This window comes from Phaseolus vulgaris, chromosome 8 (genome assembly GCF_000499845.2).
Source record: "Phaseolus vulgaris cultivar G19833 chromosome 8, P. vulgaris v2.0, whole genome shotgun sequence".
NCBI lineage: Eukaryota > Viridiplantae > Streptophyta > Magnoliopsida > Fabales > Fabaceae > Phaseolus > Phaseolus vulgaris.
In genome coordinates this window covers 44,963,979-45,108,157 of record NC_023752.2, presented here as the reverse complement: position 1 = coordinate 45,108,157, position 144,179 = coordinate 44,963,979, and the positions used below count along the sequence as shown (strand labels likewise).

At 32.9% G+C, this 144,179-nt stretch overlaps 4 protein-coding genes and 2 pseudogenes across 4 annotated transcripts; 3 read left to right on the top strand and 3 right to left on the bottom strand.

The window, feature by feature from the left end:
• Positions 1 to 5,991: 5,991 nt before the first annotated feature.
• Positions 5,992 to 7,114, bottom strand: LOC137826814 (ethylene-responsive transcription factor ERF014-like). Its single transcript, XM_068632953.1, has one exon. The coding sequence runs from the start codon at positions 6,973 to 6,975 to the stop codon at positions 6,259 to 6,261; it is 717 nt and encodes a 238-aa protein (XP_068489054.1). The 5' UTR covers positions 6,976 to 7,114; the 3' UTR covers positions 5,992 to 6,258.
• A 19,901-nt stretch (positions 7,115 to 27,015) lies between these two features.
• LOC137823672 (uncharacterized) lies at positions 27,016 to 36,658 on the bottom strand. The gene is made up of 4 exons (XM_068628896.1): positions 35,473 to 36,658; positions 35,253 to 35,390; positions 27,506 to 27,745; positions 27,016 to 27,392 (listed from the first exon to the last, which is right to left on the bottom strand). Exons 1-4 carry the CDS (start codon positions 36,355 to 36,357, stop codon positions 27,294 to 27,296), a joined length of 1,362 nt encoding a protein of 453 aa, XP_068484997.1. The 5' UTR covers positions 36,358 to 36,658; the 3' UTR covers positions 27,016 to 27,293.
• A 19,835-nt stretch (positions 36,659 to 56,493) lies between these two features.
• LOC137826051 (transmembrane emp24 domain-containing protein p24delta4-like) lies at positions 56,494 to 59,582 on the top strand. The gene is made up of 4 exons (XM_068631893.1): positions 56,494 to 56,854; positions 57,649 to 57,855; positions 58,788 to 58,864; positions 59,183 to 59,582. The coding sequence occupies exons 1-4, from the start codon at positions 56,627 to 56,629 to the stop codon at positions 59,325 to 59,327; spliced, it is 657 nt and encodes a 218-aa protein (XP_068487994.1). The 5' UTR covers positions 56,494 to 56,626; the 3' UTR covers positions 59,328 to 59,582.
• An 8,433-nt stretch (positions 59,583 to 68,015) lies between these two features.
• On the bottom strand, positions 68,016 to 68,122 carry LOC137827364 (small nucleolar RNA R71; annotated as a pseudogene).
• Positions 68,123 to 89,087: 20,965 nt separating this feature from the next.
• LOC137826001 (putative leucine-rich repeat receptor-like serine/threonine-protein kinase At2g19230) lies at positions 89,088 to 105,615 on the top strand (annotated as a pseudogene).
• A 20,293-nt stretch (positions 105,616 to 125,908) lies between these two features.
• Positions 125,909 to 136,011, top strand: LOC137826473 (probable LRR receptor-like serine/threonine-protein kinase At1g05700). Its single transcript, XM_068632447.1, has 13 exons — positions 125,909 to 126,113; positions 126,786 to 127,329; positions 129,946 to 130,418; positions 130,626 to 130,761; positions 131,084 to 131,155; positions 131,266 to 131,337; positions 131,422 to 131,502; positions 131,833 to 131,990; positions 132,791 to 133,008; positions 133,115 to 133,241; positions 133,867 to 133,929; positions 134,029 to 134,218; positions 135,423 to 136,011. The coding sequence occupies exons 1-13, from the start codon at positions 125,999 to 126,001 to the stop codon at positions 135,811 to 135,813; spliced, it is 2,640 nt and encodes an 879-aa protein (XP_068488548.1). The 5' UTR covers positions 125,909 to 125,998; the 3' UTR covers positions 135,814 to 136,011.
• Positions 136,012 to 144,179: the final 8,168 nt, after the last annotated feature.

Sequence of the window (144,179 nt, the reverse complement as noted above, 5' to 3'; positions counted from 1 at the left end):
TTTTCCAAACTCTGGAAATTTAAGTGCCCAAAGCGTAAATGCCATGACCACGATTCATTATTCACTATTGCATTCAAGCACTTGAAATCACCCATATGAATATCTACTGGAAACATGCAGTTTTTTGATAAAAAGGATTTAAGAATCAAACTACATTTTTTATCAAAAATTGATAATTTATTTTCAACTATGTGCATCACATAACCCTTCTCGGCCAGCTGCCCCATACTCAACAAATTACTTTTCATATCAGGTACATAGAAAACATCATAGATGTACCTGTGATCACCATTCTTCAATGTGATAAGAATTTGCCCTTTTCCAGTCACCGGAACGAACCTGCCATCACCGAATTTCACTTTTGTGCAAAATGAGTCATCCAAATCTGCAAACAGCTCCTTCTTACCACACATATGATTTGTGCAACCTGTATCCAAATACCAAGTCTGATTGTTTGGAGTTTCATTTGATGTGGCTGCCATTAGTACTGCATGATCCTCTTCATCTTGTTCGTGATTACTTTCTTCTTGAGCACAATTGGCAGCATGATTATCACCTTTTGATCTGCACTCATTTGCATAATGGTCACATTTATGGTAATTATAACACTCAACATTTGATTTATTATAAATGTCTCCTCGTCCTCTGCGACCATGTTCCCCGCGCCAAGCGCCTCCATGATTTTGGCCACCACAACCTTTGCTGAAATAGCTACCATGTTCATGATAGGAGCTACCAATTGATACTTGTGCTTGTAAAGCCTGTTCAATTGGTTTTTCAATCTTATTTTCATTCATCCGCTGCTCATGCGCTCGTAGAGAACCAGACAATAACCTTACTGTCATTTTTGAAATGTCATTGACCTGTTCAATTGCGGCAATGTTCAAATTTGGGAGTTAAAGATCTCAAAATCTTCTCCACCTTTGCCTGCTCCGAATGTGTTTCACCATTGGTCTTCATCTGATTTGTCAAGGCAATAACTTTATTTATATAGACATCAATAGTCTCTGTGGTTTCCATCTGCAGCAATTCATATTGGCGTCTTAGGGTTTGAAGACGCACCCTCTTGATTTTGTCATCACCTTTATAATTGGTTGACAAAATGATTCAAGCCTCACTGGCAGTTGTTGCTCCTTCTATTTGCTCAAACGTCTCGTCATTCATCCCTTGATGGATGAGATACAAAGCCTTATTGTCCTTCTTCTTCTTATCACGATGTGTTACTCGTTGCGCCTCAGTTGCATTATCACCTAATGCAGACACTCCACTCTCAACGACATCCCATAACTCATGATAATCAAACAAAACTCTCATTTGCACACACCACCGATTGTAATTTTTTCCATTAAGGATAGGGACTGATAATTGGGTAGAGTTCATGATAACAGACTAGCTCTCTGATACTAATTGTAGGAACTAATGGAAGGAAATAAGAGAAGACAAAAGGTTGTAGTAACTTATTGAACGTAATTGCACAAAATTGCAAAACTGGTCTTATTCATTTTGATTTACTCAATCATATATATAATAAAATTACAATTACTAGAAGCTATAAGATAGGAATACTAACAGGCCTGTAAAATGACCATTAATGCAATATAACGGTAAAATAGTTTAAGGATAATAAAATCAGAATTAATAATAATAAAATCTGAATAACTAACCATGTCTAGACTTTTAAATTTTCACTTAAAAGAAAAAACTAGAAATGATAACACAACAATAAAATCAACCACTTTAACACTTAAAATTAAACTGTAATATACTTTACAATCCAAAAAAATATAAGATGTTGCACATATGAAGTCTTATATTTATGTTTTGGATGTGTAAAATAAAAGCTACTCAAATTAATTTTAGTTTAAATGTGGATAACTGATTCACATTTTACTTAATCCAACCGTCAAACCAAACATGCATATACTCAACATTTGTTAGCTTCGTCCACCATTCCTAAACTTTTAGTACTTTGAATAACTACATTTGCCCATACTTCTTGGCAAAAGGTAAAATAAAATGGAAGACATAGAATAACATAACATTCAAACAGTGGAGAAACACATGCAAATGTATATTCTATTTTGTACAGTCAACTAGATACTGTCTCACCCTAAAGGCTTAACTAAATCAAAAGCAACTTTAAAGTTGTTCCTTCTTGGTACAAATTTAAAGTTTAAGCCTTTTACAATTCTACTCATTTACACTTCAATAAAAACAAATTCTTGCTTTAATAATATTGTCCATCTTGTGCATGTTTTTCTTAATTAGGTACTTAGTTAAAAACTAGTTTTGCTTTTCTTAATTTCTGATAATCAACATAGTGGTATATTCGTAAACCATTTTTAAAACAATTACTATCATTAAAAGAATATCTTAAGTGCAATACACAACATACACGTTCTACGTTTAAAAATAAGGCGCATGATTTGCTTTCTACTTCTTTAATTTAAAGTTGAATAAAATAATTCAATAAAATTGATTTTAAATGGAACTAATTTTGCCTCACACCCTAATAAGCAGTTACGATAAATAATTTATATGAATGATAATATAAACAAATTTAAAAGCACGTGCATAGCTCGGGTCCCTTGAATATAAAACAAAGCAACCCTTTATTATAAAGTTTTGGTTAACTGGGCCAGGACCACGAAGAAACCTCTTGCAGCCGAAAACTTAGGGTCAATAGTTCACACATTTTAGACCAAATAATTGTATTTTTAGTAAAATTTTGTGGGCTGAACGGTGAAGAAGAAATGAAGTATTGTGGGCTTTATTGTTGCAGACAAACCCTTACCAGTTACATCACATTACCTAATGTATATAACAAAATCAATTTTGCTATGTGTAATGGAGCCACGTGCAAGCTAAAGAAAAGTATATATATAACATTTATCTAAATCTACTCCCATAATTACTTTTTCAAAATTTATTTTTTAATTAAGTTTCTATTGTTTAGCTTTTTTTTTATTAATCCAGTGATGCGGCTATCATATCATTTTACTTATTTGTCTCCATATATTTTGTGTTAATATTGAACGATGTAATTTATATAATAACAACTTGTTGGAATGATGTTGTAAAGTAAGTGAAAATAAAAATGTGTTGAGAGTACACAAATACAAAGAGGAAGGCAAAATGAAAATTTAAGTACAATGTTAAAAGACTATGGAAGAAACATGGAATTAAACTTGTGCATGAAGGTCCATAAGGACATCAAATAAAGAGGTTAAGAGATTTGGAATCACAAAACAACATAGTATTGTGAAGATAATGGTATCATAACTAAAATTGTCAATGGTATTGTCTTTATTGTAATGGGAATTATGTGTTTCACAATATCTCATGTATTTTGATTTTTGTTTTGTTTTTGTTTTGATTCATCAAATCCGTTTTCATTTTTACTTTCTTTTCAATCTCACACCAACAAGTTATTTATTGTTATTTTGAACCAAAATAATAAAAGTTACATTTAACCACAAAACTATATTGTTTAATATTAACATAAAATATGAGAAGACAATTAAGTAAGATGAAAAGAGAAAATAACAAGTCACGTCATCCAACTAACAATAAAATTATACAATAAAAATTAAATTAAAAAATAAAAAACTTTAATAGAAACTCATTATTTAAAACTTAATTAACTCTTATATTTTTTTAATAATATTATTTTTTTAATTAAGAATGAAACTGTGACTACTAATACCATTTTATCTGTAAATAAACCAACCTATAAGGAAATGGAATTAGGTGAGTGTGAAATAGAACTAAACACTTTTTGTTTATTGTTATGACTAGTGTTATTATTGCTTAATAACTTCACTAAACTGTGCCTTAATGAGGCCAAGACTGGATCATTAAACCCATGCAGACTGTTGGATCTTGCCTTTCTCTTTCGTGGGATATTATTCTTTGCCACAATCATTACTATGTGAAAACTGAGAGAACCCACATGAAAAACCATAAATAATAGTTCTTTTTGTTGATTACACAATAATCATATACTAAATGTCTTTTCCCGGAAGTCCCAACATGTAATTAACACAACAAATACTAGTACTATAGTACTAAACTTGAAATGACAAATACCAATAGTGGTTGTTTTCTGAATTCTTTAAGCCTTTTGTTCCTTGGATTAGAATAAATTGGTATGCTCACCAAATAAACTAATTGACATACTTCCAAAGGGGGACTAATCTTCAGACAATACCACACTCTGTTGGGTATAATTGCATTAAGCAAGGTAACCCCTTGTTAATACCAAATAAAAAAAAAAAACCCTTTATTTATTAGGTAAATTACAAATCTTGGATTTGATTGACGGTTTGAGATCACATGCTGTGTCTCAACATGCAACGTTTAAATTGTCATTTAGTTATATCATTTTCATGTGCATGAAATAGAAAAAGATGTTTAATTAAAATGCTTGCATTAGGGACATAATCTTAAGTAGGACCAAAATGTTGATGAATAGAAGCATAGGTCCCTAATTGTAGAGTATAGTCAAATGAATGGGTTGATTGATCCTCTGGTCACTCTACATATCTCTATGAACATGTAATACCAAAAGCAAAAAGCTTTTTTCTGTACATTTCCATTGTAAGAAAGCACCCATGAAGGGCACCTTGTTGAGAGTTGAGACCAGATACAATGTAAAAGAAACAAGAGAGAATGGGATCCCATGCCCTCTCCCACTTCATTAGAGGACAGCTCATGTGTGCTAATTGCTAAATTGCCTCAACCCTTGTCATTCAAGTTCATACTTACACCAAAAAGCATCAAACTTTGTCTTTCCTTCTTCTAACTATGCAAATTCTATGGTTTCATGTATAATATATGATGCTTAGAAATGGATGCTTTAATCAAAGTTTTATCTTCTTCAATCTTCTTCACTCAAAGTTATGGTAACTTGATGATTCTTCATCAATATATTGTCTATGCACGTTAATCCTTTTATGCTTGCATCAAAACTCATGATTTGGAAATTATTGTTTCTTTTCTTCATACTATGTATGCTACTAATGCAAACAACTTAGGCCATATTGAAGAATATAATCATTTATCTTAGATATCTTAACTATTATTATCTTGGCCTTCGCCTTAATCAACTTAATTGAAAGCATTCTCAAACCAAACTCAAAACTGTCGTAGTAACTATTTAGAAGTTAGAACATTGATCAATAGGCTATAAAGCCCATAGTAACACAAGATGGAAAGGGACTATAATTTATTGCTCTCTATGTTTCTCACAGAATGCATGCAATAACAAACTTAAAAGAGATTTATTTTAATATATTATTAGTGTAAAGATTTCCATCCAGCTATGAATAAAATAAAATAATTTTGAAAATACTATTATAAATTTAATAATTTAGTTATTCATGAATAAATAAGAATATAAAAAATATTTATTCCAGTTATAAATTAACTTGAAATATTGACACAAAGAAAAACATAATTGTTCTTTAGGCAAGACTAAATATGGTCCAAGAAAAGGCACACATTTCAATGGTTCAATTTTCCACACTCTGTACGGGTATGATTCCCCCTTCTCGGTGAATTCACAGGCATCTCTGACATTTTCCCATGCAAATAACAGTCTATTATTTGAGTATTAAAAAAAAAAACTGAAACTTTCTGTTTTTATTTTTGATCTTTTTAAATCCATAAACATTTTAATTAGAATACGATGATAAGTTTAAAAGTCACAAATAGAATAATTTTTTACTGACTGATCATGTAATTTTTTTTATGTAAATGGAGCACTGAAATTAAAGTAAAAAATATATATTTTCAAACAAATAACCTTTTGTTGGCGTTTATAAAATATTTCTGTGCAAATAAATGCCTTCCATATACCTTATATGGACCAAAGATTTCTTTCATAATAACACAAACTAATAAAAATCAAAGAAAGCAATTGACACTATCGAACGCGTCTTGTTTTATGAAAGAAAAAAAGAAGAAAAAGAAATAGATTATACTTAGACATGCTGTCATTTTCCACCTTCATGTATAATTCATAGAAAACTTTTATCAAATTCGACATCACAAATATTGCATCAATAATACATATATATGTGTAGAAATCCAGAAATGGGAGACCAAAAATTGTCTTATCCCATCAGGAATTTCTTCCCTAGCATATGTAGTCTTAATTTGGTCACTGTCAGAGATTGATATCTTCGTATAACAACACCTGACAAACGAATATGAATTTGTAAACCAAAAAAAAAAATGGGTCGGCTTGAAAATCTCTCAGCAGAAGCTCCACAAACGGATATCACTTTCTTCATACAGATCATCAAGCAACTGTGTTGAATCAATGTCAAAGAATGCCCCACTTAGCATTTGCTCAACATATTTTGGGGATTGTAACTCCTCCAAGCCATACCAAGATTCCATCATAGCCATTGAATCATTTGGTTGATCACAGTTAATAGTAGGGGGAGGAGGAATGTAGGCCCCAAATGGTGACAGAAGTGAGACATCATCATCAATTTGGTCTGAGGGAGATGATGACATTGAAGGGGAAGAGACCAATGAAGAGGAAGAGGTTGAAGCAAGAGGAGGAGAAGGTGGAGAAGATGGGGTGGTAGCAACAATAGCATTGTCCAAAAAATTGTTGGCAGCAGCTGCAGCCACTCTTTGGATTGATTTTGGGGACATGAGAGTGTCTTGAGGAATGTAGTGTGAGGAGCTTGAAGGGAAGTTGAGATTGGCTGAGGAGCCCTTAAGGCAAAGTAGTGCAGCATCATAGGCTCTTGCTGCTGCCTCAGCAGTTGAATAAGATCCCAACCATATTCTAGTTTTTTGGTTTGGTGCTCTAATCTCTGACACCCATGAGCCCCAGCTTCTCATTCTCACTCCCTTGTACTTCTTCTTGCTGTCACTTAATGGTGGTGATGATGAGGAAGATAGTGCTCTCAATGGCTTTGATGATTCTGTGTGGATCTTGTTCTCAGGCTTAACCATTCTGATAGATGGCTCAAAGATGCTAGCTTTCTTCAGTGGAGTGAAAAAGTGTTTGAGTCAAGATTGGTTCTTTGGTGTGAAGATTTGTTGTGATGTGTGTGTGGGGTTTTGGTTTTCCTTCTTGGAAGTGGGGAAGTAAGGATGGTGTATTTATAGATTGAGACTTGGTTTTAAGGTACCAAAATTTCCATATTGAAGATGGGAGATTGGTGCCAGATGTATTTTAATTAAATGAGATTGAATACAGAGGACTTGGTTCTTAAAATGACCATTTAGTCCTCTATCTCTGTGAAGCTTCCTTCAGATACGTATTATTATTATTATTATTATTATAAAAGCTTGTCCAATAATGACGACCAAATAAAACAATTCAGCAAACCTTCATTCTAACGATAAAAAAAGAACATCCTAGTAAACTAACATGGAGAATAATCCAGGTTAATATTATTTATTACTAATATTATTATTGAATTTTATGGAATATTTTTATGGTAATAGAAGCAATGCGTGTTTTTGACAGCCAAGTTAATAGTAGGACCAAGACAATGGACAACTATGAGTGAACAGTTTTTGAAACATAAACAACCCAAGTTAATGGTTTAGACTCAACATTTACTGCACTGTACTTGCATGCCCCAATTCTCATTTTAGTACTTCATCTGCCACCACTCACATTCAATAATTTTCTTAACTCAAACTCATACAATCTTTTTCCCAATTCACAGGCACAAAAACCACACAAGTGAAACCGGTCTGTTTTCAAAACAAGTTGCCCAAGTCAAGCCTTAATTATTTTGATAAAAGTTGTATTTTAATTAATTAATTATTAAAATATTATACTTAAAATTTAATTAATTGAATTTATAAGTTAAAATTTAATTTATGCTCCTTTATTTTTTTATTTTATTCTTAATTCAATAGTCTGATTTTTTTTTAAATTAAATTTAAAGAAATAAAATAATATTAATTGTTATATAGAATGGAAATTGAAATATTATGGTAATCAATTTATTAAATTATATTTTTTTAAGATCTTATTGGGAAAAACATTTCATTCAAGTTTTATTAAATATGTTTATTAAGAAGGTATTTTGACCTGTTTTTATTTTAGGTAGAATTTATTTCTTTGGTTGTAACTTGGTTTCGTATGTTATTTTTTTGAAAATATAATAATATATTTATAAATGTACTTATAATCTTATTTTTAAATATAATATATTTACAAATATAATATTATTTTTACAATCATATAATTACAAGTATAATTTAAATTTATTAATTTTTGTTTTAAAAAGAAAAAAAAATAAATATAACGTATTACTTACTATATTTGTAATTTTATTTCTAAATACATTATATTAATATATAAAAAATTAATTTTTATTAAATATTTTTTAAAAGGAAAAAAATTAAGGTTACAATTCCATTGCCATGACATATTTCTAAATCGTGTCGATTTTCGTAAAAGAAATTAAATTATTGTGTTTGTATGATTGTTTTCCCCAATTGAGTGTTTTTCGGAAAAGGAAAATCGTAAATGGTAAGGATATATTTAATTAATACCCACACAATTTTATTCATTTTTTAATCAAATTAATAATTATACATTGCAAATGTTAAATCGCTTACATAGTAATCCAACAATAAAACACGGTTGACATGTGTTTTAAGACAATTATTAAAAAATCAATAATCTTTTATACATTATACTATTTCAATCTAAGAAAAATGTAAGTTTATTTTAAATTAGAATTAAATTTATTACCTTTTGAAGCAGTTTTTTTAAGATAATTTCATTCTACTAAATTAAAATAATATTTTATATTTTTTGTACGCGCCTTATTTTTTCTACATTAAATATAAATATTGCTGTAATTTATTTTGGAACAAACTAAAAGTTAAAGAATGACAGTTTATTGCAAAATAAAAACATCAATTAATTTAAAAGCCAAAATTAAACGTATAGTAATTTTAGTGCAAATAAAACAGTTTTGATTAAATAATGTTTTCTCTCTCTTTTGAATTAAATTTAAATCATGTTTTTTTTTCATTTTATAACGACTTTGGTTTAAGGTTTTCACATATTAATAAAAATAATAAATATACCGCTATTTAAATCACTTTTACTAAAAAAAAATTAATATTTTATTAGAAAATGACATCAATCAGTTTAAAGTTTTATAGACTACCCAAAACTGTGATAAATATGAGTGTATAGGTTTGTTCTAACTCCATAGTAATAAATAATGCTGATACATTCTCTTAACATACTTCAATACATTCTTTATTATTCGATAAAATTGATGTAATAGTCTCACTTCATAAGACTATTAAATACAGATAAACCCACAAAATGTACTACTGCATCAGAGTTTATTAGCAGTATTTATTTTCTATAATAAATAAAAATTGTATCACCATATGCATGATGGTATGTAGAGGTGTCAAAGTTTAAACTAATAAATATGATGTACTTACTTAGCACTACTAGTTTGAAAGAAGAAGATTCAATAGAGGAGCTACATTGAAGAGTCATAAATTAACTTTACATTGAAGAGTCATAAATTAACTTTAAATAAAGAGTTCTTTTCCAAAACCTTATAAATAAAATCTAGAAAGTAAAATAGATCTATAGGTATTGTATTTTGTGCTAGTATTAGCATTTATTTCCAGTCTTTGAATTTGGAGCAAAACTAATATAAGTTAATAAATCTAACGTGCAAGCTACACAATACCACACGATTAGGATATTTCTTCAACACCATAGGATTATTTTCTCTCATAAATAGGACACTCATATACATGATTTTCAGCTTTGAATATAATATTGAATTGCTGTTAAAATTAGTGCACAATTTATACTCATTGTTAGTTTTCTTTAGATTATTTATTCTATTAGAAACTAGCCCAGAACATTTCCAAAAATTAGTCTAACTTCTCTTAAGTCTTGAAAATCAAGCTTCTCTTCGATCATCAACTTATATTTTATTGTCAATCCTACACAATTTCAACCATTAGAGTCGAGGAGGATTACATCAACGTCAAATGGTTATTATAAATTTGAGAGGAATTAAATTAAAAAAAAAATTAATGTGAATTAAATAAAATTTGGTTTACTTAATTTATAAATTAAATAAGTTTAAATCAATTGAAAATGGTTTGACTTGTAATCTATTAACAACTCTTTATTATTATTATTATTCATTTTTAATTATTTTTAATTATAATTATTTATTAATTTAATTATATAAGTTAATAATTTAATTTTTTTAAACTAGAATGTTGTTTAATAATATTTGAATAATTTAAATGTTTCCTATATTTATTTTTTTTAATTATAGATTGAAACTTTGATTTTCACCTATTATTTTTGTGATAATACTTAATGAAATAGGTGAACTTTAATTGTATGATTATAAATAGATAAGTTTAATCAATCTATTTTAATTGTATTAAATAAATATATAAAAAAAATTAAAAAATATACAAATTCACCTAATTGTACTAACCCATAATGAAAATTCATCTAATCTACTAAGCCATAATGAGTGGAATGAGATTATAAAAAGTATACTGATAAAAAAAAGAAGCAAGTTAGAGTGAAGTGAAAAATGAGTGTGAAGTGAAAACCCTTTTGCATTGCAATCAGGCACAGCTGTGGCTTCTCTGTATTCAGCACCAAAACCGCGTTCTGGGCCCTTGTTTCCTAAATAAAATGTGCCTTATTTTATGTGTCACACCAAACAAGGACTACTTTACAGTATTTGTATTTAATGTGCTTTGCAACGCATTTCAATGCATTCTTTCATATCGCCTGCGTTACTTGACTACTTTTGCACTCTTTCTTTGTCCCTCTTACTTCCATTTATTTCTTCTTCTTATTTTTTTTTTTTTTAATTTTAAGGTTTTCAATTGATTCTCTATATGGTACGGTGGAGGACCAATTAGTTTTGCCTTTTGCTCTTCCAAAAACTGCCACCACACATGCATGCATGGATGCCATATGTCCAACTTACCTTTACTTCATATGGCCATAATTCCATGGGTTGACACATGTTCATATCTGCTGTATAAATATATAACAGTGTACTTCAGTTTTACTATATATGGCCTCCGCATCATAAAAAATATTGTATTTTATCTAGTAAATTGAAAAATATATATGCTCACCCTATCATAAAAAAAAATGTATTTTATCCAGTAAATCGGAAGTATAAGATAAAACAAAAAGAATATGAAATCAATATAATAAATTATGATAGTCAAATATTTTAGCAACAAGAAAATTTATTTTAACGTGGGAGAATGTTTTGTGTGTTGCTTTTAAATTATGAAGAAATACTTATAAGTGTTTAAGAATTTGATTTTAAGTTATCTAACTTATATATTATGAATTTATTTTATATTTAATTAATGTTTCACGTTGATATTCATCAATTTATGTGTGAGATTAAATAATCATGGATAGTTTGATAGGATCAATAATAAGTTATATTATATATCAAATGAATATAAATTTTTATTATGATAGATTTTACATGATTATATATATATCATCTTAAGAAGTGAACTTTAAATTTAATTTAATCTTACAAAATCAGTTTATAAGATTATATTTACATCCACTATGAATTAACTTTATCTCTAATTGAATTAAAATATCTAACAAAATGTTGAAATAGTTATTTTTAATTTATATTATAAACTAAGATATATCAAGATATATCAGTTTATTATATAATTGTATAAAAAGAATTGAAAGTAAGTTGAAAGTAGGGAAGAAATAAATAAGATATTATATAAGTATATATGTATAAAGAGAAAGATTTTCAAATTATTATATCTTAAGTTTTTAACATGTATAATACATATTCTCCCTTCACTTCTAATTCATGCATTTCTAAGTGTTAGGTGCGTGTGTTAGATGTGTGGAAAGTTACAATGATAAAAAATAATAATTTTTTGATGACTAAAAATATACTCTTAGAATTGTGGATATTAGAAGTTGTTATAAAGAAAAGCAAATTGTAATATTTTATTATGTGGATGGATTGATGTTATTGAGAAAGAAGAAAAAAAAGGTTCATTTTGTGGAGATATGTAGGAGGCTTTAGTAAGTTGGATTGTGGTCAAATTCACACGTTCATGGAGAAAAGAGAACACCTGTAAAGCCCTACCAAGAAAAAGGATGATGATGATGATACCACAGACAAATAGTCCACTGTCTACCAAACAGCATCAAGAAACCAAACAACTCCAATCCATTTTGGCTTTGACCAATAAAAAGACAATAAAGGTTGTGTTTAAAGTTATTTCTGTTATTTTGAGTTTGATTAGTAATGGGCAAAATTGAAATCTTCATCTTTTCATTTTTGTCATAATTTTTTATTCAATTTAATAATTTATTCTAACTTTTTTTATTTTATTAGTTCTAAATGACTTTTTTTTTGCTAATATTTTATTTTGTTAGTAAAAGTTTGCTAAACCAAGTTCTTCTTACCATAGTTTTTTACTTTGTTCAGCCATCTTATTTTTTCTTTACCATAACTGTTCTTATAAATCCGTATTTAAAATGTGGCTAAATAGTCGTCTTTTTATTTATTGGACATAAAATTATGAAACTATCGTTTTACAGTGAAAATAGTTGTAATCTTTAAACCTTTTTTCACAACTAAAGTTATTTATTTCTTAATAATTTTACTCATACATAAATGAATGAATAATTTTACATATTAAAAAATGTTCTTTTGTTGTCATTTTATTTTTTATTTTTTTAATTCTTCAAATACAGTTGTTAAGTCTATTTTTGAAATTTTTTTAGTTCTTTTTAAATGAATTTAGTCTTTTTTGTTTTCATATTATTTTTCAATGTGATAACAAATGATGTTAACATACTTAAAAATATATATTCTTATTTATATAAATTTAAATTTTTTAATTAAATATTATATTTTATATATAATAATATTACTAATTATTATTTGTTACATATATGTAGTATTCATTAAATTTAATAAATATAATATATTTTTAAAAGTATGAATTTTTATTTGAATATGTAATATTAAAAGTACATTACTAATTAAAACTAAATATTAAAAAATATAGTTTGTGTGTGTGTATATATATAAACATATATATTAAAATATGAAAAAAAACTTTATGTTTTTTATTATCGATTAGAAATTTAGTTTATAAAATATATTTAATAAATTGGTAATAATAATAATATTAATAACCCTGTAAATATCTATCCTCAATAATCATTTAACAAAATTATTTTTAATTTTTTTATAATTTCACTATGTATTTAAAAATATCCATTTTTAATTATTATCATTTTAAAAACCATTCTTATTATTTATTATAAAAATTCATAAATAATGCAAAAAATATGTAGATAAAATAAAGTTACCTACATATCAACTAAAAAAATCTATAGATAAAATAGATAGTAGTCATTTATGAATTTTAAAAATCTGTATGTAATTAAATATAAATTTATTCATAATAATTAAATGCATATTTATCAATAGATAATTACATATAAATATTATCAAATATGTAGACAATTACTAGCATATAATCAAATTTGCTGTAATTATTATTCATAAACCATATTTTAATGTTAGCAAAATAAAATGTCTATTAACATATATGTTAAATAAGTAATATGAGATTATAATGGCTAAATTAGATACTAAAAATTTGCTTGAAAATAATCTAAATAATTAGACACCTTGGTTACAAATTTAGAATCTAAATAATTAGTAGCAAAAACCTTAGTTGCTAATTAGATACCAATTTAGAAACCATTTAACAATAATAGAAACTAATTTAGAAACCAGAATTTTTTTAGTCTCTAAAATGGTCTCTAATTTAGTCACTATATGTACTAATTATTTTTAGTTTCTAAAAACTGATTTCTATTTCATGATTTTCTTGTAGTGTTATTCTACTTCTTCCACTTAAAAATATTTGTTCCAACCATAATTCTACTTATAGTAAACACATATATTAGTCAAGTTATATTTTTAAAATATAATAAAAAAACATTAAAGTTACCATTGTAATAAGTTTTTCATTTCATCATTGGATTTTCGTTGAAACGAACAAAACCACACCATTGTGCAATCCCTAAGTATAATTACAAGTAGGTGCTAATGGGATCTACATTGAATGACAAACAAACTAGTTATATAATTAACAAAACAAGTTAAAAAACTAACCCTTCAATGCATGGAGTCAAGTATATATGTCTCTTTGAGTCACTTATCAAGTACGGTTGGATTGGAACTTCATGTTCCCGACTTTTTGGATGGATTGAGCCTCAACAAATCCATATATGTTTGATTTACCTTGCTCCACACTAAATTTGTCCATGTACCTAACAAAATGAATTATAAGTTAAATGTAATTATTATAATATCAAAAAAATAAATGAAAATATAAACTTATATGACCCATAGTTGTATCACTGAAATGTTTAACATTGAGAGAAGTCAAATGTGTCTAGTAGGGAAATGTACACAGGAATAACAAAAGTATCGAGTCCAAAACTTTGTTGTCTCACTATACCTAAAACAGTTTCCTCCTCCACCTTAGTAATATGGTCTGAAGCTTCGATCTGTGATCATCCTGAGTTCTGCTATCTTGTCATAATCATCAAAGGTTCTCCTTTATCCTACTTATCAGGGAAAAAATTCTACACAAAGGAAAAAAGTTAGTTCAAAAACCAAATTGATAATTAGTAAAAATATAACTTTAGGCTTTGTAATAATTGTTTAATCCTCTAAAAAAATATTTTTATTAATATCTTTTAAAAAATATGCTTTCTATCACAAATTTGAAATCGTTTGGATTTCAAAATAGGATTGGAAAGAAACCAAATTCTTTAATTTGGGGAATTGAGAGTTGATGAAAATGTAATTATAAACTTTCAATAACTATTGATTCTTCTACAAAATATTTATTTTTTATTATTTATCTTGTAAAATTTGTTTCACTATCTAAAGTTTGAAATAGTTTGGATTTTAAATAGGATCTATGTAACTGGTAATTATTCTTACCGGATTTTCGAGATGTTGAATCCAAGTAATTGATGAAGACCAACTTTCTCCTTGGATGATGGTCGAGCTTTATCACCAGTACCGAGTAGAAGTCTACCTGCAGGAGACTTTCTAGAGCTCAAGTCAATAAGAGTATAATAATCTCTGAGTAACAAGTGAATATCAAGTAATAAGTTAGTGAGAAATACTTCCTATAGTTGTATTTATAAGTTTGAGAGGACCATGACATGTACTAGTAACCACTTTTGTTACAAGTATTTGTGCCGAACTTTGCGGTCACGTTAGTGTGGTTATAAATGCAATAAAGTGGTTACTAGGGAAATATATGGTCAACTAAAAGTGGTTAATATCCATGTTGGGTTGAGTAGTACACAAGGCTCCCAAGCTCGGAATCCAAGTTTCAAAGAGATCCTGCTTGAGCAGTTCTATATAAATAACCTAGGTTGATCTTTACAACCATCTACAAATCGATGGCCCGATATGTTTTTACTCGTGGCCGGTAGAGTTATCAGAGTTCAGAATTAAGTATGAATCGAGAGGGCCTATCAAGTTGCAGTGTTTAGTCGACTTTACCTCGGAGCTGCAAGACAACTTGGAGTCAGAAGCATCATAGATTTTATACGTTGATTAGGGATGGCAAAGCAAGTCAGCTCGCCCCACACTTGACCCGCCTTGTGTAATGAATGTGGGTTGGATTCCCTACCCCGCCCCGCATAAGTGTCAGCCCGCATTCGTTTTTTTTTTTAGAAGTTCAGAGACAATGATTTTTACTTTTTGCTATTGAAAACTTGTCAAATTGAACCTATATTTACTACTATCAAACATCAATATGTTTTCTTCCATTTCAAACATAGTCAAACATGAATAATTCAATTAAGATAAAAAATAAAATATCAATATTCTTCAATTTTAAAAACAATAAAAATAGCTAATTCAAAAACATTAAACATAAACACTACTACAATAAACATAGTTGCATCATTGGAATGAATGAATATAAATGGAAAAGGAAAACTTATTTCTTTTAGTGCAACTTGCCTTGCCATTGCCCTATGTTTTTTACTAGCAGGCCGCAGGCCAGCTTGCATGGCCTACCCTGCTTTGCAATCCCTAATGTTGATGGGTCTTCCAATAAAGGCGAAGGAGGAGCAGAAGTTGTTCTCAAAGAGCCGAGAAGTCTCCAGATAGAATAATCTTTACACTTTGGTTTCAAAGCGTCAAACAACCAAGCTGAGTATGAAGCTCTCATAGCTGGGTTGTTACTGGCTAAAAACATGGGAGCCTAAAAAGTTGAATGTAAGACAGACTCACAATTAACAGTTAGTCATATAAGCGGGGAGTATCAAGTGAAAGATCCTTTGCTCCTGAAGTATTATCACCGAGTGGTCAGCATCATGGTAGGATGTGAAAGTTTCACCATACATCACATAAAGTGAGAAGATATTTCTCGAGCTGACATCTTGTCAAAATTGGCCAGTAGTAAACAGAAAGGCCGACACGACACTGTCATACAACAAACTTTATTTACTCTATCAGTTGGAATCGAAGAATGCATGACGACCGGAAGTAGATTGTATTTATGAGATCAAGGGTGTGCTGGAAGATCGGAAGGCTGGGAAGGAATGTCGCGACCTTACAATTGCGAAGAAGGCCTCTCGATTTGTCTTAGTGGGTGATGACTTGTATAAAAGAGGTTTCTCAACTCCGCTGCTTAAATGTGTATCTAAAGCCGAGGTCGAATACATCTTAAAGGAGCTACACCATGGTGCATGCGACCTACACTCGGGAGCGCGAACAATGGTGACGAGAGTACTTAGAGCAAGCTATTATTGGCCCACCCTGGGAGCCGATTGTGCTGATTTTGTTAAACGATGCCAGAATTGCCAAGAGCGTGGTCCCTCCTACACCTCCACCCTCATGACTTGAAAAATATCAATTCTTCATGGTTGCTTGCCTTATAAGGGATGAATATAATCAACCATTTTGCACCAAAAATAGGGCAAAGAAGATTCTTGTTGGTAGAAGTGGATTATTTCACAAAGTAGATTGAGGCAGAACCTCTAGCAAAAATCACTGCTCAACAAGTAAAAAAATTTGTTTGGAAGGATATAGTATGTTGATTCGACATTCCACACACTATTATAACTGACGATGGGAAACAATTTACGGACTGAAAGCTTTATGAGTTCTATAACAGTCTTGGCATTCAGCACAAAACGAGTTCAGTGGAACACCCACAAACTAACGGACAGGGTGAGTCCACAAACAAGGTCATTCTGACCGAGTTAAAGAAGAGGTCAGGCAGCGCGAAAGGAAGGTGGACAGAAGAGCTTCTCAAAGTCCTCTAGGCCTATAAGTGCACCCCACACTCGGTTATAGGGGAAAGCCCGTACAACCTCACCTACGGAACGGATGCCACACTACCAGTTGAGGTCGGGGAGCCGACAATCTAGCGTGAACTCGAAAACCTCAAGCTGAATGACGAATGCCTGAAGACCAGGCTGAATTTGCTTCAACAATTGCGCAATAAGGCAAATATATGGGAATAAGCATGGTTATCAAACTCGCGAGTCAACTCGTTGACTCGTCCGAGTTTACGTGCCCACTTTGCCTTACCGAGTTAACTCCTTAGTAAACTCGTTTTATGGGTAAACTCGGTGGACTCGGCGCAGACTCGGTGAAATCGCAGTGGACTCACGACTCTGGTCCGAGTTGGCGAGTCCAACTGGATTTTTTTAAACCCCAAAACGGTGTCGTTTGTCGAGTTCTTCTGTGGAGTGTGACGGTAAATCAAGCGGAGCGTGTAGTGGTCGCGGGTTACAAGTGGTCGCGGGTTGCAGTGGTGGCGTCGCGGTGGTCACGGGTTGCAGGTGGTGGCGTCGCGGTGGTTGCAGGTTACTGCTTATCATTTAAGGTTAGAGATGGGTGGAGTGAAATTAGGGTAGAGAAGGGATTATGTGTTTTTTTATTGGGCTGCTGTAAGTCTGTTTTTTTAATTGGGCTTGCTGCACATTTGTTTTTTTTGGCATAAATTGAATTTAAAGGAGCAGTATATTTTTTAAGGAATGTGTGGGAGGGAGTGGATCAAATTCAAGTGAGGTTAATAGATCTGCATCTTCTAATAGAAGTAAAAATGCTCTAGGAAACTATTATTATTATTTTTTTAATGAGAGTAGACTCTTACGAGTCTACGAGTCGAGTCTACGGAGCTCCCACGAGTCTACGTAGACTCGCGAGTTTGACAACCCTGGGAATAAGCATGTAAACAGAGGGAGTCCAAGAGATACAACTATAAAACCAAACCAAGGTCATTCCACGAAGGTGATCTCGTATGGAGGATGAGAGGAGAAGCTCGCAAGACTTCAGCAAAGGGTAAGTTCAGTTCGAATTGGGAGGGACCATTTAAAGTCAAAGAAAACCTACACAATGGATCCTACCATTTGCAGCAGTTAGATGGTGGAGAAGTGTCAAGGACCTTAAATGCAAGCCGCTTGAAAATGTACTTTAGCTAATATGTATTGTAGATGTACCTTTTCCTACTACCAGTCTTTTTCCCCAAAAAAGAGTTTTGGTTGAAGTAGGTTTTAACGAGACATCATATGAATGAAAGCAAACTTGTCATCTATATAATTGAATCACTACCGACAACACGACAAAGAAACCTCTCGGCCAAGGTAGAATTCACCTAACTGAAACTCTGCCGAGAACGCGTTAAAGAATCCTACCGAGAGCACATTAAAGAAACCTCTCGACCAAGGTAGAATTCACTTAAGTGAATCCTTGCCGAGAGCATGTTAAAAAATCCTCTCGACAAAGGAAGAATTCACCCAAGTGAATCCTTGCTGACATCACGTTAAAGAAACCTCTCGACCAAGGTAGAATTCACCTAAGTAAATCCCTGCCGAGAGTGCGTTAAAGGAACCTCTTGGCGAATGAAGAATTCACCAAAGTGAATCCCTGCCGAGAGCGTATTAAAGGAAATTCTCGACGAAGGAAGATTTCACCCAAGTGAATCCCTGCCGAGAGTGCGTTAAAGGAACCTCTCGGTGAAGCAAGAACTCACCCAAGTGAATCCCTACTGAGAGCGCATTAAAGGAACCTCTCGATGAATGAAGAATTCACCCAAGTGAATCCTTGCCGAGAGAACATTAAAGAAACCTCTCGGCCAAGGTAAAATTCATCTAAGTGAATCCTTGTCGAGAACGCGTTAAAGGAACCTCTAGCGAAGGAAGAATTCACCTAAGTGAATCCCTACCGAGAGCATTTTAAAGAAACCTCTCGGTCAAGGCAGAATTCACCTAAGTAAATTTGTGTCGAGAGTGCGTTAAAGAATCCTCTCGGCAAAGGAAGAATTCACCTAAGTGAATCCCTACCGAGAGCTGATTAAAGGAAGAAAGCGTAAGCGAGTGAAAACATGTAAAGCGAAAAGGAAACAGTTTCATGAGAAGTTAAGTACATTCCATTAAAGGCAGACAGGCTGCCAATTTACACAAAATATGGCACACGTTTACAAAAAGGTTAAACATGTGTGTCCAGTCAAAAAGAGAAACAAAGAAAGCCTAGGGATGAACATCTATCCTCTTGGTGCCGGGAGTCCCTGGAGGAGCCGACACGACTTCTCGGGCATTCGGAATATCCTCAATAGGTATAAGTTGGCCCTGGTAGAAGTCTTTGACGACATCGAACTTTCCCTTGTCCAAAGGAATGTTGTAGAAGAACCCTGCTTGCTGAAGAGCCTTTTGGAAGTCGAGCTCATGTTGATCTAATACATTGTCTTCGACAACCTCCAAGTCCTTCACTAACTTCTTAATCTTCTCCTTGGACAGGTAGTTCGAGAGGGTCATGTCCGAAAAACTTTCCTTGAGCCCTCAGATATTCTCATCTGCCTTCATGGTGAGCTCTTTCCCCACCCTCTCAGCCTCAACACACAAATTTTTCCAGTGGCTTATCTCGGCTTCTAGGTATTGATTCCTAGCCAAGAGACCACTATTCTCGTTCAAGGTCGATTGGAGGTTGACAGCCAAATCCTCTAACTGAGAGCGCAAGCTATCCAATTTAGTCACACTCTTGTCTCACTTCATCAGGTCGGAAGCCATGCGCTTGCGGAGAACTAGGGTGCACAAGCATAACTCCATGAACGCATCGTGGACTTGGGAAGGCCGAGCCAACAAGTAGGCGTCTTGCTCGTAGGGGTTGAGTGTAATTGTCACCCCCTTAGCCACTCAGAGATCGTGACCTAAGAAATCAAGGTTAGTTGAGCTCGACCCTCTGGTTCCGTGACCTTTCTTAGGGGACTTGCCTGAAGTGGAACACTCTCTGTGACACCGAAAAGAGCGACCATGATCCTTTCTATGGTCTTCTTTTGTTCTCTTCTTTGGATTGATGAGAGGACAAGTGCTCTCTGTTGCTGGCACCACAATTATTAGAATGACAGCTTCCACAACATGTGTGGAAGATCTAACACCTCTCTCGGCTCTCTGAGCTTGCCTCCTCATGAGAAGCTCTCGGAACTAATCCTTATTACCACCTTCCGGTGCCATGCTTGCCATTATTCTTGCACACGACAAAAATGTCATCATATTAGAAATACGCTAAGACGAGTAGAATAACATACCATCAAAATCAATGATTTTTTGAGGGGACAAGTAGGCACAAACAAGAGGTCGAGTTGGGATCTTGCGGGGAAGCCCGTCCAAAACAGACAACACTTCCAGATCGTCCTCAGTCATCAGGGACCTCGACCACATATGAAAGCGTGTCAGATCCTTTGTCCAATAAAAGGGAAACCTGGGAGTCTCGCCATCATAAAAATATTGGTGGCCTTCCTCCTCAATCACGACCTTGAAGAAACTCCCATTGAAGTTCTTATAAGATGTGGTAAAAGGAGAAAGGAGGTTGTTTTTCGATTGGCTAACTAAAGATACCCAACTTATCCAACTTATCTGGTCTCCCGGCCTCATACTGAAATAATGCAAGAAAGACCTAGGGGTGGCCTTAAGGCTCAACAATCACAAAGCAACCGAAAGGCCTAGATTGCAGCCCAACTCAAGGAAGAAGAAGAAGATGCTACAAGCCCTAAATCATCCCTACCTACAAGATTGGCCAATCGAGAGGACTTTTCAGTGCTCTTAGTATCACTAGAACTAATATCTACGACCATCGACCTTCCCCTACTCAAACTCCCTGACACACAAATGAAAATAAAGTGGTGACAGAAAGGGAAGACATGGTTACCTCCAAAGACTCTTCAACTAGTACACACAGATTATAAGGCAAACACTCTCGGCTCTCAGATTCTCTAAGCAAATTCACGGTTAACGCATGAAAGATGGAACCCACCACCACTCTTATTTATAGGTGGAGGAATGGGCAAATACGAACTGTCACTCTTAATTTGCACCATTGGATCAACTCGACGTCAACGGTCCAGATCATGCGACTCTACGCATCCTGACAGCATGTCACATCCACGCACCTCGAACGTAACAATGAACTTCCCTACTCGGCTTCGAGGGCACATGAGCAATCACATGGCATAACAGTCATGCGGAAGTGCCAGTCACACAGAGTAGCAGCTACCCGACTTATCAGCCATGTAAGGTCTTGCATAAAGTTCATCTACTAGGGCTTGGGGGGCATATGACCCGATATGAGCATCTAGCTAAAGATAAAGCAATTTTTCTTTTACACAAACTCTACATGACACTCAAATCGCTCCACTCGAACTAGGGAGACAAATGTACTACCAGATAGTCGAGAAGGTCAAATGACTCTCTTAATCCAAACATATCCCGTAAACTTAAAATTAGTCGTAATTAAGCCAATTTAGTTGTAAATCATGATTAAGGCATGATTGACCCCTCTTTTGGATCCACGAGCAGACCCATGATAACTTAAATAAACCAATCCAAAAGGCATAAATATCAGAGGAGACCCAGCACAAAAGGTAATCTTTCTCTCTCAACTTTACCTACACATTATACTCGGACTAACTTGATTGTCAGAGTGCCTTTGGAGGTTCCTCACTCATCTCGACGAAAGGAAAAACCAATCGAATATCACCGCACCTGAAAATTGTAAAAACCGGAAGAAAAAGCAAAATAAGTTTTTCTAGAAAAAACTCAACCTTATTAGAACAAGATCCACTAAAATATTATTGATTAAATTAATTGTTTAATAAAATTTGCTTTAAAACTTTTAGAAGAGAGTTTTTTCATTACAAAATCCACAACAAATCATTGTCACTCGATGCTAATCACACACTTTAACTTATAAACTATTGACTGTTACAAAAAATTAAAAAAAAAATATTTATTTAGTAGTGTCCACAGTACTATAAATTTATTTTTTATTTAAAAAATATCATTATAAAAACTAATTTTAAAAATAAAAAAAGTAATTAATTACTATAATAATTAAATTGAACACTATTTTATAAGTTAATTTTTTTATATATTTAAAGTAGTTTTTATTATTAATAAAAATTTATAAAATTAATTTTTAAATTAGTATTTAATATTAATTTGCTAATAATTATTTTAAATTTTAAATTAATTAATATAGTGAAAACTAATTTATATAAAGTAGTTGGTAACTAAATTTTTTAATATTAAATATCAATTTAAAAATTAATTTTAAATTTTTTATTTTTGATGAAAATTATTTTAGATATTAATAATATTTTAATTTATAAAATAATATCTAAATTAATTAATATAATAATTATTTATTTTTATTTTTAAAATTAATTTTTGTTTAATAATTATACATTTAAATTTGAGGACCCTAAATTATCCATATTATACATTTGATGAACAAAATTATCATACCTTAAAATTAATTTATGTTTTGATACATAGAGCATCTTATGGGTTGAAACAAAAAAAGAACCATTATTTTAAATGTAAGAGAGCACATTAACAGCTAGCAGTCTCAGATGACAGTGCACGTGTGAAGAAATAGTGTCGTCAAATCCGTACGAACCATTTTCCTTCTTCTCCGGTTCCTTCATCACTTGTGACGCGCTTTTGTGGAACACACAATATTATCAAATTTCAAGTAATAATTTTAAACTTCAACTAGAAAAGGAAATTCACGTACAAATATTTTTTTAATTTGGAGGCATCTAGGGTACGGTTTTTGACATGCCATATAATAATCAATTCTCACGTATTCATTCTTCCCACACTCATTTAGTTTATGATATTTCTGATTAATTAAATCCATAATGTATGTTCCTAATAAAGTGAGAAAAATCTACGTTTGATGAAAGTTATGAGGAAACTTCATTAGGATTTAGCCATTTCTGGACTTAGCTGGACCTTATGGAATTTGCCTTTCTTCAATGGCTACCTACCATGCATGTGACTTCTCAACATCGTCAAGGTGAAAATTCTTTATTAGACTAACATTGGTTAGACTTGAAATCTTCAAACTTTAAAACGTGGAAGATTATGTTCGTTTTTAGTTGTTTAAAAATAATTGGAATCTTTGTTACTTATTTTTTTAGAAGGAGAAAACCCAATTTGGCACATTTCATAAATATAATAAAATTTTTGTATTGATAACATTCTTGTTTCCATAAACGATTAACTAAAAGAAGAACTTATTCTTAGAGATTATTAAAAACTAACATTATCATATTTGTAAAAATTTAAAATATAATTAATCTTAGTATCATGCATCGACCATACTTTTAAACCATTAGCATTTGTTATACATGAAAGTTTAGAGAGAGTTGGATCTTAATCAGTTTATCAAGTCTAACAAAGGACTTACCGAAAGATTCTTCAATTGAGGTCAAACTAAAGGTATATCACTATATAGAGTAAAAACAATATTTTGACAATGTTAATCAAAAGATTCCCTAATACAATAATTAAGATTGAGTCAAAATATATACGTCTGAACTGAAATCAAGTGAAAGATGTTCAAATAGCTTATGCAATAATCAAGATCGAAAAATACCTTAATTAACAAATATTGAGGTAAGATATCTAATAGTGTGATCAAGCTAAACCTAAAGATTTCTATAACATGAGAGTTAAAGATTTCCAATTGAAATTAAAAGAAACCCACTTTTGTTTTTGTTAATTTATATTTTTGTTTTATCAATGATTGGTGTAATAAGGTGAAAACGTTTAGGCGAAAATAACCCACTTTTAACTTCCGATGGAACATTTATCTTTTAATTTGATGATAGTGAGTGAAATTAAAGGTCCTTAATCATTCTTTTGAACTCTCCATAAAGTCTAAAACTGGTCAATTTCCTTCCAACAAAAGGCAATACATTCCCTGATTCCTCGTGTTTGAAAACCGATCACACGACAAAAGCTACAATGCTAAAAAGGCAACAAATAGTTAATCTCCCATCACATTCCAAACCTTAAATCGACACACTCACAAATTCAAGCACCAAACAAAAGATTGTGGACGCTGAAAGCAAACCTAAAGTTGATTTTGTGTGCTTCTTTCCTTCACGTCGTGGGCTATATCACCAAAACAATAGAAAACGTGTAGCCATTATTATGCTGCCGAACTCCTTGACCATGAATGTTAATGCAAGATGGTAGCATTTTGATAATGAAAAAAAAGAAAGAAAAGTTTTATGGCACAGTGCACTTTCTCTTTCCTAACTGGCCCGTACCGACCGAGAGACCTTCCGTACTCAGAAACCCTAGAAAAACGACAAGCAAATAAATTGTGGGGTGAAATGGATTGGATAGCATGCATACATTCATTGCCTAGAAGTGACCTCACCTAAGAGCCATGCATGCATTTGGGAGTTGAGGGTTAATTGGAAACTCTCTAGTGTCATCTCATTCTTATAAACTAAACAAATGATATGGTGTAACAGTTGTGAAGATATTCAGATTGTGATGGGGCAATATGAGGTATGGGGGAAAGTACACTCAATCATTTTTTATTTGGAAGGTTGTTGGCTCAGGGGAATGAACACCCAAAATCCATGTGGGGAGGAGGGTCTTCAATTCATCAAATATATTCTCAAAACTTTTCAAAATATTATTTTAACATCTAAATCTTCAAAATGTATACCAATTTATAATGTGATTTGATTAATTTTCTAATTGTCAACGTAATAACACTTAAAATATTAAATATCAAATTCCTGTATTGGTACAGGAAAAGGATATAGAGTGAAACTTCCAAGAAAAAAATGCAGTAGCAGTGGGTAGTGTCAAATCAACAACAATATCCATAGTGATATCCAGTGTTTGATAGCTGTTTTTTATATCACGCAATAATATGTGTCTTGTGGGGTCACCAACACCAACTTCATCTTCAATCTTCATCCACTACCATTAAGTCACCTTCCTATGCTACTTCGTACTACACCACACAATCCATTTCTTTTGTTTGTTTTGAAATTGTATCATCATCATCATCTTATGGCAGAAAATAGTGAAACAAAAAATAAATCAGAGAACAGTTAAAACTTATTTTTGTTACGAAATTGCATTTTTGCCATTAAAAATGAATACAGAAGTTTTCCCCCCCTCAAACTACACGACCTTAACAAGTTAGCTTTAAAATGGATTTGTAATTTTTGTCATAGATCTGTAAATAAATAATAATGACTTTCTCTTTTAGTTTCTTGCTTTTCCATAATCTCATCTCTTTCACTTGTCTTCAAATGATAGTGAGTATAAGATATACAAGGATGAAAAGACAAGATGATGCAAAGACATGATTTAATTCGAACAACCATCATAGATGCTGTTTTAGCAACAACAAAAAAAGCATGCACAGACAAGTACCATTTCATCTTTTGACATTTTTCTAGTGAACTATCGTTGTTATCAGTATTTGAGCTTAGGTTCCACTTTCAGTTAAACAGATAGTGATTGAACACAATAAAATCAAAATAGGGTAACGAATTTGATGGGAAAGATACGATTTAATTAAATTTAAGGTTGTTCAATTGGATTCAAGAATATAAGAAGTATTGAGAATTTAGTTGAGATGGTGGTGGGGACTGGGGTAAGTCCATGCACTGCAACAGTGCAACCTACAATTGTTTTTGAACTTGTAGACAATGTCTTGAAATTGTTTAACATTAAGGATGCTGGTTTTTGGGATGAAAGAGAGGATTAGAAGCGGAAAATATATCCTTAACCTAGAGTGAGAAATGAGTCACCATGAGAGATTGGATTTGATACACATGAGAGATTAATTCTATGAGGACTAGTTTAAACTTTTAAGGATGTTATGAACAACTGAGTTTTTAAGAACTGGTCTAAAATAACCAACTTCCAGTCTCTCAAATCATCAAAATGAGCTTTTTAAAAAACATGAAAATTACTATTTACTTGCAATTGATGAGATAAGTCTAGAGCTCAAAAGCACTTGTATGCAGAACCCATTTGACATCAGAGTAAAACAAGAGGATGCTAGTAATTAATAAGTCATTATTTTATATTTATGTTAGAATAATATGTCTGGTTTGGTATTTTTACTAAGTGTTTAGATATTGTATAAGGATTATTATAACATCCCTCTTGATGCTCCGCTTTTTCTTTGCTAAAAAAAAACTTATGTTTGCTAGCAACTCCGTAAATACAATTTAAATGCCAAACTTATATCAAACTAAAATAAACGCTTGCTATTTTTTTAAATTAGAAATTTATATTATTTATACATAACTATTTAAGAAATTTATTTTTATAAAATGTAACATTGAATCAAATTAGGAAGAGTGAAAGTATAATTCAAACTTGTTCGCAAAATCTAATTTCTTAAACTAAACCCTTACAAAAGTCAATTTGAACCAAATTAGATTAATGGAACAAAAAGGGTCATGAACACTACTATCTTTAACCATAAACTTTACGCATTTATCGCCGTAGCAAAATGCATTACTTATGAAGATTTTACATACCATCAAAGGATGAAACTTATGGACAGATGTAGTTAGTTAGGTTCTGTCGTTGGCCCATGATACACAATCATATATGATTTAACATCTATATTAAATAAACTTAATAGAAAAATCTTCGTTGTCATTACAATTCATACAAGTACAATAATAAATATGTACCATCCCCAGTCCCCACCATGAGTGAATTGAACCAACAGAACATTTTTTTTTTCCTTTTGGAAGATATCAGATATCAATGTTTTTACACCACTTATTATTCGGGGGAGGGAGGTATCCAATGGCTCAGATCATCCTTACAAAGGCTAGACATGGTTTTCCTATTGAGTTAAGAAACTAAGTTCCCTCCATAATCAACTGGCGGAATGTGAAGCTTCGGTAAATGTACTCAAGGAACTTATAAGAGACTCGTACACCTGTATTCCCTTCAGGAATACAGTATCTTTTAAGTGCTGCAAATAACAGAGACGGGAGTTAAAAAATATATATATACTAGAGTAGCACAGTTCATGGGGAATGAAATGAGAAATGCAGAACAACGAAGAATTAAAATAATGATTTAAACCTCGTTGTGATCATGAAGCAAGATGGGAGTATTTTTCATTGGGGAGAAACCGAGTACAGGAATTCCTTTCTGTCTGAGGAATCGTGCATCAGTTGTGGATCCAAGAATTTCAGGACTCGAAAGTTTCTCCTTAACAGATGTGATAGCTTGCTTGAAAACGGACCACCATGGATTGGAATCATTAGTTGCAGTCATTAAGGGGCGTCCCATGTAGTCTCTGATCGGTCCTTTCTCAATAATCTTCCAAATTTGGTTGCACAAAAAACAAGATAAAAATAAATAACAGTCAAGAAATTAATGGCGACAATGGTTTTATGTTTCAACAACCGAGCAACAAGTGGCAATATAAAGGAATAGAATAAGACCACGTAGCATAAAGAAAAAGCTTACAAGCTCTTGTACTATTATTCATGGTGTTCATCATTCAATGCCAAATGGCACTAGAGTGGCTAAAGCAAGAAATCCTATAGTAGGACAGAGAGGTAACGTGATGACAACAATTCTAAAGTTGAGACACCTAAGTATGCGTTTTGGTACTTGTTGTATAGTATTCCCAGAAACATTGCAATTTGCAGTGTTCTGGAACAACTTGAAGCTCATTTTTTATTTATGCGGGCTCACCTTTTCAATGGCTTTGACAAATATTATTCTATTGTAACTGTTTTTCTACTATAGAAAAGTATTCAGTATATAAGAACATAAGTTCATGGACAGTTTATTACAAGAACATTTATTAGGGGCAAAGTGTTAGAATCCATTTGCTAGGCCTTGGACTCTCCAACTATAATACCTAGCTTTTGTGATAAAGCATGAGATTATCAAGGCGTTGGATTATCAGACTACTGTGGCTAGCTCTTGCAGTGTGGTTCTTCTAACATTTTTATCAATTGCTATGAGTTTTGCACAATGCGTGTTAATTGTAAACAAGCGATGCCAACAGTGCAATGCTCATTCGAGACTAGTCAAAGAGTTAGCACATAGCCAACTTAGGCTGCAACCATGAGGTGGGACGATAGGACGCAATCGCTATATGGGACTTCAATCCTACATTAGAAGTATGGGAGTGGGATTTATAAAGCCTTGGACTCTCCAACTATTATAGCTAGCTTTTATGATGGAACTCTCACATGGTTCTTATAATTGAGTTTTATAGTTGATACATCCATATGAAAATATAAACTCTACCTCAGGATACCATATATCTAATAGAAACAAGGCCCCTTGTCTATACTTTGTTTCCATTCATCATGTAAAGTTAGTGGTCTTGTCTTGACCCTATCGTATGAGGGATCCTTGTAGCCTGGAAGACCTCTACGGCAAAAATCATCACAGAAAATGAGGATTTCATACATTGAATGAAATTCCATTGGCACAAAAACTCCAAATCTTTCATATCTACAATAGCCCTTTTCCATCAAATTAAAGAATCTTCAAGGATATTGTGTTGACTTGCTTGTTAGCTTAAGATTTTTCTGGTAGCAGTTTCTTGTGACCCTTTCGTATGCATAACACAGTTCTTAACTAACCACTAATATCCATCTTTTAGTACATGTATTATCTTACTTTTTTTACCCAAGAGATGCATAAAAAAGGAGTGAATTTAAGTAAATGAACCAATGAAACCTTCCGTTCAGTAATCACACACGAGAAGCCAATTTTTGAGCCTTAGATTTTTTTCTCAAGGCTCACTCCTTCATATATAATAGCTGTAAAAAATCAAGAATTGAAATTGAAAAAATATATATTTATATTATGAAATTATTTGGCAATTTTATGACTAATGAAAGTGTTTTGGCACTGTTACTTTCTCTCTTGAGTTTTATATATTTTTAACTCTAACTACTTATTAGTACAGGTTGAAATTAATGCATAGCAATCAATACTAAGCGATTATATATTCAAGATAGTGAACTGAATTAAGTATAGCATCCGTCACACCCACCTAATGCCCTCAGATAACAAAGGGAGGAGCCATTTTCTAACGAGGAAGGGTGTAAATCAACACTAACTCCTTAAGATAACAAAAGATAAAATGTATTATAAACTTGCCTGGGATTTCTTACAAGGAAAAGAAAACTATCATAGAGATAGTGTTACAGAAAAAACTAGTAACAGAATACGAACCAGCCTCAAAGGGAAAGAAGAAAGAGAATAAATTCATCTACATCTCTCCCATAACCGTAAAGGACTATGTACTATTTTCCTCTCCAAATGTAGTCCTTGAAACGTGAATTTGTTATTTTGATTCTCTCACTCACCCTCCTTCCCACATCACACGAATCTTTTGCCACCTGGTCCACTACCTCGCTATCCACATGTGCAACTTTTTGTTTTTCCTCATTTGCCCTCTGCTCATTTCCATTCATGACAGAAGGTTTTCTTAATTATACTTTTTAAGGATAGAAATTTACATCTCTACTGTCACCTCAGAAAATTTCCTCTCACCACAATATTTATGTAGAATTTATAAGGATTAGAAGATTTGGAGAAAACAAAGATTCTAAATAATTACACTGATGAAACACATAACAAGGTTCTTGTTGCATTCAGTTACAACCAAATTAGAATGTATGTGCTACTGCATGTTCCTTCCTAGGTATGCCAAAGAGATATCCATGTCAACTATGGACAATAGTGGGGGAATATGTTTTGATCCCCTTCAACGACGGGGGATCCAGAAAATTTAAGAGTTGGGGGCAATATTCACTTATATAACTTTAAGGGGGCAATACTCATTTGATAGACATTTTTAAGTACATAAAAACATGGAAATCATTTCTAACTATATACATACATATTATGATATTAGGGTAAGAGAAATTTAAAACTTTGTGGGAGCAACTGCCCCCAAAGTCTATAGAATAATAGATCTGTCCTTGGTCCCCTTCATAGTTATAGATCAGGTGCTGACATTGTGATGAAGATGATGATGATGGAGAGGATGATGTCATTAGAGGATTGGGCATAGAAACTTAACATTTGTCCATTTCTAATTATTTAATTTCTATGACTTTAACAATTTATGTTCTGTAATACTTGTATCATTGTATGAACTTATTTATTTGAGGTACTTTGAACTTGTATAATTGCTATTCACTACTAAATGTAGTTATTTTAGTATTGGAGACTTATATTTTTTTAACTATTATGCTTAATTATGTTATTGAAATATTGAATTACTATGTTATTTGAATAAATTATTATGTTTTCATTTGAAGTAAAACCCTTACGAGTTTACCAAGCACCCACAAGTTTATGTAAACTCTGGAGTTTGATAACCTTGGTGACATTTAGCAGCCAACCAGTCCCAAAAATGCTATAGTGGGATGGCCATTACATATAGGCACAAATTTGAAATTAAAAAAAATTCTATTATACAAACAGAAACGTAGCTTACTTCCAATATGAGACTTGAGTCTTATGCCTTAGTATCCTACCAATATTCTAAGATGCATTCTAACAGTGGAAAAAAATAGAAAAAATAGATGAAATATATTTCTGAGATATCTTACAAATGTGATTATAGTCTCTATTTATAGACTGTTTTACAACCTAATTAAGGAAAGAAATAATAGGTAATGAAAGCAAGAAATAATGGGTGTTTAAAGCTGTACAAATCAAATCACTAACAAATCTATCTTAATAAATATAAAATGGAATATGCACTTAATTATAACATAATTCTCCTGATTATGCAACACTCCCCCTCAAGTTGGTGAATGTATATCTATTATTCCCAACTTGCAAGTAAGATCTTCAAATTGTTTTGTGGGAAGTCCCTTAGTAAACATTTCTGCCAATTGGAGTCTTGAAGGGATGTACTCAGTGGCTATAAGACCATCATCCGACTTCTCTTTAATAAAGTGTCGGTCTATCTCTATGTGCTTTGTTTGATCATGTTGAACCGGATTGTGTGCAATACTGATAGCGGACTTTTATCACACGCCAAACCCATAGGAGCTTCATATTTTATTTTTAGGTCATCAAGTATGATCTTCATCCATAAGAGTTCACACACCCCTTGAGCCATGGCTCTAAATTCTGCCTCTGCACTTGATCTTGCAACTACATTTTGCTTCTTGCTCCTCCATGTCACCAGATTTCCACCCAAGAACATGCAGTAGCCTGTGGTGGATCTCCTATCAACAATCGATCTTGCATAGTCAGCATCAGTATATACTTTCATGGATAAGTTTTCCCCCTTTTTGAATAGCAATCCTTTTCCTGGAGAGGCTTTTAAGTACTGAATAATTTTATCTACCGCCTGCAAGTGTCTTTCTCTTGGATCATGCATAAATTGACTAACCACACTAACTGCATAGGCTATATCTGGCCTAGTGTGTGAAAGATAAATGAGTTTTCCCACAAGTCTTTGATATTGTGTCTTCTCCACTTTTGGGTTTTCCTCATCATTCTCAATCCTATGATTTTGCTCTATTGGCACTCCAGTGGGCTTACAACCCAACTTACCAATCTCTTTGAGAAGATCAAGGATGTATTTCCTTTGAGAAATAAAGATGCCCTGTCTCGAGTAAGCAACCTCTATCCCAAGGAAGTACTTCAGCTTCCCAAGATCCTTCATTTCAAATTGAGCAGCTAGTCTCTCCCTAAAATTTTGTTTTTCAATCTCATCATCACCTGTAATAATCATATCATCTACATAAACCAAAAGTATAGTGAGTTTACCATTCTGAGAATGTTTTATAAACAGAGTATGGTCACCTTGGCTTTGTCGGTATCCCAAAGATACCATAGCTTGAGTAAACCTTCCAAACCAAGCACGAGGTGATTGTTTAAGACCATATAGGGCCTTCTTAAGTCTGCACGCCTTATTCCCTTCATTAATAATACCATAACCAGGTGGAATCTCCATGTACACTTCTTCCTCCAAGCTTCCATGCAAGAAGGCATTTTTAACATCAAATTGATGCATTGCCCAACCAAAGTGTGCTGCCAGGGAGAGAATAATCCTGACGGTATTCATTTTTGCCACTGGAGCAAAAGTCTCCTCATAATCGATCCCATAGGTTTGAGTGTACCCTTTTACAACCAACCTTGCTTTATACCGATCCAGTGTGCCATCAGACTTATACTTAACTGTGTATATCCACCTACAACCCACTGCTTTCTTATCTTTTGGTGTCTTTACAATCTCCCAAGTCTCATTCCTTTCTAACGCGCTCATTTCTTCATTCATGGCTCGAATCCAGTTCTCATCTTTTAAGGCTTCTTGTACCGATGTAGGGATTTTGATAGAATCAATAGCTAAAAGAAAACTCTGGTGCTGCATAGAAAGTTTTTCTGTAGACACAAATTGGGATATAGGATATTTGGCACAAGATCTTTTTTCTTTTCTCAAGGCAATAGGTAAATCATTTAGGTTAGGTTCAAAAGCAGTATTTAAGGTGTCCTCAAGAGTCTCACTGGTAAGAGTTCTTACCTCCGGTTCAGACAATTGAAGTTGCTGTTCGACTAAGACGGGTTCTTGTTGCCTTCGCTGATATTGTTTTCCAAAATATTTGTCGTCATTATTCTTCTCTGGTAATGATGTTGGTGCAGGGTCTTTGTCATCCTCCCTAAGAACGAAATCCTGCAACAAAGGAAAAGGTGGCAACTCAAGGTCCTCAGCTTCTTGAATACTCTCCCCCTGAAGCTGAGAACTAGGAAAGAAAGACTCTGTTTCATGGAAGGTGACATCTTTGGAAATATAAACTTTACGACTTTGAGGATGATAACATTTGTACCCCTTTTTGTTGGGGGCATAACCGATGAAGACACATTTGATGGCGCGAGGATCTAACTTACCCCGATAAGGACTATGAACATGGACAAAAGCAGGACAACCAAAGACACAATTCTGAAGACTATTCAACATGGTATCAGAGCCATTTCGAGCCTATCCTAGCGAGTATTTGTTGGGCCTATCCTGCCACCCGCTATCGGGCCGCTATCAGACCACCCATAATATATAGTCTCACGCACGAGTTGGCAGTCTCGGCGTGAGGGGTGTGTGTTGGAGATCCCACATCGACTAGAGATTAGAGCCTTTCATTGTATATATGTGGGTGCAATCCTCATCCCTATGAGCCGGTTTTATGAGGTTGAGTTAGGCTTAAAACGTACTTCTTAACACTTACTAAAACTTGGTAAGAAGGTTGATGCTAAGTGAACTACAATTTAGGGGAGGGGGTTAGAATATTAGTATTATTATTGATGTTATGCTAGCTAGTTAGTAGAAACAGAAGTATTTGATTAGCGTTTTGTATCACAGCATCAAACACATGTATAACTTTCTTCCTTTCCACCCAAATCTGAACCAATCATCAAATTTCATCAAGGTGCATCTAGAAGCAAGATTGAAACACACACACATATATATGTATATATATATATATATATTAATTTGGTATGCAAAAGTCTTAAAAGAATACATAAATACATTAATGCAGTACTATGTCTTTTTTCATGGGTTTAGCCCAACCAGCAGATCCCCCAATCCCAACGGCAGTTCCTTACTTCCAACCGACACAAATTCAATAAAACACATAATAATGTTCAGACTTCAGAGCCTATTGTTTCTTAACCTCCAACAGAAAAGGATTATTACACTAATAAACGTCATAAAAGAGTTAAATCTTTAATACAAGCATAAAAAAAAATGCTTGTATACAAACCCTTCAAACTTTTATTTAGCCCTACCTAGGGAGTGATTAGCCAGTATTTTGAAGATTAGCTACCAATGATAAACAGTCATGCTATACTGCTAAGTATCTCTATACATCCTTTTGACCAGTGTTATCGATATCAGATAACGGATCATATTGGAGACTCCAGAAATCCTTTATAAAGTTATTTGACGGACCTAGTTATAAACCCTAGACATCAAATGAAGAGCTATATTGCAGCCAACAGGAATAGAATGAGTCTGTTTACTTTTACTTCATTTCCTGTTTTCAATTTTCAATTACAAAATTATCATATTGTTTGCAAAGATTTGTGCAGAAAGTAGAGAAAACAAAAAAATGTTTCCAATTTTCATATGAAAATCTTTGAGAACAGGAAATAGATTGAAAATGAAAACTGAAAGTAACTAAAAAGTAACAACACAAAATAAAAATCAAAGGTAAACAAGCCTTAAATACATAGCAAATGTTTTCATCTTCTGCATGATGCAACAATACAAGATTACAGCACCAGAACTATGTCTTAGTACCCAAGCAAGGGAAATCCAAATTCATGCCAGAACAAGGCAGCAGTACACAAGCAAGGGATCTAAATTCCTACTAGAACAAAAACTACAGCCAATGACAACATACAAACTGGCCATGATGTGTCTGTTTTCCCGTTTGAATGATAATCAACAGATCTTTCCCACTTTTCCGAAATCACAAATGTAGAAGGAACTAAGATGGTGGATTGTCGTTCAGTTAGAAGCAACTAAATAACAAACAAACTAGTTGATACCTGAAACTAACAGAAGCATTGCTCTTAAAAATATATTAAACTTAACTGGCACCAAATATCTTACAGGAAAATCAGGATCTTTGCCTTGCAGCCTACTTTGGTAATAAGGATAATGACTCATTAGTCCAATCCTAGTGAATCAACGCATCTCCTATTTCGAATTAAAAGCCAATTTTCTTCACCACGTTTAAACAATCAACCCAGTTTCATTTTCCAGCTTACATCCCAATCAGGCAAATATCCAAAAGGTAAATAAGATTTTTTTTTTCATAAAAAATCTCACCTCATAGGACATATTCCTAACAGCAGGCGCCCATTCCAGTGCAATTCTCCTCCTCATCTCGTCCGGGTCCGTCGTCGGCGTCAGCCTAAGATCAAAACCAGCCTCCGCCTCCGAAGGTTGCACATTCATCGCAAACCCCTGCACAAAAAAACATCAGTAATTCCAAAAACCACGTTCAATCAAATCAAAACCAAGCCAGACCAAGCAATCCCAAACTCACATCATCAGAAGGAACACCAGCCTTAACATAAACCGTATTCACCGACACAACCTCGGCGTTCAGCGCTTTCCCAGCCTTAACCACGTCAAACTGGCTCTCCCTGAACCTACTCACAACCTCCAAACTCTCCATCAGATTCTCCATCGCACTTCCATCGTACATCCTCGCCCCGTGCCCGGGCGCTCCCTTGGCCCGGATCTTCACGTTCCACGGAACCCTATCCGCGTAGAAAACCCTAAATTCGTCGCCGGGCGAGGCCTGCCCCTCGTCGAGCGCGAAGCCAACGTTGAGGCGGAGGAAGTCATCGGACTCGATGAACTTCGCGAAGCCGTCCAAGCCGCCTATCTCTTCTTCGGGGACGAGGGAAATGTGGACGGAGCGGAGAGGGGAGAAGGCGTGGGCCTTGAGGTTGCGGATGGCCTCGAGGTACTGGATGGCGATGCATTTGTCGTCCTGGGCGCCGCGGGCGAAGACGTTGCCGTCGGAGGTGCGGTGGGCAGAGAAGGGAGGGTGGAGCCATTTGGCGGGCTCGGCGGGGACGGAGTCGAGGTGGGAGTTGAGTAGGAGGGAGGGGAGGGAGGGGTTTGAGCCGGGCCAGGTGAGGAGGAGGAGGGGCTTTCCTGGGGTGAACTCGATGGTGTTGGAGGTGAGGCCCAAGGAATGGGCCTGGGCTTTGAGGAAGGAGACTGCGGAGTAGTAGTCAGGGGTGGGGTGGGCCGTGTTGATGCGGAGGTAGCGCTGGAAGCGGGTGATGGGAGTGTCTTCTTGTTGCTGTTGTTCGTGACTTTGGGTTGCCGTTGCGGTGAGGAGGAGCGAGGAGAATAGGAGTATTAGATGGAAGAGTGAGAAAGCGAGACTGCCACAGTGAAAGCATGGAGTAGCCATTGACACGGGACAAAGCAAGTCAACTCAGTTCCACTGATACACTTTGGTGGATTTGTATTACCTTACAATCAAGTAATCGTTTAACTCAATGCTCACTCAATGTACACAAAAGCTATCCTACATGTTTTGGTCACATTAGAAATAGAATATTCATCATTTGTGTGTTTTACATACAGTTAGCACTCTTCATTTTTCCATCCTATTTGAGACCTTAGTTATTACTCATTAAACCTTTCCACTCATCAGATATATCATGGATCACATCCACACCAGACATCAAATATTTGGACTATTAGATCCTAAGTTAAGGTTCAAAGGACCTTTCGCATAAATCTTATATTTAAGAAAGGATCAAGAGTAACTGACCAATATGCAAAATTCTTAGGTAGCTAACTTAAAGGTCAAAGTCTATGATTAAGTAATATTTTGTCCTGTAAAACTTATTATTTCCAAAAAAAAAAAAAAACTAAAGATAGATGTTTGAACTTATAAATAGATCCTTAAAGCGACCTTTCCAGAATTTAAAGAAGATTAGTTTTAGGAATTTTAACTAAAATATTGAGAACAAAAATAACTTTTTGAACTTATACCCTTAAGTTACCATTTCGGAAATCCAATACAAATTTTCTTTTTTCACATTTGATTCCTGCACTCAATTATTTTAGGTCTTCACTCAATCAGCTTTTGAAATTCTAAAATTGCTCTTTATTTTAAAATTAAAAATTAAAATATAGATTTTGAAAAAGAAAAAATACAAAATAAAATTGAAAAACTAAAATCTTGTTTAAAAAAACAATTTCAAAATCCAAAAACTACATTAAAAAAATAAATTCTAGAAAACAAAACCTGAAAATATTTTAATTCCAGATAATTACTAAGAATATTTTGGTATTCATTATTTTTATAAAAATAATAAAATTACATTGATAATTTTGAGGGCTATTTCTTCTTGCACTCCATAATTTATTATTGTAACTCATACTTCTTAAAATACTAAAAATACTATCTTTTTATTAATGATTTTCATTTCAGAATGGGTGATTCGGAAAAATTCTAAATTATAGAATTTGGTTTAGATTCTATAATCTAAAATGAGTTCCTTTATAAAATACATTAAAGGTTATAGAATTCGAAAGATATTTCCATATCACAAAATTTTCAGATTCAGGAATATCTTTCAGATTTCGTAATTCGAAATGTACTTTTTTAAGAAAAAAAATATATTTTAGATTGTATAATTTGAAAGGTATTTTCAGATCTAGAAATACCTGTTGGATTGTAAAATTCAGAAGGTGTAAATAGAAAAAAATACATATTTTCAAATTGTAGAATCCGAAATGTAATTTTTATAAACAAAAAGGTCTTTGCCTGACCTATGAGGTGTCATGATAAGTTATGGAGATGCGAAAAGAAACAACCCATTTTGAGTACTCGAGCCCATAACCTTACTATATATTAATAGATACGATACTCTATGTACTTAAGCCTATCATACCAAAAAACCTTGCATCAAGTATGTACGAAAGCTTATACCTACCACAATTCTTACAACAAAACTTTGAGCTACACACATTTATACCATATTACAATACCTTTTGCCCTCGTCCCCACAAAAAATCAATAACCTTGTCAATACAAAAGATTGAATATGTTCAAGAGATCAGTCTAATAAACAATACATATTTTAGTTTTAAATCTCCATTATAGCGTTTATATACCAACAATTTGTTGGTTCCATTACAATATTTTACTTACTCTCTATACATGTGTTTTAAACAATCCAAAAATCTGATATCTACTAACGACGAAGATCTCTCTATTCTGATATCATGTTTTGTGGTCTTATAATCTAGTTATGGTGATGTTTTAGGAACTTATTTTGTTGAATATGTTATTTAAATTAGTTTATAACAAAATTTGAAGACTCCATCTAATCTTTTTATTTGTAACAAAATACACGAGTAATGAATGATAGTAACAACCGTTAAATCTAGAACTTCTCAGATTATATATCTAAAGGATGAGTTTTTATCTTTTATTGGGATTTAAAAACACATAAAGTACATTAACCTTGAATCACTTGGAAGTAGGTCGAACCTTTGTTGTTTTCAACATCCATAGGAAAAAGATGATAATGATTGTTGTTATGGTTTCGTTACAAATTGCTAGAGAAAGGTATTGGATTATAAATTTCACCATTAATAATCATTTGTTAGTATCACTCACATGAGGTTGTTGGGATTGATATAGGTTACAAGGTTTTTCTTTGATGGTCTACAAAGTTGTGAATCATGCGGGAAAAGAAACTGGCTTAATTCTTTAGTTGGATTATTGTGTTTTGGCATCTGTTGGTCTTCTTTTGTTATATATATGTTTAGGTTGTTTAGCAGTATTAACTATTTTGCACCAATTTAACACTTATTGTGATAGAAACTTATCCTTCTAAAATCTTGATGTTAGGTTTGAATTCATAAATTAAGGAAATTTAATTACGATAATATTATAATATAGTTCAAATATTGGGAATATATATATATATATATATATATATATTAAAAAGTTGTTTGGGGTTGTGCATTTTAAGTAAACTTTAAAATGTTTGCTAAGTAATGTTGAACAAGTGCTTTGATGTCTCCAAATCTATATGGATTGCTTGAAGGCTGGTTGTAACTTGTGTGTGTAAGTTCTGAGTAGTTTGAATTTGTAATTCCACTCTTAGTTAGGATTCAAAGTTGGTTTAAATCAAATCCTTTTCAAAAAAAAGTTTTACAAAGAAGTGGAAAAACAACCAGTTGTTTTATCGTTTCAATCGGTTGTTTAACACTTAGTGTTTTTGAAACAGGTTTTGACAAAGCTTGAAATTGGTTGACTTTGCTGTCAAGCCAATTCAATCAGTTGTTTCGACAATTCAACCAATTGTTTTTTAAAATCCTTAACAGAATTTGTTAAGTTTCGTAAATATGTTTTAATTGATTCAAAATGCTTTGGCTCCTTCATTAAATGTTTTTAACTTTTTAACTGCCTTTTGGAGTTTAAATAGTTGGTTTCACGCTCCTGGGAGTAATGATATCAGATTAATCTTTTGAAATCAGTTTTATCCAAGATATACATCAAGCTTTGATTGAACTTGTCTAAGAGTGGAATAAGACTGTTGTGTAATTTTTTGTAATTCAATCTGTATCAGGTGTGATCTTTCCTTATTCTTTCTTGATCTGTATTTATGTAAAGAATTATGTTTCACAGAGTTAGAGGTTGTTCTGATCTGTGGTGTGTTGTATTGCCAAAGGAAGTGTGTGTCTTGAGGGGTTCAAGATCACTTCTTTGGTGTGTGTGGTTTGTAATCTGTGGTTGATTACATAGTGGAATACTAGTTGTTTATGGTGACTGGATGTAGCTCTTGGTGTAAGAGTGAACCAGTATAAATTTGTTTGTGTGATTCTCTCTTTCCCTAATCTCAATTATATCTGTTTTAATAAGTTTTTTTTGCATAGTTCCACTTAGCGCAAGCCAAATATGCTCAACATATATCGTATCCGCTCCATGTAAGCCAAGTTTGCTCAGCATATGCCAGCTTGGCTTAGCCATTTTCAACATTGCACCAAAATTGTCTCTGGAACAAATCCAGTGAGCTATAATATCTTTTATAACTTTTTTTTCTAAATTCTTACTTGTTAGAATTGTAGGCCTAAAACAAGACGGAGGAGGGGGGGTGAATTGTTTTTTTAACGTTTTTTGCAAACTTTGAAGGTATGGAGAAAGCCAATGAAGAATCAAAGCCAAAGGAATGAAAATGCTCAAGTTACAAAACTGTTTTAGTTGATTTCCAGAAAATTAACCGGTTGTTTATACGATTCGACCGGTTGTTTTTGTCAACAGTTTATAAAAGGAAGGTAGCAATCTTCCTTCTATATTGTGACAATGATGTAGCAAGGAAAATAGAAGTCAATCTTGTGTTTCATGAGCAAACTAAAAACATTGAAACAGACTGTCACATTGTTAGAGAAAAACTTACAGAGTTGGGTCTTATTAACATTTGCTCCCTAGTTTGTGGGGTACCAAAGAGTAATAACATAAGAACTAAAACTATGATAATTTTATTAAAGGAAAGAAAATTACAATACCCATCTCCTTAAATCTAAGGAGAAAACAATATCACCATCTCCTCGAAATAGGAAAAGATAAGTACTGGAAGAGCCTTAAAGGAAAAACTATTTTTCCTTTCATATTTTTTTTTCTTAAGCACTAAAGTAGTAGAAAAGAATAAGCAAATGCTTTAGGTGTGTCTTACTAAAAAAATAGTGTGCTTCTTTTTTAATAAGGAAGGTAAGTACATAAGTAATTTTCCCTAATGTGGGACTTTTGTCCCATTCTCTCACTTAAAGATTTTGATTAAATTAATTAAATTATCACACCATGATTTATTCTTTATCATCCATGCTACTTATTATTGAAATCAAAGCTTTGATGTCTCCAAATCCATGAAAATTGCTTGAATACTAGGTTGTTGCTTGTGGGCATGGGTTCTAGGTAGATTAGAATTTTTCAATCCACTCTTTGCTTGATCCAAAAATGAATCAATCAAGTTCTTTCAAAAGAGATGTGTTTTTCAAAGTAGTGAAATACAACTTGTTGATTTATCGTTTAAATCGGTTGTTTTACAACTGGTGGTTTTGAAAAGGATTTGAAAAAGATGAAATTGGCTGACCTCAAAGTTAGGACCAATTCAATCGGTTGAATCGAGCTTTCAATTGATTGTTTTTTAAAAATCTTAACAAAATTGTTTAAGTCTGTTAAATCTGCTTTCATGATTCAAATCGATTTTGGCCCCTGATTAAAAGTCAAAAACGACTATTTTTTAGGCTATATAACTAGTGCTCATATCTCTAAAATGTAAGAGAGATCATATTACCAAAAAGATTAAAAATTTTCCAAGATTGCAAGATTGCTTTGCTTTGGTTAAGAGTGGAATAGGAACTGTTGTAATCCTTTTGTATTAGGTGTGATCTTTCTTGTTCTTACTTGTATTTCAATTCATATTTATTAAACTTGAAAGGTACTAGTATCTACAGTCAGAGGGTGTTCTGACCTATAGCGTTTGTGTTTCAAAGAGGGTGAGTGTTCTTGAAGGGTTCAAGATCACATCTTTGGTGTTTGTGTTGTGTAATCTGTGGTTGATTACCTAATGGAATACCCAGGGGTTTTTGGGGGACTGGATGTAGCTCAGGTTAAGAGTGAACCGATATAAACATTGTGTGTGTGAATCTCTCTGTCCCTCACTGCTTTAAAACTGTTTGATCTGTGTTTTTGTAAAGTGCTGATAAAAACAATCGGTTGATTCGCATAAACAACCGATTGATTTTCTGGACTGATTGCTTATTTTGTGATTCTGCATTAATCTTCATTCTTGTCCAGTATTTTCGAAAATCTTTCATTAAAAAATTCACCCCCTCTTGTTTAAAGTCTTTAATTCTAACAATTGGTATCAAGAGCTAGGTGCTTGAAAGTTACTCAAGGTTTTGATTCAAATTTTTTTTATATGGATGATAAACTACCCTTTGGGGAGGGTGCTTCTATAAATAGACAACCTCTGTAATGTGGTGTAAACTATGAATTTTGGAAATTTAGAATGATTTTTTTTGTAGAATAAACATATAAAGGGATATGGGATGCTATTGAAAATTGTCATTTTATTCCAAAAACAGAAAAAAGATGATGTGTGTTGAAAAACATTGGTCTTAATGGACGGAGTCAGATAGCAAGAAAGCTAAACACCTAATACATTTTGTGATGTATAATACTACTGTCATAAGAGTTAAACACTTAAATATTGAAACTCTTATTTCTCACTATGTGTACTTGATTCATTATGATTTGATGAGACATTGATTGAATTGTTTCTCTTGTGCACATCTGTTGTGAAATATATCTCTACTTTATGTTTTAAGAAATCATCAAAATGTTTGTTTAACATTGCCATTTTTTTTTTTAATTTGGAAAGATTTTTTCAGGTGCAGAAAAAAACCGATAGTTTTTATGAAACAACCGATTGTTTTCTCTCTGTCAGTTTGTTTTAAAGCAGTTTTGATACCTTTTCCTTTGGTACAATTATTTCTCTTAATTCCAAACAGTATTGGGTCAAAGTTGCATTTATTATTGCTTTGAAAATAACCTGATTGGAAGTTATTTTTGATCTTAGAGGGAATATATTCTATAACTATTGGAAATTTAAGAGCTTTTATGACTAGTTAATTCTCCATGTGTTGGTCATGTGAATTTTGGTCAATGGCTGACGTGGGTCAGTTATTCTCTGAACAAATTCTTCTTTCTGATGAAATCAACCCACTAAAAGCCAAACTATGTAACTACTTTTACTGCTATATAACCATATTTGCGCAATTGTTTTTTCTTCACAGAATCAACTCATTGATTACTCTTTTGCCTTCATATCAAATATGTTGTCTTCCTCTCTCTACTTCTGTTATCTCCTTCTTCCTCCATGGATTCCACACCTCCTTCCTCTAAAAGGATGAAAACACATGGAATAAAGAGGGGTGGGCGCTTAAAGGATGGTTATCGGGAGAGGATGAGAAAATTGAGAAGTATCTCCATGAAACAAATAGGAAGATGATCAACAATCCAGAACTTGTCACTTTCAACTGGTTGAAGGAACAGAAACTCATGGAAGTGAAGAGTCTTCTGAAGGAACAAATGCTGAAAAGGTTCCTTGAAATGTTTGGGAACATCTATCCAGATTTGATAAGAGTCTTCTACACCAATTTCCAAATCATTAGTGACAATATTTGTTCACATGTGAAAGGGGTGGACATGGACATCACTCATGAAGTCTGGACTGCAATTACTGGTTTAAAACATGATGGGTTGTGGATCAATAAATGAAATATAGGTGTTGTTGAAGAATTCAACAAGATGCAGTTTTACATGAGCTGCTTAAAGAATCCTCAATCAAGAGTAAGAAACTTCTTTGTGGGTGGATGGAAACTGAATGAAAGGCTCATTGCCTTCATTATCTCATGGATGCTAACCCCAAAAGGCAACAATCATTCAATGCTAACATAAGAGGACCTTGTGCTCATCTATTGTATTATGAACAAAGTGAAAGTTAACTGGATTCACATCATCAAGGAGCATATGCAAAAGTATATAAGGTTAAGTGACTACCATTACCCTTATGCTATCTTAATTACTAAATTTTTGCACTATTTTGAAGTGCATTTGGAAGAAGAGCAATCTGAAATTGTCAAAACCTCAAGTGAAATCAATAATGGATCCCTAAGCAAAATGGAATTCACCAAAATTAGTGAAAGATGGGTGAGCAAAGATGGTGACCAACCTGGCTCATCAAGTGAAGCTCACATTGGAGAAAAGAATGAAAGGGAAGTTGCTGCTACTGGATATGAACTTGTTGATGCCCTTGAAGCTGGTCAAGTGATGTGAACATGGAAGAACGAATCACATCCATGTCTCCATTTGAAAGGCTTGTGGTGAATAGGTTGGACAAATTTGAACATGATCAAAGAACTCATCATGAGTTCTGTGTGGCAAAGTTTCAAAGCCTGAATGAGAAAATTGAAGTTGTGCAGAATCAACTATTTGAGTTGCAATATGGCCAAGAAGATTGAAGAAAATTTTAAGCTTTCTTCTATTTCGGGTTTATCATCTAAACAATTTGTTTTCTCTCTTTTTAATGCTGTTTTTATCCCTCATTTGAGTCTATTTGTGAAGAAAAATAGGGGGAGAAGTTTATGGTTTGTAATGTGGCTTATATTCTGCTTTAAAAGTTGGTTTATATGCTTCTTTATTCTTATTTGCAAACTGTTGCATATACTTTGATTTGCACCTTGCTTTCACTAGTTTTCACACTAATTTTGCTGATTTTCCTTATGGGAATCACTAAGTGAAAACTAGTTATGTGGTGCTAATGATATCTGGAAATTATTACCTCTAGTACATGCACATTTTGTGTTTTGTAGGTATTGTCAAATTCAAATAAAACATCCCAAGCAAACTAGGGATTTGTCTTCATCAAATAGGGGGAAATTATTGAAATCAAAGTTTTGATGTCTCCAAATCCATAAAGATTGCTTGAAGACTAGGTTGCTGCTCGTGGGCATGGGTTTTGGTTAGATTAGAATTTGTCAATTCACTCTTAGCTTGATCCAAAACTGAATCAATCAAGTTCTTTCAAAAGAAAAATGTTTTTCAAAGTAGTGAAAAACAACCTGTTGACTTATTGTTTCAATCGGTTGTTTTACATTTGGTGGTTTTGAAAAGGATTTGAAAAAGCTGAAATTGGCTAACCTCACAGTCAAGGCCAATTCAATCGGTTGAATCGATCTTTCAATCGATTATTTTTTAAAAATCATAACAAAATTGATTAAGTCTGTTAAATATGTTTTTCATGATTCAAATCTTTTTTGGCCCCTGATTGAAAGTCTAAAATGACTATTTGTGAGGCTATATAACTAGTGTTCATATCTATAAAATGTAAGAGAGATCATATTACCAAAAAGATTAAAAGTTTTCGAAGATTGCAAGATTGCTTTGGTTAAGAGTGGAATAGGAACTGCTGTAATCCTTTTGTATTAGGTGTGATATTTCCTGTTCTTACTTGTATTTCATTGCATATTTGTACTTGAAAGGTATTGGTGTCTACAGTCAGAGGGTGTTCTGACCTATAGCGTTTGTGTTTCAAAGAGGGTGAGTGTTCTTGAAGGGTTCAAGATCACATCTTTGGTGTTTGTGTTGTGTAATCTGTGGTTGATTACCTAATGGAATACCCAGGGGTTTTTGGGGGACTGGATGTAGCTCAGGTTAAGAGTGAACCGATATAAACATTGTGTGTGTGAATCTCTCTGTCCCTCACTGCTTTAAAACTGTTTGATCTGTGTTTTTGTAAAGTGCTGATAAAAACAATCGGTTGATTCGCATAAACAACCGATTGATTTTCTGGAATCAATTTAAAACAGTTTTGTTTCTTGGCTTATTTGATTGCTTATTCTATGATTTTGCATTAATCTTCATTCTTGTCCAGTATTTTCGAAAATCTTTCATTAAACAATTCACCCCGCCTCTTGTTTAAAGCCTTTCATTCTAACATCTTGTTCCTAAGACTGATTGCATGAATGTCATTGGAACCAAGTGGGTGTTCAGAAATAAATGGATGAAGCTGGTGTGATAACAAGAAACAATGCTAGGTTGGTTGCTAAAGGTTGCAATCAAGAGGAAGACATTGCATATGATGAAACCTTTGCACTAGTGGCCAGATTGGAAGTTGGGAGACTACTACTTGCTTTTGCTTGTATGAGTGGTTTCAAATTGTTTCAGATGGATGTAAAGAGAGCATTTCTCAATGGATTCATTAATGAAGAGGTTTATGTCTCACAACCACTCGATTTTGAAGATCATCAACATCCTAATCATGTGTACAAGTTGAAAAAGGCCTTGTATGTCAAGCAAGCCCCAAGATAGTGGTATGAGAGACTTAGCAATTTTCTCTTGTCTCATGGCTATGAGAGAGGCAAAATTGATAAGACTTTTTTTTATTAAAAAGTCAAAATCAGCCATCATCTTGGTTCAAATTTATGTTGATCATATCATATTTAGTGCTACTAATGATTGTCTATGTGAGGAATTTATGGCAGCTATGCAGGGGGAGTTTGAAATGTCTATGATGAGAGAGCTAGGGTTGCAGGTCAAGCAATAAAAGGATGGCATCTTCCTAAGCCAAACCAAGTACTGTAAGGAGATTCTCAAGATGTTTGAGATGGAAAACTATAAAGAGGCATTCACACTAATGTCTACAAGTTGTTATATGGATGCTGACTTGGCTTGAACAACAGTAGGTCAAACTAAATTCAGAGGATTGATTGGTTCTTTGCTCTATCTCATTGCTAGCAGGCCAGACACCATGTTTGATGTTTGCCTATGTGCTAGATTTCAATCAAATCCAAAAGAATCTCATTTCAAGGCTGCCAAATGAATTCTGAAATATCTCAAAGGCACAACCAATGTTGGTTTATGGTATCCCTCTCACTCTTCTATAAATCTAGTTGGATATTCTGATTCTCATTTTGAAGGGTGCAAGCTGGATAGAAAGAGCACAACTGGTACATGTCATCTTTTTGGTTCAAGCCTCATATCTTGGCATAGCAAGAAACAAGCTTGTGTGCCCTCTCAACTACAAAAGTTGAGTACATAGCTGCTGGTAGATGTTGTGCTCAAATCCTTTGGATCAAACAACATCTTAAAGACTTTGGCTTGAAGGTCAATAAGGTGCCTTTGCTTTGTGATTATGCATAATTATGAAATACAATGAAATTTCCATCCTATTTTTCTATTACACTAAACTCAAATAGGAAGCAAAGAGGGAGATATACAAACTTAACACATGTATGTTGAGTGAAGTATGATCGATAAAAGATTTTAAGTGTAAGTAAAGAGAATACTAAATTGATATAAACTAAAATGCTTAACATAAATTCATGTTTGAATTATCATAGACAATCTAGATATTGATATATTATATCAATAGTGAAGAGTTGAAGAGTAAATTAGAAGAAGAGAGGAGAAAAATAGTGGAAGATGGAATATGTACCTGTATAGGCAAAGTGAGCCTAGATAGTACCTGAAACTAGTTGTACAATTGTTGAAGTGGTGGTTGCCTCCTCATTCCTTCCTTTGAGTCTCCTCCTTTGATTGCTGACGCTCGGTCGAGGTTGTCCTGAAAAATGTACTCCGACGATAAGTAAGTACTCTATGTAAAAAGTGTGTATTTGTAACATTGATTAAAGCGTACCTTACACCTCTGTCAAGGGTATATTTATAATGTTCAGTCATAGATCCTTGCTGTGATGGGTCGAATATCAATTGTTAACTGATGTGTTGCGTGATCCCTGATTTATAGGGAGATATATTGGTATATTTGTATATATATGTGGAGAATATCTTTAATATCTTTAAGTTAATCAGTGCTGAACTGATTTGTTGGAGATATCACTCGCATTAAGTGAGACATGATTATGCATAAAAAAGAATTCCCACAACTGTCATTATTGTCATTATTGTCATTTATTAAGTGCTTTAAAATGTGTTTTAACACGGCCGGCCGGTCACCGATACCGAGTGGACTGGTTCGTCTAGTACCAACTGGTACAAAATTAAGAAATTTTTACATATTATTGAATTCATTAATAAAGTAGGTCATGACCACTAAACTTTTTGTAATTATTTAATTAAATTGTATATTGTTGAACAAGATGCTTTGATGTCTCCAAATCCAAGAGGAAAGCTTGAAGACCTTGCTTGCTGCTGGGTGTGTGTGTTGTCTAGTTGTTTGAAACTTGTTAATTCACTCCTTAAGTTGATCCAAGTTCATTTGAATCTTTAACCTTTTGAAAAGATGTGTTTTCTAAAAAGCTGTAAAAAATTCAACAGGTTGTTTTTCAAAACAACAGGTTGTTTTAACTTAGCTGTTTTTGAAAAACTTGATTGACTTTGCTGTCAAACCAAAACAATCGATTGTTTAGACAAAACAACCGATTGTTTTCATGCATACCTTAATAGAATTCTGTTAAGCAGTTTTAATATGTTTTAAATGATCCTAACTAACTTGACTTCTTTATTAAATGCTTTTGACCACTTGGTGGGTCTATATAAAGGTGGTTTTACGCTCCTAATCTTAAAGTAAAAAAAATACTTTATCAAAACAGTTTTTCCAAGATTTGAAAGAGCTTTGGATCATTCTTAAGTGTGTGGAATAGGATTGGGTTGTAATTCTGAACTTTAAGCTTTGTAATACCCAGGTGTATTCTATTCCCTTCTTCCTTGATTACTGTATTTCTGTAGTTGTGTTGCCAAGGAATGTTGTGTGTTCTTGAGGTGTTCAAGATCAATATTCTTGGTGTGGTTTGCCAAAGGTAGTGTGTTTCTTGAGGGGTTCAAGGTCACTACTTTGGTGTGTGGTGTTTGTAATCTGGTTTAGATTGCATAGTGGAATACCCAGTGGTTTCTGGGGACTGGATGTAGCTCTTGGTGTAAGAGTGAACCAGTATAAATTGCTTGTGTGCTTATCTCTTACCCTTAACTCTTTAAATTTTGTTTTTAAGTTGTTTTTATAAACTGTTGTTAAAAACAACTGATTGTTTCAACAAAACAATCGATTGTTTTTCTGATATCATCTTAAAACAGTTTTGGGTATTTGTTTCCTTGATTCTTTTCTCTGCAATTCAGCATTGATTTTCATTATACCTTCAAAGTTTGCGAAAATCCCTCTTAAACAATTCACCCCCCTCTCGTTTAAGGCCATGTATTCTAACAATTGGCATCAAGATCTAAGTTCTTGAAAGTTATTCAAGTTTTCGATCCTAAATCTTTTTTCTATGGCTGAAAAACTACCTTTTGGGGAGGGTGCCTCAATTAACAGGCCACCTCTGTTTTGTAGATTGAATTATCAATTATGGATGGTTAGAATGAAATTCTTTGTTGAATCTATAGATTGAAAAATCTCGAATGTTATTACAAATAGCTATCTCATGCCTATATCTGAAAATGTTTCTTCTGAAAGAGAACATCTTGATTGTGTAGCTATGAACATCATTGTATCTGCACTTGATTCTAATGAATTTCTCAAGGTTTCAGAATGTAGTTCTTCCAAAGAAATGTGGAATACCCTTGAAGAGTATCACAAGTATCCAAGGAGTGTCTTGATGGACAAAGAAGAATCTTATGATGAATCTTTTTCTCCAGAATCCAGAAAGAAGGTTTGTCTTATGACAAAAGAAGAATCTAGGTCAAGTCAAGCTGCTGGGAACAAAAACTGTCAATACTCAAGTGATGAGAGTGAAGAGGAAACATTTAGGTTGCTGTTTAAGAAATTCAGCAAGTTCCTAAAGAAGAGAAACAACAAAAGTGACTCATCCAACAGGTATGATAACAAGAAACCTACTGAGTTTAACACTAACAATTATACATGCTTTGGATGTGGTGAACATGGTCATATTAAAACTGAATGTCCCAACAAAGAGAGGAAAAACATCAAGAAGCATGGGAAGAAAGGAAAATCAAGAAGAGCTTACAATGGTGACTCATCAAGCTCCTCTTCCATTGACGAAGAAGAAGCAAATTTATGTCTAATGACAAAACAAGAAAGTGACACAAGCAGTGTAAGTTCAAGCTCTTCCATTAATGTTGAAAAGTATAGCCAACTTCTTGAGGCTTTCAATGAGACTCATGAAGAAGCTAATAGGTTGGCCCTTTTAAATAAACGATTGAAAGGTTTAAACAACTCATTGGAAAATAGAGTCAAGATCTTGGAAGAAGAGTTGAACAATTCAAAAACTGATTTTGAAAATTTGGAAATGATTTACCAAAACTCTTCTTGTAAGTGTGTTGATTCAAGCTTTTGTGAAAATTGTGAATCTCTTCAAAAGAAGGTTCACTATCTTTTAAAAACCATGGACAAGTTTTCCAAAGGCCAATCCAATCTTAAAACTGTTCTTGCTTCTCAAAAATGTGTTTTTAGCAAGGTTGGGTTGGGGTTTAATCCAAACAGCAAGAACAAATTTGTTTCAAAACCCTCTTCAAGTTTCTTTGAAAAACAACCTGTTGTTTTATCGAAACAACCGGTTGAAATTTGTCATTACTGCATGAAAAGGGGCCACACTATTAGATTCTGCAGAGTAAGAAGGTTTTCTGTTCCTAAAGGTATTTTGAAATTGGTTCCTAAGGTTTCTAAGGTTCTTAAGACTCCTACTAACATCATAGGACACAAATTCATAAGGGGACCAAATCTTGCTTCTTAATCCTCTCTTGTAGGTATCCTTGGCAGCCAAGAATCATCTTTGGGCTTGAAGAATGACTGTCAAAGGGAAAAGTGACAAGAGTAAAGTCAATCTTTGTACCTACACTTTCAATTGTATATTTCTTGCAAGGTTCTTTGAAAGTCAAGAGACATCTTGGCACATGCATAGTGGGTGCTTAAAAGAGAAACTTCAAGAATAAAGAGAGTATGTGTGTTTTCATTTCTCAATTTATGTAAGTATGCCTTATGATCATATGAACATCTCAAAGTCTTCTTTTTGGGTGAATCTTTTGGGGTTCTCTGTGCAAAGGTATGAACAAATTGCATACTGCTTTTTCTTCAAATTAAAAGGTAATTTTTTGTTGTGAAAAATGTTCTTTTTGCTGTCACAGTAAAACAACCGATTGCTTTTTTGAAACAACCGATTGCTTTTTTGAAACAACCGATTGTTTTTCCTCTGACACCTTTGTATAATGCTGACAAGTTTGCTTATGCATGATTAAATCATTCCTCTTTTTCAAATCTTTCTTTTGGACAAATACACATTGAGTGTGCCTCAGAGTATGATAATAAAAGATTATATCCACTTGTTTTCTTGAAAGCTCAATGACATGTTATATTCTTGAAATGCCAAAATTGTTTGTATTGCTGGACTACTCCTTTATCATTTTGATTTCTGCTTTGTACAACCCTTCTCATTGTCTATTTGTAGATCAAATAGGGGGAGAAGTTTATGCTTGCTTTGGTTGTATAAGATAGCTTTAAAACTGATGAATTATGTTGTTACTTCTCTGCACTTGAAAGCACTTGATTACTTCAATTTTTCTGGTTTTTCTACTAATGTTGTATATGCAGAAAACTGGTTTGTGTGTGTCTTGTTATCTTGTTGCTATACTTGCTTTGTATATGCATCAATTTTGTGTTACAGGACCTTTCAAGTACAAGTGATATGATGAAGAATGATCAAAGTGATGCTTCTGGTTCAAGAGCATACACCTTACTAAAATTCTTGACAAGTCAAAATTCATGACCTATGTAAAGTAAGTTGTATATGTTCATCCTATGCTTTTGGCTTCATAAGACCAAATGAGATTCTAAACATGCTTAAGGTAATGCAAAGGTATGAATGTATTTCATTATGCATTTCCCATCACTTTGAAAGATGATTTGCTTTGAAAAATAACATTTTTTTGCTGTCTCAGAAAAACAACCGATTGTTTTCACGAAACAATCGATTGTTTTACCTCTGGAACATTTGAATAAAGCTGTTATGATTTCTTATGCATGATTACAACTGTTTATTTTCTTTCATAACTCATTATGAGTCAAATATGCATTCTTTTTGCCTCTGAATTAGATCATAAAGAGATATATTCTTTGTTTTTCTTGAAATTCAAAGCTTTTTATGAATGGCAACCACATTTGTGATCATGGGGTTGATGAATATTTGTGAATGTATCTTTGGATTATCTGGAAGGTTTGCTCTTAACACAAGAAATAATATTTCTACCAAATCCGCCTCTTGAGCAATCATTTGACCAACTTGAATTGCTGGATGAAGAAAAGATAGGGGGAGAAATTGTGGTCTCCTTGCTGAAATTTCTTGGAGTCTATGGTACTTTGATTCTGCTGCTGTCATAGCTCTAATACACCATAGATTTTGCTACAATTTTGATATGGTATCACAGGTTTGTTGCTACAATGGTGCTGCTACACATACTGGTATTCTGGTTTTTCTTAATCCTGATTTTATCCCTTCTTTCATTCTATTTGAGAAGACAAATAGGGGGAGAATGGTGTGGTTTTATGTGTTATGTTGCTGCTGCTACACTATGGTGTTATCTGGTTTTATCATGGTTTAAATTCTGTTGTTTCCATGCTCTTATTCACCATAAGTTCTGTTGCACACAAGTCTCATTTTGGCACTGGTTTTTATGGTTATTTGACTGGTTTTTCTGCTCAAAGGCTTATGCAGAAAACTGGTTTTGTGTGCCTTCGTATCCTGCTGGTATGTCTGCTTTGTATATGCACAAATTCTGTTTTGCAGGACCTTTCAAGTTCAAAAACAACAACACAAACAAATCAGGGATTTGTCTTCATCAAATAAAGGGAGATTGTTGAACAAGATGCTTTGATGTCTCCAAATCCAAGAGGAAAGCTTGAAGACCTTGCTTACTGCTGGGTGTGTGTGTGTGTTGTCTAGTTGTTTGAAACTTGTTAATTCACTCCTTAAGTTGATCCAAGTTCATTTGAATCTTTAACCTTTTGAAAAGATGTGTTTTCTAAAAAGTTGTAAAAAATTCAACAGGTTGTTTTTCAAAACAACAGGTTGTTTTATTTACCTTAGCTGTTTTTGAAAAACTTGGTTGACTTTGCTGTCAAACCAAAACAATCGATTGTTTTCCTGCATACCTTAATAGAATTCTGTTAAGCAGTTTTAATATGTTTTAAATGATCCTAACTAACTTGACTTCTTTATTAAATGCTTTTGACCACTTGGTGGGTCTATATAAAGGTGGGTTTACGCTCCTAATCTTAAAGTAACAAAAATACTTTATCAAAACAGTTTTTCCAAGATTTGAAAGAGCTTTGGATCATTCTTAAGTGTGTGGAATAGGATTGGGTTGTAATTCTGAACTTTAAGCTTTGTAATACCCAGGTGTATTCTATTCCCTTCTTCCTTGATTACTGTATTTTTGTAGTTGTGTTGCCAAAGAATGTTGTGTGTTCTTGAGGTGTTCAAGATCAACATTCTTGGTGTGGTTTGCCAAAGGTAGTGTGTTTCTTGAGGGGTTCAAGGTCACTACTTTGGTGTGTGGTGTTTGTAATCTGGTTTTGATTGCATAGTGGAATACCCAGTGGTTTCTGGGGACTGGATGTAGCTCTTGGTGTAAGAGTGAACCAATATAAATTGCTTGTGTGCTTATCTCTTACCCTTAACTCTTTAAATTCTGGTTTTAAGTTGTTTTTATAAACTGCTGATAAAAACAACCGATTGTTTCAACAAAACAATCGATTGTTTTTCTGATATCATCTTAAAACAGTTTTGGGTATTTGTTTCCTTGATTCTTTTCTCTGCAATTCAGCATTGATTTTCATTATACCTTCAAAGTTTGCGAAAATCCCTCTTAAACAATTCATCCCCCTCTCGTTTAAGGCCATATATTCTAACATATATAAATTTTAAATATAGTCTTTTAATGTTTTAATTATATTTTATATTTAATACTTTTAATCATAAATTTTATTTTAAAGATAACATTTTATCTTCTCTTTCATAATATTCAATACAATTACATTTTTTTCACGTAAGAAAATATACTAAATTTCTTGTTAAAATGTTATATGTTAAATTGGTTCACTAGTATAAATTAGCTCATTAACAATGGTTAAAAAGACCATATACAAATGGTTCCCAAACTGTTATTATTACGAGTGTCGTTATAAATGAGTTGTTTATAACTACAATTTCGTCGTTATAAACCCACATTAACGACATCTGCAAAAGCTAACATTGTAGCAAATAAAAAAAAACACTTATAATGACGATTCTAGCCTAGAACCGTCGTTATAAGTGCTTATGAAGGGCTTTTAAGACGATTCCAATGGGAACCGTCGTTATAAGTGTATTTTTTTAAAAAAATGTTTTTTTATTATATATTCACTTTAATTCTACATAAAATATCAAATTTCCAGAACAATCATGCACCTAATATCATAACTTAAATAAGAAAGTGTACATAAAGTTTTATAACTATATGAATGTCATTCTAAAGTGTTATATACCTTAAGGTGCATCCAAGTGAGCTTTTTTTTACATTTGCACTTGCACTTTTGCTCCCACTCAAGATGTTATATCCAAAATAAGCACTGAAATAATAAGATTTCATGTTAAAACACACACATAACATTATGTAATGTAATGTATGAGTAATAAATTTGTGAATGTAATATAATCTTAATCATAATAGCTTGATAAATATCTAAATTATACTAGGAAACATCATGAAAAAATTCAGAATTTTCTGACAAGTGTGAGTATGAGAACTAAAACCTCAAAATACCTGAAAAATACCTAAATAATACTTAAAAATAAAAAAATAATCGTAAACGATGGATTTTTGGAATTTTGGTGGACCCCAATCCCCCTTGGAAATTGGCCGCTTAATTCGTTGCCTCGTTTCAAACAACTTTCATTTTTACCCGTCTCCATCTGACTTCTCAGTCAAAAGTTATGGCCGTTTGAACTTTTCTCATACTAATTGTTGGCAACTCAAAATCTATCATTATTTTCTTTGTTGTAAGGACTTCTCCATCAAATATACACTAAATGAAGTTCCTAAAAAAATAATGGATCAAAAATCACTTTATACCTATTTTTAATGAATTTTACAATATTGCCTCAATTTACAATTCAAATGAGCCTTGCTTTCTTTCTTTTTAGTGATGATACATACCTTAAACTACACTACCCTAAATTACTAACTAATCAACTAAATAATCAACACATATCATGCAAATATTTATTATAAAATTAAGTATAAAAATTAAAAAAAATACTAACTAACCTTCAATAGTGATTTAGGGTTTAGGTGCTGCTGGTGCTACGTTGTTGTCGCTGCAGCTGCTGTCACTGTTGTTGTCGTTGTTGCCGCTACCGCCGTGAAGGGTTGGCGCTCACGGAGGAGAGATGCGGCGACCACTAGTGAGAAGAGATGAAGATGCACGAAGGAGAGAAGAAGACGCTGGTGGCGCATGGGTTGGGGAGCTTGGAGGTGTGGGGTGGAAGCTCGTCGGGTTTGCAGGGAGAGAGGAAAGCTAGAGGCACGGTGATGACGAAAATGGAGTTGCAAGCGATGCTCAATGGAGAAGAAGAGTGCGAGGGAGAAAAAAGTGAGTTTGAGCGCGGGCTGTGGGGGTATTGATCTATTTTTCAGTTTTATAACGACGATTATTGAACCGTTGTTATTTATGCCCAGTTTAATTATTAACGACGATTTAGTGTACCAACCGTGGTTATTTGTGCTTAACTTAATTTTTAACGACAATTATAGCAATAATCGTCGTTATTTCTCACTGAAAATTAAAAAAAATTACAAAAATGCCACCACACATTTTGCTACGACGGGTTTTTTTGAACTGTCATTATTCTTAGTCGTCTTTTAGTTTTTTTGTACTAGTGATTATAGTTAAAAAAATTATAAGTCAAATATGTATTAGAGTAAAGTCCAACAATATCATTTGATTTTGTTTAAGTGCTTCACAACGAAGTATAAATCATGATTTTATATGCACCAAAACTCACTAGGCACAAATATTTTGTCATCTTGCATGCATATCTTTATTTGATAAATTAATTCTTGGATAGACAATAGAGATATGTATTTTTTTTTAACATTTCATGGTAGATCTTGAATCATATTTATTCTATGTATGCAAAGAACTATCAACATAAAGATTTTTTTGGGAAAAGCATCCCATTCTGAAAAAGGTTGTATGTCAAGTTTGCAAACACTATATCTTTGTACAATTTTTTATTCCTGTTTGGAACAAAAACCTGAAAAGTCATGTCTTATGATTTCTTTTCCCTTTTGTGGAATAACTGTTCTTAGATTTCTGCAAATGATTAGCACATGTCTCAAATGATATGTTAACATCCAGTTTTTTTTAGCTTTAAAATTACTGATGTCAAAGTAGCCAGTTCTTGAATTTTTGTTGTTACTATTTTTCTTTCTTGTGGAACAATATATATTTTATGCTTTAATTTTGAATTTATATTTTTAAAATGTAACTAGGGAAATATATATATAATTATGAAAATAATAATTACTATATTTAAATAATATTTCCAAAAAATATTTTATAAGTGAAAAAGAATTAATTGCTTTAATCAAACGTAAAATTAAAAAGGGAAGTAATTTAGATATTATCAAAACAAAACATTTTGGAAATAAAGAATTTCAATCGATTTATCCAAACGCAAGATTTTTTAAAGTAAAAAAAATATTAATTTTTTATTCAATTAAAGTACTTAAAAATTTTAAAATCTCCATCTAAACAAAACCTCATATAGTTTTCTGAAAAATAATTTTTTTTCATCCATTTGTTCTTTTATTCCTTCAACTCTATTCATTTAGCAATGAAAGAGTAAGCAAGAAAATTATTTTGATTCTTACCAGAATTGGCAGCCTTGATGTGAAAAGGACCTTGTTTAGGTGGCACATTTCCTTACATGGACTTTCCTCAAGGAACATGATTGGTCAATACAAATCCATGTAAGCTTCAAATGCGTCATCAACACCAAAATCACACACTCAACTTGTTCCTTTTGACCAACGCAAACTTAACTTCCAAACCTACCCATTTAACTTTTCCTCACTCAAAAACAACACAACACTCAATTGCACAAGATCTGGGGCATTGTCTGATTCCAAAGGTCAACTTTGGCTAATGGCTCGGATCATAATGGACCTTGGAACTGGAGTGTCTATGGTGGTGTTGCTCTTATGCTTAACCACACACTTTTGTATGCTCCCACTTGCAGAGGCAGTGTGGTTTACAATCCCCAGTACGGGAACTAAGTGCATGTCCGAGGAAATCCAAAAAGACATAGTTGTTTTAGCGGATTACTATGTTGTCACTGAAGAGGGTCCCCAGCTCAACACAGTTTCTGTCAAGGTATGCTTATTAATCTTCCCAACCCAGGACAAATTAATATATGTTCTTGATCCATCTGGTTGATTGATTTAGACTTGCATTGTTGGCTACTTTTTCTGTTGTTTGATTCCTTCTGCAAATTCATGTAGGTAAGTTTTATTTATGTAATCATGTTTTTGGTACAAAGTATCAAATGGCTTTCTGCATGGCTAATATCTACAGAGAACTTCATTGAGCATCTATAATCACATTATTTTCATCCATAAGATACGAATTTGAGACCTTGGTCAAGAGGATTGAATCCATAGCCACTTGAACCTTCCACTTGTTGATTCATGTTGATCAATTTGATTGTTGGGTGATAAGTGTTTTCACAATTTATAAAATGGAAATTAGACGTTGCTTACAGAGAAATCTGCTTAATTTTTTGCGTTAAGGCAGTCATAGTGGTGAGAGATTACCGTAAATTGAAAAACTCAGATAGTATGTTAACTTAAAAAGATTGATTAGAGGTATGTAAGTATCTAATAAGTTTTTCACTAACAGGGTTTCAATCAAATGAACCAAGGTCAATGATGAATAAGGGATGTTTGCTTTAATTTTCCTGACCTCTGACTACTCTGAAATTAAACAATTTCTCAGCTGACTAGTTTCTGTCCAAGTCCCCTTTGCAGATTTGAGAATTGAGACCTCCTTTTTTCTCTTCTAATGTGTGATTGTGAAATAAGCATATGGGGTTAAGTTGTGAGTGTGAGTATAATTTTAAGGGATTCATGTTGATGATTTGTTTCAATTTGATATGTGTATTTTCCCAGGTTACATCTCCTTATGGGAATATCCTTCACCATAATGAAAATGCTACACAAGGGCAATTCGCATTTACAGCAGAGGAGAGTGGGAACTACGAGGCATGCTTTTGGATGGTTAGTAAACATAAAGAAGAAGCAACTTTGAGCCTTGAATGGAAAACTGGAATTGCTGCCAAAGATTGGGAGTCTGTTGCAAAGAAAGAAAAGATCGAGGTAAACCAATGAATTTCAGTCATGTTAATATGCACCATTAGTGTAAAAGTTTTTATGCTGTCACTTGATTAAAAACTATTGTTAAAATAACATATGATATTTATTATAAGATTCAATTACCCTTTGTTCCTAGAATTGCTACATCTTTTCCTTTCTATAGTATAGACATTTCATTTAAATACAAGTAGTTGCAATATGCTTTACATTTTGGTCTTTGCCATCAAGTTGTGTCACAGCTCTGTCTTCACTCAATAAGTTTTGACATCATCTTTAACCCATGAGTGGAAACATTTATCAACCACGAGTTTTCAGTTGAGAAAAAAAAAAGGAAAATCTTCACTAATGGGCTACGAACCAACAACACAAGATAATTTGATATCATCTTCAACCAAAAACCATAAGACTATAGGTTTTTGGGTTTCTTTGTAACTTATATGTTACTCAACTTGTCCATTTTATATAATGCGAGACTTCAATTCACTCTTCCTCCAAGAGAAAACATGTTACTCTCTTAACAACTTATGAACACAGGGGTAAAGTCAACTACTACGTGCCTATTGCTGATAAAAAAAAACCACTACGTCCCTACGTGTGAGCACAAGGTGCCTGAGCATGCTTTTGGAGTTTTCTTAATTTCATTCATGTTTCTTCAAATGGTCTTAGTCAAAATTTGATGGTGAGAACCAAAGGGGTAAAAGAAATGTAACTATAAGGACCAAAATGTGATGTTTTAGACTATTAAACTATAAGGAAAAGTTGTCAAAACTATTAAGACCAAAAGCATAATTAATTTTTTTATAACAAATTTGTTATACATAATAGTTTGTGGTTCAATAATAGTATAAAAGAAGTTTTATTTCCCAGTGCAGGTTATTTATTCTATATATGAATGGAATTGATACATGTTTGTGTTTTTTCTGCATTGGTTCAAGGGTGTTGAACTCGAGCTCAGGAAACTTGAAGGAGCAGTAGAAGCCATCCACGGTTATCTGGTTTATATGAAGGACAAGTAAATATGTTTTCCCCTTACATTTTATGTTTGATTTTATATTTGATTACCAGGGTTCATTAATTCTTAGTTTCCCATTGTTAATGTGTGGCATTTACAAAGTTAGCCTCTTCTTTGTAGTTATAAAGTTGAGCTCCTTAAAGTTTCAATTCAACCACTAAATATATGAATCAATTGCAATTAACTAAAGGGCCTGTTGTTAGTGCTAACAAGAAATGACTCTCGTGTGTTTAGCCCTTCAAAATAACTGCTATCTGCTACCATTATGCTTGATGATTAGTTCGTTTCAGAAATTATTTATCTTGAACTTTGTTGCAGGGAAGCAAGGATGAGAGAAGTGAGTGAAAGAACAAATGGCAGAGTGGCTTGGTATAGCATCATGTCTCTTAGTATTTGCATTTTGGTTTCTTTATTACAAGTGTGGTATCTGAAGCGCTTTTTTAGGAAGAAGAAACTCATATAGATCTTGCTTTCATTTGAGACTTCACATCACAATATTTTTACTCAACTTTTGGATAGTCTAGGATGAATTCTATGTTGTATAGTTTTTTTATTTGTTGATACTTCTCATGTATCATTATTAGGGGTGCCCCTGCAAAGGGAAATGTGGTGTGACATTTCAATTTTACATAGATATGCTGATATGCACAATTGAAGAGGCTAATTAAAACAGGACTATGATTTTTTTTTAATAAAGCATCATCAGCTAAATCTGTTACATTATGTATTATTGGATTTTTTATTTTATCTGTCATAATTTATTATTCAACCAATGCTCATAATTTTTTTGGTTAGTGATTAATGATCCCTTAATAAGGAGTTTGATAACATGTAATTAATCCTTATATACAGTATCTCATCTGTTATAATAAATTTTCATCTAACCTATAAGCTTCCTTAAATATTATTTGGATTTAAGCTTACATATTACCCTTATAATTGTTGTGGGTACTAATACAAACTTTTCACTCTTTTTTTAGCTTAGTTTGATCCGTAACAAACGGGTTAACTTAAGTAAATTATATGAATTGTTTTAAAGTGTTAATTAAATTAAGGAATTAATATATTTTAATTATTTTTATTTAAAATATGTAATAAAATGGACAAATAGTTCAAGAGTGAAAAATTGGAAGAACTAATTTCATTAATAGATCAAACATTATTAATAAAAAATATATGATGTTTTATATTTTATTATGAAATATAATTTTAAATAATTTTTTTATTTTATATTTAAATGTTGGCTGAATTTTAATTTTTTTTTTTAATATTTGGATATGTTGAGTTATTATATTTTAATTGATAGAAAAAATTAGCAATTTGCAAACCTCTTGTTTAATTCATGGGTTTTGTAGGATGGTTACTGTGTGTAAAAATTAAGGCCCATTTAAGATAATATACATACAAATTATCGGCTTTTGTTTCCCGCACCCTTAATTACAATTTGCACCCCATATTATTAGCAAAAAGACTAAAAGATCTCTAATGGAGTACTTAATCTTCAATTCTAATTCTTCCCTTGATAGTGGTAAGAGAAGCTCCACTATATCTGCTCCATGTCTCCTAGACCTATTGTTGGACTTGAAGGTTGGAATCAAGTCAAACTTCTTATAAAAGCAAGTGAAATTGATTTTTAAGATGATGTTGATAAAAATGGTGTTGAAGATGTATTGTTTGTTAAAGCTTTCATTGTATGTGTATGTGAGTTTGGGATAAGATAATTCACAAATGTACATAGTTTAATACATAGTCTCTTTTCAGAAAAGGTTAAAATGTTTTCCCAAAAAGATTTCAGTTATGGTTTAATCAATTAAATGTTTAAATAATCGTTTAATTTGTTCTTTCAATATTTCTAGATTCACTAAGAACAAAATAACTTATTAAAACACTGTACGACAAAAATTGGTGTGTCATACTCTCTTTGGATTAATCAACTAACAAAAATAATAATAGACTATTTTGTCTTCCATTGTAAACTTGCTTAATAATGACTAGAAAAAGTGATTAACTACTTAATATACTTGGTTATTCCTAAATAACTTAGAAAAAGGGTTAATCGAATATGTTAATGAGATTTCTCCATAAGTGATCAACAACAAATTAACCGATTAAATGATAACACAATTGGTTAAAATAGTTGCAATGTTTCACCGCAACACTTTTCCTATCCAAATAATCAACTATACTCAACATAATCGATTATTTGTAATAAAGTGAATTTTAAATTCAATATTTCCCTATCAGCTTAAGAACTTTTTAAACATGTATTAAATACAAAATTTGGGTAATTCATCCAAGTGATTTCCAATCTATTTCAAGAGTGCATTAAAAATCTTTTGAAGAATTTATTCATCATTCTTTTTCAAAGATTTCAAAAAAAGCTATGTGTTAGAGTTGTGAAAAATCTTTGGGAATACTTTAAATTTTGGTATCATCTTTTCATTCTTTTGATTTATGAATTCGTGGGTTGATCCCCACTTTTTTCCTTTTAAGTTTGCAAGTGTTGAATTATTATTTTGAAGGGATTTCAAGATTTGTGTGTTGTTTCCTCTTGGTGTGATCCAAGGGTTGAACTATTTTCTCTTAATTATGTTCAGGAGTTGATTTGTTATCTTCCTATCTTGTATGTCATTCACATATGTATATTATTGTAAAAACTAATAAAGATAGTGGAAATCAGTTGTTCAAAGATTGTCCAATTAAAAATGCATGTAGGATCAATTTGATATGAACCAGTATAATTCATGTGTGAATGTTCAATTGGATCCAAAAGGGGAGGTTGAATTTAGCATAAATTTAGTTCACGGAGTATCACCAATTACAATCAATGACTAAACACGAGTACGAAGAGAGAAGTAGACAAAGATTTATACTAATTCATCCAACAACAAGGGCTACGTCCAGTCCCCTCAAGCAACCTGCATAAGAGCCTTTTGATAAGTGTCATTATTTAGTGATTTTTCATGCAAAAAGTTAAACATTTATTGATTTTAATTTTTGATTAAGTTATGACTCAGTCCTAATTTGAAAAGTTATAATTTAATGATATATTTTGGAGTTATGAGATTAATAGAATTATTTATTCCCAATTTTGTGTTATTTTAAGGAATTTAAGGAGAGATGAAGCAAAGAGATATATTATGAATAAAGATGTCAAATAGTTTAAGCCCAATTAGGTTAAATAACGGCATAAGGCAGAGAGAAAGAGAGAGGAAACCTTAGGAAGCAACCGTCAAGGAGAAATGATTTGGATCTCTTTTTTTTTGCTTTAGGCATGTAATGGCCACCATGAGTGGCCAATTCCTTTACTTTGGGATTGAATGTAATCGTTTCAAACTTTTATTATATATTGAGGTGATATTTATCTATAACATTTTGCTCTTATTTGATATTGTTATTTTCATTTTATGCTTAAAACTTGAATTTTATTCTTGATTTAGATATTTGGAATTAACTGAGTATTTCTGATGATCTGACATAAATGAAAATACTTTATGTGTTTTAATACTAGGAATAAATTATAATATATCAAATGTTTTATAGCATATTTTCTTAATGATAAAAACTTTTGTTAAATAGTTGAGAAATCAATGTTTAGAACATGATCTTAATAATTTCATATTGGAGGAAGCAATGTGAATGATTCTTTTTGTTCCATCAATATCAATTAAGTAAGAATGTTGTATATTTTTATTTACCAAAATACAAACAAGTGAGAACGATTAACTTCAATCCAAATTCTATCAATCAACTTCTCATAATCATATGTTATGCTTTTTATTTAAATTACAAGCACATTTGATTGAAACAATGTTCATATCTCTTGAATCAATTTATTGCACATATTTTAATCTCTTGTGAGTTTTACACATTAAAATGTTAAGAAAATGGTTCCTTGTTGGTTCAATATCTGTTTTTTTTAGACAAATTAGGTTAAAATAAGAGAATAATTTTTGTTTAAGATTTTAAAGTTTAACTCACCAAGTATTGGGGATTGTTTTTTTTTTCTTTTATTTTTAAAAGTTAGTTATTTTTTCTTTATTTCATTTTTTTCGTTTATTTTTAAAAATTAGTCATTTTTTCTTTACTCTTTTTTTTAAAAAAAATAGTTATTTTATAATTTTAAAATATTTTTTTTTTTTGCTAATCCGTGCATGAGTTAGTCTATGATATATGATTTTAAGAGTATAGGTTTCTAGAGATCAAATGTGGATTTAGAAATTGAATAGATAGCTTGGAGGAATAGGATTAAGAAAATAAAAGAAAAGCGAAAATCTATTGAAGAATCTTCAACCATGTCTACCCCTTTCATTAAACCAATTCAAGAAGAAGCAACATGGTTGAGGAAAGACAATTGCCACCCAGAAGAACACTTGGTGATTACGCTATGCAACAGGGACCACGACACTTTTCAAACATTGCAATACCTTTGAGAGCTATGGTTACTCACAACAACCCCTTTACCATCATGTTTCCCTTAGAAGGACAATTGGTAGTTATGTGCCCAAAACCTAAGCATTTAAAACATTTTTTGTTTGAGGTTTTGGTGGGTGACTTAGGTGTAGAGGTTGAGGGTTTAGAAAGTCTAGGATTGAAAGTCGTTTCTTTTACAAAATTGGAAGGAAAAGTTTTTGAAGAAGTTTTATTTTTGTCCTTCCATGATGATTTGTAGAAGCCATCACTATGAGTGTTTTTGAAATGGGTTTTCTTTAAAAGTTGTGATTCTACCTTGATGGCTAGATGAACCAATTTTTCCAAAGAGGAATATTCATATAACTCTACAACACACTACAAGAAAATCATGAAATAGAAACCAATTTTAGAGACAAATAATAATTAGTTGTTATAATGACTAAATTAGAGACCATTTTAGAAACTAAAAAAAAAAATTGGTTTCTAAATTAGTTTCTATTATTGTTAAATGGTTTCTAAATTGGTATCTAATTAGCAACCAATGTTTTTGCTACCAAATTTAGAATCTAAATAATTGGTAGTTAAAACATTGGTAGCTAATTAGATACTAATTTAGAAACTATTTAACAATAATAGAAACTAATTTAGAAACCAATTTTTTTTTTAGTTTCTAAAATATCTCTAATTTAGTCACTATAGCAACTAATTATTTTTTGTCTCTAAAATTGATTTCTATTTCATGATTTTCTTGTAGTGACATCTTGGATTTCTCTTCTTAGGCCACTTATAAACCTAGCTATCTTTGACTTCTCATTATCATGCATATCTATTTTAGTCAAAGTAGTTTCTAGATCTTCATAATACTCATCTACACTCCTAGGTGTTGATCAGGAGTGATCAAGTGCTTTGAAGAATCCAAATCCAAGGTGTTTGATGAAAGGCTGGTGTTGCTGTTGTTTCTGGGTGGGATCTGGGTAGAATAGAATGTGATCCACTCCTTTGTTGAATCTAAAACTGATGTGATTTAAAACCTTTTTAAAATCAAGTGTTTTCCAACTAAGTGAAAAACAACCTGTTGTTTTGTCGAATCAACCGGTTGTTTTACTCTTAGGAGTTTTTGAAAAGGTTGAAAACTGTTTTAGTTTGGTTGACTTAACTGTCAAACCAAACAATCAGTTGTTTCGTGGTTTCAACCGATTGTTTCTTTGAAAATCCTATCAGAATTCAGTTTTGAATGGTGAATCTGCTTTAAATGTTTTTCAACTGAATACGCTCCTTTATTAATTGCTTTGACCAATCCTTGGAAAATATAAATGGTTTGTTTATGTTTTCAAACAAAGTGAGAGAAACAGTTTTGAGTTTTTCAGTTGTGAAAAATTTGATTCTAAGATTTGAACATTCACATCAAAGCTTTGGGTTTTCAAAGAGAGTGGAATAGGATTGATATTGTATTGATTTCAGTTTGTACTGTGAACAAGAGTAATCCTTTCTAAACCTACTGTATTTTTGGTATTGTGTTGCCAAGGAGTGTTGTGTGTTCTTGAGGTGGTCAAGATCAATACTCTTGGTGTGTTTTGCCAAAGGTAGTGTGTTTCTTGAAGGGTTCAAGGTCATTACATTGGTGGCTTGTGTTTTGTAATCTGGTTTGATTGCTTAGTGGATTACTAGTGGTATTATAGGGATTGGATGTAGCTCTTGGCTTAAGAGTGAACCAGTATAAACTATTGGTGTATCTCTCTCTTACTCTGAACTCATTTAATTTATGTTTTAAGCTTTGCTGATATAAACAACCAATTGTTTCGAAGAAACAACTGATTGTTTTTTTATTGCTTTGCTGTTTTATTGCTTAAATTCTTGGCAAACTTGATTCATGTTTTAGATTCACACGAAGAATTTTGTTAAACCTGAAAAAGTTTTAAAAAACCTCTCTTAAACAATTCACCCCCCTCTCGTTTAAGACCATATATTCTAACACTAGGTCCTTGTTGAAGTCGTTGGAGCTTCAACAAGAGTTCCTTCCTATAATGAGGAGGAACAAACTGTGCGCGCATGCATAATTTTAAATCATCCCAAGAGACCACAACTGACCTCTTGTTTAACTCAATTTCCATTACAGTTTGATGTCACCACTGCATGACATAATCTAAAAATTCTAGGGAAGCTAACCTAACTTTTTGGTCTTCTTGAACCTCATACACATTGAAAGTTTGTTCTACTTTAGCTTCCCAATCCAGACACAAATTGGGATCACTTTTCTCACTAAAAAATGGGCAATTTAATAAAAGGGAAAGAGGGCTTGGATGGTTGGTGTTGGTGGCACCTTTCTTCAAAGTGGTGCATTCTCCAATCTTGATCTTCTTCTTGGCTCGCATATATTGTATAACTTCTAGAGGTTCTCTTTTGGTCCCATCTCATTCCTCTAGGTTGCCTCTCTTGAGCCTCTTCAAGCCTTTGTAATCTTTCCACTAAATGTCGCATCTCTTCATCCTTTTGGGCCAATGACCTCTTAGCTTCTGCAAGCTTGATAAGTGCATAATTTCAAGAATATTTCATATTAAAATATAGGCACTTATGAGAATTTATTGCTAATTTACATATAAAATAATTCTTAATTTATGAATTTATACCTTTTTACATTTTTTATGAGCTTTATTTGAATAAGAGCATTTTATTCCCAAATTTGGTGTTAATTGCAGATTTCTAGGGAAGATTGAAGATTTGGAGTAAAGGAGAATAATTTGAGCTAAAGAGAGAAAGCTGGAAGGTCCCAGAATGCAAAGAAAGATTTGGCCTTTTTTTATGTTTTATCACTTAGCCCATTAGCGCGACACATGAAGCAACCTAACTCTAGAAAATTAGAAATTAGTATAAATAGGATGCTAGAGGCTCAACCTTATGGTGTCAGATTGAGAGAAAAATACCATTGAGTGAATTATAACCCAATTGGGAGAATGGAAGGTGCTAGAAGTATGCGTGGCTAATTCTACCCTTTTGGGATTGAGAGTAATCTGCACAAACTCTTATGCTTTGAGGTGATATCTTATATATTAATATTCAGTTCTTGATTGATTATTGGTATTGTTGTTTTACTTTTAACTTTCCGTGACAAATTGAGAATCTTAAATCTGACTAAGAGGTATTTTTAGGGTTCAGACCTAAACATCAATACTTAACATATAATTGAGTGCTAGAGATAGACTTGAATTGTTAATTTCCATTAACGTTTGATTGTGATTTCTAAGTTGTTTTTATAAGTATGCGAGTGATCGATATTTAAGAAACATTCTTAAGAATTTTATATACGGGAGATCGATATAAATGAATTTTCTACAAGCATCAATTTCAATCAAAGAACCTAATATTGACATGCTAATCAAAATACATGAGAGTGATACAGATGAAATCTAATTCCTATTTTTTCAATTGAAGCAACTAATTCTTTGTTTGTTTTCTTATTGATCATTGCCAACACACTCAATTCAACACTCTTTTTATTGTTTTGTTGTTATATTTAGTGAATATTGTACTTGATAATTCACTCTTCCTTGTGGGATCGATCTTCGTCCTTAGGGATAATTATTACTTCTAACAAACGCGGTGCACTTACCGTAAAAAGTCATCATTTGACATGGCTGGTGAACAAGTTTAATTTGTTGAGTATAGTTTACTAAATATTGTGAATATTTTAATTGTTTTAATTTGTTTTAATTTTGTTTTAAATAGATTTGTTTTTATTTTATCTGATTTTATTTAATTTTCTGATTTGCTGTTATTATTTTAATTCTTGTTTTGATTTTATTTGTTTCTATTTATTTTCATATTTTTATTTTTCTTTTGATTTAGTTTTTATTTTATTATATTTTATTTTAGTTCCTTTTAGGTTTAGTTACGTAATTTTATTTAGGTGTAGGTAGTTTTTATTTATTTGTTTTAATTATTTATCATTATTAGTTTTTTATTTTTACGTTACTTTACGTAGTATCTTTAAAAGAAGTTAGTTAGTTGTTTACGAGATAATAATTTTCTGTTTTATTTGTTTTAGTTTTAGTTTTATTTTGTTTTTTATTTTTAGTATTTATTTGTTATTTTTAAGTACGTTATTTCTTGTTTTATTGTTTTTTTTATTCTGTTTTTAGTTTTTTTTTTATTTTATTCTGAATATTTTTGTTTTATTTTCTTAGTGTCATTTTAGTGTTTTTTTTGTTTGTTTAATTTTATTTTTAAGTTTTAATTTGTAGTTTAGGCAGTTATTGGTTTTATTTTAGTTAGCAATTTAAATTCCTGTTTATTTTTTTAAAAAATAAAAATAAATAAATATGCTCTATATTTTTTTTCACTAATATTTTAGGAAAGCAACAGGGCAGAAGAACAAGCAAGGAATACACTCGGAGATTATGTCATGTACCAAGGGTCAGGGCATTTTTCTAGTATTGCAATACCTGCTACCGCCAAGGTCTTGGAAATAGATCCCGATTTTCTCACTTTTATCAATGCCCATCAATTCATAGCAATGGAACATGAGGATCCATATTCACATTTGAATACATTTTATGAATTGGTGGGAGTAATGGGCTTTGAATCAGATGATGTTGATAATGTTTGTATGCGCTTGCTTCCTTTTTCATTGGCAGGAAAGACTAAGGATTGGCTTAGATCACTTCCAATTCAAAGCTTCACTAATTGGAAGGATGTAGAGGAAAAATTTCTACAAAGATTTTTTCCAATCTCTCACTACATTAAAGTTAAGTCTGAAATATCTATGTTCAGACAAGGAACAGATGAGTCTTTTTGTGAGACATGGGAAAGATTCAAGATGATATTGAGAAAATACCCAAATCATGGGTTTGAAGACATTGCTCAACTGAGCATATTCATTAATGGTCTCAAATCTGATATGAAGATGCTCTTAGATGCCACAGCTGGTGGCACAATGATGACTTTTGATGCAAAACAAGCAACGAGGATTATTAATGCATTGGCATTAGCGGATTCTCAAGACCAGTATGATGGACGAAGTACTCAGAAGAAAGGATGGAGGGAAGATACATTATTGGCTCAAAATCAAATTTTGACACAACAGATTGAGCAGTTAAGCACACAAATGGCAAAATTGCCTCAACAATTACATGTTATTCAAAGTCAGAATCAAGAATTAAGGTGCGAACTGTGTGGAGGTGAGCATTCCAGTGAGCAATGTGCTTACCAAAATATTTCTTCTGAAGAAAAAGTAATTTACATGGAAGATCAAGGAAAGCAAAGCACTTTTCAACAACTCCAACTATTAGATCCCGTGTCCCAAGAGAGAATGAGCAAAATGGAAGATTTTACAGAAAAATCTACACACACCATGTTGGCCGTGCAAAAGAACGTTAAGAATCTGGAGACACAAATTAAGCAACTTACACAAGAGTTGAGGGAACTCGGGGAGAAATGTATTTCAATCACTACTAGAAGTTGGAGTAGTTGTAGGAAAGGGGATTGGTGATAATATACGAAGTAAGGAGAGAGACATAGAGAGTGAGGAAGAGAGAAAAAGTAAGGAAAGAAAAATTGAGAGGGAATAGAAAAAAGAAGAGGAAGAAAAAAACAAGAGTGAAGAGGGAGAAGAGAAAGAAAAAAATGAGAGGGTACAAGAAGAAAAGAAAAAAGAAAGAAAAAGAGAATGAAAAAAAGAAGTGTTCCAATTGTAGATTTACCTTATCCACATGCTCCCGCCAGAAAGAATATAGAAGGACAATTTATCAGATTCTGTGAAATTCTAAAACATCTAGAGATAAGTATTCTGCTCACCGAAGCTTTGGAACAAATGCCTACTTATGCCAGATTTATGAAGGATTTGTTGACCAAGAAGAGAAGATTAAAAGAACAAGGAATTGTGGAGCTAGAACCAGGATGTAGTGCCATTATTAAAATATCATTGCCACAAAAATCTAAAGATCCTGGGAGTTTTACTTTGCCAGTCACAATAGGAAATTTTACAGTGGCCAAAGCATTACTAGATCTTGGGGCAAGCATAAATCTGATGCCACTATCCATGTTAAAGAAAATCGGGGATGTTGAAATTCTACCTACAAGGATGACATTGCAATTAGCTGACAAATCAATAAAATATCCACATGGGATAGTAGAAGATCTTTCGGTGAAGGTAGACAAATTTTACTTCCCAGTTGATTTTGTGATCATGGACATAGAGGAAGATGTTGAAGTACTTCTTATTCTTGGACGCCCATTTATGAAGACTACGAAAATTATGATTGATGTGGATGAAGGAAAGTTGAAGGTTCGAGTGCAGGATGAAGAAGTTAGCTTTGATGTATTTGAAGCAATGAAACATCCGATTGATCAGAAGGATTGTTTTAGGATAGATGCACAGGATGAACTGTATTTGGAAAATCACAGAGAAATATTTATAGATGATTCATTGATGAAAGCAGTCCTAAATGATAATGAAAATTGCGAGGATTGGGAGGAGAAGGAAGTCAAGGAATGTTTGTTAGAGCTGGGAAACGCAAAAGAAGTTCAACAAGAGATTTTTGATGAATTAGAACTGAACAAAGCCAACACCCCTCAGAAAATAGAGTTGAAACAGTTGCCAACTCATTTGAAATATGTTTTTCTTGAAGAAAATGGGGAGAAGCCAGTTATCATAAGCACTCATTTATCCAAAGAGGAAGAACAAAAGTTGATAAAAGTGCTGAAGGCAAATAAAGAAGCTATAGGATGGACATTTGCTGACTTGAAAGGTATAAGCCCATCATATTGCATGCATAAAATTCACATGGAGTAAGATTTCAAACCTGTGGCTCAACCATCAAGGCGCTTAAATCCTTCCATGCAGGAGGTTGTTAGGAAGCAGGTACAAAAGCTTTTAGAAGCAGGAATGATTTATACCATTTCAGACAGTGCGTGGGTTAGTCCAGTACAAGTGGTACCTAAGAAAGGAGGTATGACAGTTATTTATAACGAAAAAATGAATTAATTCCTACAAGAACTGTTACAGGATGGAGGATGTGCATTGATTATAGGAAACTGAATCAAGCTACGCAGAAAGATCATTATCCATTACCTTTTATAGATCAAATGTTGGAAAGATTGGCAGGTAAAGCATATTATTGTTTTTTGGATGGTTATTCAGGATATAATCAAATCGTGGTTAATCCAGAAGATCAAGAGAAAACAACATTTACTTGCCCATTTGACGTTTTTGCTTATTGAAAAATGCCATTTGGTTTATGTAATGCACCAGCAACTTTCCAAAGGTGTATGTTTGCTATTTTTGCAGATATGATTGAGAAATGCATTGAAGTTTTTATGGATTACTTTTCTGTGTTTGGATCTTCTTTTGATGATTGTTTAGCTAATCTTGATCTCGTATTGAAGCGATGTGTGGAGAAAAATCTTGTGCTAAATTGGGAGAAATGTCATTTCATGGTCACTGAAGGAATTGTCTTAGGCCATAAAATATCTCATAAAGGGCTGGAGGTAGATAAAGCAAAAGTTGAAGTCATTCAGAAGTTACCTCCACCAATCAACATCAAAGGAATTAGAAGTTTTCTAGGGCATGCTGGATTTTACAGAAGATTTATTAAAGATTTCTCCAAGATTTCAAAGCCCCTATGCAACCTTCTCAATAAGGATACTCCTTTTAAATTTGATGATAATTATTTAACTGCTTTTAATATATTGAAAGAAAAACTCATTTCTGCACCTATAATAATTGTTCCTGATTGGAAACTTAATTTTGAGATAATGTGTGATGCTAGTGATTATGCAATAGGAGTAGTTTTAGGACAAAGGAAAGAAAGAATTTTTCAAGTAATACACTATGCGAGTAAAGTTTTGAATGAAACTCAAAGTAATTACACCACAACAGAAAAGGAATTAGTAGCTATAGTGTTTGCACTTGAGATATTTCAATCTTATTTGATAGGTTCTAAAGTCATTGTTTTCATTGATCATGCTGCAATAAAATATTTATTGAATAAAGCAGATTCTAAGCCAAGACTTATACGATGGATACTTTTGTTGCAGGAATTTGATTTGGAGATCAAAGGCAAGAAAGGATGTGAGAATAATGTAGCAGATCATTTATTAAGACTAGCAAATGATGAGGTAACCACATTGGAGTCAGAGGTTCTTGCTGAATTTCCAGATGAGAAGCTACTGATAACCAAAGAGAGGCCATGGTTTGCAGACATGGCCAATTTTAAAGCTACTAGAACAATCCGGGAGAATTTGGATTGGCATCAAAAAGAAATTTTTTTAAGGATGTCAATCATTATGTGTGGGATGATCCTCATTTGTTTAAAATTGGTGTAGATAATTTGCTGAGAAGATGTGTTTCTTCAGATGAAGCCAAGAAAATTATGTGGCAATGCCATAATTCAGCATATGGAGGACATTTTAATGGGGAAAAGACAACTGCAAAAATTCTTCAATCAAGTTTTTTCTGGCCTTCTTGTTTAAAGATACACATGCATTAGTACAAAGATGTGACAGGTGTCAAAGGAGAGGAAGCATTTCTAGAAGACATGAGATGCCATTACAAAATATTCAAGAAATTGAGGTCTTTGATTGTTGGGGCATTGATTTTATAGGGCCTTTGCCATCTTCTTTTTCAAATGAATATATACTAGTGGCAGTTAAGTATGTTTCTAGTGTTGAGCCAAGTGGTGTTCAATGTTTTGAAGGATGTTGAAGCCTCTACTTTACTTGGTGTTGCTGTGCTGGTTTAAGCTTTGTTCTGGGGTAGTTTATATGTTGTAATCCACCCTTGTATTAAATCTCAAGCAATTAGCATCTCAATCTTTATGAAAGTAAAATGTTTTTCAAACTAAGTTAAAACAACCGATTGTTTATACTTAGGTGTTTTGAGAAAGATTGAAAACTGTTTTTGAATGGTTGAAACTGTTAAGTACCAAAACAACCGATTGATTCGAGGAAACAACCGATTGTTTGTTTTGGGACCATAACAGAAAAACTGTTTTCTTTGACTGAGCTTTAAATGCTTTAACTGTATACGCTCCAGTCATTAAATGCTTTGACCAATCTTTTAATGCAATTTAAGAGTTTGTTAAGATTTGATAATAAACTATATCTTTGAATATGTTCAGAAAAACAGTTGAGAGAATTAAGAATTTTTTGAAAAAGTTTTTCTAAGAGTTTTTCAAGGTGCTGACATTGCTTAAGAGTTTTGTGATTGATCAAGGTGCTGGGATAGGATTCTACTTGTATTGATTTCATATATTCATCTGTAACAAGTGTAATCTTTGTAATCTGTTGAACAATTTGTTTCTGTGTTTGCTGAGATTGGCTGTGTGTTCTTGATGTGTTCAAGATCAGCAATCTTAGTGTTGGCCAAGGAGAGTGTGTTTCTTGAGGTGTTCAAGGTCATTCTCTTGGTTGTTGTGTAAGTGATCAAGTGGTGAATGCTTAGTGGATATCCTCAGGATTTCTGAGAAGACTGGATGTAGCTCTAGTTTGGAGTGAACCAGTATAAACAACTGTGTACAATCTCTCTATCTCTAACTCTTTAAATTCAGTTTATTTGTTGTTTACTGGTATAAACAACCGATTGTTTTTCTAATACTACAACTTTTGCTTGCTGTTTTGGCTAACTGAATTGCTGAATCAATTGGTTTCTGAAATAAATTCATTCTAAGTTTTGAAAAGTTTGCGAAAACCCCTTTAAACAATTCACTCCCCTCTAGTTTAAAGCCATCTTTTCTAACAATTGGCATCAAGAGCTTGGTTCTTGAAAGTCATTCAAGTTGATCTAAAAAAAAAAAATCTTTTTAAAATGGCTGATAGACTACCGTTTGGGGAAGGTGCCTCAATAAACAGACCACCTTTGTTTTGTGGTTTGAATTACCTGTTTTAGAAAATTAGAATGAAAATATTTATGGAATCTCTTGACAAAGGAATTTGGGAAGCAATTGAAAATGGTCCTTTTATCCCAAAGTTTGAAAAAGATGGTTCTGTCATTAAGAAGCCATGGTCTCAATGGACTGATGCAGAAAGCAAAAAGGCCAAATTCGATTGCATTGCCAAAAATATTATAACCTCTGCTTTAAATTCTGATGAGTTTTTCAAGGTCTCACAATGCAAATCATCAAAAGAAATGTGGGACACTTTGGAAGTCACTCATGAAGGATTAAATGAGGTGAAAAGAGCTAGAAAGCATGCTCTCATCCAAGAGTATGAGATGTTTAGAATGCTTAAAGGTGAAACAATAGCTGAGGTGCAGAAAAGGTTTACAGACATCATCAATCACCTTATGAGCCTAGACAAGACGTTTGACAAAGAAGAGCTGAACATCAAGATCTTGAAATGTCTTGATAAAGCATGGCAACCAAAGGTAACTGCTATTTCCGAATCTAAAGATCTAACATCATTAAGTGTTGCTTCTTTGTTTGGAAAGCTTAGGGAACATGAGCTAGAGATGAATAGACTCAATGTTCAAGAGAGTGAAGATAAGCACACAAGGAGCATAGCCTTGAAAGCATCCAAGCATAAGGGAAAGCAAGATTCAAGTAATGATAATGATGAGGAAAATCTTAGTTTGCTGTCAAGAAAATTCAGCAAATTCCTAAAGAGAAACCGCAACAAAGACAAGAACAAGGATATGTATGGAAACAAGAAACCCAATGAATTTAATTCAAATAACTATACTTGTTTTGGTTGTGGTGAGCAAGGTCACATAATGGCAGATTGTCCTAACAAGAGCAAAGAGAAAAAAGACAAGCTACAAGGAGAAGAAAGGCAAGACAAAAGGAGCCTACATAGCTTGGGATGAAAATGAGGTGTCATCATCAAGTTCTTCATCAAGTGAAGATGAAAAGGCAAACATATGTTTGGTAGCTGAGGATGATGATGATTCTTGCAGTTCAAGTGAGGTAAGTTCATGTGCTTCATTAAATGAACAAAATTATAGTGAATTGCTTGAAGCTTTTCAAGAAACACATGATGAAGCTAATAGATTGGTTCTTTCAAACAACCGATTGAAAGATCTTAACAGTGGGCTTGAAAAGAAAGTTAAATCACTTGAAGAAGATCTAAGAAAAGCAAAAAATGATTTTGAAGAATTGGAAAATCATTTCAAAAATGCCTCTTGCAAGTGTGATACTCTCATTTGCAAAAATTGTGAAAATCTTGAGAAAAAGGTTCACTATCTTGTTGAAACTGTGGACAAGCTTTCAAAGGGGAAATCAAACTTTGAGAATGTCTTGGCATCTCAAAACTGTGTTTTTGGAAAGGCTGGTTCAGGCTTCAATCCACAGAACAAGCAAGATTGGTTTTCAAAAAGTTTTTTAAAATCAGAAAAACAACTGATTGTTAAGACGAAACAACCGGTTTTTACATGCTTTTACTGCATGAAGAAAGGCTACTCTGTTAGATTCTGTAAAATTAGAAAATATTATGTTCCTAAAGGTTTTATGAAATGGATTCCTAAGGGATGTGATGTTTCTAACAGCAAAGTAAAGTCAAATGGACCCAAATTTGTAAGGGGACCAAATCTTGCTACTTGAAATCGTTTATGCAGGAAATATAAAGAGAAAAAGAAGAACTGAGCCATCTGATCAAGCTGTTGAAGAAAAAGATAGTCATTGAAGCTGAATCAATGCTATGCAAAAGATCAAAACAGTGAAAAGGAGTTTTCTTGATCAACAAGCAATTGGCTCATTGAAGAATCAACACAAGGATAAGACTTTCCTTTATTTGTTCTCAATCTCTGTTTCAAAGTTCTTTCTTGTGATTAATTTTCTTTTAATCAATGTCATCTGATTTAAACTGCTTATGCTCATGGTTAAAATTTCAAAAATCAAGATTTAGCTGCTGCAGAAAAACAACCGATTGTTTTGGGTCTGACAGCACTGTGAGGAAATTGATTTAATTGCTTTTTTGAATTTCTATCCGTTGCAGATCAATTTAAAAGAGAGAATTTTGGTCAAAAGATCTGTGTTGAAAGCTGATCATGTTCAGAAAGAAGTTACAACAGTCATAAAGGAATATATTCCAAAATCTTGGAAATTCAAGAGCCTTAATGACTAGTCAAAGATCACATGTGAAGACCATGTGATTTTCAGTTTTTTCTGACATTTTCTGTGCAGAACAGAGTCAAGTCCTCTCTCTCTGAAAATCAGGTACTCTTTGAATGAAATTAAATTCAAATTGATTCTCTTACTACTATAAAATCCAGTGCAGATTTCTTCCACAAGAACAACCAATTGCAACATCTCTTGCAATATCTCTTGCACCATCTCTTACAAAAATCTGTGAACCTTTGTTTTCATCTCTGCTGTCATGGAATCAACCCCTCCCACCTCCAAGAGAGTCAAAACCAGAGCTGTAAGGTCTGGAGGAAGGCTAGAAGGCTGGTTTTCTAAAGACAATGATCTCATTGAGAAGTATAGATATGAGACAAGTATCAAGAAGATAAACAACCCTAAGGTTGTATGCTTTGATTGGCTGCTCAAGGATCAATCTCTCAGAAAGTTCCTAGAGATGAAGGGTAACATCTATCCAGATTTGGTGAGGGTATTCTACACCAACTTGAAGTTTGAGGGAAACAATCTAGTTTCTCATGTGAAAGGTGTGGAAATGGAGATAACTCATGAAGTTTGGGCTGCTGTTGCTGGACTTAAGTTCTCAGGTCTGAGAATCAACAAGGGAAATCTTGGTGTGGTGGAGGATTTTAATAAAATCCAGTTCTACAAAAGCTGCTTGAAGAATCAACATGTTCAAGTTAGTACATGCTCGGTTGGAGGTTTGAAGCATGATGAGAGGTTGCTTGCTCTCATTGTAACTTGGATTCTAACTCCAAGGGGGAGTAACCACTCTGTGCTAACTGAAGAAGATCTGGTTTATATCTTCTGCATCACCAAGAAAGTCAAGATCAATTGGATTCATATAATCAAAGAACACATGCAAAAAGCCATGAGGTTAGGTGATTATCATTATCCCTATGCTGTTTTAATATCTAAGTTTCTACTCTATTTTGAAGTTAATCTTGAAGATGAAACTTCTGAGCTGGTCAAGTCAACTCAAGAGTTGAACAATGGATCACTCAGCAAGATGGGCTTTACAAAAGTTGGTGGAAAATGGATAAGGATGGTGATCATGGTGCCTCATCTAGTGGTGTTGCTCATCTTGAACAAGATGAACCTGCTGACATGGATGTTCAACATGAAGATCCAACTGAAGATTTTCAAGAGGCAAGACCTAGTGCTGCTGATAGACATCAAGGAGAAAGAATGCCAACCATGTCATCTTTTGAAAGACAAACGATGGATAGGCTTGATAGCTTTGCTGAAAATCAAAGGAGCCTCTATGATCTCTGTGTTAGTAATTTCCAAAGGATTGACACCAGGTTTGACAACATGGATGCAAGGTTTATGACTCTGGATGAACAGATTGAAGCTGTCCATAATCAAATCATTGATCTTCAGTAGAATGAAGGACAAACAACCGATTGGTCATCGAAACAATCGATTGTTTTTGGCTGTTCTTTTCTGGTTTTAAAATTTCTTTCCTTCTGCTGTTGCTATTTTATTCTGATGTAATGAAAACAATATCTTGTTTTATCTCTTATCTTTGTCTATTTGTGAAGACAAATAGGGGGAGATATATGTTGTGTTTCGAGTTTGTTTTAAGTTTCTGTTTTAAAGTTGATAAAACTGTTTGGAATATGTAATATGTTTCTGATATTAGATATGTTTTAAGTTTTAAACTGTTTATCTGTATGCTAACAGAATATCAGAAGTCCAATGTATTGCTCAAAGTTCTATTGCAGGAATTGCTTCAGATTTAATCAGGTACAACACAAGCATCAGTGATTTGTCTTCATCAAATAGGGGGAGATTGTTGAACCAAGTGGTGTTCAATGTTTTGAAGAATCCAAATCCTTTGAAGGATGTTGAAGCCTCTACTTTGCTTGGTGTTGTTGTGCTGGTTTAAGCTTTGTTTTGGGGTAGTTTATATGTTGTAATCCACCCTTGTATTAAATCTCAAGCAATTAACATCTCAATCTTTATGAAAGTAAAATGTTTTTCAAACTAAGTTGAAACAACCGATTGTTTTGTCGAAACAACCGATTGTTTATACTTAGGTGTTTTGAGAAAGATTGAAAACTGTTTTTGAATGGTTGAAACTGTTAAGTACCAAAACAACCGATTGATTCTAGGAAACAACCGATTGTTTGTTTTGGGACCTTAACAGAAAAACTGTTTTCTTTGACTAAGCTTTAAATGCTTTAACTGTATACGCTCCAGTCATTAAATGCTTTGACCAATCTTTTAATGCAATTTAAGAGTTTGTTAAGATTTGATAATAAACTATATCTTTGAATATATTCAGAAAAACAATTGAGAGAATTAAGAATTTTTTGAAAAAAGTTTTTCTAAGAGTTTTTCAAAGTGCTGACATTGCTTAAGAGTTTTGTGATTGATCAAGGTGCTGGGATAGGATTCTACTTGTATTGATTTCAGATATTCATCTGTAACAAGTGTAATCTTTGTAATCTGTTGAACAATTCGTTTCTGTGTTTGATGAGATTGGTTGTGTGTTCTTGAGGTGTTCAAGATCAACAATCTTAGTGTTGGCCAAGGAGAGTGTGTTTCTTGAGGTGTTCAAGGTCATTCTCTTGGTTGTTGTGTAAGTGATCAAGTGGTGATTGCTTAGTGGATATCCTCAGGGTTTCTGAGAAGACTGGATGTAGCTCTAGTTTGGAGTGAACCAATATAAACAACTGTGTACAATCTCTCTATCTCTAACTCTTTAAATTCAGTTTATTTGTTGTTTTGCTGGTATAAACAACCGATTGTTTCTACGAAACAATTGATTGTTTTTCTGGTACTACAGCTTTTGCTTGCTGTTTTGGCTAACTGAATTGCTGAAACAATTGGTTTCTTTAATAAATTCATTTTAAGTTTTGAAAAGTTTGCGAAAACCCCTTTAAACAATTCACCACCCTCTAGTTTAAAGCCATCTTTTCTAACATCTAGATGGGTGCCAGCACAAGATGCAGATTCCAAGACAGTCATTAAATTTCTTAAAAGGAATATTTTTTGCAGATTTGGCACTCCAAGAGTATTAATAAGTGACGATGGATCTCATTTTTGTAATACCCAGTTGAAGAAAGTGTTAGAGCATTATGGGGTTAGTTATAAAGTAACATCTGCCTACCACCCATAAACGAATGGGCAGGTAGAAGTTTCTAACAGAGAAATCAAGAAAATATTAGAGAAAACAGTGGCTGCATCAAGGAAAGATTGGTCAATCAAACTTGATGAAGATCTGTGAGCGTATAGAACAACATTTAAAACGCCTACTGGCCTTTCCCCATTTCATCTTATTTACGGGAAAACTTGTCATCTTCTGGTGGAATTAGAGCATAAAGCATATTGGGCATTAAAAACATTAAATTTAGATGCTAAAGCAGCGGGGGAAAAGAGAAAACTTCAAATCCAGGAACTTGAAGAGATGAGGTTAAATGCATATAGTTCTTCAAAGCTTTATAAAGAACGCACACAAAAAATCATGACAAGAGGATTGTGGAAAGAAATTTTCATCCTGGTCAATTTGTGTTGTTATTTAATTCTAGATTAAGACTCTTTCCTAGAAAGTTAAAATCTAAATAGTCAGGATCTTATGTGGTGAAAGAAGTGAAGCCTTATGGAGCAATAAAATTAGAAGATCCAGAATCACATGAACGATGGATAGTAAATGGTCAAAGGGTAAAGCCTTACTTGGGTAATGAACAGGAAAACCTCACTACGATAATCCTTTTAGATGACCTTTAAATAAACAGGCGTTAAACTATATGACGTTAAACGAGCGCTTACTGGGAGGCAACCCAGTCCACATTTTAGTTTTATATTGTTACCTTTGTTTATTTAATTTTTCAAAAAAAAATAATCATGTATGCCTCCTAATCATTTTACAGGTTATGACCTGGGGACAGGTTCTATTATTCAAGGGGGCAGATCCATTAAATGAAGCAAGACTAGAGGATTGAGCAAAAATATGATTTTTTCTTTCTAATTCTCTTTTCTTTTTCAGTTATTTGAATTTTATTTTCTATTTAGTTTTTTTTTTTTTTTTATTATTCGGTTATTTTGTTTTTTGTTTATTTGCTCTTTTTTTTTAGTTTGTTTTGCTTATTTTGTATTCTGAATAAATTTGTTGTTTTTGTTAGTTTTAGGTTTTGAATTATCTTGAATAAATTTCAGTTTTAATTTGTTTATTTTCTAGTTTATTTTCAAATAAAAAAGAACTAGAATATTAATTTTGAATTGTGGAAAAAAGAATTTATGTTCAAATATTAAATAGTGAGATGAATTAGACACAGGTTAGAAAAGAAAATATGATTGAATCCCTATTCAAATGTAGTTAAAATTATGATACATGAAAATTTATCAGGATGATTGATTAGGACAGATAATGACAAGACAAAAAGGAATGAGACCAATTAAACCAAGTGAGTGTGTGAACCTTAAACAGTTTTGAGAGTTTTACTGATGAATTGACAGTTGTGGTTGCTTAATTTTTATTTTTGTTACATCATAACAGAACATGAAGATGATTGAGGCATTTGTTTGTGATAATTAGGAACCCAAGGCCAAAGAGTCAACCTTTATCTTATTAGAATTCCATTTTTTTTTATATATCCCTTTGGGCTAATAATTTTTTTGTTAATATTGCACCTTAACCTTTAATGATATATTTTTCTTACCCTTTAGCAAGTTTAAAGAAGGATAACATATAAGCAATACATATAGAAAAGGGAATGGTTGGTTCTAGTTGTTGAAAATTCAAAAAGTTGAAAATAGGAAAAATATATTCCTACTGATTGAAAAAAAAACAAAAAAAAAATTGTTCGAAATCATAAAAAAGTAGAAAGAAAAATGAGGAAAAGTGTGATCTTGAAAGAAAGCGATGATTAGATAACATATATGTTCTCTATAAATTGCATTGTAGGTATGTTCTTCTTCTTTAATATGTGCATTTTGTTATCTAAGAAAAACCAATATTTTTTAGAAACCCAACCTCATTACAACCCTGGAAAAGACCTCAAGATTCATGTTTCTAATATGTTTGTGATTTGAAAATGAAATGAAAAGCAACTGTGATTTGTTATGATTCAGTGAAACTAGAGAGAAACACTTACCCAAGAGCATATGAGAAGATATTCCTTGATGAATTGATATTTATTTGTTTTGATTTGATCCTGGAAGTTGACTGTGTCTATATTTTTCTATATTTGAATTTGGAAGCATCATAAGTTTTTAATTTGATCTGTTGTTTAATGAATTAAGTTGTTTGATATTTAAATTCAAATATATTCATTTACTTTACTTGAGGACAAGCAAGATTCTAAGATGGGGAGAGTGATAAGTGCCTAATTTTAGTAATATTTCATATTAAAATATAGGCACTTATGAGCATTTATTGCTAATTTACATATAAAATAATACTTAATTTATGAATTTATACCTTTTTACATTTTTTATGAACTTTATTTGAATAAGAGCATTTTATTCCCAAATTTGGTGTTAATTGCAAATTTCTAGGGAGGATTGAAGATTTGGAGTAAAGGAGAATAATTTGAGCTAAAAAGAGAAAGCTGGAAGGTCCCAGAATGCAAAGAAAGATTAGGCCTTTTTTATGTTTTATCACTTAGTCCATTAGCGCGACACATGAAACAACCTAACCCTGGAAAATTAGTATAAATAGGATGTTAGATGCTCAACCCTATAGTGCTAGATTGAGAGGAAAACACCATTGAGTGAATTGTAACCCAATTGGGAGAATGGAAGGTGCTAGAAGTATGCGTGGTTAATTCTATCCTTTGGGACTGGGAGTAATCTGCACAAACTCTTATGTATTGAGGTGATATCTTATATATTAATATTCAGTTCTTGATTGATTATTGGTATTGTTGTTTTACTTTTAACTTTCTGTGACAAATTGAGAATCTTAAATCTGACTGAGAGGTATTTTTAGGGTTCAGACCTAAACATCAATACTTAACATATTTGAGTGCTAGAGATAGACTTCAAATGTTAATTGCCATTAACGTCTGATTGTGATTTCTAAGTTTTTTTATAAGTATGCGAGAGATCGATATTTAGGAAACATTCTTAAGAATTTTATATTTGAGAGATCGATATAAATGAATTTTCTACTGGCATCAATTTCAATCAAAGAACCTAATATTGACATGCTAATCAAAATACATGAGAATGAGAGAGATGAAACTTAATCCCTATTTTTCGAATTGAAGCAACTAATTCTTTTTTTGTTTTCTTATTGATCATTGCTAACACACTCAATTCAACACTCTTTTTATTGTTTTTTTGTTATATTTAGCAAATATTATACTTGATAATTCACTGTTCCTTGTGAGATCGATATCCGTCCTTAGGGACAATTATTAAATCTAACAAACACGGTGCACTTGCTGTAAAAAATCATCAATGCTCTCCCAAAAGAAAAGATTTTCGGGGAGATTGTGGCTTGGATGATTCCCCTGAAGATAAGTGAGCCATAATTTTTGCATAAAAAGAAACAACAATTAGTGAAAAAGATTAATAATCCTCTCCACACTTGTATCACTCGTTTGTGTAGAAAAGAGGAGAAATAAGCAGAGCACTCAAGAAAGAACTTATCTCTCAAACAAAGGTCTATCTTGGGTTGCAAACTCTTCAAATGAAAAAGGACAAAGCCCTTACACTTACTCCCAAAAGATCCCACAACAAAACTAAAGAATTTTGAATGACAAGCAACAAAAGCTTAAAATCAAGAAAGCTAAACCAAGTTGAAATGAGATAATGACAAATTTTTCAAAAAGACAAGCAAGAAAAGCACAAAAGAAGACTCAAAGACACTTACTTAACTTTTAACTATGAAGTTTTACTCTTCTTAGAAATTGTAAAAGCAAAATGATAAAATTCCACAATTATGAAATCAATTTGCCAAATAAAATGAATCCTCTTTTTAGTAAAGTTGAACTTGAAAAAGAAAGTGGAATTGCACAAACTTTTTTTTTATCTTTTTTTTTTTGTTTATGGATTTAAGATGTCCATAATCTTGGCATGCATATTTTCATTCACTTCCAATTTCCGCAAAAAAAGTTTGAGATTCAAATTAAATGAACACTTGAAATCTATGTTTGGAACTAAATCAACTTCTACTCAAACAAATTTCTAGTTACTTTTATACCTTCACAATTAAAAGCAAAATAAGTAGAAGGAAAGAAAGATTCCTAGAAACACTAAGAACATATGATTCAAGAAAAAAGAGGTAAGAAAAAAAATTGACACAAAATAACAATTCAAAAGTGGAATTTAAAGTGGTAATGAATAAAGATTGTGAAATGTAAATGACAAGAAAGTAAAGGCTAAATTGAAATTGTTTGAAAGTAAAAGCAAGAATTTAAAGTTTCTAGAAATTAAAGTGCTGAAATCAACTCAAAACAAATAAGCTCAAAATAACCATGCTCTAAATACCACATGATGTGAGTTGATTTTCCATTTGTCCCTTTTAATGGTGACACTTTATTTATGATTTGAGTTTTAGCAATTATAAGGTGAGACCTAGGGAAGATCCGCACTGAACACGAACTTAACCAAGTGGTTAAGTAAGTGTGAAGGTTCACTTCCAAAGGAAAAAACTGTTGAAGATGGATGAAGCCTCTTCTCTACCTAGTTTTAGTGTGTGTTTGATATAGAAAATAGCTAGTTTGTTTTGAAGTTTGTAATAGGTTTAGATGATCTTGTATGTAGGCTTGTATATGTGTAAGGTTTCCTTTTGCTACATGATCTATCCTAGATGCCTAACCAAGCCTAGAATAAGCACATGAAGTGATTAAAAGTTTTTCCAAAAGCTTTCTAGAGGTTTCTTCAAAAATCAGGATACTGCACAAAAATAAATCTGCTTCTCTGTAAAAGAACAGGTTTATTCTTTGGTCTGCTGAAAGGATTTTTGAAAGTTAGTTAGGGCACCAAAGGTACAACCCAGACAGTTAGCTGAGTTGGCAATTTTCACAAAATAAATATGTTAAGTTCAAAACTGAATCTGTTGTTTTCATAACCGCTTTTCAACTGTTTTTTGAAAAGAAGTTAGAAACTGTTTTCTATATAAAGAAAAGCCTCTCTCACATGAAAGGATGCTGAGCAATTATGTTTTTGACATAGATCAAACACTTTCTATGTGAGAAGAAGGATTGAAAAGGATTTTTGAAAGGTTTTCCAAAGGGATTTTCAAGTGTGCTTGTTCTAGGAAACCTTTGATCTTGGTGAAGGTGCTGGTGCAGTTCTGCAGCAAATTGAACTATTGGTTTTGAGTTCTTGCATCTTCTTTTCAGGTGTTATCTTTCCTTTATTCTGGTTTGTAAAGGTGTAAGTGTTAGTCACTCCTTGATAGGGTTTCTTGGAGTGCAAGGTGTGCTGAAATAGGGTTTTTCAGCATTGGTTGTATTGTTCTTGTAGTGTTCAAGAACTGTTGTGGTTGTAAGTGATTGATACTGTTTTTAGTGGATTCCACCTTGGAGTAAGGTGAAACTAGATGTAGCTCTGTATGAGTGAACCAGTATAAAAACTTGCGTGCCTTTTCTTCTCATCCCTGCACTCATTTCTGGTTTTGCTTAATTCTGTCAAGAACTAAATCTGTTCGTTTGCAATTGAATCTGTTAATTCTGGGTTTAATAGAAACTGTTCTTCCTGATCTGTTAAAGGTCTCTAATCACAAACAAGGTAGTTGTATACGAAGTCTTAATTGGTTTGTGAACAAATAATCTACTCATTAAAACCTTGTGTTGAATGAACTTGGTTGATTTCTTGGCATAGCTGTATTCTTCATACTCATAAAATCTAACCAATTTGATTCTGTTATAACTCTCTGTTGATTAAAATTTTAATTTGAACAAATTCAAATTGTGCTAGATTGCTCTGAAGAATCAATCTGTTTCATTTAAAAACAATCTGTTCTTTTGCCTCTGATATACTGAAAATTGTTTGTTCTTGCGAAAATTTTATAAGCTCAATTCACCCCTCCCCTCTTGAACTTAGACACTAATAGACCCAACAAAAAGGAAAACACAAGATATGGTGAACATGACGATGTTTTGCGGAAATGAAAGAGCATAAAAGGAAGCAATTAAAAGGAAGATGACCAAATAGAAAATGGAAGAAAGACAAGAACAAAAACAGAAAGGAACATGGTGTAATGGAAATGAAAGAAAAGATGAAGGATAGAAAGCTTATGAAGATGGAAATGGAATGAACATGCCACTTGGAGGGTAGGGATTCTCCAAGATGAGTGATGAGGGCTGCCACTTGTAGAGTTCTCACTCCCACAAGTCTCACTCACAATTTGTGAAGAGTTTCTTTTATATTTCAAATTTCAATATGTGAATACATGGAGTAAGGCACCCTATTTATAGGAATGGGTGCCTTGGAAAACAAGATGAAGCAAGTGCTTAAAAGGTATGAATGAGGGGTGACCTAGGGTTTGACCTTGGTCAATGCCTCCCCTTAGTCCTAACTCTTTTATATTGGTCCTTTCTCTAATACAATCTCTAACTCTTTTTCTTTTCTCTTCATTTTGTGCAATTAAAGCAGCATCAAAATGGCATCCTCCTCACACAAAAAGAGAAGAGCACGAGAGCAACCCAGCAGTAACCATGGTATACTTGAAAACTGGTTTGTTGGAGATATTGAAGACATGACAACCTTCATGCACGAGATAAGCAGGAAAAAAATCAATGTTCCAAAGGTATTGGAATTTTCTTGGCTGAAAGGTGAAAATTTGGAAGAACCAAGAGTTGTCCTTAAACATCAAAGGCTAAAACATTTTCTGGAAATGACTAGAAATATATATCCAGATTTGGTAAAGATTTTCTATATTAATCATACTGTAGATGGGAGAAATCTTGTATCATATGTGAAAGGGGTCAAGATGACCATTATAAATGAAGTTTGGTACAATATAACTGGGACAAAATATTCAAGACTAAAGGTGAGCAAAGGAAACACATCTGGAATTCAGGAATTTAACAAAATCTAGTTCTACAGAAGCTGTGTAAGGAATCCAGCTCATCCTGTGAATCAGTTTCTTGTAGGTAATCTGAATTTAACCCCTTGTATCCTGACTTACATCATAACCTGGCAACTCACACCCTAAGGTAGTAACCATGTTGTTCTTCATCATGGTAGAACACATGTTGAAATCCAAAAGGCTCGCAGATTATAAATTTCCATATGTTATTTTTGTCTCCAAACTAATTGATTATTTTGAGGTTGACACCACCAATGAGAGAAATGAAACTATCAAAGTTGCGACTTAGATAGACAATACCACTCTCACCAAGATGGGTTTTCAGAAGGAGGAAAACGCATGGGTATATAAGAGGAATGTTGTTCCAAGAATGGAACATAAAGAATCAAACTGTGGCCATGAAGATGAAGATCATGATGCTCCACATGCAGAAGATGAGACAGTGGAAGTTGTTGAGGCATCTTGTTATGAGATGCATAATTCATCACCTCACATTATGCATTCACGATCCCCTTCCATGCAACAGTAGTTTGCTGCAAATGACATGAATGCACTTGTTGCATACCATGAACCTGAGTATCGCGGTGAACCCTTATCCAACTTTGAAAGGCAAGTTCTCCATCGCATGGACACTCTTTCTACTGACCAGAGGGCATATTTTGAGATGACACAGCTAGGTTTTAGAACCTAGATCATCAAATTGAAGACGTTCAAGAGCAGCTTGCAGAGCTCTATTATAGGGAGAAATGATAGTTTTTTCCCTCCATTTGCTTGACAAATTGTTTGTTTCTAGATTATGGTTTTAATTGTTCTGCACTAGTTTAATTTTGGATTGTAATGTGCTTAGGCACTTTAAAACTTTCTCTGAACAATTATGCTTGTATGATTAGTACTTGCTTGTCTCTTTTTGTGTGCACCAACCCTGTTTGATGAAACAAAGGGGTAGAAGAAGTTCAGGTGTAGGTATTACAAATGTTCTGTATGTTATGTTCTGTTATTTTTTATGTAGGTGTAGAATTTTGTGCAAGCCTTGGTATGTTTTTGTCCAAGTGCAGAAGCTATAGAGTTAACCATAAGTCTTCCTTCAATGCAATGGGGATTTGTCTCCATCAAACAGGGGGAGATTGTTGAAGATAGTTGAAGATTCTACTTAACTTATATAAGGAAGTGTTTGATAAAGAAAATCTGCTTGAAGGTTCATGTACATCGTAATTCATGGCCCTTTGTAGGTTAGAAGTTGTTAAATAGCCTTTTGCACTATGAAACTACCTTATATCTCATAGCCACAATAATAAGCTCAAGCATAAGGGGTTCCTAAAAAGTATTTTCAAAAATCTATTTCAAGCTTTACAAGAACTGATTTACTGCACAAATTTTAACTTGTTGTTTTACGAAACAATTTATTCTTTTTGTACTGGTGCAAATCTGTTAAGTTTTTTCAAAAATTTCGTTTTAACTCAAAAGTTAGTTTTGTTTGCTGTTACCGTTATGAACTGATTTGAAAGTGGTTATGTTACCTCCAAGAGTATTTACAAAAAAAATTTGTTCTTTTGAACTTCAATATGTTATTTTTATAACAGTGCTTAACTATTTTTTGAAAATCAGTTTGGATCTTAAACCTATAAAAAGGAATGTTGATTTCAGGTCAAAATCTCCCTTGAAATCACGATTTGGATGTTGTTTTCAAGTGTTCTCATTAAGATTCAAAAGTGAGTTTTAGTTTTTGAAAGGTTTTCTTAAATAAAACTTCAAGTGCTCTTGTGTTGGTGCCTTTTGCTGAAGCTGTGAGGGTTCTGTGTAGAACTTTTGTATCTGCAATCCAGGTGCTTTATTGCCATATCTTCTTACGTTGTAGAAGTGTATTAGAATAGGCTTCTTGGTAGTGTTTCATGAAGTAGAGATGCTGGAATAGAGTTTTTTCAGCTTGTGGTTCTTGTAGGGTTCAAGAACTTGTTCATTTGTAATCTTTGTAAAGATTGTTATGGTTCTAGTGAATTTCATCTTAGTGTAAGGTGGGACTGGATGTAGCTCATATTGAGTGAACCAATATAAATTTGTGTGTGCTTCTCTCTTCTCATAATCTCTACATCTTAAAATTTGAAATTTGGATAACTGTGACAAAATCAATCTGTTGTTTTAAAATTGAATATGTTTTTTTTTATCTGTTGCTGGGTTAAACCATATTCTGGTTTTTCAAGATTCTAACAAGGATTTATTCTTTCTCAATATTCATAGTGTCTTAAACCTTTGTTTGAATAATACATGTGTTAAGATTCAAATAAGCAATCTTGTTCAAGATTCTATCTTTTTGAAACTGTCTTCAAAAGGTTATTTGAAAAGTTGCTTCTTGATCTTAATTTCTTCACGTTTCTTCAACAAAACTATTACAAGTGTATCTTGTTTTTAACTGGTTCTTGAAATTAGAAAATAAATATGTTTTTCCTTAAATTAATCTGTTATTTTTCTGTCAGGATTCCTTAAATTGTATTCTTTGCGAAAATTTTATAAGTCTAATTCACCCCCTCTTAAACTTAGACACTAATAAACTCAACACATACATCCAACTAAGAAAATAGGTATGAACTCATTTAGTTGTTGTGGATTCTCGCACTTTAGAACTAAAGTAATAAATGAAGCATTCATCCCCTTTGGCCACCTCCCTCCATCCTAATTTTTTTTTACAGCACCTAGTATATCACCTTTTAACTCCTCCCAACAAAATTTTAAGAAACTGAAATTAAACCCGTCCGGCCCTGGACTCTTACTACTATCACAATTTCAAACCACCTCTTTGATCTCTTCCTCTATTATTCTGCCCACTAGCAAGCCATTATCCTCACAAGAAATAGTGTTAAAAGACACATTATCTAATCTGAGATACCTGTTGTTCAACTCTAAACTTATCCCTCAAAAATTCTTTCATACTCTTTTTAACAATAATCGGCTCTCACACCACTGAACATTTATCCTGAGGCCATTAAAACCACTAAGTAACCTTCTCCACTTAGTCATTAAATAGAAAAACTTTGTATCCGAATCTCTCAGTCTTAACTAATTAATCCTAGTTTTTTTCATTGCTAAAACCTCTTTTTTAAATCTAATCCTACTCAGTTCAGCTAAAATAGTTTTCCTTTCTTCAGGTCTTTAGTTCATGTCATACTATTTGTCATATAAATCACTCTAATAATTTTCTTACGAAAACTACTACAAAATCTAAAGTTTAATCTAAGGAAAAAAAACAAATTTACGTAAAAGTAGATAGATGAAAAGCGCGTATTTAACCTATAATTAAATAATAATAAAAACATGGACAAAGTCAAGTCATGCATCCGTGTAATTCCTGTCTGTGAGCTGTTTCAGACCAAGGCTAAGACTTGAAGGAGTCTTCCTCGAACCTTTAAAAATATAATTTATATACTGAATTTATGAACTGTTTTCTTGATGAAATTTAGAGCTTTATCTTTTCAATGTCTCATATAATAAAATATGATTTTTAAAGTAAAATTCTAAATTTAATTAAAGAACAGTACTACCTGTACATAAAATATTGTAGATAAATTTTGTCCTTTCTGTAAATGTAACACGTATGTTATTATTATTTTCCTTTTCTGTGTAATTTAAACACTAATTATAATTAAAAATCATATAAAGGTTATTTTTCCTTTTATTATTTTTAATAATTTTCTACACGTACTATAAATGAAAACGACCTTACTGATACCATTCAACTGTCTTAACTCCTTTCTCATTGGTTTCTCATTTAGCTTTAAATCAGAACTACCATTTTTCTTCCTTCTACACTGATCATGGTTTCTGCAAATAGTTGATTTCAACCTATCTTTTCTTCCCATTATTGTTTTATTTTCTTTGTGTGAAGGTGTGAAACATGGAGAGAGCGTTGCAGTGGATTGTGGTTGTAGCAGTATGTGCTTCATCCACCATTATTCATGCTGCAGATGAAGCTCCTCATAGAAAGCTTGCCAGTGTTGATTATTCGGGTACTCATATACTTTCTATGTTTATTCTCAACGTTTACATATCAATAAAACTTATATATAATTCTTCATGAATTTTTATTTTTTAATAAGAGCTATTTTTTTTGCTTTCATAACATCAGTATATGTTATTTAAAATTTATTATATTTATAAAAGAAAGAGAAATGATCAACAGTTTACACATGAATTAACGAATACAAAACTGTTTCGGTTTAACTAATAGTTGTGTTAAATACATGTAATTAATGACTGTTTTATTATATTTAGATGAATCCTTCTTCCTGTTCTAGTTTCCAACCAGATTATTTCTGGTGGAAATACAATATCAAGATTTAGATTTAGAATATACATGTCAAATTGAAATTCATTCTAAAAGAACGTCATATTTTGAAATTAATTATGAAAGATGTTATAATTTAGGATTTGTGGTTGAAACAAGGATTAATAACACTACTATCCAATAATGAGATCACCTGCGACTAGGTGAAGATGCAAATAATTTTTGTAAATACTATAGATTTTAAGATACTCAGAAATAGATAGGTTTATGGGTGAATCACTCTTAAATATCATTTTTTTTATTTCAAAATTTCTGTTTTTTCCCCCTAAAGTAGTTATTTCACTCTTTTTTTTAAATATTATATTGAAATTTATTTGCTCCCTTCCTAGTCTTGAATATTCCAATATATATATATATATATATATATATATATATTTATTTTTATTTTTATTTTTTTTCTTTCTACTTTTATCTTTATTTTTTGGGAAAGATTATAGAATCTTATTCCATGTATAACACTAGATGCTGATAAAAAATGTATAACACAAGATATATTTAAAGATTTTCATATTTGGCTTTCTAGTGGCCATAGGTTGTTTTTATTAAGTTTGTGTTGATTTATGAATAGTTGATGAATAACAATCGGATTCAACCTAGAGAATATATAGTTTCTTGATCGTCAAACTTGAAAAGTAATGATGATGAAAAAGGATCTCATACAAAATAGGAGTTAAAGCCTCATTATATTAATTTGTTTTATTTAAAGCTAAAATATATTTAGGAAGTAAGACTTTAATTTTGTTAACTAATAATAAAAGTGAAGCATAAGTTCACATTGTAGGAAAATTATGTAATAGAAAAATCTTACTTTTGATAATTTTATATTAAAAAATATCAATTTGTAATTGTGATAGCTACACAACTGACTAGTTGATAAATGTAGATGTGATAAGCATTGATTGTGGGTTAAAAGAGGGGTACATTGACACGACCCGCATACCGTACGAAGATGATGATAACGAATTTGGTGAAATTCACAGCATATCCGATAACTCCTTTCAAAACCAACCTCAAATTAATAAGCAGCTTATGTCACTGAGAAGCTTCCCAGAAGGGAAGAGAAATTGCTATAGCTTGAAACCCAGACAGGGAAAGAACAAGAGATACATCGTGAGAGGTTACTTTGCATATGGAAACTACGACAACAAAAGTAAGCCTCCAACGTTTGATTTGTACATTGATGTCACTAACTTCACCTTCATACGTTTCACTGTGGCTAATACCACTCGTCGAGTTGAGGCTATTTATTTCACCTTAACGGACACCATTGATTTGTGCCTGGTGAACACTGAGCAAGGAGTACCTTTCATTTCACTGTTGGAGTTGTGGCCTCTGGGAACTGCTTCTGTTTATCAAGATTTGTTGAATTTCCAGACGCTAGATCTCCTCACCAGAGTCACACTTGGTGTCTCGTCTGCAGACGATCAATTGCTCAGGTCACTTTGCTTAATCTCATACATATTTCTTTTCTTTCGTAAATATGTCATCAAATTCTGTTCGTTTTTCTAAAGAACTTTACTACAGTAAATAGATAATTAAATATTTATATATTAATAATTTTTTTAATTTTTAAAATAATATTTAAGATAATTAATATAATAACTACTTATTTTCTATTTTTAAACTTAATTTTTTATTTAATAGTTTTTTTAGTGTAAATATAATTTTAAAATTAAAAAGAATCTTAGGACACCAAATTGAAACTGCTTTATTTTATTAGATTAAAAAATATTTAAGCGATAAATGCTTTGAATATAAAGATTCATGTATAAGAAAATACTTTAATAAACTACAAAAATCGAGAAATAAATAAAGTTTAATAGTTACTTCATTAACGTTATTACTCATTTGACAACAAGCAAACCTCATTTATTGCTATTATCTAAATAATGCTTCTTGGTCAATAGTATTTGTTTAAGGAAAAGAATTATGTACATTACAATAGTAAAAACATATACTTTCACACTATATTATAATGATATAATAATATTTAAAATTAAAAAAACAAATTAAATATAATTAAATTATTATTTTATTGGTATGTGAAGTGTATGTTTTTTTTGATGTGGTGTTAAACATATCACCACTTTTTGTTTAATTATAGGTATATGGATGACAACTATGGTAGGTCTTGGCTTGCAAGAGCATTAACACGAAATGAGAAGGAAATGAAAACAACATTAGGTATTGATTTGGATACAGTGAATAATCCTTACAAGTTGCCCACAGAAGTATTGAACAGTGCAGTGAGTGCATTGAGGTTGTCTGATTCGGTGAATATATGGAGGAATTACAATGACACGAGTTTCGAATATAAAGTATATCTTCACTTTTTTGACTTTGAGGAAAGAGTAGACAGTAGTGAGAAAAGGATAATGAATGTTATTATCAATGGGTTTGGAGAAGGTGTTGATGATAATGTCACAAGAAAAATTAGCCTTTCGTACAATCAGCTCCTTACCCTACCACTGACTGTTAAAGTAGGCATGGGCATTAACAATATTTTCATCAAAGCCACCCCTGACTCTCACTTACCTCCCATGCTTAATGCTTATGAGATTTATAGAGTGATTCCTCAGTCTGTTTCAGCCACTCACCAAGATGATGGTAACTTTCTTTCATTTTCTATTTTAAGTTTCGTTTTTACTTATTAAAAACAATTAATTAATGCTAATATATAAATATATATATATATTGTTTTTTTTTTCAACCACAGAAAATATATAAAACAGGTACAAGCATAAAACCTATAGGTTAAATCAAATGCAAAGAACACATACAACATTTTAACCAACACAAAAAAAATATGCCTAAGGCCATAGTACTTCATATTAGTAATTAAATATTTACACAAGAAAATTATTAAATAAAAACAATTAATCACTATATTAATTAAATTAAATATTATTTTAAAAACTAAAAATATTATTAGTATTTAAAATAATTTTTATTATTAATAAAAATAATTTTGAAATTAATATTTAATTAGTAGTTATGAACTTTAGAATTTAAAATAGTTGGTAGCTCAATTTAAAAATTAGTTTAGAAACATGTCTTTGATGTACGATGCTTGATCCACACCCATATTTTTTCTAGTGTTCTAATAAATGTTTCCTCTTCATCTACAATATTATTTCTAGATATGATTTAATTTCTCTGACTTCAAATACCACATATCGTTGTCTCCCACACCATCCACATACCTTGTTACACTTTTAATTGAGTTGTAGAGTAGAAAATTACATTAGATAAGCAACATTGTATCCTTATCCACTATGCACACATATCCCACACACTCCTCCCCACTTTGCATTCATAAAATAAAACAAATAATTTATGCTTTCTTCTACTTCACTAATAACACACTTCCATCCCTTTTTTAGCAAATTACCTATATCTCATAAATAATCCAAGAAAATATTAATTTCCTCATTTGGTATCTCTTGTTAAACTATTTATGCAAACTTGAGAGAGAATACACCCAATTTCCTTCTTCACTAAGTTTTTTTCTACATTTGAAATTTTTATTTTACTATAAATTTTATTATCTTAATCCTAAAATCTTGATTATTGTTGAAAATTAATATCAGTTGATGCGATCAAACGCATCAAAGATGTCTATAAGATCTCGAGAATCAATTGGCAAGGAGACCCCTGCAAACCAACAAATTTTACATGGGATGGTCTAATTTGCAATGCTATGAATCCTCCAAGAATAATCTCATTGTAAGTAGTATTTTCATAACAATGCATTAGTGGCAAAATGTATAGCTTTACAAGTTCATAGGAAATATAAAGTGATTAAGATTTTGTTTTCAAGAAGCTCCTCTATAAGTATTATAAAAAATAATACAATTTTAAGCGTTACAAACTCTTGGATTTTAATTTCTCTAAAACTTTATTTTAATCTGTAAAAATATGTTTTACGTAATCAAAGACTAATTTTAATTTATATAGGAGAAATTTATCTCTTCTCTTTATTTTTATTTTTATTTTTTTATAAGTGATTAAGAAAATCTTTATTACACTATCTAAATTCTTTAAACCTCCTATGCTTACTTTTTCTTTTGCTACTGACATGATTTTCTTATTGTTGAATCTAATATGTTTCATTTTCCTCTTTCTATTTATTTTTATTTGGGTTTACAATGACAAACATATATATATATATATATATATATAATGAAATTTGAGCAGAAACTTGAGCTCAAGTAAATTATCAGGCGGCATAGATATATCATTCTCCAACCTTGCAAATTTAGAGATTTTGTAAGTTCCTTTTATTAAGTTAAATATCAATTATATTCATGGAGGTTAAGTTATAAAACCAAAACAATAATTGCTTCTGTATGTTTGCAGGGATCTGTCAAACAATCAACTGGTGGGAGAGGTGCCAGAATTCTTTGCCAAGTTATCACAGTTGAAGATACTGTAAGTTGTTATAATTGATCATTGACAAAACTTACAAAAAGTTTTCCATGTTTATACGTGTTGACAAACTTGTTTATAAAAAAAATTAAGAAAAAAAACTAAAATACATATTTTTATAAATCAAAATTATTTTATATATATATATATAAATTTAAAAAAAGTATATGAAAGGAATTTTACAAACTAATTTATTATAAGATAATTTTAATTGAAAGTAACTCATTTTTTTTCTTCTGAAATTGATGTGAAGAAATTTTGCCCATATCTTTTTGCAGTAATTTGTCGAGGAATAGTCTCACAGGTTCCATTCCTGATGCTCTCATAGCGAAGTCAGAAAGTAATTCTTTGCAATTGAGGTTTGTTCCTAACCTATATCTACATTGTAACTAGACGTTAAGAGGTTTATAACGATTCACAAACTACTCAATCAACAAAATTAGATTATTTTAGTTCATATAAATAAAATAATGCTGATTTTTTAAAACAAGATCGTCTCTAATTTTTTCTATCTTTATGAAAATATGTAATTTGTAGTATATATATATATATATATATATAGAACTCGATAAATAGGATATTTTATCCATTCTAAATCAATTGATATTTTACATATTAGTTTATTTTTTCCATTTTCAGCGAAACATTAAACCATCCATATATTTGCTATCTTATTATATACAGTGTTGTCTTAAAATACTTAAATACATTTACTAAAATTAGTAAGGGAGTTTTATTTTATAATGTATGTGAAAAATGTTAAGCATCAATCATAAAATAGAATGAAAAGTAGTTTTCACGTATGACACACTTCTATATCAAGAGAACAAAATAATACAATTTTATTTTAAGAGATTAAAGTGAGTATTTGTATTATTAGAATTAAAAATATGTTCCTGTATGTACAACCAAACCAAAATTATTTCCATAAACATGCTATTTATTTACGTAAACAAGTAAATATTTTTTTTTACAAATTGACCCTTATAACCTAAATCAAGTACCTAAATCCACAAGTAATGTTTCATACTCACTTTGTAACTTTACAACCAAAAACAAAATCTTAATTCTTTCATTAACCCATACATCACACGTAAAATTTTCCCTTTTCAATTCTTCTATTACAGATTATCTTTAGTTATCATTATGTTCAATATTAATCTCTATACAAAATGTAAAGTTGATTTCTCTTTTAAGGTACTTCAACCCTTATACATTGTATAAGAGATAGACAAGCTATTTAAACTTTCTCCTAAAACCCACAAAGACATAGGAAAAAAAAAAAGTTAAACTAGCCAAAAGTAGCATACAAACCCTACTACACGACTAAAGGAAGGGAAGTCACATAACAAATCTTGCAACTGCAAAAAAGAAACTCCCAAATTCATTGGGCTTAAATTAGATTTGTACAGTATAGGACAAATTTCTCAATAACTACTACCCCATCATAAAAATAGGGATATGAGCTTACAAGACCGACAATTGCATACCCTCCACCGAAACAGATCAGAGTAATAATTATTACCAAAGATAGGTATAGCAGGGTGTTGCAGTAAACCAACAAGAACCATAAAAAAACAGGAATGCATATGGTTCCTTTAGAACACAAAAAAAGACTCACAGAGATTTTAGGCATACCTTTGGGCACTGAGCCCAATCAGAGTTGGAGAAGCAAGCAAAGGGAATCTTATGTGTTAACCATACTCAAGCATTTAACATAGACAATTCTTCTATATCTACCCTCCCCTGCCTAAAGATAATATTATTCCTATGATTCTAAATCACCCATACCAATGCTATCCAAACTCTCTTCCTATTATTTTGTCTATCATTTAACTAAAGGAGATAGAAGTGATGAAAATGTTTCATTACATTCTTACGGTGAATAGATGGAATTCCTACCCAAGAGTCACATATGTTCGAGAAATGGTGAAGATTTGTACAACCAAGTAAGAGATGTGTTACGGTTTCCTCTTGGAGAAGGCAAAACACACATGGTATTAGTTAATTCTACCCCTTATAGAATTTTGCTGAATGCTCTGCCAACCTCACTGTGAACTCCCCATGGCTTGCTCCCCTCCGACCCCATTACTTACTTAAAAAAAAACGTGAATTATATATGAATTATTACATACGGATCAATAAAATTTAAAGTGAATGAGATTCAAAACCAGGTTCCTTCAGTGACCAAAGTAAATTTAACTAATACCCCAAACAAATTCTTTAATATTATTATAATTTTTATTATACTTATTATTATTAATAATATTAACAATATTAATAATATGAATATAATATTAATAATATGAATATATTATTAATAATAATATTAATAATGTTAATAATATGAATAATATTAATAAATATTAATAATATGAATATAATATTAATAATATGAATATAATTTATATTATTATTATCATTATTAATATAGTTATTAATAATAATAATATGTATAAATTATATTAATAATAATAAGTATAATAAAAATATAATATGACCAAAGAACTTGTCTGATCTAGAACTTAACCCAAACACAACAGTACATGCATGAGGCACACATTATCCTTAGACTTACACAAATCCTCCCATTTAATCCAAGCTGTTATTTCTCTACATAGAGTCTCACTAATACCAATTGCCCTTATATTTCTTTTATTGAAATTAACTCTTAAGCCTAAAGCAAGTTCAAACCCTCTCAGAATACTCTTGATAGCCATGATGTTTTGATAACTAGTTTGGCATAGAAATAAAGTATCATAAAAAAATTGTAATAAATCAACCTCAACATTATTTTTTTCCCACCTTTATCCCATGGAATATATTTTGTAGAGTAGCTTGCATTATCTTTCGTGTTAAACCTTCTACTATGATAAGAAATAGGAAAGATGCTATAAGTTCCTCTTATCTCAATCCTTTTCCAGGTTTAATTTCTTGGGTTAGGCTACCATTCACCAAGAAGGATATAGATGCATATTCCATGCTCTAACCCAACCAATCCATTTACCACTAAAACCAAGCATGCCAATCATATGATAAAAAAAATCTCGGCTAACAGTGCAAAGTTGATGTTAAAACCTTTAGTTTCCAAAATCTTAAAAAAAAATGATTTATTGTGAGTCACATGTACAAGGTGGAATATGTAGATCTAACTATGAAACTTCCATTCTTTTCACCCTTGACATAAATTATTAAAGTAAAAGGGAGATAAATTCAATTTTAAGTCAAATCTAGTTGTGACACAATTTTCATGCTTGTGTCACATACTCCATGCTTAGTTCATTTCTTCCTTGCCTTTCTCTTGTCTTAACTAAAATAATCATAGACTACATAGATGGACTTTATATCTTCAAAATGTTTCTTTCTTACTTGCTTTCTATTGTTTACACCCCCTAGGTTTTATTTGGACTTATTATACCCAAATACAAAAGTTCTTATTTTCAGATATTTTACAAATGAATGAAAATATAAAAAAAAGTAAATTTTAATTCTATAAATTACAATCAAAATAATTGATCCCGAATTTAAATATCCATTTCAATCACATTTAACATTTTTTAATAATTTTTTTAAATTTCAATCCCATTCAATTTTAGTCAAAAGCTTATCATCAAAGGATACCCAAAATAAAATAATAAATTAACATTCATATATCACTACAAGAAAATCATTAATTAGAAATCATTTTTATAAACAAAAATAATTAATTATTATATTGACTAAATTAGATACTATTTTAGAAAAAAAAATTATTGATATATAAATTAGTTTCTATCTATTATTAATAAATATTTTATAAATTGGTATGTAATTAAGTACCAAAGTTTTAGCTACCAACTTTTGAATCTAAATATATTTCGTATTGTTAAAATCTTAGTAGCTAATTAGATATTAATTTAGAAACCATTTATCAATAATAGAAATTAATCTAAATACCAATAAATTTTTTTAGTATCTAATATAGTATATAAGTTCGTCAATATAACAACTAATTATTTTTGTGTCTAAAATTGGTCTTTATTCAATAATTTCCTAGTAATATATTAATGTGACATTTTTTTTTATAAGAAAAAAAATAAATGAATTAAAAGTGAGACACTTATCAAGAAGCCCCTACCATATATAGACTTAGGCTTTTGAAGCATACTTTCCAAGCTTTCAAAAAATACAAAACAACACTGACCCATTATAGCACAACAAAAAAAATCATGAAATAGAAACCAATTTTTAGAGACCAAAATAATTAGTTGCAATAGTAACTAAATTAGAGACCATTCTAGAAACTAAAAAAAAATGGTTTCTAAATTAGTTTCTATTATTGTTAAATAGTTTTTAAATTGGTATCTAATTAGCAACAAAGTTTTTAGAAACCAAATTTAGAAACTAAATAATTGGTAGTTAAAACCTTGGTTGCTAATGAGATACCAATTTAGAAATTATTTAATAATAATAGAAACTGTAACATCCCTCATTTTTACCCATATATAATAAAATAAAAGTAAAACAATACTATCTACTTAACATATGAATATATATAACTATCTCATAATTTTATCTAAAAAAAATATCCCTCATAGGGATTTTAATATATACATCAAAAGTTTTAAAAACAAACAGAACATTCAAATTAAAATTATCACATCCTTCAGCTGCTCACTTAGGAGCTCTATTACCTGCAATCTCATCTGCTCTCGTGTACAACACGATCATCACAAATAAAGAAACAAACATAAACAAATAACAGGGTAAGCTAGCTATAACAAAATTTTCTATATAATTTAAATTTCAAGTTGATACACAAAATTCATAAATTCTCATACAATTTCTCAAACATTTCACATAACCATCAAGTGTCTATCACGATCATCATCCACATTACTCCTGTCAGATTTCTACTTACTCACATACTTAGACACTTGACTCTACTTCCGGAAGACTCGTGTATTGAAATTAACATCCAAAGACCTGTACCTGTCATACTACTGCTGTGAAACCCACACAGCCATGCGCATAATTATCTCAATATCTCATCATCTCATCATCTTCATATGACAGGGTAAATCCATTTGATATGCTCTGATAAGTTCTTTCAAACCTCAGACTCAGCCAAATGGACCTCCTTCGACTCTCAACAACTGAACAACTTCATCTATGTGATTACATTATATCAGTAGAGTCAAGATCATCTCATTCACAGGACACTCACAAATCAATACACCCTAATAACAATCTCAACACGATATTTCCTTTCCTGAAAATACCATGTCTTGATCACAATTTACCCTCATTACATACATCATTTAACATATCAATGCACCACTCAATCACATCATATTTAAACTTTCTAAACAATCCAAATATATCTCAATCTTTACTTAAACACATAATTAATTCCAAATATATGCTCTTTAAATCAATCATCATCTAAAATCAAACAACCACTTCTCATCAAACATCTCACATAAGTAATTCAATAAAATATTAAAAAAAGAACAGATCAACTCATTTATATTATCATTCAAACACTTTCAATTTTCAATCACAAATACTTTCAACAAATTATTCACCTTAAAATAAATATAAAAGATTCAAAATCAACCATTCCAGTCAATATATTATTTTACATTTCAAAAGAGACAATCCTGTAAGTAAATATTGGAATTGGTGACCACGTCACCCTCATATCAAAATCTTCTAACTTAGGGTTCTATTGAAAAAAATAAGACTAGCTTCCCTTACCTGAACTTTAGTCAATGCTCACTAAGAGCTCCAAATCTACCAAAAGCCTAAAGGATAGTCTAACGTGCACCACAAAGTCCTGATGGCAAATCTAACTCAAAGGAAAATGAGCCAAGAATGAACTTACTCTATCTAAGATTTTGATCGGTCAATCTTGTAGAGTTCACTGCGAGGAGTCCAATGGCAGACTCTGATCATTAAACTGATGAGCGAGCAAGTCAAAATCTTAGAGAGAAGGGAGAGGAAAGGAAAAAGGGAACAAAAACGAACTTACTCTATGAAAGATTCTGATCGGGCAGTCTTATAGATCTCGCTGCTAGGAGTCTAATGGTGGACTCCGATCGTCAAACAGATGAGCGAGGAGGTCAGAATCTTAGAGAGAAGGGAGAGAAAAGGAAAAGAAAACTTATAGAGAGATTCTGCTTATTTTAAAATGAAACCAGAATAACTAATTTTCTATTTATATAGCTTTTTCACTTTAATAATAAAATATTCAGGTGTCATTTTAATTTTACCATTTCTACTATAAGACTATTTTTCTCGATCCTTACATAAACTAATTTAGAAACCAATTTTTTATTTAGTTTCTAAAATGGTCTATAATTTAGTTACTATTGTAACTAATTATTTTAGTCTCTAAAAATTAGTTTCTATTTCATGATTTTCTTGTAGTGTAGAACTTACGAACATCATAGCTTTACATTCCTAGCTCCCTCTTCCTGACAATTCTAACTAATTATCACATCCCCCTCTCCATGGTTAACAGAACCACCTACACCAAGCGATATAGCTACTACTACTTCACATAAGTATACAAAATTGGCTTGTGCTGCAAAAAATAATAGGCATAAAAAGAAAGAAAAAGGCCCTCATAGATAAACATATATCTGCATAAATGTGTGACAGTTAATAATAATTCTTCATAAATTGATTGATGGCGTGTCTTGTAAAACTAACTCTAAAATTAAGTGAAAATTTATAAATAAATTGAAAGCTTATAAATTAAAAATTAGGAGTTAAAATGTTAAGAAAAACTTATATAGTCTGATTGAATTAAAATTATTTCTTCGTTTTTTATATATTGCATGATAACTGACGCTTGCATACACTGTTCCAGTTTGGATGGGAACATTGGTATCTGTCAGATAGGCTCATGCAAGAAGAAGAAGAATATTGTTGCATTAGTTGCAACTATCATAGCATCAATTGTTGTGTCTATAATAATAGTGGGCATAGTTATGGCGATTCGGAGATCACTCAGAAAAAATGGAGGTATACTCATAATTTCATATGATGTTTTTATAAAATTCATGTTATACATCATTTTGAAGTATATATTAGTGACATTTCCTGAATTTAACAACTATATGTCACCACATAAAAGAATATATTTTTATTAAAAATGAAATAAAAACATAGAGATCAAATCAAATCCATATTAATAAAAATATAAAATAAGTTCTATAAAAAACATTTTATTAATATCTATTTTTATTCTTGATAGATAAAAATGTCACATCTATGTTTTCTCTCTTCCGTTATTTAAATACATGATAAAGAAAAATTGGTGTCCGTTGTTTACTTTCCATTTGACAATAATCTTCACAATCAACGTAGTTTTAAATTTTCACGTTTTAAGTATGAATTTGTGAAAAGGTTATATCAAAACTTTCACAAATTAATTTATATTTAAGTCAATTTTAACTTGTAGATAAGTTAATTACATTTTTTTTTCTAAATTCTTTGTTGATATTTTTTCTGTGAATAGACCTTATGTCAACTTGGCAATGTGGTTTTTTTTATTGTGTCATTCAATCAAAAATTGTTAGAGAGTAATTTTTTTATTAATTGTAAAAAAACTAACTTAAAAGGAATACTTTTTATGAAATTTTATTAGATGTATGAAAATTAAACTCTTAAATTAAATTAAACTTTTTTATTCTTAATTTTTTATTAATTCTTTTAATTATTTGTGCAAACCTAAGAACTTTTGTCTTTTAAAAGAATGTAACTATTAAATATATACATCAGCAACAACATATATCTTCTGTAGTCTATCTTTTTTACGCAAGCTTTCTTCACAACACATTTTGCTATATAATTTCAAATTACTAGTCTTATTATTGCAATTTGTTTTAATTTGAAATTCTTAATGAAGGATCACAAAAGCACCTTATTATATTTTTAACTAGACTTTTAATCCTTTGCAAGTGACTCAAACAATGATACTTTTGTTGAAGGATTCAAATACCTTTTTTTAATGTTATGTAATTCCAGTTTTAGGAATTTTTTTGTATTTCACTTTGCTCCTATATATTATGCACTATAAATGGTATATATGTGATTTTTTTTTACATTGTTTCAGGGATATCTTCGACTTCAAAAAAAGAGCAACTAAAATTAAAAAATCAAACATTTTCTTACTCAGAGCTTCACAATATTACCAATGGTTTCAAACAATGATTGGAAAAGGTGGATTTGGTGAAGTTTACCTTGGAACTTTGCAAAGTGGTGAAAGAGTTGCCGTGAAGAAACTCTCTCTGTCATCAAATCAAGGTTATAAGGAGTTTAAATCAGAGGTTAGATGCAACAATTGATTATAGTTATTTTTCTTTTTTTTTTCTTGAATTTGCAGAACAAATATTTTTCATTAAGTCAAGATATTAAACATTTCTAAAATGCAGGCAAAATTTCTAACGCTTGTTCATCATAGAAATGTGGTTTCTCTTGTGGGGTATTGTGATGAAGAAGATGCTAAAGCACTTATTTACGAATATCTTTCAAAGGGAAATCTCCAAGAACAATTGTGAGGTTTGTTAAATTATATTTTCTTTATCATAACATGTTAATTAACATGATAAGACCTTTCCATTTTGCTCTCAAACAAATAGAATCGCATGCAAATGACTAAGATGCAATGCAAGTAGTTAACTAAGGAGAATTGATCATAATTTGATCACTGTTTACTTTCACTTGTGCAGTTTAATAATTCTCATCAAAACCTATCTTGTAATTATTTAATTATTTCTAGTTTTCAAATTTTCAATCACATTTAAAAACAAAGAAAGTTTCATTCCATTAAAACTTGCATTTTCATTTCTAAATCTTCTTTATTGTTTATTATTTGAATTTCTTCAATAATGATAGCGAAAGTTTGAAGAATTATAGAAATTTTAGAAGAGATGAAAATTATGACAGTAAATTTAAGTGAGGTTATTATGTTAACTAAGTGAGGTTATTATGTTAACCTTTAGTTTCTAGTATGAGATTAGACCTACTAGGAGAAGTTTAGAAAACTGTCTAGGAAGAAAACAACTCTAAAGAGAACTTTAAAAAGTAAAAGTGTTTAACAAATTGGACAAGATTTTGTTTCTCAAATCAAAGTTAAAAATAATGTATAAAAGACTCATTTATAGAAGAAATCAAAACCTCTCAAATGAGAGTATGACAAGTGTCACCACCTTATTGGTGGAAATCCTCTCCATTCAGAGAGTGACAAGTGACATACCTCCATTGAGGAGAGGACATATAAACTCTTATGTCATTTATTTGCACCCCTATTTTACTATTTTACACTATACTTTCTTTTCTATTTACTTCCTAACTACTTTATACAATTTTTATAAAGTTAAAGAAAAAAAAAACTTTAGAATCTCTTCAATAAGACTTAATTTCATCATTCTCTTAATCGATAGTTTTGAAGTTGTCAGAAAGAAAAATGGTTTACTATAAAAAAAAAAAACTCAAATAAACCAACCCATTTTACCAACATCTATTTAAAAAAGAGGTTAAGCATTTGTCCTCCTGTAAAATGAAGTTTGGATTTTTCTTTTTTTCACTAACAAACCTTTTCATACTTTATAGATAAAATTGCCATGTTAACTTTATAACGTTACTATCAAATGAAAAAAAGAGTATAATAAAAGCTTTTAGCAATAAAAAGTTAACATCATTTTAAAGATCAAAAGAAAAATCTAAAAAATATTTTAAAAATCACTTAATTGTCAAATCATTTTATAAATAAAATAAAAAATAAAAATAATTTTAGGGGTAAAAAGTAAAAAGAAAACTCTTAACATACTTAAAAGATTAAAAACATATTTAAGTATAATAAAATGTACAGGACATACATTTTATATTATTCTATATTACGAAGGAGTCATAAATCTAGGAACTATGTTTGAATAATATTTGTAATTGTAACTTTGTTATTTTTTTACTTATAATTATAACTTTATATGTTTGTTCGAATTAATTTTTGCACGCACATTTTTATTAAAAGATAATAAAAATAAATCTCTCTATAAATTAAAAACAGTTTATGTATATATTGATAGCAGTAAAGCTTATTTTGTAGATAAAAGCTCAAGTGTCTTGGGATGGAAAGAGAGAGTTCAAATTGCCTTAGATGCAGCAAGTGGTAAATGAACAAAACCAATTAACTTCCTAAACGTTCATTCTCTTGAAGTTATTTATTTTCTTGCAACAACCAGTTACAGTTATACCAATTACAATTGCACAGGATTGGATTATCTGCATAATGGATGTAAGCCACCTATTATTCATAGAGATTTGAAAGGTTCCAACATCCTAGTAGATGAAAACATGCATGCCAAGATTTCAGACTTTGGATTGTCTAGAACTTTTGCAAATGATAGTGACACTCATGTCTTAACTAATTATCCAGGTGGCACACCAGGTTACATTGATCCTGAGTAAGTATAACAAAATTTAGTTCTTAATAATTCTAAGGATTGTATACATAATTTTGGCTTCATATGTTACTTTTCTTTGATTTTTGTCCTATTTGGATACTTTTCAATAAAATTTTCTCTAAATACTTAAAATCTTCATAAATTATAGTTTATGCATAAAGTCTTGTATAAATACTGTAAAAAAAATATTTTTAACTTATATATAAACTAATTTTAAGTTATATAAAAGTTAATTTAAAGTGTAAAAGTTCTTATAGAAATTTTTTGTCGAAACATACTTATTTTATTTTAGTCTTTGTATTTAGTTGAATTGTTTTCCTTGAAATATGTAAACAATTAGCTTTTACCACTTTTTAAAACAGTTAACTCAAAATGGAGAAAATGTTGTAGAAATTGAAAGAAAAAAAAATAGATGATTGTGGTTATGTGTTGATTTTTCTTGTTTATTATTAGTTTATTCATGGTAATCACTGTGATTGAAACTGAAACCTTGTGTTTAACTTGTTGATATCTTTAGGTATCACTCCTCTGGGACTCTTAATAAAAGAAGTGATGTGTACAGTTTTGGGGTAATTTTGTTAGAGCTAATTACAGGTCAAGCAGCAATAAGAGGAACTCCTGAGAAACCTAGTCACATACATTCTTGGGTTAAACCCAAACTTGAAGCTGGAGATATCCAAGCAATGGTTGATCCAAGATTAGAAGGAAATTACAATGTTGCTTCAGCTTGGAAATTTTTGGATATAGCCATGTCTTGCCTTCCTGATGTTGCCATTCAAAGGCCTGACATAAGCCACATAACCTCAGAACTCAAGGATTGTTTGTCTTTGGAACTATCCCTTCAAAGGACTGTCACCAACAACAACATACATTCATTCCTCATGGATTCTATGCTCATTGATTTCAATGAATCTGATATAGGTCCATATCCTAGGTAGAATTTCTCCCACCTAAATTACCTCAACATAAATTGATTTATTTCTATAAACAATGTTTTTCTTTGTAATATTATTGTAACTAGTTTTTGGTAAGGATATACATTAAATTTTATTTTTAATTTGTAATTTTCGCTTTCAAATTATATATATAGTAAACAGTTGTTATTAGAAAATTATTCATTAAAAATCAATTTAAAAAAAAATAATTTATAGACTTTTGGGCGTCAATGATTTTCACTGAGATTTTTGGGCGCACCGGTGCGAGATACCAATACCATAAGTACGGTGCTCAGAGATGTATTTTTTTAAGGAGGCCTGCACGCTTGGTGACCGTGATAGTGCCCAGATGGCCCAGAGAAGCACCAATATGGAAGAGAGAGACATTACCTCCCCTCTTTGCATTGGTTTCTCACTCATTCTGAATTTATGAAATCCTGAATTAATTTTAAAAAATATATTACGAAGTTAATTTTGAATATAAAAATAATTTTCGAATTATATAATATAAAATATATTTTCAAAAAAATGACATTTTGTTATACATAATCTATAAGTCTTCTCTCATTAGGTTATGATACATTTCAGATTACATAATCCATAAGTTAATCTTGTATATATAAAAAAACTTTTAAATTATGTAATCTAGAAGCTAATTATGAATATGAAAAAAAAATTTGGATTACATAATCCAGAAGCTAATAATGAATTTGGAAAAAGACTTTTAGTTTATGTAATCCGAAACATAAACTACACTTTAACTTTTTACAGAAGGGCATTTTTGGAATACAGAAACTTATGAAGGTGGCACAAGAACATATGGAGTTGTAGGAAGAAGTGGTCCAGTCACTGTACATGTAAGCCCACTAACGGTTGAGTCCTTTTATTGGCCTAGTAAGAGAGGGATGAGGCCTAGTGATGGAAGACCATTCAAGCCACTATATACAAGAATAAAGACAGAATAATTGTCTATAAAAATAGGAAATAGTCATGCTAAGGACTTGTATTTTTAACTAGTTTTAAGAGTATTTTGTAATAAATCAAAGACATTCTAGAAACTCTCACTTCTCATACAAGCAAGGATCTCTAGAGCATCTTAACAGGACCTACACGGTACCTCCTTAAGCCATAAAGCTCACCATAGTTAAGCTTGCTTAACTAGAATTAAGGAGGAAACTACCTCCATCCTCTTCACCCATAAATAGTTGAAACTCACACAATGTATTCAAATTTGCATTAATTGAATGAAGTATTATTTTTTTTGCTCAGGAAAGAATAAATAAAATAAAATGAGACACTTCAGGGGTGTCCCAACCCTTATACAGACACTTCAGGAGTCCCAACCCTTATAAACAAAGTGGCAAAAGCCAACATGCTCAACACCTAACCAATCATGCTCAAAATATCTCCAAACTAAACCTTTAAAGAAATGCATGGCAGCCCATACCAAAAAAAATCCCTGCTACCCTGATCGAGTTCTAACAACCAGTCTTTAGTCCACACAATACACAAAAAACAAACCCACGGCTGGCCTCTTGTTAAGTCCAATGTCCATTACAGTTTTGTGCCACCACTGCATGACATAGTCTAAAAATTCTAAGGAGGCTAACTTGACTTTTTGGTCTTCTTGGACCTCATAAAAATTTGTTCAACTTTAGCCTCCCATCCTAGGTAAATGTTGGGATCACCTTCCCCACTAAAACTAGGAATTTTTACATAAGGAAAAGAAATTTTCGGAGCATGGTGTGGATGTTGGTGCCTCTCCTCAAAGTGGTTCAACCTCCAATCTTCTTCTTCCTCATGGCTACCATATTGAGTGAAACTCCTTGTAGCTCTTCTATGCTCCCATGTCCTTGGTTGTCTTCCATGAACCGATTCAAGCCTTTCGAGTCTCTCCTCCATTTGTCTCATTTCTTCATCCTTTTGTGTTAGGGACCTTTTTGCCCCGCCAACTCACCCATAAGGAATGCCTTTTGGGGAGATTGGGGTTTTGATGACTCCCCTGAAGAAACATGAGCCATAATTCACAAGTGAACAAACAATTAGTGAAATATAAGTTAGAAAATACACTATCAAGTTTGCGTCACATTTGGTGAAAAGAAAATCAAGAGGAGCACACTCAAAACACTAAAAAAGAATTTTATCATCTCACAAAGGTCTTTCTCGAGGTTGAAAACTATCAAATGAAAAAGGTCAAAGCCTTAAACACTTGATCTTAATGGAAACCGCAAAAAAAAAACTTAAGGAAGAAATACAAAAGACAATCAAGAAAAGCTAAAATCAATTTGCCAATCAAGATGAACCCAAAATTTTGAAATCTTTTTCTTTAAGAAAATGGAACCCCAAATTTATGCTTCACACTTTTTTTTTTATACTAGTTTTTGAATTATGGAAATGAAATGTCCATAGTTTTGATCATGCATATTTTCCAATAGCTCCAATTTTCAAAAAAAAATTGGGATTCAAAATAATTGATCACTTGAAATCTTTTGTTTGGAACTTAAATCTACTTCTACTAAAACAAGTTTCTAATTACTTCTTAAACTTTCAAAATTAAAAGGAAAGTAAATAGAATCAAAGTAAAGACTCTTAGAAAACTAATGAACATATGACTCAAAGCAAAAGGCATGAACACAATAAGATACAAAATAACAATCTAAAAGCAAAACAAAGTTATGGAAAAGTAAAATGGCCGAATGAAATTGCAAGAAAAATAAAGGGCTGAAAATTAAATTGCAAGAATATAAAGACAAGAATTTAAAGGTACTTGAATGTAAAGACAAGGAATTAAAGATGCAAGGAAGTAAAGTGCCAATAAACTCTAAACAAAATAAGCTCAAAAACCAAAGCTCTGAATACCACTTGATGTGAATTGTTTTTTAGATGTTTTCAATTATGGTGACACTTTTACTTAAGGTTGAGATTTTAGCAATTTATGGTGAGGACCTAAGGAAGATTCCCATTGGACACGAACTTAACCAAGTGGTTAAGTAAGTGTGAAGGTTCACTTCACAAAGGCAAAGATGAAAAACAAGATATAGTGAGGATGAGATGCAATTGCGGAATTGAAATGGGCACAAGGTAAACATCAATGGTGGACATGCCTCCCAAATGGTGCACCATACTCATGATTATGAGTGAAACCCAAGAACAACAAATAAGAGAACTAAGAGACAAAAACATAAAATGGAATGGAGAAAATGGAATGAAAAAACTTATGGTGGTGGGTGAGAAATGTCATGCCACTTGGAGGGTGGTTTTGCTCCAAGATGAGTGTGTTGACTGCCACCTGAGAGCTTCCAAAATCACTCAAGATAAGACCTCAAACCTAAGAGGACATAAGCCTTACTAAGAGTTCACATAATTTGTGCAGAGTTTCTTTACTTCATTCAAATTCAACTTATCAAATAAAATGGGTAGGCCTCTTATTTATAGGTGAAAGAGCCTTGGAAAACAAGCAAGAGGGGTATGATGGGAAAATGGAAATAATGGGCAGTCTTAGGGTTTGACTAAGTCAAACCCGCATCCTAGGCTTGTCCTTTTAGAAACCAGGTCAAATTGTCTTCCTAAAAGGTTAGGAACAAGCTAAAATGATACATACACCCCCTATTATGCTAAAGACACCTTATTCTAGCCTATCTTTGCTATTTGGACCCCTAAAGCGAGCCCAAATTATTTACAACTTGTTTTCTTTAAGAAGACCAACAGGAAGAACATTAGATGCTCTGGTTTGTGTCCATTTCTTCCTCTGGCGAGGTCTGTTAAATCCTTGGTGAGGTCTTCACTTGATTGTTGAGATGACTTCTCATAGTGTGCATCCTTGGTCATCTCCTTGTTGGCTTGGTTTGCATCAGCCAGCCACCGCTGCGCCTGTGGCGCAACTCCCACTGTCGTTGCCAACACGAGCGATCACTGTCGCACGAAGAGGGCCAGCCACCACCGCACCAATCACCTCTGGACAGTGCAGGTTGTTGTTCTCGCCGTCGACGCCGCACTCCGTCGTCACAGTCACGATGCACTGTAGAGGAGGCGCCCCTTCAGTTAGGAAACCTTGCCCAGAGGTGGGCCTAGCGGGCTTGGTTGCAGGAGGTGCGGAAAAGAATTTGCTACCAACACCCCTGTTAGTTTCCAAAAAATCCCAAAAATGCCCTCAAATTTGGCCAACCCATGCCCAAGACGTGCAGACTGCTCCGCTGCAAAAATAGTCATTGGAGTAGGCATGAAAACCCCATTCCAATTAGGATTACAACCACAAATACAATTACTGCATTTAATACTGTCTTTTCATCTTCCTTGTGCTTACACCGAGACGCCACTAGAGATGAACCCGCCCTACCATACCGTGAGCACATCCTAGCAGTGCACCCACCAACACCGCCGTCCTACCGTTGCTATGAGCACCACCCAACGATGCTCCCACCAAGCTCTTCACGACCACAAGAATACACATATTCACCATCATCAATCCCACATTCCCCAGAGACGAAAGACGCTTGAGATTCGATATAAGAGAATTGTTCAACAGATTTTCCATCCCAATGGCCTTGATAAAGATGGTGCTTTGAGACCGTGCACTCTTCCACCAAAGACACTTGATACAAAATTCTGTTTATCTTGAAATAAGATGACAACTTTACTTCGCAACCCACATGGACTCTAATCATAAACCTGACATATTCAAGCTCTTCCAACTCCTGAGTGGCTTTATCCACCTCAACCAAATTTCCCAGCAAAGCAGCATTTTTTCCAAAACAATCCACATTCCATAATATTAGTGGTAAGCCCCTGCACCGAACCCACACCAATTTATCGACAACTACAAATTGGTCTTCCCATGGAACAATGGTATCAAATAGATCATCAAACCATTCTTTTTTCTCCTCAACAACTTCTTTAACCTTCAATTCATACTCACCCAAAAGGAGCACATGAAATCCATCCAAATATTTAATCTTTATAAAGTTGTAGCCACCTAAAATAAAACTTTCATTCAAGTCTCCAACCTTACGTAAGTCTGATACTCTTCCAATATAACATTGTTTAAGCCACTCTTTGGGTGTTTGCTATGTCGTTAAATGAATAACATTTAAACTTGCCTTCTTAACTGGTTGCGCTCTATTGCCACTCGCAGCCGCCTGTGCATATGAAAGGTTTGTAGATTTTACCCGTCATACTTTTTTACCTACCTTTTCCTCCACCTTTGCCTTCGCTTTTTGCTTGACATTCCATTCCTTACTTGTTTCGACAGTTTTATTGTACTTTGGTCTATTAACAATCACTTTCCGCGTCTCGATCCAAACCGAACTTAAACTTTTCTCTAACTCTCTAACATTCTGAACGCCCATGAATCTAACAAACCTGAACCTTTGCCTTTTTATATTTAACCTCCTAGAAATAAAAATATCGCTTACCCTTCCCCATCGCTGAAAAACCTTCCACATGTCTGCCTCCATGAAATCAGGAGGAAAATTTGAAAAGAAGAAAGATGTTCCCCTTCCATGATCCATTCATTTTTCACGTTGAAAATAGGAGAGAGAATAGAAAAAAAAGTTGGGTATTTTACTTGTTCAAATATAACACGGTTGAAGCCACTCTTTGGGTGTATATCATATTTTTAGCAATATTATGAGCAACCAATGCAATTGAGAAGTATTCAGAATTGAAGCTTATTTTTTCCCTAATCCTCCTTTTCAAGACAACCTTCTAGGCCTAGTAAAAACCCTAGAAAGTTGGCCTCATCTCTTTCTACCTCCTAACACCTAAATCACTCTCAAACCTCACCAATTCACTCTCAAACTCGATGCAAACATTCAATCATTTCGCTGCCACTCCATAAATTTTCCAATCCATCTCCTTGGATTTTAATAGGTGGATAAGAGCTCATCAAGATCCAATGGAAAGTCTTCATCCAACTAAGTCTTTTTTTCAATTGTTTTTTTTTTGTTTTAGCTTGAGTATTTCTCGATTTTCTCCTTTGTTCTTACATGTTCTTCAAGTTTTCTTTGATTTCCATTGTTTATAATCATTTTGCACCGTTTACAAATCATTTCCACCGATTAAAACAACAAATCCACTGTTTATTTTCATTGAGTCATTCATCAAACACCTTGTTGCTTTTTCCACTGCACAACCTCCATTTTTCATCAATGTTTTGAGTGTTCTTGTTGTTTTCTTCCATTTGATTGACTATTTTTCATAACTCTTGCATGTTTCACTGTCTAATATGTGTTGCCTTCCAATTAATCAGTTAATCTTGAGTTTTTCTTACGGTCTAAATTCATTCAAAATTAATCAAAGACCTTCTGCATACAAACCTGTAAATAGTGGTTGTTCTTATTGTTTTCTCTTAATTCCATGTGTTTCTTGTTCTTTTTTGTGTTTAATTCAGTGTATGAGTGCATTTAGGTGTTGTCTTTTGTTTCTAATCCTTGCATGTCAATTGTCACGTTGAAATCTTGCTTAATTTTTCCAAAATCATTCAAGTTTTGTTGTTGTATGCGAAGTGATCAAATGTTCTAGTGCACATAGACGGTTTGATAAAAGTTTCTTATGTATTTCTAAGTATATGCGTTGGTGACTTTTACCTTTTCACATTATTGAGTATCTCTACTTGATATTAGTTCATTACTAAGTTCATTCACTACAAAAAAATGTTGTGGTGACGGTTATTTTCGTATAACGTGGTGTTTATAACTGCCACAATATACGTGTGTCTACTGTGAATCGTCGTAGCACACGCCATATAATACATTGTATAAAGTGGTGGTTTTAAGAGTTTTAAGTGTATAATTTATATCAGTTATAAATGTCATAATTTTGAAACTAGGTAAATCAATTTCAGTGTAAATAACGACGTTTTTAAATATCACTTAATATGGTATAGTAAGACGTTTATAATAGTCATTACGACTATAGTAATTCGAGTATTAAATATTTAATTTTATTTTTATAATTTTTAATATTTTATTCAATTCTGTTTTATAATTTAATTTCATATTATAATTAAATTTTAGTACACAATTAAATTTCATAATATAATTAAATCATAACATAAACTAATTTCATAATATAATTAAACTTGATAAATATTAATAATTGAAAAATATAAACAAATTTATAATTAAAATATCACTTTAGTCATTCATTGAGAGAACAAAGTTGATAATGTCAAAGTAATCCAAACTACAAGTAAATCAAAATGATAACATTAAATTGTCAAAATATCAATTGTTTCATATTTGACCATATTACAAGTCAAGTCTTAGTCTTTCACTTGATTCGGTAATATTTAAAGTTAATTTTCAATTTTTTAAAAATAAATGAAAAAAATATTATAATAAAATTTTAAGTATACTAATTTATTCCTCATTAATAGATTTCTGTACCAAATTTGATGTCATTGTAGAAAAATGTGAGCAATTGATTGTGCAAAAAAAAAAATGTAAGCACTTCAAGATTCTATGAAATGAAAAATAACTAAAAGATAACACTTGAGATAATGGCTATCTGAGTTAAGAAAAATTTGACAACTTTCTAATATGAAACTGCAAGGTTAATTTCCATTATATCATTTAATTATTATACCAATTAAAATATGAACGCTTACTCTCTCAATAATCAAATGTTGAAGCTTTTATATTTTAATTGGTATAATAATTAAGATTTTTTTTATAAGCAATGAATAAATAAAATTAAGGGGATACTTCAGGGGTACCCAACCCATATACAGTAGCCCAGAAGTGGACTTCCTACATCATCCACACAAAAGACTCTCCTTTATGGTTGTGGCAGAGCAACCTTAAAGTGAGACAATCATACCCAAAAAACTGCCAACAGGTTACCTTAAGCAACATACAACTCGAGACGCCCACAACCGATGCCCTCTACATTCACCTCGCCACGCGACGAGTTACCCATGCACATTGCCTTCGGCGACCACCGACTACGCCCATAAAGAGCACGCCACTTCCTCGACCGGCGATAATCTTTGCATAACTTCGACGGCCACTGACCGACGATCATGTTAGCCTTTGCATCACTTCGACATCCTCCGACTACGCACGCATTGAGATCGCCGTTTCATCGAGCGGCAATTCTATTGACCTTGTATAACTTTGGCGACCACCGACTACATACATAAATGATGCAAAGGAAAATGGAAATTGACCATCAACATAAAATTTCAACAAGTAAAAAAGAATTTAAAAGTATAAATCCATGATGGCCATTTATTAGAAAACCCCTAGACAATACAAATATTTTGTGAATTGTGAAAAATGAATTATATTTATATATTATCATACTCCTGGATCAGTTAAAAAGAGAAGCAATTATGTTTCTTATTTAGTATATTATATATATATCACAGAGATAAACATGTAGCAGAAAAAAAGATTATGGTAAAATGTATTTAAGATCCATCAAGATTTGGTTTTAGTCCTTCCATTTTCAAATAAACGGTTTTAGTCCCTTTTTTTTTCCTGAGATACTGAGGATTTCGGGACCAAATATTCCAAATTTTAGAAAATATAAGGACCAAAACCATCAGATTTTAATGTTTGGGTCTAAAACTAGTTTTGACCAAAACTTAAGGGACTTAAAGCACATTTTACACAAAATCTATGGATGCAGAGTTCACAACACTGTAACCTTATTAAGAAAATGATGACCATCATATATACAAGGGGGGATTTATCAAAACGCTTACGAGCTTCCTACAGCAATGCTTGAAGTATTAGTATTATAAAAATAAATAAAAACTATACTAGTCATGTGGAAGCAGCCAAATATGTATGTATTCTCATATAGAAAGCAAACCTCAGCTCAAAGAGTGTTCACTTTAAAATTGAATATTGATAATTTGACTATGAATAATTTTGACTGACATTCTTCTTATGAAGCTATTTAATCACACATTTTACGGTAGTTATAGCTTCAACTCCATTTCAAAATTTTCCTTTTTCTTTCTCTCTTATTGTTTTTCGTCAACATAAAACTGAATTAACACTCTTACCTTGCATTTATGCATTGTTTGGATTAGGGAGGAAAATTGAGAGAGTGGATTTAAGATAATTTTAAGGGAAAGTGTGAAAAAAGGTAGAGTGTTTGGATTAAGGTAAATAAAGTGAAAAGTTTATAAAAGTTTGTGAGTGATGTGATGGATGTGATTGAAATTGTATTTTTTTAATTTATAAAATTGTAAGTTTACATATTTGCCCTTATATTTAAAAATTGTTGAAAATATAATTTGATTGATTTTTTGTGAATTATAAATGTTTTGAAAGAGGTGTATTATTATTAACTTCATCCTCACTCAACCTAAAAAATATTATTATTAACTTCCCTCCACCACATACATTTCCCTGCCTTTTTTATGACATTATTCAATGTCATTGAAAAAGCAAGGGCAAAAATGTAAAATCATATACTAATTCTAACTTTCTCTCCTATTCATGGCTACTCATGGCATTGGATTGAAGAAACAAAAGTTGTAATTTTTCAACTTTCTTTGTCTTCCTTTAAGCAATATTTTATAGATACAAACAAAAACTTTCTCTACTTTTCTTTCCAGGAGAACAATAGTCACCCGAATCCAAGTAGTGCCTCAGTGGCCACCACCTACTCCATCACCAAATCCAACATCATTACCACCACCAAAACCACCACTAACACCAATGCCACCGCCACCACCAAATTCGTTGTCTCCTCATCCTCCAACTTCACCTCCACTTCCACCTCCAAACCCTCATCCTCTAGCTCCACAACCACCGCAAAACCCACCTCCCCCGCTCGCACCAACTTCTACTCCTACACCGCCACGTGCTCCTCCTTCAATGCCTCCACTAGCACCACGACAAAGTCCATCACCCGCTCCCCTCCAATGCCACCACCACCTCCTAAACCACTATCGTCACTTCCTCCTCCTCTAATGTCGTCGTCTACTCCTCCTCCTCCTCCTCCTCCAATGACTATGTGTATTTCTGAGAACTTATCAAAATAGGTTAAGATTTATTACCAAACAGTAATCTAAAACCTAACAATGCGAGAAATGAAAACTTGAAGAAGAGTAAAATCAGAGAAGCTGGAAAAACCAAAAGAGAAAAGGGGGAATATAATTCTTTGTTTAATATTAATTATATAATTCAATTATAATTATAATTATATATTTAAAATATAATTATATGTTTAAAATATAATTATTATTGTATATTTTTATATGTGAACAATTAATTAAAAAAATATATAAATATTAATTTGGTCTCTAATTCAGTGACAAATATTAGCAATTCTATTTAGTGACAAAAAAAAGTGGTTGTTGAAAGATAAATAGATTTGGTTGCTAATTCGGTGTCAAAAATTAAAACTTCCATTTAGCGACCAAAATAAATGTGGTCGCTGAAAAATAAACAAATTTGGTCACTAATTCGATCGTCAATTTAACTATTTTTAATTTATTCAAAACATCCATTGATTTAGTGACTGAATTTGTTGTTAATTTCATTATCGGTCACAGTTTCAGTTGCAAAACTAACTAACATCATTAACACTTTATTTAGTTGTTATTTCAGTCGCATATTTGATATTGAGAACATTCTGTGGCTATTTTAGTCGCAATTTACAATGATTGTATTTCGGTTGCCAAATTCAGTGATTATATTGTTATTTTCTTGTAGTGTCTGCTTGACAAAGAGGGCATAAAGTTGAACTTAAAGCAACCCCTCTTCTAATTAAGTTCTCTGGTGGCTATTTTACTCAAGAGAGTCCTCCATGCTAGGATCAAGGCTCTAGGGACCGCTTTGATGGACCACAAGGTATTACAAAGCAACTCATAAGCTGTTTTGATTGAAAACTGATCCGGTCAGTCATCGGTCTAGGGTGACGTCAACGACTGATGGCCACGTGGGCCGTTCTTAGTGGGCCATGTGAGCCGGGGAAGCTGATGTGCCTTGAAGAGGGTCACCTGGAGGGTGATCAATGATCAGGCGGAGATCGGTGATCAAAGGGCGATCGGTCGTCGTATCACACGCAGTTAAGCTAGGAATGAGAAGAGATTCCCGGCAATAGCGTTGCATACGAGTCTTGTGTGGCAGAGTATCAGAGATCAGAGAGGTTAGGCGCTTTGCAGTACCATGCATGAGAGTGGTCTAAGGGAGCTAGCAGTCGGTCGGTGATTGGTGCTCTCTTAGCCCATAACGTGCATGGGACAAAACAGGGGTGATCGTTCACGCGTTAGGTGATGCCTAGTATGCGCGCTTGTCCGAGTCGCACCTGGTACTCACGCTGAGGCTGCCTAAGACGCCCAATGAATGAAACACGCTAAGTTACTTCGTACACGAATAACTTGGGCGCGCGGCAGGGTATATAAAGGCATTCCACGCTCATTACGAGGGTACGTTTTCATACTGACAAGTGACTAGTTTTCGCACAGAGAGGAGAGAGAGAATCACAGAGTGCACGAGTCTCACTGAGATTCAGAGTACACGATTCTTTGGTGGTCTTGTTTGACTGACTTGAGCGTCAGAGTGCAATCGGCCGCTAGAGGCGCCGTTTGTAGTGTTTTCGCAGGTTCGCTCGGACTAATTGGAACGTATTTGCGGAAGACGAAGTTTGACGTGGCGAGACCTTCAACGATCAAGTCACCTGCAAGATCAAAAACAAACTCGACTCATCTACTACCCACACCCTTGTGTCACCTGCCTCCCTATGCATTTCTATATTATTTTAAACCTCTAAAACATATGTTTATTGCATATATTACCACTCAAACCTATTCCTTCTCCAACTTAATTCCATTGCTAACCAGACTCTATCCCAAACACCACTTCCATTTTGCTAAAAGTGAAATATTAAAGATTTATACATTTTTAATATCCAAACTCCCTTCTTCCCTAGTCTTGAATAAATTTTCCCAACTTACCCATGCTATAGTTTTGTTTTCTCTCCCCCAATTCCATAAGAATCTTCTACGAATACTTGTAATTGTTTGGCACACAAACTTAGGGGCTTTGAAGAACGAGGGAGAGCAGTAAACACCACCTTTATGAGACATATTCTCCCTGCCATAGACAAATGTCTCTCTTTCCAAACATTTAATTTTGATCTTATTTTCTCCAACACTGGCAACCAGAAAAGTTTTCTCCTAAGATTTCCACCCACTTGTAAGCCTAAGTATTTGAAAGGAATACCCATTTGGTTGCAGTTCAATGTATTAGCAAAGGTAGTCGACAACCTCTTGTCGACCCCTATGGTAGTTGTCTGTGATTTATGAAAGTTAATCTTAATCCCTAAAGCAAGCTCATGACATTTGAGTATAACTTTAATAGTAAATACATTTTGAAAGGTAGCATCACACATAAGGAGTGTATCATTTGCAAACTGTAGTATACAAGTTTCAACATCTAGTCATCATATTTTAAGTCCTTGTAGTACATTTTCCTTAATAGCTTGCCTCACTAACCCATTTAAACCCTCTACAACAATAAGGAAGAGAAACGGAGCCAGTGGTTCCCCTTGTCTTAACCCCCTAGATGACTTAAACTCTGACGTAAGACTTCCATTAACCAACACAAAAATCGATGTAGATTCCACACAACCTTTAATCCAACAGATCCATTTTTCATTGAACCCTTATCTATTCAACATATGATACAAAAATTCTCATCTAACAGAGTCATATGCCTTTTCATAATCAACCTTGATAAAAATCCCCCTTTTCCTCAACCTTATAATATCTTCAACCACTTCATTAGCTACCAAGACTGTGTCTAACAACCCCCTTCCCTTTAAGAAGGCTGATTGACATTCATCAACAAAATAAGGGCAACACTTTCTTTATTCTACATGATAACACCTTGAATATGATCTTGTAAATTTCCCCTGCCAAAGATATAGGTCTATAATGACCTAACTTAGTGGGTTCACGTATATATCTTTGGTACTAGAGCGATGAATGATTCATTACAACCTCTAGGAATAATCCCTAAATTTTGAAAACATGATACAACAAACATAATATCTCCCTTTAATGTTTCCCAATTGCTTTTTATGAAATTAAAATTGAATCTATCACGTTCAATACTTTTGGACCCTTCACAATGTCAAACTCCTTCCTTTACCTCCTCCATTGTCAAAGTTGAGGTTAAGAAAAAAAAATCGTTCTCTACACCTCATAGTCTAACACCCCCAACGAAAAGTTCCTTTCAACCTATTCTAAAGTTATCCTTTGCCTCTCTTCTAACCACTTCGGGTTCTTCATACCATTGGCCATTATGATGATCTTAATTGTTTGTTTCATGTTCAAAAGAACTATGGATTGAGGGCGTTCTTCATATACATGTGTGTGGATATGAATGTGGATTTTATTTCATTCTAATCTGATTGTTAAATATGTTATTGGGTTTGTTATCATATTGTTAAATGACTTGTTATTCATAACCTTGAATCTTATATTTATTAGCTGAATCAACTTATACTCATGTAGTGTATCTATCTTTTTGTTGTTTACAATATATAATGATTATAATCTTAAATGCAATGCTATATTTTCTCCTAATCTTACATTCTTTTGGTATCTATTATTCTAAAGAAAATAATAATGGTTCATAAATACATTAGCTTTATAATTTTAGTGTAAGCTTAAGTAACATTATCAACGTCTACCTTTAAAAACTGATGCTATAGTTAATTAGTGTTAACTTTTACAATTTAACTACAATTTTTAACCAATTCTAACTACTTATTTTCTGATTCTAAGTTTGATGAAAAAAAAAACTAGTACGAAAGCTTGTCTCAAGCAAATTTCAGTAATAGATAATGTGTGGGATGGGGTGTGCCTAAACCAAATTCCCCTTCATCAACAACTATCCTGATTTGTATGTGGAGAAAAGGCTACAAATTATGCGATGATGATGATTCTGGGAACGCAAGTTTGTTTGTGCAGGTGTGGTTACATGCTTTTCTCTGGTTGAAAGTTTAGCTGGTGTTATAGGAGGACTCTAGGGGGTAGGTGTAACAAAATGAAAAAGAATGCAGTGTTTCCATCATCATCTGCTTAGGTTCTCCATTCTTATGTGTTACTGCTGTGACAGCTTTCAGCAGCTAATATCTTAGCTATATGCACCAATTTGGTTATACGGTAAGAAACAGAAAAGCAGAATTGGTAGAGGGGGCTCAGGTGTAGGATCTGTCTTCATATGCACACTCAAACATTCATTGGTTTCGCTTTGTGTGGTGCGCCAGACTCAATGCAATATTCTCATCACCATCTACTCAGATCCTCCATTCTTATGAGTTAATGGTGTGACATTTTCCAGCAGCTTTTATCACAACTATGCGTGCAAAGTTTGTGACAATTCTGTATGTTTTTTGTTTTTTATTTTTTGGTTTAGCTGTAGCTATAACAAGTTGCAGATGATCTAGCAAAATGAAACAATAGTAAGGGGGTTGATGCTATGGTTAGAATAATTTGGATGGGGGCTAGGTTTGTAAGGTTGTCATTCTGGTTTGTCTGTTCTGTCATGGCATCATTGCTGCTTGTGCAGTTCTTGGTGTTGTATTGGTTTATATTGTGCTGAATTTTGTTTTGGTAAAAGTGAGGAAGGAATGAAAAAGAACTCTAAGCCTATAGGTATTCTTGAACTATTTTCTTTTTTTCATTTTATTCTTTACGATAAAAAGAAAATAGAGTAAAATCTCTAAAAATATAATAAATTTAAAGTCAATTAACAAAATCTTACCTCCCAACTATTTATTGCTTCGTGCGGCAATACTGTAAAATTATATTATTTGCATGTGTTGATTTTATGAATTATACTGTTGTCACCTATTAAACTCGGACACTCCTCTTAAATGATATATCGGTGTCCGATATTTATAAGACACCGACACTCGTATGACACCTGTAAAACACGTATCCGTGAAGTGTTCAATTCAAAAAGTATTTGTTAGATTTCTGACAATTCTAGTACGGTTCTAACACAATTTTAAAAAGGAAAAATACATTAATTTTCAAAAATTTAAATTTTATTGTATAAATTGTTATTATGATTATAAAAATAAGAAACAAATCCTTGTGAACCAGTCAAGAAAAACATTTATCTGCTTTAAAAAATAATCTGGAACATACTTGTGCACATAAATCTTTATTGTCAATTTATATAATTTATAATTATATAATATATAGATTTGTGTCCCTGTATCCTACATTTTAGAAATTTTACGTATTTCCGCATCCGTGTCCGTATCGTATTAGTGTCTGTGTCAGTGTCAGTGTTTGTACTACATAAGTGCCACTTTTGTGGTTAGTTTGGTTAATTTAGTAAAACATTGTATATTTTTTTTTATTAAAAAAAAATTATAAGTAAAGAATGAAATAAAATTAAGAGAAACACTTCAGGAGTGTCCAACCCTTTACTATAAACAACAAGAACATTCAAGTCAACGAAACCAAACTCATAACTTCACTTAAATTACTTGGCATTAATAAAAAGTACAAATTACCATTCTTACAAATTTGACAAAATCTTATAACTCATTTTGTTTCATTATCTCTCTGTTGGCCATGTTGGCCATTTATTAGATGATACTTGTCAACTCAAGTCTTCATATGACTTTTTCTTTCTTTGCTACCATGATATGTCATGAATAATTAATTATATCACTGTCTTGATATGAAGTATCTTTAAAGTTATATCCGTTTATTTTATTAAAGATATGGACATTTTAATTAATCTTTTATTGTTTTAATTTATACTTCACAGAAACAGTTTTTCTTCTATATATTTTCATGGACACTATTTAAGGATTTAAAGACAATATCGTATAAGTAGATAACTAAGAGCTTTTTTTTTTCTTAATCGCATTTTTATCATTAAAACAGATTAATTATATTATATTCTTTAAACAATTTTAAACAATAAAATTGTTTCTTATCATTTGAGAAAAAAAATAACCGAAAAATTAAGTGTATAAAATGTGAAATATACGAAAACAAAATATATAAACAACTCAAGAAACATCTTTACATTACAAAGTATGTGTAGTTCCCTAATAAATAACAATGGATATGAATAAATAATAATAATAAATCACACAGATAATTAGAACTAGTTGTAAATAAAAAATAACAATCTAATATTCCTCTCTTCAAAGTACACTCTAAAGAAAAGAATATTTTTTTTAAGAGTAAAGAAGAAAACCCCTTATACGATATAATCTATATTAATGAAAGTTTTAAAAGAGTACGGTAGTATGATATTGAAAGTTTCAAACCAAAGATTGAGTCAAATTGTCATGAACAAATGGCTACCACAAAACTAAAATTTTGGGTCCTAGTGTTTGTATAAGTCAGTTTACAGCAGTTATGCTCATAATGATTGGTGAAGAAAAAAAGATGGTTGATTTGATTAGTCATAATGAGAATATTTTCTCTCTTGCAATATATAGTTTTTTATTTTGCTTTCAAATGCCACTAATATTATATAAATCATACTACCATCACAGTTATAACATTAAATATCATATTTTCATAACATTTATTTATAATTTCTTAATTAATGTTAGAGTTTGGTTTATATAAGATTAAATTCTTAAATATCTTGTTATTTCATACCCAAAATGTAATAATAACAAATAAGATAGTATTAGTATGTTATTAGTATAAAGTGTGTGTCTTTTAAAACTTTAAAACAAGAAGAATGAAAGTTAACAAAATCATAATAAAGCAGTCATCATGAAGTATTACAATAACTAAAAACGATTAAAAGAAAAGTATTCAAGAGTGTACATAGTTTCATAAAGACAACAATAGATTTAGGAACTAATTGAAAAAAATAACAGGAGGCACAAAGTTGTAGCAACTGATTGAACGTAATTGTACAAAATTACAAAACTGCTGAATTGATCTTAAATATTTTGATTTACTAAATAATATATATAATAAAATTACAATTACTAGAAGCTATAAAATAGGAATACTAATAGGTCTGTAAACTTACCATTAATGCAATAATAATGGTAGAATAGTTTAAGGGTAATAAAATCAGAATTAATAATAATAAAATCAGAATTAATAATCAACTTCCTCCCTTAATTCTGATTTGGAACAACCTTCATGCCCAACATATCTCTTAACTTGATGAAAGCATCGATCTTCAAAGGCTTAGTGAAAATATCTGCAATTTGACCTTCTGATCTACAGTATTCTAATTTGATCATGTTCTTCCCAATTTGGTCTCGCAGGAAGTGATATCAAATATCAATGTGTTTACTTCTTTGATGAAAAACCAGATTCTATGCAAGATTAATTGCAGAAACATTGTCAACATAAATCTTAATTGGAACATCTAGATTAAAATCAATTTGAGTCATGATATTGTTTTTCTCAATCGCCATATGCAAGTCTCACGGGTTCTGAATCTACAAGAAAAGCAAAGTGAACCAAATCTCCATTGTCATCAACTTCATCATCAAGATTTACTTCACAATCTTAAAAGTGTACAGGTTGTCGTTGTTGCCTTCTTGGTTGTTCCATCATAGTTGCAATTGGAGTTGCAACTTCAGATTGAATTACACCTTCAGGTTGAACTGCAGGTGCTTCAAGAGTGACTCCATCTTCCACATCATCGTTCAAAACGTAAATATATCGTTTTTCGAATCCATTTCAGCTGCTGCATTCCATTGCCATTCCTCATCTTCGACAAATGTAACATCACGATTGATAATCACCTTCTTTGCCATTGGATTGTACAGTTTGTATCCCCATGCTTATATCCAATGAAAATGGTTTTCTCTGCCTTATCATCCAACTTCGATCTTGCTGCCTTGGGGACATGAGCATAAGTAATTGACTCAAATACCTTCAAGTGTTGCACATTGGGTTTGAATCCGCTTCATGCCTCAATCGGAGTTGTGTTAGGAAAACTCTGAGTGGGTGATCTGTTTATCAAATATACTGCACATGTTACGGCCTCAACCCAAAAATAATTTGGCATACCTTTCACTTTAAGCATGCTCCTCGCCATATCCGTGTTTGTTCTATTGTTTCTCTCGACAACTCTGTTGTGTTGAGGCGTGTAGGGACAAATTATGTTATGCTGCAACCCAAGTTCTTCACAGTGCCTCTTGAACTCATTAGACTTGTACTCACCCCCTCCATCACTATGCACCATCTTAACTAGTCTGTCACTCTCTCTTTCAACAAATGCTTTAAATATTTTAAAGTAGTGGAATACCTCATCCTTGCTTTTCAATAGATAAATCCAGGTTTTCCTTGAAAAATCATCAATAAAGGTTAAAAAATACTTATTACCTCTAACTGATGATATGTTCATCGACCCACAAACATTTGTGTGAACAAGATCCAAAGGAAATTTTGCACGCCAAAGCTCCTTAACAAATGGTATCTTGTGATTCTTTCAAAAAATGCAAGCCTCACACAATTGATCAAAGTGATGAATATGGGGTAAACCATTCACTAAATTTCGTTTAGAGAGATTTTCCAAACTCTGAAAATTTAAGTGTCCAAAGCGTAAATGTCACAACCATGATTCATTATTCACTATTGCATTCAAGCACTTGAAATCACCCATATGAATATCTACTGGAAACATGCGGTTTTTTGATAAAAAGGTTTTAAGAATCAAACTACATTTTTTTATCAAAAATTGAGAATTGATTTTTAACTACGTGCATCACATAACCCTTTTCGGTCAGCTGTCCCATACTCAACATATTACTTTTCATATCAGGTACATAGAAAACATCATAGATGTACCTGTGATCACCATTCTTCAATGTGATAAGAATTCGCCATTTTCCGGTCACCGGAACAAACCTGTCATCACCGAATTTCACTTTTGTGCGAAATGAGTCATCCAAATCTACAAACAACTCCTTCTGAACACACATATGATTCGTGCAACCTGTATCCAAATACCAAGTCTGATTGTTTGGAGTTCATTTGATGTGGCTGTCATTAGTACTGCATGATCCTCTTTATCTTGTTCGTGATTACTATCTTTTGATATGCAGTCATTTGCATAATGGTCGCGTTTATGACAATTATAACACTCAATATTTGATTTATTATAAATGCCTCCTCGTCCTCCGCGACCACGTTCCCCGCGCCAAGAGTTATTTGAACTTGGATTGTGATTGGAACCAGTGTTGTTTTGCTCAGCGCCTCCATGATTCTGGCCACCACGACCTTTACTACAACAAGTACCATGTTTATGATAGGAGCTACCAATTGGGGCTTGTGCATGTAAAGCCTATTCAATTGGTTTTTCAATCTTATTGTCATTCATACGCTGCTCATGCGCTCGTAGGGAACCAGACAATAACCTTACTGCCATTTTTGAAATGTCATTGGCCTCTTCAATTGCGGCAACAACATGTTCAAATCTGGGAGTTAAAGATCTCAAAATCTTCTCCACCTTTGCCTTCTCCGAATGTGTTTCACCATTGGTCTTTATCTGATTTGTTAAGGCAAGAAATTTATTTATATAGACATCAATAGTCTCTGTGATTTCCATCTGTAGCAGTTCATATTGGCGTCTTAGGGTTTGAAGACGCAGTTCATCTTGTCATCACCTTTATAATTGGTTGATAAAATTGTCCAAGCCTCACTGGCAGTTGTTGCTCCTTCTATCTGCTCAAACGTCTCGTCATTCATCCCTTGATAAATGAGATAGAAAGCCTTATTGTCATTCTTCTTTTGATCACGATGCGCTACTCGTTGCGCCTCAGTAGCATTAGCAGCTAATGCAGACACTCCACTCTCAACGACATCCCATAACTCATGATAATCAAACAAAACTCTCATTTGCACACACCACCGATTGTAATTTTTTCCATCAAGGATAGGGACTGATAATTAGGTAGAGTTCATGATAACAGACTAGCTCTTGATACCAGTTGCAAGTACTAATTGAAGGAAATAACATAAGGCAAAAGATTATAGCAACTGATTCAACGTAATTGCACAAAATTGCAAAACTGTTGAACTGATCTCAAATATTTTGATTTACTCAATAATATATATAATAAAATTACAATTACTGGAAGCTATAAAATAGTAATACTAATGGACATGTAAGCTGACCATTAATGCAATAATAACGGTAGAATAGTTTAAGAGTAATAAAATCAGAATTAATAATCAACCATATATAAGAGAAAAAAATATTTATAAACTACTCTTTTTACTTTGTCTCTTATAAAAAATAATTATACAATTATTAAAAAAATACAGCTCAGAAGACTATGAGATAGCATCTTAATAAATTAATATGGCCTACCATCTCTTTCGGGGATGTTATTTAGTTTCCCTACCTACCTCTTTAATTAGCCATCGTCGTCTTAAAAAAAAGAAAAAAAAATATTGTTTGTAGTATTTATAGTTTATACTCAAGTTCTGGCTTTCGATAAGAACTACTCTTCCTTCTAAAAGAGTCTGGTTTTTGTACACAAAAGGGTTCATATATGAACTTACTCTCTCTTTTTTATTAGTACTATGGACAGAGAATTGCAATGGACCCTAGTTTTAGCAATTTGTGCTTCATCATTCTTTAATATACTTGCTCAGAACACTCAACTCACTTACAGGAACCTTGCCATTGATTATTCAGGTATGAATCTGCACCAAACATTACTTCTCCACCTTTTTATAATTTTCTAATTCAACCGTTTAAAAATCCATCTTAGATTTAAATCAATATACAAATCAAGTCAAAATAACTTACTGCTAAATTTAAGTTTATTAAACTAATTAATCAACATGCTTATATTATTTTAATTCATTTATTCCAGCTTAACCTTTTACCTTATCACCCTTAATATATAATACAAACCTTTATAAATTCGCTCAAATCTCAAGAAGTTTACATGTAATCACTAAATAAAATCATATCAACTTCTTTTTATCAAAAAAAATAATAATTAATTGAAACATTTAAAAAATGTTTCAATCTTATTAAAAAGGACTCGTTAGACACATGTTATAGTCCTAAAGTAAATAAAATTTCTATTGCCAAAACAGATTGTAAAGCTTAGCATCACTATTGGAGCAGTAAAACCTCCCCAACAAAGATCAATCTTAAACTAACTTTTCAATTAAATTAGTCTTAAATCCCATAGACTCTTCCTTGACTATGTAATTCTACAACTGCAGAAGGAATATAAAAAGCAATGTTTTACCAAGTATTAGATGATAATAACAAGTATATAATAAAAACTGAGCCTTATCATGTGAGCTTAACATTACTCTTAACAACTTTCTTTGATGTATTCATATTTTGCAGGTGTTATAAGCATTGACTGTGGGGTAAACGAGGGCTACACTGACAAAACAACCAACTTACAGTATCAAGCAGATGATATCCAATTTGGTGAAATCTATAATACATTCTCAATTTGCAACATGAATGTAAGTCAAATACATAAGCAGTTGAACACTCTGAGAAGTTTCCCCTATGGGAAGAGAAATTGCTATACCTTGACACCCAAACAGGGAAAGAATAAGAAATACATAATCAGGGCTCACTTTGCATATGGCAACTACGACAACAAAAATGAAGCACCAGTTTTTGATTTGCATCTTGGAGTCAATTTCTTCAAGACAATAAACTCTACTGAGGCTGAGGTAATTCGAATCGAAGCTGTTCATTTTGCCTCAACAGAAACAATCGATTTATGCCTCGTGAACACCGATCAAGGGGTGCCCTTCATTTCATTGTTGGAGCTATGGCCATTGGACAATTCCATTTATCAAAGTTCTTCCACTTTGTTGACACTAGATCTCCTCACACGACTTAACCTTGGTGCCTCTGAAGATAACTTTATCAGGTGACTTGGCTTAAACTATATGTTTTGTTTACTGTGATAAATCTATTCTAGCTAGCTAGTGAGTTCAAGAAATTCATTATGTGATAGATCATGATGATGTTAAGTGCGTTTTCTACCTCTTTTGAGTAAGTCTTTCAATAAATTGTTTTTAAAAGAAAGAATAAATAAAAATTGAATTATTTTTTTATTAAACTAAAATTAACCTAGGCTCAAATTAATAATAAAAATTTAGAATTTTTTTAGAAAAATAAATTCTATAAATCAGTTCACACGTAAACTAATTTTAACTTTTAAATAAAATTTTAACCTTTTTATTTAAATTTTATTTAAAAAAAAGAATTGAATTAATGGAACACGTGTCTCAATCTTTTTACAAATTCCAAAAACAAGTGTGCCAACTAGTTTACGATTCCAAAAAAAGATTAAACTAACACCTATACGTAACCTTACAAAGCACACCCAAACCTCTACCTTGCTGTCATAGATGGGCCAAGACTGCACGGATGATAATTAGGCTTTCACTAGATGCAAACAGGTATATAGCTTCTAAAATTTAATATCAACCAATTTAGAATATTACTAGAATTAGTTAAAGTGACTTTAAGGTGAACAAAAAATACTTATAATTTTTTCAATAATATATGATTCATAAAATTATTATAAATTTTAATAATATATACAAATATTTTAAGAGAAAGATATAAAATTCGGGTTTAGATACACTACAAGAAAATCATGAAATAGAAATCAATTTTAGAGACAAAAAATAATTAGTTGTTATAGTGACTAAATTAAATATCATTTTAAGAACTAAATAAATTTTTGGTTTCTAAATTAGTTTCTATTATTGTTAAAGGTTTCTAAATTGGTATCTAATTAGCAACCAAGGTATCCAATAGAATATAAATAATTGGTAGTTAAAACCTTCGTAGCTAATTAGATACCAATTTATAAACTATTTAATAGTAATAGAAACTAATTTAGAAACCATTTTTTTTTAGTTTCTAAAATGGTCTCTATTTTAGTTACTATTGCAACTAATTATTTTGGTCTCTAAAAATTGATTTCTATTTGATGATTTTCTTGTAGTGATACTCTAATAATATTAAATATATTTTAATATTAAAAAATATTAGAGTTTACAACTCTAATAATATTAAATATTTTTAATAATTATAAATATGTTAAAACAATATTAGATCTGGCTTAATCTAATAATATTAAATATATTTTATTTTTTTATTTTTTAAAAACGTGTTAGGGTCAATGAAGAGGATACTATTACATTTATGGTCATCTTTAATATGTATTTATGTTAGCATCGGCTTAACCAAAGTTAATTTATATGTTATGAATTCGTGTGTTCATGTGACAACTAATTGATACTTATTATTTTCACCAAAAAACCCAAAGTTATAGGTGACAAATCTCCTCACTCCCAATTTTCTTCTTTCGGTTTCTATAAAAATTTTGTCAACACTCATCTCCCTTCACCCCACACTTTTCTCCTTCACATTGATCCACACTCATCTCCTTGATCCCCATTCATCTCATTCATACACATTTATATCATCTATCTACGCACATCTTCTTCATCCCCAATCATCTCATTCATGCACATTTATATCATTTATCTACGCACATCTCCTTCATCCACATCTTTCTTCTCATCTCATTCATCCACACTCATCTCCTTTGTCTATTGTAATTTTTTTCTATTTTTTTGTGTCGTATTTTGTTGAAGATAGAAGAAGTGTTGTACGAGAAACTTTTTTTTAAATCACTCTCATTATCATCGGCCAAATCAATGCAAATTAAATTAATATTGAAAATATATTTGATTGACACTATTTATTAATAAATAATTAAAATTTTCAAATAATTAATTAATACACAATATACATCGTCTAATTGAGTATGAGTTTAGCCGATGCTAGGAGTGTCCCTATATGGCGATGATATCATAGCTTCGAGACATCATAACTTATAGTACGGGAGAGTAGATTTTCTTACCAACATAAAGCCAATGGTAATCACAACTTAGTGTTAATTTTTTTCCATTTATATTGATTTTTGACTTACGCTAGTGGCAAATTTTCTTGAAAAACAAGCAATTGAAAACAATTTAATAACAATAAATGAAGTGTTTGAATCTTTGTTGTGGTACGGAAAGAAGTTAGAAATACATTGAACCCAAGTGAATGATCTTCTTAATAACTATTTTTAATACTTTTTTTCATCAAATTTATTATTTTTCTAAAATTTCTAAATATGAAATGTTATTGCAATGTCTATCATATGCGTATACTTATTATAATAAAGCCTTACTGAGAAAAGGACAGAGAAAGTTATAGTGAATGGAAATGCTCACAGTTTAACTAACTGAGTTAATTCGAGAAAACCATTTACCATAATGTTTAAAATTTCATGACAAGCCAATATAATTTTATGAATTAAACAAAAAAAAAGCTAGCATAATCTACCTCGTACTCAAATGAAATTATGCCATTGTTTTAGTTTCAATTGCAATGTACTTTGTTTTCACTGCAATGAGACACTATCAGTATGTGAAAACTAACCAATATTGTTGGTTGGAATAATTTGTGTTTAAATTAGGTACATAGATGATATATATGGAAGGTCATGGGAAGTTCCAAACAATTATACCAAGAATTCATTGAAAACCTCATCAGCTATTGATTTGGATAAACTTGTTGATCCTTACAAACTGCCAGCAGAAGTTTTGAGTTCTGCAGTGGAGGCAAAGTCCTTGGAATTCACACTCAATTATGCCATGGATTCTGAATATTACGTTTATCTTCATTTTTTTGACTTCAAGGATCGGACAAATAAACAAAAACGAAGATTGAATATTGTTATTAATGATTTTGATGATAATAATGTGAAACAAATTCTTACTCTTTCATACTGGAAGCCCCATAGCATTATTTTGCCTATAAAACACGGGATGGGTCTTCGGAAGATATTGATTGAAGCCGACACTGATTATGAGTTACCTGCAATGCTTAATGCTCTTGAGATTTACAGAGTAGTACCACAGTCAGATTCTTCCACACAACAAGAAGATGGTAGGTTTCTTTAATTTAATCTTTCTTCAATTGTTACCTTTTAATTCTATATTGCTCAAAACTCACATAATTTGGATGCTCAAATTAGCAGGTAGCATATAAAATCTCATTCATTATATGCTGACCTATTGAAAATTAGCTTACTTCTAAAGTTCATAATCTCAATCTTTACATGATATTCTGGTTAATACTGGATATTAACAACAGTTGATGCTATCTGGCACATCAAAGATGTTTATATGATCAATAAAATGAATTGGCAAGGAGACCCCTGTGGACCAAAGAATTTTACATGGGAAGGTGTGAAATGCAGCAATGGGAACACTCCAAGAATCATTTCATTGTAAGTATGGATATTCTCATAATATCCAAGGCTGCTTTGTAGAAATTTTATCTGTTAATTTGCTATGTACTGGATTTTGGTCATAATCTAATCTAAATATGACATACCAAGAAATTATAAGGAAATTGGACTTAAGTCCAACTCAACTCAACCTTAATTTTTTTTTTAAGGTGAGTATACATATTTATATATTCTATTTTACTTATCTGGGAAATGTGGAACAAATTCATTGATAAACATTAAATAATTTTGATGAATGCAATACTTCATATCTCCACTTTTATTCTTTTTAATGGCAAAATTCTTCACAAAATTCAAGCAGAAACTTGAGCTCAAGCAAGTTGTCAGGAGAAATAGATTCCTCCTTCTCCAACCTCACATGTTTGGAGACTTTGTAAGTTTTTCTTGTTATAATTTTAGCAGAAATCTGTTTCCAATATTAATACCTGAGCACTCTGCTGTTGCAACATAAAGGAACCAAAACAAATAACTATTATGTTGCAGGGATTTGTCAAACAATGAATTGACAGGGGAGGTGCCAGAATCTTTTGGAAAACTGCCACAATTGCAGTTCCTGTAAGTTGTGCATTGCTACATTAAATTTTCAATCTCACACAATTTTCAAAATATTTAACACATCATATCATATCATCTTTGCAGTAACTTGTCAAGGAATATGCTCACAGGTTCAGTTCCTGAGAGTCTAAAGGCAAAGTCCTCTAACAACTCTTTGCAATTGAGGTTTGCTCCTAGCCTATAGCTACACATAACTTTCTTTAATAAAATAAACATTTCTAAAGACGCAAATAAATCTTTTCTAACTCCTTCGTAATCCTTGTTTTTCACCCTCTATTCCTTCATTTTTGTAAAAAACCCTTTATTAAGTGAATAGTATTCAGAAACAATAAGCTGCAACTACCAATACCAAAATTATGAGAATTTTAGAATTTGCCACTCTTTCTTCTGTAGCCTTTATTCTATTTAAAAAGTACTAATAGTCTTCATGATTATATAATTCCATATCACAATTCTTCTCAATCTTATGATAATTGACACATGCATACAATGCAGTTTGGATGGAAATCTCTGTCTCTATCAGACAGGGTCATGCAAGAGAAGCCACAAGTTTATCATTCCATTAGTTGCATCTATGACAGCATTTGTTGTTTTGGTCCTCACAATATCTACCGTAGTTATGGTGATCTGGAGACTTAGAAAAAAGGGAAAAGGTAATCTATAGAATAAGTTTTATAATGCTCCATATCTTTACCCAAGCTCATTTTTATATTCAAATATATTATCATTTTTAAATATTTGCATTGTATTAATCTTTGCAATCATTACCACAGTTTTGGAAGTTCCATTGTTAATGAATTCGTAAATCAGAGATCAATTCATTAGTAGTTTGCACTCTAAGTTAATTTCTGACCATCCATGTGAATTATTAGCTATAGTTGTCATATTTGTGTGTGCTTATTATTGTACAAGTAATGGTGAATGGAGAATCAAATCTACTATATTCCATCAAATTAATAACCAATATAACCATAGAGTATGTCACTGTGCACTATTAAATCTGTACAACAACGTTATGGTACTGACTCATGGAATTAGTACTAAGATGATCACCACCAGCATAACTTCTACACTGTATTATAATTTTCCATCAATTGCATATCTATACAAGCTTTATTTTCACAGACACACTCCACACATAACTCATAGAGAGTTACCTGCATTTTGCTAACTGTATAAATTTCATATACTGCTCTTTTCCCAAGGCCGAACTTGTTTTTGAAAATTTAAAAGACCATGGATAAATGGTTGGAAGTATTTAATTGTTCGCTTAAGGATTCGATGATCTTTTCCTTGATGATTTCCATCTAGTATAATCAAATTTAATTTTCCAAGAGATTCTTTTCTTATTTGCATTAGGGATACCGATTATAGTTAGAACTGAAGCCACATTTTTCAAACATATATGTATATATGATGTGGAAAATGATTGTTGTTATTTACGTTGGTCCAGTGATTTCTTCAATTTCTGCCAAAGATGAGCTACTGAAATCAACAAATCAAGTATTTTCTTACTCAGAGATTGTTAGAATCACTAATAATTTCACAACAATTATTGGGAAAGGTGGATTTGGTAAGGTTTACCTAGGTACTTTAGAGTGTGAGAAAAGAGTTGCTGTGAAGATACTTTCTTCACCATCAGCACAAGGGTATAAGGAATTTCAATCAGAGGTAATTAGATGCATCAATCAACTTTGTTGTTTTTTATTCTTAAGACAATGTATTTTTCATTCAGTCATAATACCAACATATTTTATTTCTAAACTTGGAAATGCAGGCAAAACTATTGATGCATGTTCATCACAGAAACGTGGTTTCTCTTGTGGGATACTGTGATGAAGGTGACACTAGAGCACTTATCTATGAATATCTACCAGAAGGGAACCTCCTACAAAAATTATCAGGTTTCCACTTCACTCCATATTGGCATGTGCATTTAAAGTTGGTGAAAACAAACTTATTATGAGAAATGAATCATAACTTATGTTTCTAATTTTTCTTGAGAAAGGTCACTAGTTCCTTTCACTTCTCTAATAGTGACAAGATAACAGAGACAATCAATACATCTTATCAGTGATTAATTTATACTATTGCATGTTTGGAGTTTTCTGATTATGCTCACATTTGAAAGCAAAAACTCTGCTTCCTGGTAAGAAAAACTATAATAGCTTATAATAGTATATTCAAAAGATAACGAATAGAATCAACAAGCATACGTAAAAACGTTGTCATCTAAGAAGAACCTTTTGTTGCATCCCTATCCTAGCAGTGTCCTTTTGTAGCATTCCTACAACGGTTTCTTAATTACAAACAACACTGACTTTCTAACTCTATTCTTAGAGAAAAAGTTTCGGAAGTGAAGGATCTGGCCATAGAGTTGGGTGCTGAGGCTACCGTGGCCCCTTATAAGCTTTGCCAGTGATCTATGCTGAATATGATGATAATATGCTTCCGATGACAATTTTCTTGCAAGATATATACATGATCTTTCTCGTAAGACTTTTCTGAATATATTAGCTTCTTATGCAGATAAGAACCCAAGTTTTTTGGAATGGACGCAAAGACTTAAAATTGCTATGGATGCAGCAAATGGTAACTCTAATTTCATGGATGTTCAAAATTATTTTCCTTTCTTATTTCCAATAGAACTATTGTGGTGAACAAGTATGTGACTGATAATTGGAATTACAGGGTTGGACTATTTGCATAATGGATGTAAGCCACCAGTAATTCACAGAGATTTAAAAACATCCAACATCTTACTAGACGAAAATATGCGTGCCAAGATTTCTGATTTTGGAGTGTCTAAAACTTTTGCCAATGACAGTGACACTTATGTCACTACTTACCCAGCAGGCACACCAGGTTACCTTGATCCTGAGTAAGTAGCATTCAATTCTTCAGTGTTTATGTGGTGGAATTGAAGCTCTAATAATGATCAATCTGAAAATGGCAAGTGTATATAATAAGGTATAATAAGTGGCAATGGTTAGTAAAATGTTAACTAGAGTATAAACATTCTATAGCTTAGATAAGATTGGTTTGGATGAGTACAGATATTAGATAAGATAGGATTTTAAAAAAATGAAAAAAAAAGGTAAAAGACTCTTCTGAAAGGTTAATTTCATATTAATATTAAATTTTTATTTAAAAAATGTGACTATTACCAAAGACCAAATACATGCTTAATTATATTAACATTAACAAGAGTGCAAACAAAATTAATATAATTAAAAGTTGTACTTAAATTGTAATTTTTGTATTATACCAAAAACAAAATATGTAAATACTTGTCATTTGTTATATTGAAGTGACTATTTATGTTATTTATTATATACAAAATGATTTAAGTTTATTAAATTTTAAGTGTAATTTTGTGATCTATATTTAACAGGAATAAACAACTTAAATAATATAAAAAAATTTAACAAACTCATTACTTTAATGTTTGAGTTAAATTGGTATTTTATTATAAATTTTTATGACTCATTAGTATCAAAATCTCCGGGACTTTTCCGAGTAATAATCCAACACTATCAAACGAGATAAAAAAAGAATGAGAAAAACTATAAGCTAAATTTAACCAGTAAGATTTAAATGTCATTAATTTATAAGAACGGAAAAAATTTGATTGTTGCTGTATTTATTGCATGGGCAAGCAAATTTTGTATCCATGGCTCCTAGTTTATTTTTTTATTTTTTTTCATTTTGTATACATGTCATTATACAATTTCAGACATTTTTATTTTTATCTTGTAAATATACCTTCCCACCTACTTAAGTAATTAATTAAGTTAGTGTTTTGCGGAATTTTTTCTAAAATAATTACCATAAATTCCTAAAATCTCAATCCTAAAATAAAGTGTCATCTAAATATAAACATCTAAAAATTAAGTCCTCTTCTCAACGTATAACATTTTAATAATCACAATTCATGATGAATATAATAAAATCGTTAAGCTTTATCATTAACACTTTAAAAGTTATTTCCAAGATAATTTTTATTAATCGACTGCATAAATAAATATCTTTATGAATACATTTATGACTAAAATGTGATATAAAATCATGTTGTACCTTTACAGATTTTATTGCTCAGGGACTCTGAACAAAAAGAGTGATGTTTATAGTTTCGGGATAATCCTACTAGAATTAATCACTGGTCAACCAGCACTAAGAGGAACTCCAGAAAATCTGAGTTACATACTTCCTTGGGTTAACAATAAACTGAGAACAGGAAATATCCATGAAATAGTTGATCCAAGGTTACATGGAAAGTACAATGGTGCTTCAGCATGGAAATTTATAGGGATAGCCATGTCATGTCTCCCTCAAGTTCCAATTCACAGGCCTGACATAGGGCACATAGCCCTAGAATTAAGGGAGTGTTTGTCTCTTGAATTGTCTCTTGAAAGGACTGTGAGCGACGTCAGAGATACATTAGTCATGAGTTCTAGGCAAATTGAGTTCCATTAGTTAATCATGGGTCCAAATCCTAGCTAGGGTTGTTTATTTTCATCATCCACATGAATGATTGATTGATTTGTTCTTGTTTTTTTTTATATAAAAAAATGTACGTGTGCTTGCTTTATTGTAATTATTGAACCTTTCTTAAGTTAGGGATATGTTCAACGGTCAAATAAAGGTTATGCCATATTGAAGTAGTTTGTTTTACGCACTTTTTCTTTTTTCATAATTGGTCACTCCACTTCCACTTGGATTATATTCATTATGTTCACTTTGATTTCATACGCTGATGCGTGCAAACTTTTAGGGAATAATTGTGTTCTTTTGTTCCTTTTAGTTTGGATTAAGCGGGTCCCTCAACTGTTTTTTTTTTTTAATTTACTTTAAGTTTTTCTGAGTTTGAAATTAACCAATTTTCATTTTTAATCTACTTTACTTACTTAAACGTCGTAATGTATTATTTTTCTATTCCAATATTTGGGGGTTTATATTAGAATTGGGACATGTGATAATTTTAAAAATATAGGGAAATTTTGATAATTTTTTTTATTGAAGTTAAACACTCTCAATGGAATTTGAGGGAATTCAAAATATGTCTGTTAGGGTTTGAAGAGAGAAGATATTAAAATTTGTTTTATCTTGATGTTTTGATTACTGAATAAAAGACTATTTAATCTATTTATTTTATGAAAAGTTTGAGTGGAAAATTAGAAAATTTTTTATTTTTACTAAAAATAATAATGAAGGACCACAATTTTTTTTATATTTTAATTATAAAAATTAGTTTTTTATCAGCTAATAATAAATATAATAAAAAAATATTTTAACCCTTATAAAAAAAATTTGAGAACAATTATTATCAATTTTTGTCTCCCTATCAAACTAAGTCAAAAAACTCAAATGATGAAGTTGACACCCCCTCTGCCTCCATCCAGTAAGCTAGAGAAAAAAAAAAAAAACTATAGATGCATGCAAAAATTAATCCAAATTAATTGATTCTAAAAAATTTAAGGAACTAATAAAACTTAATCCAAATCAAAGAGATTAAAGATGCATCCAAAGCAACTTTTAGTAATGGATTTATAGGAGGCCACTTTGTTCCTTATCTGAGCGATTCTAGGAGATTGATATAAAATATAAATTTTAATTTAATTTAATCTTTTATAATAAAAAAAGTTTAGATTAGCTTTTATAGAATCATTAGTACAAATTATCTTTTAATGATGATTATTTTGATCAACTTAGGTATTTGTTTTGATCACATAGATACGAGAAGTAAAAAAAATCATTTTACGTCATTTTGTAAACATAATTTTGTATAGCTGACGTGGAATAGAAGCATTTCTATAATGATTATGGTATATATATATATATATATATGTATATATATATATATGTATTGGACCAGACATCAGTATCGACATCTGTGTGGAGCAGGTCGGTTTGGTGTTCTGGTCGAGATAATGGGCGACGTAAGTGGGCCCCTAAGATGCGTGTGTTGAAACCCGTATATATGAAATGCCTAGTCAACAAGAAGGTGTATGTGGTGTGTATAATACATTTGGGTCTAGCACAAATAAATATCCCCTGAAGACGCCAAGGCCCAAGAGCACTAGGGTTTTAGGGGAAGGTTGCATGCACGATACGTAAAGGACTAGGGCGCCTACAGTGACAGATGGGCCCCATAATGCTGGTACATGAGTTGGTACCTTGGTGGCCATGCTGTTAAGATTGTGCACTCCAAGGAGGAAGATTCTTTGCGGTTGTTACACGAAGATTGTGTAACAACGTAACATAATGTTTTCCCATCAAGCCCACTTTCACTCGAGATAGGGTTCTCGTGAGAGAGGGGTTGTTACAATGAGGTAACCTAAAAGCAATCTATAAAAGGGAGTTGAGATCCATGGTAAAGGTACACGGTTTCTAAGACTGAAACTGCTTACTTACTTATTGTTTCTATAAGCCCTGAACTGACTTGATCGTCAGAGTACAATCAACAGATAAAACCCCCTCTGTTTCAACGGAGCTGCTTTCAACATCCAAGGGAAGCACAAAATTCACCAGAAATAGGAGGAGCCACCGCTTGCCTTTGAAGCCAACCGGCGACTAGGTCAACTAGCAAGAACATTTGGCGCCCACCGTGGGACCCAATAAAACTAGGTCTCATCCACAGTTGTGATTAGAGCTATATGGCAACATGAGAAATACAAGACAAGGTACATATGCACCTGAGGAAGGCGACAACATCACAATTCAACAACTCATGGAGATTATCTGCGCTCTTCAGCAAACGGTGGCGGTGTCCAAGGTTGATCAAGACATGATTCTGGCTGAGGTTCAGGTTGAGCAGACAGACATCGATTCCAGGTCGATTTGGACGCATCATGAACAGACATCGAAGAATTGCACAAGGCCAATGAGGAACTACGCAGAGAACTGCAACGCATGGGGGAGCTTACAACAGGGGAGCAAACCCCGCCCATAACAGTTGGGCTCGCCCCATGCCATTCTCCCATGCGATCATGAATGTCGTGATACCCACTAATTTCATGACTCAAAAAATCACCTTCACAGGTATCGAAGACCCGGAGGCCCACATCACGACCTTCCACACTCAGATGATGATCTTGGGAGGAACTAACGCTATGCACTGCAAATTGTTTATGGGAACATTCTCAGGAACAACATTGGATTGGTTCATCAGTCTCCCCGATGAACACATCACTTCATTTGATTAGTTCTCAACATTGTTCAGGAAACAGTTCATTGTCAACCGGGCTCCACCCCCTATCTCTTTCGACCTCTTTGATGTGAAGCAATACCAGGGAGAGCCCTTGAAAGACTTCCTGAATTGGTTCGGGGCACTAGTGGTAAAGCTGCACACCAAGGACGAAGCCATGATGGTGCACGCCTTTAGGAGAGGAATGCTATCAAGATCCTTCAGCGATTCCTTGATAAGGTGTCGTCCAAAGATGTTTAGTGAGATCTGTCGCCGAGCTGTGGCCCACATCAGCGCAAAGGAAGAGGTGATGGAAAAACACGAAAGCGTTGGACCAACAAGACCTCGGGGAAACGACTGGCCTCAACCCATGAGGGTACATGAGGCTACGACGGAGAAGAAATCCCCGGCCAGGCAGGCACCCTATGAGCGGAAAAGGAATTAGACCAGGGCACGGGCGAGGGAAGGTGTGCCCACTAGGCACAAGTTCAAAGTGAACTTCAAAGAGCCGATCGCTATCCCCGACGTGGCTGACAAGCTAAAGCCACCCCCAAAGATTGGTGGACGGTTGGGGCCGAGCAAGAACACTTGGTGCGAGTTCCACCAAGCCTTTGGGCACGACTTGCATAATTGCTTGGCGCTCGGACACCAATTGAATGAGTTGGTAAGGAATACCTGGAGGAAAATCAGGAAGCCCCAACAGCAGTAGCTCCAACAGGGAATCAAGGGCACAAGGTACTAGTCCATGGCAAGGTCAACACGTTCTCTAGGGATTTTTCGGGAGGAGGATGTACCGCCTCCCAGCGAAAGAAGTACCTTAAAGAGGTGATGGCAGTAGAGGCACGGGAACCTAACCAGTCACCTGAGTCCAATCTTTACTTCACAAAGGCCGATTTACAAGATGTGGTCTCACATGATAATGACCCGATGGTGATCTCAGTGGTGACAGTAGGGAGAAGGGTGCACTGAGTCCTTATCGACTAAGGGAGCTCGGCAGATATAATGTTGTTGAGCAACCTTCAACAAGTTGCAGCTGTCGCCTAACCAGCTGAGACCTTACAACGGCTGCCTATACAGTTTTGTTGGAGACCAGGTGGAAGTGAGAGGGCATGTGGAGCTAAGGACGACTTTCACAGACGGCACCAAATCTCATATCATCAATATAAGGTACCTCGTCGTCAACGCTTCTTCAGCTTACAACATCCTTTTAGGCAGACCTGCCCTAAATAGAATAGGAGCAGTGGCCTCGACGAGGCATATGAAGATGAAGCTGCCTTCCATCGAGAGAGGAGTGATTACCATTATGTCCGACCAGAAGGCGACAAAAAAGTGCTATGAGAATAGCCTAAAGACGAAGAGAGGGGTCTACTCGGTCACCAGCCAGCCTCAAAGGGGAGAAGGGGTCGCCCGAGCTGAGATGGCCCGGGAGAAGCGACTCGAGCCTGCAGGTGAGGTGTTGGAAAGGGAGATCGAGGGAAAGAATTTCAAACTTGGCAAGTCTCTAGGCCAGGAAACACAGGACCAGATCGCCGAAGTGATAGCACGACATCTGGACACCTTCGCGTGGTCTACCTCAGACATGTCTGACATTGACCTTGATTTCTTGTGTCATCGTCTCACCATGGATCCAAAGGTCCGACCCATCCGCCAGAGGTAGAAGAAGTTTAATGACGAAAGACGCCTAGTCATCAAGCAAGAGACCCAAAAGCTGCTGAATGCTGGCTACATAAGGGAGATCCACTACCCTGAGTGACTAGCAAACGTGGTGTTGGTCAAGAAGAACAACGGAAAGTGGAGGATGTGTGTCGACTTCACAGATCTGAACAAAGTTTGCCCGAAGGACTCATATCCGTTGCCTAGCATCGACGCCCTGGTGGATAACGCGTCAGGCTGCAGACTCCTCAGTTTTCAAGATGCCTTCTCCAAATATAACCAGATCCGGATGCATTCTAGAGACTAATGCAAAACAACATTCATGATAGAGCTCTTCAGCTATTTCTATAAGGTGACACCCTTTGGGCTCAAGAACGTTGGCGTGACTTATCAGAGGTTGATGGACAAGGTGCTTTCCCCTATGATAGGACGAAATGTGCAGGTGTATGTGGACGATATGGTCGTCACCTCCCAGGAGAAGGACCAACACATCGCCGACCTAGAGGAGTTATTCACTACAATAGTCAAGTATAAGTTGAAGTTAAACCCCGAAAAGTGCGTATTCGGGGTAAAGGCAGGACAGTTCTTAGGGTTCCTCCTCATCGAGCGGGGGATAGAGGCGAACCCCAAGAAGTGTGCGGCGATTATAGCTATGAGGAGTCCGACCTCGGTGAAGGAGGTTCAACAGTTGAAAGGATGAATGGCCGCCCTGTCCCGGTTTGTATCAGCAGGAAGAGATAGGAGACATCCCTATTTCCAGTGTTTGAAGAGGAACAATAGGTTTGTGTGAACAAACGAGTGTGAAGAATCGTTTCTCAAGCTGAAAGAGTACCTGACCAACCCTTCGATGTTGTGCAAGTCGTTGCCAGGTACCCCCCCCCCCCCTTCGCTTGTATTTCGCCATCACAGACCGAACGATCAGTTCGGTCATTGTCCAGGAGCAAGACCGTGTCTAGAGACCTATATACTTTGTCAGCAAAGTACTGCAAGGGTTTGAGGTGCGCTATCAGGCCATTGAAAAGGCGACTTTAGCAGTAGTATTTGCAGCACGAAGGCTCTGCCACTACTTCCTGAGTTTCATTGTGATCGTGATGACCGACCTTCCCATTCGTAAGGTCTTACAGAAGCCTGACGTGGCGGGGCGTATGGTGCAATGGACGGTCGAGTTGTCCGAGTTCGATGTGCAGTATGAGCCGAGAGGACTTATCAAGGGTCAAGTTTATGCTGACTTCGTCGTAGAACTCTCCTCGGCGACCGTACATCAAGAAGAGGTAGATTTCTAGTGGGTCCTCTCCGTGGACGGGTCCTCTAACCAGTAGGGCAGGTTAGCATCATCTTGGAAGGACCAAATGGGCTACTGATCGAAAAGGCTCTACGATTTGTCTTCAAGGATAGTAACAACCAAGCTGAATATGAAGCCTTGGTGGCAGGAATGTTGCTAGCCAAGGAAATGGGTGCTCAAAGTTTGTTAGTGAAGAATGACTCACTACTGATAACTCGGCAGGTTACGGGCGAGTACCAGGCCAACGACCCCTAGATGGCTGCATACCTAGAGTATGTGAGGCTCTTAAGAGAGGCTTTTGTTGTGTTCGAGTTGGTATCCCCAGGGAACAAAATGCCTAAACTGACTTGCTAGCAAAGCTCGCCAACTCAGGCAGGGGGTGTAGACAGAGGAAAGTTATTCAAGAAACCTTAAAGACGCCCAAAATTACCATAGGCCGCCCGAAAGAGGTCCAACAGGTAAGTGTCTTGGAAGGAGAAAGAAGAGGTCACTGATCGTTGACCCATGAAACGTTGAGGGTACCTAGGGTAATCGCATACGACTTGTCAGTGGGAGAGTCAATGCACGTTTTCCTAGTCGACGAAGGTGAAACCTGGATGACACCCTATAGGCATTACTTGGCTAATGGTCTACTCCCACTGGAGCTAGCGGAAGCCAAGGTTGTCAAGAAAAACGCAGGTAGGTATACTATGGTCGACAGAAATTTATTCAGGCATGGCTACACTCACCCTATCCTGTCCTGTGTGAGTGGTGAGCAGTTGCCATGTATCATGGCTGAACTCCATGAAGGTATTTGTGGGAGTCACATCGACGAGCGAGCTCTCTCGTCAAAGGCTGTTCGAGCAAGGTACTACTGGCCAACCATGAGGGAGGACTGCATGAGGTACACGCAGCGATACAAGCAGTGCCAACAACACGCCAATTGGCATCATGCGCCCCTGGAAGAATTGCGGTCGATCCAAAGCGCATGGCCTTTTCACACCTGGGGGATTGACATCTTGGGTTCGTTTCCTCTAGCAGTTCATCAAATAAAGTACCTGGTGGTCGCCATCGAGTACTTCACCAAGTGGGTAGAGGCTGAGCCTATTTCACAGATCACAACTCACAAGGTTCAACACTTTATGTGGAAGAACATTGTTTGTCATTTTGGAATCCCAAAACATTTAATGCCTGACAATGACACACAATTCGCAAGTTAGCAGCAAGGCAAATTGTGCACGGAGCTCGGCATCAAGCAGGTGTTTGCATCAGTTGAACACCCCCAAACGAATGGACAGGTCGAATTTTCCAACCGAGTCTTGCTCAGGGGCCAAAAGAGAAGGTTGGAGAAAGCCAAGGGAACTTGGGCAGACGAGGTCCCTAGAATTGTGTGGGCTTACCATACCACTACCAAGGTGAATGGGTCGAATGTCATGATTCCTGTCGAGATCCAAGAGAGTTCACCTCGATTCCAGAACTTCGTGGCCGAGGAGTCTAATGAGGAAAGGAAGGTAAACTTAGACCTGCTCGGCGAGGTCAGGGAGGAAGCGCGCATCAAGGCCGAGGCCTTGAAGAGAAAGGTGGAGTATAAGCACAAGTCCAAGTTGAAACCTCGGCAGTTCCAAGTCGTCGACTTGGTAATGCGAAAGGCTCACCCCTACCAGTTGGAGAACAAGTTGTCGCCCAAGTGGATTGGTCCATTCCGCGTGATAGAGGTGCTCGGGAACAGAGCGTATAAACTCGAGACCTTGGAAGGCGGGATTATTCACCGAACATGGAATGAGGCCAATCTCAAATTTTATTTCAGTTAATCATAGTATTGTACATAGTTTGAATGTTCAATGGGACACTCTTTTTCCCCTATTGGGGTTTTTTAATGAGGTCACCCAATACAAAGTTATTTGAAAAATATGCTAGCGATATATTGTGAAATAGGGTTCCTAGTGAACCTCCCCCTTGGGTAAATACGCCAAGGTCGGGAACAATAGGGTTCCTAGTGAACCTCCCCCTTGGGTAAATACGCCAAGATCGGGAACAAGCATGGTTTCTAGCGAACCTTCCCCTTGGGTGAATACATCAAGGTCGGGAACATGAAGGATTCCTAGTAAGCCTCCCCCCTTGGTAAAATACCAAGAGTAGAAGTTAAGTCTTCCCCTTTTGAGATTCCAATAGTAGAAGCAAAATCTCCCTCTTTGGGAAAAGTAAGGCTCATGGAGGATCGTGTTACTTAGGTATGGGTGATCAATGGCGTGCTATTAGTTGTCAAAATCATTTCAAGACATACAAGTTAGCCGAAGTCATACATAGAGGGGTAAGCTTGGAGAAAGAAAAACGTTCATACATATATACATGTAGAGAATAACAATTGTTCGTTAAGTTAAAAAATAAGGGCAATAGCAGGGAAGTTCAACACCGCTATTCCACATCCACTAACTGCCCATCTACAATAGTTTTGTTTAAGCCTGTTTACCTCAGGATGCACACAGGCAACCTGAGTTATGACATCCTCGAAGCCCGCCGCATAAGAGTCGGCGACATCGCTTGTAAACTCATCCTTGGTCTGTTGAAAGAGTTCATCCTTTTGGACCAACTCCTCTTTTTGCTTAGCCATCTCCTCGTCTCTGTTGGCCAGCTCCCCTTTCAGCTTCTCCACCTCAGTGCGAAGGTAGTTATTCCTGGCATATAATCCCAAGGCCTCTTGGAATTTCCCAAACAAGAGAGCCTTGGTCTCTTGGTGAGTCC

Coding starts and splice junctions, on each gene's coding strand:
- LOC137826473 (XM_068632447.1), top strand. CDS start 125,999: ATGGACAGAGAATTGCAATGGACCCTAGTTTTAGCAATTTGTGCTTCA. Junction 131,156..131,265: donor CTCACATGTTTGGAGACTTT/GTAAGTTTTTCT, acceptor ATTATGTTGCAG/GGATTTGTCAAACAATGAAT. Junction 131,991..132,790: donor ACTTAGAAAAAAGGGAAAAG/GTAATCTATAGA, acceptor ACGTTGGTCCAG/TGATTTCTTCAATTTCTGCC.
- LOC137826814 (XM_068632953.1), bottom strand. CDS start 6,975: ATGGTTAAGCCTGAGAACAAGATCCACACAGAATCATCAAAGCCATTG.
- LOC137826051 (XM_068631893.1), top strand. CDS start 56,627: ATGGCTCGGATCATAATGGACCTTGGAACTGGAGTGTCTATGGTGGTG. Junction 56,855..57,648: donor TCAACACAGTTTCTGTCAAG/GTATGCTTATTA, acceptor GTATTTTCCCAG/GTTACATCTCCTTATGGGAA. Junction 57,856..58,787: donor CAAAGAAAGAAAAGATCGAG/GTAAACCAATGA, acceptor CATTGGTTCAAG/GGTGTTGAACTCGAGCTCAG.
- LOC137823672 (XM_068628896.1), bottom strand. CDS start 36,357: ATGGCTACTCCATGCTTTCACTGTGGCAGTCTCGCTTTCTCACTCTTC. Junction 27,746..35,252: donor TTAGGAATATGTCCTATGAG/GTGAGATTTTTT, acceptor CAAATTTGGAAG/ATTATTGAGAAAGGACCGAT. Junction 27,393..27,505: donor TGCTTCATGATCACAACGAG/GTTTAAATCATT, acceptor TGTTATTTGCAG/CACTTAAAAGATACTGTATT.